The following is a 127,957-nucleotide window of genomic DNA, read 5'->3' on the forward strand; positions in this document are numbered from 1 at the left end:
AAACAATTAGCATAGCAACTACATGGGCTAATTGCTGAAATCTCAGGAAAATTCACTTCAAGTGAAATTCAACATTGTCTTGACATTGTATCTGTTTCTTGTTTAGAGGCCAGGGGTTGTTTATGAATGCTCTGGATACAAGTGCAAGAGCAATATGGGGCACAATATAACTTCATCAAGAAGCAGTTCCAGGGCATATCTGTATCCTGCATAGAAGCGCAGCACTAGGCACAAGTAGGCCCTCTCCTTAACCCCTGCCATAGGGCTCCTTTGCAGCCTGCCCCGCCTTTGCTCCATAACTATTCATCTGCAAGCTTTTGCCGTAATTCAAAAAAAAAATTCAAAAATGTTCACTTATCCGACAATGGTAAACATATTCACCCAAATTAAACATAAAAATAAAGTGGGATATTTCCCCATTAAATTACAAATATACAAATGCACCCCTCATCATAACTCAATCTGTATTACCCAAAAAAGAATATGACATAATGGCCAATCAGCAGCCTTCTATCCAACACCAGCACACAGGCAAACCTACTGGAAGCACTGGACTAAGATGTGTACACCCCCTTTCACTGGGCTATACTTACTGATCATATCCCTACAATGAAACACGAATAAGAGACTATAGAATGGATGATATTGTTCAGCAGAGCCTAAGGGCTTCACAGACTTCATTTGTATGGCCTCATAGTTTTACATAATGTGTTCCTTGTACATGTGGTATAACAGGTATCCCTCTCTGTGTTAGAAGCTGGATAGCACTGCTTCAGTCTGATGTTGTCTCTAATGTTCTGTTCTCTCAGCCTTGTAAACTGAGTTATATATACATTTACCTCCCCCTACTGGTTTCAGTGCAGTGCACTCAGATTGGCATTGGTCTCATGTCCATAAATGATGCACAAAATAATATGTGGTTGTATAATGAGGTTTTAATTGAAATTATATCTTGTCTGGACTTCCCATATACAGGTATGGGATCTGTTACCTGGAAATCTGGCATCTAGAAACTCCAAAGTGCAGGAAGCCATCTCCCATAGACTCCATTTTAATCATATAATTCAACATTTTAAAACATATTTCCTTTTCTTCTGTAATTATAAAACAGTACCTTATACTTCATCCTAGCTAAGATATAATTAATCTTTATTGGAGGCAAAAATAATCCTGTTGGGTTTATTTAATGTGTAAATAATTTTAATGGAAAGACCTCTTATCTGAGAACCCCCAGGTGTGGTCTGGATAACAGGTCCTATACCTGTACACATATTCACTGTCATCTTGACTATTGATTCTAAATATCTATCCTATCCTCAGGCCCAAAGAGCCAATACTTTTGTGCCACTGACTCGCCACAATATGGACAATTTTACCTCTTCCTGAAATATTTATCTTGAGCAGATAGCGATCTGTACAAACACATGAAAGGCAAGAGCTGGCCTGTGATATCCTTTGTATTCCTACAGCAACCTTAACATGAGCGGCTTGGTACTGTATATACTCGAGTATAAGCCTAGTTTTTCAGCACCCAATGTGCTGAAAAAAGTCCCCCTCGGCTTATACTCGAGTCGGGTGCCATGGGTCCCTCTAGACTAGCACCCACTCTCCTTTGTGTGCAAATTAGGCCACCTGCAACCAGACCCTCCAGTGCCCTGGCCTAGGCTCCCAGTAGCAATACTTATTTCCCTTTACATCCCTCCGGGACTGAGTCTGCTGCCAGTTTGCCAATGTGCAATGAGCGTGGGGTAGTACTCATATTGTTTTTGTTGACCCTTTTCTCCACTTACAGAGCTAGTTTACTGTTTTTCTTTGAAATAAGTATTGAAAAACATATACCCCACTGATGCCTCAATTAATGTAATTTTATTGGTATTTATTTTGATCATTAAAACTTAGCAGTAGCTGCTGTATTTCCCACCCTAGGCTTATACTCGAGTCAATAAGTTTTTCCAGTTTTCTTAGGTAAAATTAGGTACCTCGGCTTATATTCGGATCGGCTTATACTCGAGTATATACGGTACATCTATTTTTGTCTCTCGTCTCATACCTGTATTACTGTATATTATATACAGAAGATCATTTCCTAAAAATTAGAACAAAAAGGCAAATTCATCAGTTCCTGGAAATTTTTAGTTGATTGTCACACAGTTTGACAGCTGTTCGACTACAAACACCTTCCTCACCTTTCTCTCTTCTATAAAACTTTAAACATGAATGCGGCACTGCTTGTTATACACAGTTACGTCCCTGCCATTGCTCAATGTCAGCACATCACCTCTGTTTAGAGGCAGTAAAAATAATTAAGGAGCTTGGCTGTTACTTTAACTCATTTAGAATCATTCTAGCAAATGCACGTGGATTTTGTTTTTTTTAAGGGGGATTTGTACGGTCTTTATGTTCTGTAACAATTTTACAGTAAAAAAAGTTCTGATTTGGAAAGATTTGAAAGATTACAGCCTTGTCAGTAGGTAAAATAGTTATGAAAACAATGGGAAAAGAAAGAAACCACAGAAAGAAAAACAAATAAGAGGATATTTATGTACAGGGAAAGTGGAGGAGAATTTGTTTCCAGAGTAGAATACAAAGTCCCTTTATAAATGTATTTCTGCTGATTACCCTGTAGGGCTCAGTTAGGTTCTTGCTTCCATTTCTAAAGCTGATTATACATTAAAAATCTGCTCTTTTGGTCGCATTGGGGAGACGACTGTCATTCGAATCTGGGCAAACAATTAGATCAATGGGGTTCTGCTGGGAGATGACCCCATCAATGCGCCAATGCAGTCATCACCCAATGGGATTTTCCAGCCTGTTTGATAGATATCTGGATAAATTCAGAGTCAGCATCTTTTTTCCCCATTTATGCCAATACTAAACTTAGTACTAGACTATTCAAAAGTAATTGGTGACTGGTTGGTACTGGCAAGTAAACTTGCTTTATTAAGCACCTAAATAAGCCCCTTGTATTCTCAGGCACTAAAATATTTCTTAAGGTTTGTATATAGAGCTTTGCAATAAGGAGTTTCTCAGATGTGCTAACACTGGTACTTACACACACTGCGTATGTTCCATATATAAACGCGAACTATCTACTGAATGGTAGTGTGTTGGGGGTTTCCTTAATGGAGAAGGATCTAGGGATTTTTGTAGATAACAAGTTGTCTAATTCCAGGTAGGGTCATTCTGTGGCTACTAAAGCAAATAAAGTGCTGTCTTGTATAAAAAAGGGCATTGACTCAAGGGATGAAAACATAATTTTGCCCCTTTATAGGTCCCTGGTAAGGCCTCACCTTGAGTATGCAGTGCACTTTTGGGCTCCAGTCCTTAAGAAGGATATTAATGAGCTGGAGAGAGTGCAGAGACTGCAACTAAACTGGTTAAGGGGATGGAAGATTTAAACTATGAGGTTAGACTGTCGAGGTTGGGGTTGTTTTCTCTGGAAAAGAGGCGCTTGCGAGGGGACATGATTACTCTGTACAAGTACATTAGAGGGGATTATAGGCAGATGGGGGGTTCTTTTTTGCCATAAAAACAATCAGCGCACCAGAGGTCACCCCTTTAGATTAGAGTGAGGTTGGGGAATGCCCTTCCTAGTGATGTGGTAATGGCAGATTCTGTTAATGCCTTTAAGAGGGGCCTGGATGAGTTCTTGATCAATCAGAATATCCAAGGCTATTGTGATACTAATATCTACAGTTAGTATTAGTGGTTGTATTTATAGTTTATGTATGTGAGTGTATAGATTGGTAGGTGGGGTTAGGTGTGCTGGGTTTACTTGGATGGGTTGAACTTGATGGACACTGGTCTTTTTTCAACCCTATGTAACTATGTAGTCACTTACCTGCAAGTCTTCCATAAGGTTCAGCTCAGGAAGAGCTCAAAGATGGAAATATTTTAAGCCTTTTTGAAAATTATATTTACTTTGGTTTAAGATGAGGCTGTGACCCACTGGTGAAATAGGTCCCCAACCTCCAAACACAGAACTAGTGTAATGCCTACAGGAATTATGGTGATTTTCCAGCTCCTAGGTTTCTATTGCTCCTTCTGTATTTAGAGGCCCAGACAATTAGAAGGGTTAAAATGTAAAAATGCATTTATGGATATATTGTAGACTGTTTCATAAATACTGTTGTTATTCTCTACTTTACTGAATGAAAAAAAAAATCTGTCTTAGTATCATACTATGACTTTTGTCCTTACTCCTACCGTAAGTCAGAACACACCATACTATAGGGCTCTGGCAGGAAAGAAGCCCTGTTCTCAGAGTGGCTACAAGAATGGCTCAAACATGGCACAGAAAGGGCTCCAATCATAAAAGAGATCATTTTGATGACTACAGGAAGTAATTAGGTGGTCACCTTCATATTTTCATACAATGCCTTATTTAATTATCAAATGTTTTACCCAGCAGAGGACAAAAAATGAGTTTAAGATAAGCAGTACAAATAACCTATGGTATGGGAAAATATTGCCTCGTAATAAGTAAAATGGCCGTACATCAGCTAATATGGCCTTCCAGCTCAATTTATGGCCTAATTATGAGTCCAAATAATTGACTCTCCAAAAAATATCTGACCTGAGCTCAGCCAATATTGATTTGGATGGTTGGAAAATCCCATCGGCTGTGAACGCACACCTTTATAGACAGATCTGCTCAGGCTCGTATTGTGGTTTGATTGTCAATGAAGGGCAAACATTTGGTTCAGCTCAGTGTGGTTTACTCACCTGGATTATCAATACTTGTAAAGGTCCAGTCATTTGGCATACTCAGCTTCTGTAAATCTGTGTGTTTAATATTATACATGTAACTACCACTTACACTTTGGGCAAGTATGTAAGCTAACATGCTACGTAAGCCCCCTAAAACGTAGACCTACACTAAAGGTGGCCTTACACGTTACAGTTACGGTCTTTCCCATGACCATTGGTTGCAGGAAAGATCATTCATCCACTCCAATAACGTTAAGAGCTGAATTCTCAAATATTTGGTAAAATTAAAGGAATTCTTCCCCCTATCTGACAATTCAGAATCTCGTTTTGCAATGCTGTGGCACCTTCAAAGGCTCCCAATGAAAATTTTCAGTCCTGGCCAACAAGACGTCTGATATGCAAGGCTTTTACTGATATCATTTGCACCAGTTATCATACAAAACTTTGTTCAATCAAGCATTTTTTCGATTGACACATCTTTCACGTTCTAATTTGAAAATATGAAGCAGTTTTCTCAAAAACTTGAATTTGGTTTTCAATACATTTACCCCCTAGTGTACTAAATAATTCACAATCTTTATCCCTTTGTAAATCAAGGCCAGAGAGTTTTCCAGACATCACTAGGGATGTCTGTGGTACAAAAAGCAACAAAAAAAATACATTCCCTGGTGGCAAAATCAAGAGTTGAGAATGAATAATATTTCAGATAACGGACAACCTCAGCAAACCTGGATTAGTCACATAAACATTTGAGTGTTTATTAATTTGATCTATAATTACACATTCTTCTATTAAAAAATAATTTCAAAAAGAATAAATAAAAACACTAGGAACCGAAGACTAGCAAACCAAAAAGTTTCTTTGGTGAAACAGAAGCAGGTATAAAAGTTACAAAGATTTACTTTCATTCACAAATACCCAAAGGTTCACATTATATACTATACAAGTTATAATATAAATACAGGGGGGAGAAAAAGGTATTATGTGCATTGTAATAGAAAAAAAACATACAGGTCAACACTATGGTGCATTGTTGTCAAGTACAAAATATGATTAGGCAAGGTGCAGCAGTCAAAAGGAATGCATCAATCGCACTCTTAGTAATTAGGACTCGGTTAAAAAGCCATATTTGTTTCCCTTTATGGAGTGGCTATCTAACAGCCTCAATGGTTGCCATGTCAGTAGGCTGACTGCAATAAATACTTTGTTCATCTCATTCCTTTCACTGCTTGAGGAGCTTTATTTATATTGCAGTCCTCCAGCAATGAAATGATGAATGAAGAAAATAATACTTTAGATATGGGCGGCAGTGTTGGATACTGGGAACTACTTGAGCTGGTTACAAAGGTGGAGATAATCACAGGTGTCTGGACTATCAGATTCCTGTAAACAAGTGCAGCCCCCCACACAATTCTAGCTTGGCCAACAAGCCAATGTTTTGAGTCCTAGATTGGCTTGGTTTGGCTGGAATAACTGAACTAAAAGTCTGAATGCTCAAACACTTGGCCAGATTGCATGGCCACAACAGCCATTGAGTAAAAAGCTTTACATTATTTCCAGTCCCCTTCGAAGGAAATTCTTGGTTTACTTGGAAGGAATTTACTTGGTTTCAGCACTTTTATTCCAGCATTTGCGAACCCAATATATATATTACAAGTTAGTGGTTCACGAATGGCGAAATGAAAGAGGAAAGGCAATGAGCCTCCAATAAGTGAAATCAGTATGGCTTTCTACATTTGTTCGTGTTTGCTTCACAGCTGCCGCATTCATCAAAACACATTCATTATCTCATAAAAAAAGACCTAAAAAATGACTATATGTACAAAAATGTTCACTTTTTTGTTCTATTTTTTTTTTTAATAAAACACTGTAAAATGCACCCTTGCAATGATTAGTTGTTGAAAGACAGCCACGCCAGACTGCACTGGAGCCTTTTTCATACGTGCGAAAGATACAAAGCAAAATCAAAACTGACTCAGCTTGGGTTACTTGTATTGCATCTATTCATGCAGCAGTCTAAACACTGGCATCAAAAAAGTGATGCAACATACAATTTGATGCAAATATGGTACATCTGGGCTAGGTCTGATTTTGCTTTGGTAATCATTTATAAATGACTCCCTAGTGAATTAGCAATTTACATCTACTGAAAGTACAATAAAAGACAATTCAGGGGTCATTGACAAGTGACCCTGACACAAGCCCGGGGCACTAAGGGGTACCAAAGCATGCCCCTTAGTGCTTATTCACACTTGACTTGCAGCAGGAGCGGTGCTCTCTCCTTGCACCAGACTAAAAATCCAGCGCAAGGTTAAAAGCAAAGTGGGTGCAGACGCAGGGAAGCCTTGTCCTTACCATCTGACCTATATAGGCACTGCGCCTGCAGCCACTCCCTAACTAGCACATCCGAATGACATGCAAGATAGCGGACAGGTAGAGGATGAAGTTGTGGCACCTCAATGCCTTCCCCCTCTCACCTCTCATGAATACAGCGCTGCCAAACATACGCAATGCTGTATTCATAGGGGAGGTGGCAGGTCCCTGTGCTCCATTTTGGAGCACAGAGACCTGCAGTAATTAATTAAATATGCAGGGCAGAGTGCAAAGTGCAAAATAATGGGGGATTGCACCCCCTTATTTACACTTTGCACCCTACCTTGATCATCACAACTGACCCATTTCTTCTGTAAAGACTTGTTACAAAAGTGATCATGGATGAACTAGACAATATTTCCATTATTGCAGGTGACTCAGTAGATCTCCTCCAATGTATTCCCCAACACATAAGATTTACATACTGTATGGCACACAATGATGATGATCTTTTCATCATTGCTCTTAGTCTGGCACAAAGTCTTCTGCCACACATTTAATCTCCAGCCTTGATGTACTAAGCTCAGCTTACACCAGCGAATGTGCACCAGAGGCAACTGCATTTTAATAGGATCTCTGGCACACAAGAGGTGTACTATCTGACTGACATAGCACTTATTAAATAAGCCTGACTTTAGTCTCACTAGTTCATTTTATATACATGATTAGAAAACATATTTAGATCATCTTATTTACAAATGCATCTTTGCTACGGTCAAGCTGCTTAAATATTAAAGTAAGCTTGTATCAATGCAATAAATCTATTCCCATTGTGATGAAATACATTAACTAAATGTTCTAGTAGGCTGGACAGGAAATGGTTTAAATTGTTTTCTTTCTTTGCTTACATCAGGTTTAGTCCCTATAATGTCTAAGATTTTAGGTCAAAATGTCTTATTTTTTTATTCAACGCCATAGTCCAAGTCTAAGATATCACTTCTCGGAACTCTTGTGAAAGGCACTATAAATGAGGACTTTGGCAGCCAAGGTGTCTGCTGATGGTTGGTCGGGGTTCTTCAGCGTGGGGAGTTTTGCCAAGTCCTGCTCCAGCTGTGGTGGTGCTTTGGAGAATTCATGGAAGCCCTCATCTCAGGTGGAGTAAACTTGTAATAATATTTCTTAGAGTAAGTCCTTTGGAAATTGGAAGCTGAAATGATAATGAATATATATACATATCATTCAATAAGCACTTGATATATTTGATATACCAAAGTAGAACAAGATATGTTTGTGTAGTCTAGGTACTAGAGTCTGTGGGACATTAGGACTGTTTTCTGTTCCGGTTGCTACATTTTTACATAATAGCAGAGCCTCAATTGAAGTAGAAGGAGATGCTTGCTCACTCACTAGGGGGTAGCCAATTTGTTAGGGACCCCCAGCCATTATAATTGATTACCATAGATCCTTGGCTGGTGCACCTCTTACTGAAAAATGCACCTACCTTGGGTACTATTCTAGTAAGCACTCACCCCCATCTTGTAGTCTTTCCCAGGGATCCCCTGCAGCTGCCCTGGGTAGTGCACATACATAATAGGTTAAGATCAGACCATGAAAAGCCAAATTTTTGCTCTACTGCACATAAGCACTGCCCAGGGCATTAGCAAATATCCAGGAACAGGGACCAAGATGGAAACAGGGTGCTTGCTAGAGCAATACACTGGACCAGTTTGTTTTGCAGCAAAGAGTGTAGGCACGTAAGGATATTCTGCAGAAATGACAGTTGTAGCTGCCATATGTTCCTTACAAAAACAATGTGTGGCTGTCTGCCTGTCCTTTCCAGTTCCAGTGATGGTTTCTGAGGCTTAATTTACAAGCTATTTCTCCCCTCTATGATCATTTTGTGAAAATGTAACATGACCTTTTTTAGGAAATAATTGTTAAACTGTCAACTCTTGTTGAACCCCTAGCAATCTTCCTAAGCCACCAGGAGAAGCAGAATAGGAGGTAGCTTTGTGCTCTGCTAACAAATGCATGATGGAAACACTTTAGTATCACTGTTATAATAAAAAGAGGCCAGATAAGATCAAGTCTACATAAATAAAAAACAGTAGTGCTGCCCTTTATGAAACAGTTTAACAAGTTCAACATAAGGTGGTCAAGTATTCCCCTTGTATTAAAATAATCATTCAATATTATCATATTTTCCACCAATGCCTCATACTCAGGTTGTGTAAACAGACCATAAGCACTTCCCAAATGTGCATGTAGTCAGGCATTCTTATTACTTTCAGTGCTGATAAGGTTAACAGGAACTTACGTTTCAGACAGGACACTTTAGGCAAATCCCATCGTCCATCACCTCTGCATCTTATGGTTGGCAAATGGCGCTGTACAAAGCCTTCCATGCAGTGGTATCTGACCATAGAGTTTATCTCATAGCGAGGTTTGGCCTTTCCAAAGGTCTTGGCATTTTCAACAAAAGGAGGCTGTCCGCACGCCACTAAAAAATTACAAACATAGCAATAATACATTATTTTTCAAAAGTTTAAAAATATATGTTTAAATATACAGTATAGTATAGTATGTAGTACTAATAGATTCCTGAAGTGTAGGAGTGTTCCCTTAGGGGGCTTATGTTTGTGTTCACATATAAGCAATATTTATAAAGAATATATGCTACTTCAAAAATGCAGCATTGTTTTGGGTTCAGATGCTCAAATTCGGTGTGCGACAAGACTCAAACTTCATCCAAGCATGGATTAAGGCAACTTTCCTTGCAGGAGTCAGCATCACAGCAACTCCCATCTGGGCTGCCATGGTTGGCATTTATAGGGCTTGCTTATATGTAAAGTCGGTCTTCTCTAAGGGCAACAATTTTACTCATTGTAAGAATGCTTGAGCAGATCTCATTAGATTTGTATGGAAACTCTCTGTGGCAGCAATACAGGACTGAACTCACTGAGTGTGCACAGCAGCATGCCTATAATGTGAAACCACAATGGCACAGACTTCCAGATCACAAGGCTGAGCCCATGTTATAAATGAAAGACATGAAATAGAGGAAGAAAGAGAGAATGCATCTCCTGATTGGAAACAGAAAAAAATGATTGGAAAGTGAGAGGAAAAGTGAGTATAGACCATTCATTCATGGCTTAAAGACTATTCTATGGGAATACTGTACCTGTTCCCTTTTTGCAGGTGTAAGTAAGATGGTAGTTGCATGGAACATCGTTCCACTGGCCATTCTCGTGCCAAATAATAACGACACAATCTTCACCAGCTGAGAAGAAACTGTCTGGTTGGTTTGGCCGCCAGTTTTCATATTGCTGAAAAGAAAGAGGGAATATGAGATGTAGTTTAATCAACAGATTATCAACATTTCACAGAATTGCCCCCCCCCCCCAAGTCTCACATTTAGATATGTAATTCTAAACTTCATCATGAATTAAAATGCCAAACCTGTTGGAGTATATTATAAAATCCCAAATATAGTTGACATGGCTAAGCTCAAGGGGCCAGTGGTTGACAATTAGTATACAGTTGATTCAGGGACATATCCACTTGCCCTTTTGAGGTCTGAAATAACTTTTTTCTGTTCCATGGGAGACAAATTGAAGATAATTCAGATTCAAGTTTTCTGCACCAGCTAGCAGTTCAACAGGCTTTACTCGGATACCAACTAGCAGTTTGACAGGCTTTACTCAGATACCAACTAGCAGTTAGACAGGCTTTACTCAGGTACCAACTAGCAGTTAGACAGGCTTTACTCAGATACCAACTAGCAGTTAGACAGGCTTTACTCAGATACCAACTAGCAGTTTGACAGGCTTTACTCAGATACCAACTAGCAGTTCGACAGGCTTTACTCAGATATAGTTTGAACTAAGTGAATGTTTTCTTTTTCCACACTAAAGGACTATGTTATTACATTAAATTTGTGAAAAATAAATAAAACAACACAGATATAAAGTTTGAACTAAACCTCCCCAGAACTTCTTGGTCTGGTATGGAATAGTCATATTCAATTCATTGGCTCAGAGTGTAGTGCTTCCACTCTCTGGGTTCCTAATATGACTCCATATATGGGGTGAACATTTATTATTAATATCATCTCTTATTTATACAGTACCAACACGTGTATGCAGTCCTTTATAGAGATTATTCATCATTCCCACCAGTGCCTGCCCGAGTGGAGCTTATTAACCTGCCTGTTTTTGGGGTGTTGCAGGAAAGAGAGGTATAGAAAATGTTTTCATATATCTGTAACTTTATTATGGGTTAGCCAGGACCCTGGCTAAATGTTTGACCTTAACGTGTTTATTGAAGTAAAAAAGTACGAATCGAAAATAGAAGAAGTGAAACTCATTGACCCACCAACCCTTTTTTTTTAATTTCTCCAAACTTGTATTTTTGTTTATATTTTAAGGATCCATAAATGTTTTGGGTTTTTTTTCAAGTTTGTTCCACATCTTGATGCCTGACACTTTATGGCTTTATGGCTTCATGTCTGATTTCATCACAGAACACCTCTCAGCTTTCCCACTTTGGTTTCTCCCATGGTTAATGCTAAACAGCTCCAAAAGCTCCTTTTTAATCTCCTGTCAACACGTTGGCCACTTTCCCACTACGATACTTTGCTATGATTTTGAAGATAACAATCTAAATGTATGGGATTTCACTTCATGCCAATGAATAATAAACAGCTTTGCAGCAGAGAGATGAGGCTCGTGTTGGCTTTGTGACTCACGCACAACTTCAGATTTGTTTGTTGTTTGTAGAATCATTTGCACGTCATAAAATTGTTTTAAAAAGTAAACGAGATGCCATATAACCCTATGGCATATGTAAGGAGGTTGGGGGAGATGGCTGTCATGCTGGCTGCTTGTATGGCTCCCAGTTGGTAGTATGAACTCAGTCTATACTCCATGATTGTTCCAATCTTTTTTGTGTCTTTTTTTAAAAATCAGATTAATCTGATTTAAAAATCAGAACAACAGACACAAATTAGTGAAAAAATATAAGCAATGCAAATTGTCTAAATCCCTTTCCCCTTTTGTTCACTGTAGAGCCATTGAGTGCGCTAATGTTTTCCCTAGTAAAGCCAAGGAATTAATTGTGCATACAGAGCTAAGTCAACCAAGCAAATTCTCATCAGTTGCATTAAGGATCGCATTTCCTCTTTATTCATACATCAGATACAATCTAAACAGCTCCAGGCCAACTGGCTTAAGTCGGAGCTTGCTTCATTTATACTCTCTGATGGGTGGGATACACAGGCTGCACAACCAATACATTCCCTGGCTTTCTGGGCCCATCGTTTCTGGAAGACAGTTCATTCAAAAGATATTGCATTTCCACAAATAGCTGTAACCTCTTATCACTGCAGAGATTTCCAGTCAACAGTGGAAAGCCAGTTTTATCCATGCGATTTGTGTCAATTCATAAAAGTTAGAGATAAATGCATTTGGCCCCATACAAACTATAGCATTATTGGGCCACTTTATTTAGCACAACCAATTTAGCTAAAATAATGACCCCATCATAAATGCAGCTATAAGGTCCTCAGCTTGATCAGCAACGTGTAGCCAAACTATGCCATTTACAATTTAACGGACTGTGTACTAATTAGTAGGAAGTCAGGAAAGCCGGGCATTTGAACAAATGGTAGTAAGAGAGTTAGAGCCTCCCCTGGATTCCTATATATTTTATCAGAGAGGATAGTGGCCAAGTTTGCACCTCTTCGCTGCATGTTTCATTCCAGCAGCTACGTGATGCTACGTGAAACTTGGGCGCCAACCATCCAATGAAAGCACAACAGGCTTACACCTCAGTCCCTAGGGGCCCACTGCTTACAAAATGGCTTGGTGCCATGAACACAAATGCTAATGCTCAATACAAAAAAGACTAAGTTTTCTTTGGCACAGAAGGTGTGCATTAGTAAACCAGAGAAACATAAAAGTCAGTTACCAAAATGTATTTTCCATGAAGAGAACACAAACATACGCTTGTATTTCTTAAGCTGCAAGTGCAGAAAGGAAATAAATAATGACAAAATAATACATCCCATTTTGGATGATGCACTCTGTGAATGTTTTCTTGCGCAAGGGTAATGACATGCAGGGCGTTTTGAAGCCATAGGGATTAGTAGCTCCACTGGACAGGGGACAAAGTCCTTGTAAAGTGTCATTGCCTACAACCATTAGTGCATTCACTTGGCATATGTCTGTCCAAAAAACTGCAATCATAGAAATACAGGTATGGGGCCTGTTATCAAAAATGCTTGGAACCTGGGGCTTTCTGAAAAAGGGCCCTTCTGTAATTTGGATCTCCATACTTTAAAACTACTATAAAAACATTTAAACATTACCTAATTGGATTTTTTTGCCTCCAGTAAGGATTCATCTTAGTTTGGATGAACTACAAGGTCCTGTTTTATTATTACAGAAAAAAGTCTATGGGAGATAGCTTTCCCATAATTCTCTGGATCTCTGGATAATGGGTTTCTGGATAAAGTATCCCATACCTGTGTAAGTCAATGAGTGGCAACTTTGAACATTCTGTTTCCCATCCCTACTGATTTCTGTAGGGATGCATGAAATTGTCACTTCTGCCATTGCCCTAAGGACCATGCTGCAATAAAATAGTATAAGGACTACACTAGAAAACTTTGCTGGGTTAAGTTGGTTCTGATGTATCAGCCTTTTCATTGCTGATTGGATAGCCAGAATTCATAAATGAACCCCTCTGGATTTTAAACCTGAAATCTCTAAAAATGGGTACAAAAAAATGAATAAATAAAGCAGATAGCAATTGTGCTTAGGGGAGAATACATGATTCCTTTGCTGTATAAATAAGTAAAGGCTAAACCTCTAATGTCATCTGGGGTGAGTTTGCTTTAAGGGCAATTAACAGAGCGAGATGTAGACAAGAAAGTCAGTTTATGAGGAAATCCCTTTGCATGCTCACGGGCGCTGAGATCTTTTTAAAGGGCTTTATAAATAGCAGCTTGGGCACGGTTATATTGCAAATACCTTATAAGGGAATTGCAGTTCAGCGGGAGAGATTAGAGAGCGTTGGGCTCATTTAAACACTGCATTAATGTTCAGCTTGTTTTAAAGACATTCAATACGAAACTTAGCCATTACTAAAGGGAGCTTTATGTAAGGAGCTTTGGGAAAGCAAACATGGCTTGTTCAGCTTTGCACTTGTAGTACCTTTGCATTATTAGTGCCAAGCTACAAGAATAAAAACTCTTTATATTAGAACATCAAAATATTAATATGAACATATTTAGACAAGTCTAGTGATTCAATGATACAAAACAGATTTACAAAGAGTATTTAGTGGTAAATAAGGATAAATAATGGATAAGGATACTGTATCTAATAACCAAGTGACTTATTAGACTTGATTCTGTGACTGTCACACCCAAAAGCCAGTTCCCAGGAGATACCAAAAGGAGACCTTAAATTAATATTATGGGCTAGCCAGCTGGTATAAGAAGTATAGCACACCTGCTGACAGTTCTGCAAGTCATTAGTGAAGTCTTCCACATATTACATTAACCTACTGGCTGCTGGAAGAACCTAAAATTTTCTAAGCCCGAGCACAGATAGGGGAAACAAGGTAGTAAATTCAGATAGACCCAGGGTAAGAAATCATAGGTTTCAAATTCGGCCCAGTGTTACTTAGTGGGCAATGCCATTCTATAGGCAGGCAGGTGGGATCACTGTCCCAGTGTTAGACTGACACTCTCTTTACAGGTGAGCCAATATCATATCAAGTTGTTGTATTATTAATACAAATGATCAATAGTGACTTATAATAGCCTGGATCAATCTGATGTTTAAAATATCACCTTTATCACAAGATATTACATATGGATATATTACATTAAAGGATCACAGAGGTATGATATGACAAGTATGGTACACAGTTTTATGTACTAAATGAAATATGAAATACTCATTCTTTATTTTGATATTTATTTTAGCATTTATTTAACATACTTTCCATCATACGGTCATGATAATTATTTTGATGATCATCACTACCTACATATTCACAAGTAATAATTTACCAAGGTTAGAACAATTCCTCCTTTGACCACATGGTGGTGATGTGGAATAAACACTGAACGTATAGAGAGAATGAATTGCAAACATGTTCGGATAATTTGACTATTATTAATGATTAAAACAACTATAAATGGTTTAAGCACAGGTCTCCATGGCATTATTATTGTCACTCTCCAAAGTATGCCATTGTACCTGTCTCAGACAATGAAAGCCAGAATTTACTTTAATACTGTGGCTCACACCGTTTCCCTGGGGGACCCCCAGCAGTGCTTGTGCCTCAGAGATCTCCCTGGCTGAGCACAGGTGCAGGAACCAGTGATCCCGACTGTCTGACAGATGTACTGTACTAACGACACAACCACCTGTGCTCACAATGTGAGATCTGGAAACCTTGGGCAGTAGGGGGTCCTGAGTACTGACGTTACACACTGCTGCTCTTGACATAATGTACACTGAGGCTCACTACAAAGGGCTTTGTGTTACATGGAGGAGCACTCTGTATGAGCTCTCTGTATTACTGAAGGCTCCTCTACCATAGTAAGTAATGTACATACAAGCCTGGGTAATGAATATCATTTCATCCTTCCTTGCCAGGATGTTCTCTTGTTTTACTAAATATAGTCCCTAATATTATCCTTTGTTTATCCAATCAACATATTACATTGATCTTTACAGAAAATGTAACCTTCCACATGCGTCCTTGTCTGTATTACAATATAGGGCCCTAACGCACATTGTACAAAAAAATTGTCCAAATGAAAAGTGTTGCTAAAAATTTCACAATGAGAAATAAAACAATACTATAATGAAACAAAGCTTTGTGTGACCTCCTTCCAGCGTGCGTTTCAGCAAGCACTAATGAATATGTTGGCCCACCTGCTAACTCACAGCTCAGCCCTGTGCAACAGACAAGACTAAAATAGCCACCAGCAGCCACAGACAGTTGGGAAAACCAAAAAGAGCTGGTCCAAATATGTTGCTTTTCAGCGAAAAAGAAAATATTTACAAATGAAGGATGAAAGGATAGTTCCTCTTTATCTTTCTCACTTCCTGGTTCTTTCGTTCTTTCCTTTGATGCACAGTTCAACCTATCAGAGTACCAATACTGAGCCAAGGTTGCACCCTCAAGGTGCTCGGTGTAACAGAAGCCTAGGGAACCCAGAGATAGAAAGCATAACTTGTGGACATGGCCGTTATCAGATAGATCAAGTTAATCCTGCTTCATTTTGCACAATAGAACAACATAAAGCTGACCTTTCCAAAACAGGAATTCCTGAGAAACTCTGCCCCACACACAACACAGAAACCCCTAATATACCTATCACTGTAATCTGATCATTCAAAAAAGTATGAATAAACTCTATTTTTATATGCTGAAATATAGCTGCAAAACAGTTCTGCTCATTCTGCATCGTTTGAAACTCTGGCAGGGGTGGAGGGACTAAAAGTTGATGTTACAAAATGTAACAACCTCTCCACAGCTTAGAGACAGCATGCAGGAACTACATAACCCACAATGCATTGCACTGTGATGTTCCTTTGCTTATTGACATCACGTGTGCAGGGGATTGTGGGATTGGGAGGATACAGGCTGAAGGCAGGTTGAGAACAGTCGACTAATGTTGCCTTTTATTTGAGTCTCAAAGTAGTAAGCCAGATCTGGGGGGGTCAGGCCTAGGTAACTTTTTCAAACAATATTACATTAAAAATCATTTTTTAATTCATGTATATTGCACAGTTGCTAAATATTATGTTTTCAAAAAGGTTAAGTCGTGTTTGGGTTGAGTTGCCCTTTAAATTAAATAAACATTGCAATAGCCTAGGATAATTGGCTTATTTGTAATATCTTCATATGCTACATGTTGGCAAGGTTCCCTTCAAGGAGCCTAAGCACTGCATCAGAGAATGTGGCACTCCTCACCATTTCCATTCAAGCACAATTAGAGCATCTTGGAACTAATATATTTAACCTTTCTGATGTATCCTGAGTCTGTCAGAAGGAGCTAGGTGTGCAGGTAGTGTGCCTAGGTTGGCTAAAAGTGTAGCACAGTGCAACCTATCGGTATACAACATGCTGAATCTGGCCAATCTGCTGTACTGGCCAATGGCCACCAATAAAATTTTATAATCACTGCCAGCAGTTGACACTTGCCTGTCTGGCCACAGGGATTAAGGTTTTTTTGGAGCTTTACAAGCAAGTCTCTGGCCCCAGCCTATAACAGTCATAGGGAAATACAATAAAAGTCATAAACGGAAACAAAACTGCATCAATAAGAACAAAAGTTTGCATTTTGCATACACTGCATGGTGGCACTAACTATACAATTTGCAATGTTTATCCACTCTCTCATGGGGTTGTTTAGTATTTCCATGGGTTGGCAAAAGCTGTATTTAATTTGCGCCAAAATATTTTTCCATGAAATGAATTTTCCATATATTCTCCCATAGGGGTTTACTGTTAGTGCAGGCAATGTTGGTACAGTCCACAGCAGCCAATCAGAAGTCTGCCTTTAATGGTCTAATGCTAGTATAACTAGTGCTGCATGATATTGTGGGTTGTGTGGCATGAAACTGCACAAAATACTGAACTTTTTTTAGTAACAATCATCACACTGAGAAACTGCCGGTGTCACCAAAGTTAAAGCTATTTTCATATGCAGTAAGGTCCGCATTATCCAGTCATGCACAAAACAAAGTTATCATCTGGAATCCTTAATAGAGAAAATTGAAGGTACACAGCTTTTCTGCTGGACAAAATTTTCTGTTTTTAGTGAGCAACTTAAGCTGTAGCTAGGCAAATCATTAAACTGAAGCCTTTCCAAACCTCTGCTTTCTGTCTCTTCCAAATATCCACAGTTTGGTTTCTAAGTGTCTTTGACAAAATGGCAGAGTGCCTGGATCTAATACTTGCACAAAATGCTAATCTGTGCAGAGCAATCAGATAAAGGGGCACAATGGGCTGCTACTGCCAGATCCTTGTACCCTGGCACTCGTCTGTGCATACCCCAAGCCCTGTAGGAATGCAGGATAATGAAATAATCAGGATATGCCATGTCGTTTGTTTATGGAAAAGTGGCATTTGGCCCTGGAGAGGCTGAAACCACAGTGCAAATGAAGTGATCTCACTGAGAGTTATTTGCCAGCACACTCTTGAGGTTTTCCAGCTGGGATAGGCTCTGTTTTTGCACAAATTACAGACTTATTAAAAAAAATCCACTTCCCCCAAAAAATAGGTACCTATCTAATAAATGCATTGTGTACACAAATACTAATAGACAGACAAACAGGCAAATGCTCTTTTCATAACCAATGAACTAAAACACAAACTTTAAAGGAGATGTAAACCCTTAAAAAACGTTTTCTTTCCATATATAATTCTAAGCAACTTTGTAATAATTATCATCAAATAGCATTTGCTAACATTTATTTGTAAATTAAATTAAAGTGTTTAAAGGTTCGGTCTCTAATAAGGCAACGTATACCTCCTTTTTGACACTTATTCAGGTGGGTTTATGAAGAAAAGGTGCATAAACACTTTCTAAACTTCCAGATATAAATATAAATGTGCAGTGTAATGCAGTCCCACCCTCACCTGGTTCCATAGTGAAGTGATGGATTCTGGTATTTGAAATCCCTCTGCTTTCCAGAGAATCTGTGCATTACCCACTATGGAAAGTGGGGGGATTTTGGGTCACAGAATCCATTACCCTAGTAGAACAAGGTGAGAGGAGAGAGGAGGAGGCATTGCAACTTAAGGGGGTGGGGAACTGGTCCCAATGAGCACAGGCAGACTAGCATGGTTTCCTTTTAATCTACAGAATCAGGAATGTCTGTGTAAAAAATTATATTTATTTTTAGCAGGTGTTTATGTACCTTTTCTACATAAACCCAACTGATTAAGTTCACACCATAAAGTAAGGGGTATATTTCCCCTTTGACAACAATGCAGCAAAAGTCAGCTCTCCTCCAGAGAAGCATAATCTTTATCAGTTGGCTTCTGAATATCTAGCAGTGAAAATAGTAATTGAAAGCGATCTATATTCCTTATGCCTGAGCAAATGGTGCAGTGTTACAAAGCAAGAGTCCTATTCTAATAACATCATAACTTAGAGTTAAGGGCTCTGGCACACGGGGAGATTAGTCGCCCGCGACAAAACTCCCTGTTCGCAGCAGATTAATCTCCCCGAGTTGCCATCACCTGCCATCCCACCGGCGAAAATGTAAGTCGCCGGTGGGATGGCACACGCGGCGGCGCGATTTCGGCAAATCGCCGAAGTTGCCTCGCGAGGCTTTTTCAGCGATTTGCCGAAATCGCGCCGCCGCGTGTGCCATCCCACCGGCGGTTTACACTTTCGCTGGTGGGATGGCAGGTGATGGCAACTCGGGGAGATTAGTCGCCCACGAACAGGGAGATTTGTCGCGGGCGACTAATCTCCCCGTGTGCCAGAGCCCTAAGGAGGCTATACACAGAGCAATATATTTAGACATTAAGATAATCAGATCTCATGAGACAACAGAGGGTCTCTGTCTGATTGTATTCCCTTAACATAAGGATCAATTTAAAATAGGTACTATCCAGCTTTAGGCTGATGATGCACAGAGTGATCAGTCACCCGTAGTTAAATATTCACTATCACAGACAATTAATCTCCTAGAAATAAATAGTAAGTAAATAGTGAGGAAACTTTGGGTGACTTTGGAAAACAATGCAAAGCGTATGTTTTCCTACTGGCAATTCACTTAATTGCCCATGGGAAAGCATTTAGGGTAGATTTGTTGCCCATGGTAACCCAGATTAAACTGTGGGTGACTAATCTGCCGATGTGCCATTACCGTTAGGCTGCTGGCACACTCACAATAAATCTCCTCTCCCACGGGCAACTAATCTCCTGTAAGTGCTTCCCACCAGCTATAAAGTAAATTGCCAGTGGGGAAAAATATGCAGTGCTTCATTTTACAGAAGTGGCCTGAAGTGGCATGCAAGCAATGTGCAGCGTATGTTTTCCCACCTATGATTTATTTTATTGCAAAGGGGAAAAGCACTTGCAGAATAGTCCCTGGCGGCAGAGAAGATTTATCGTGGGCAATTTCCTTGTGTGCCAGCAGCATTAAAAAGGTAGTGGGCCAATTATTTCACATGCCTCATGTTCAATGCAGCTACTATATTAAAACAATATCATATAAATAAGTCTAAAAGTCAATGGAGCCTTTAAGCAAAATGGGGGCAATAAAGTCCCTTGGAGAAGCCACAGCTTTCCACTCTGGCCTCCAGTTGGATGCATAAAGCAACTCGAAATGCAATGGCATTTTGAATTTCTGCATCCCTATTGGAAAAACTGCAAAATACTTGGCATTTTACAGCATTTAAATAAACCCTGGCAGCTCTTTGCTATCGACTCTCCAAAGAGTCCAGCCACTGTCTGGTTGCTAGGGAAACCTTAACCCTAACAACATGACAGTTTTTGAAATTACAAACTTTAGAGCCGCCAAACAAAAAGCTAAATTGTTTAAAAAAAAAAAAACACAAAAATCCCTGTCAAAAGTTAAGTTAAAGGTGAAATTCCTTTAATAGCAAGTTTTTATATGGAATGATTAAACTGACCAACAGAAAGTTTTCAGCAGTGTCTTGTGCAATTATCTGTACAGGGCTGTGCCTTTATAATACCAGCTTAGAACTGGTGGAGAATAACATATTAATGGGCAAAGCAAACTTACCATTGTGCTTCCATCAGTCCAACGGAAGTCATTCTCAAACATCTTATCATTGAGGCCAATCCACTGGTAATCATGCCCTAAACCTTTTAAAGAAGGAATTGAAAAATTAATTTGAAGTTTTTATATAAAAATAAAAAGGAACAACAGGAACATGCTTTAAAGAATGCCAAAACACACACAGAAAAACACTTACGGTTGACGAAAGTCTGTTCGTCATTGGACATAATACTTGTCAGGTGGCCACCTTGTACACGGCATTCTCTCTCGGCTGCGTCCCAGGTACGTCGATGGGCAAAATATTTGTAGCAGTGACCTTGGAATTTGTGCCAGCCATAGTCACAGACCTCGGTGTCTGAAACAGACACAAACAGAATAAAATACTTTAGTCCATATATCTTATTAGTAGGAGGAGTTACATGGGTAAAAAAACCAGTATCAAAATCTATTGGCTAAAGAGGCTGGAATTAAAGCAGTGCTGGGCCTGTGCTTCCAACCTCATTATCACCGTATGAGAAGACAAAGAGAGGAAAGACATTAATATCTAATATGGTACCTGTGAGTTTATGATGTAGTATGTTTATAACAGAGACATTGTGCAAGGGCAGGTAGCTGGTGATCATTATGTGTTCACTAAGGATGTGTGCACGGTTTGGTACAATAGTGATGAGTACTTTAGAAAGAGAATTCTAATTCTGGAAGCAGATTTTACATTGCTACCCGGCTATCTGGCTTTCATCACACATGGCACCCAACGTGTCAGAGATAGGGCCGAGAAACATGACAGCACTGACGGCTCCGACACTCACTGCCTACCTTGTATAACAAAAGCAGAGAATATATTATATCTGAGACAATGGAACCATCCAATAGCGATAGCTTTGCTGTTTGTGTTGTACACCTTATACATAACAATGGCCTGCTAAACAATTCATAAAGGTCACTCTGCTAATACATCAAGCTGTTACAATAGCAGCATATCAGATAAGGGCAGTTACTCCCTGAGAGCTACCGGAAACATTCTGATAATGTTAAATGCTATCCTCCAGATTTGTATATAATATCATCCAATCTTTTAATATTTGCATAAGGGTCCAACATTTCCAAGTGTATCCCCCCTCCCCAAAAATATTACTGCCACAATGGAAAGATTTCTGTTGTTCAATTGCTGCAAATATACAAAAAAAAAAGAAAGAAAATGCACCAGCCTAATATTCATATTGCTATAAGTCACGTCCTTAAATAGGCGAGAGAGTTTTTTAGCAGGCGAAACAAATACTGCTATATGTATAACACATATCCAAGACTACAAGTAGTTTTAATCTGACAAGCAGCCCACACCCATCCTGTGGTACAACCTGGTGCATCATTAGTCTGCTTGGCTGTTCCTAATGTCCCGTGAACCTAGCACTGACGCGGCACAAAGGAGTCTCATGCCAGACAAATGCGTCCACATCTCTTACAGTTTTATTTTGTCTGGCAGAATGGAAATCTGGCAGCAGTTGCTTTTTCTTAGTTCCCAAACCTCTGCCTAGCTCTAGTTTTAAAGGGAAAAAAACACTAAACTATGCTAGTAAATTATAAAGTAGGAAACATTCTAGCTGCTAAAGCAGTGGAATCCAAAATGGGGGGCACACTGTGACCATAAGGGTTCAAGCTTGATGGCTAATCAAGATGAGATTTAGGGATAAATAGGGATAATTGCCTATTTCATGTTAATAGCTATTGAATAACTATGACCATAATTTCTATATCTTTAGCTTTGTTTTATGGAAACAAAAAGAGGAGTCTTAACAAAAAGTTTGGACACGTGTGCACCAAAGCAAAGTCTGAGTTAAGAAAAGAATCAGGTGGTCAGCGTATGATAGATGACACCAGGAGATTAACTGATGTGTCCAGGGTCATAAGAAGTTGCTACAGGTAATTGAACCAAGGTCTCTAGTATGAGTTGCCCTAGTATGTAGGGCGCAAGTCTAACCATCTAGCAAGATAGAAAAACATAGGTGACGGGCAGGTGGACAACCATTAATGAAATAACACATGTTAAAACATAGAAGGCGTAACACCCACTGTATGAATTGCCCCAAAATACATAAACTGACATTTTCATGCAATCACATGGCATTAAGTGTTTTAATGGAAAGACAGAAGTATAAAAACTTGAAAATCCTTTGTGGGTGTTCTGTTATTATTAGTGGTCAACATTATCTGACCATTATCTGATTTGAGTAAGACAATTTAGCTATATCTAGAGGGCTGCATGGTGACCATCAAAGCTTTAGAGGTTGGGTGGAAAGGAACAACTGTTAGTTACATAGTTAAAGGGAAAATATAGCTCCTATTTTGACATGGGCTCATTCATTTGGGCTTATGTAGAAAGGTACAAAAGCACTGAACTTCCAGATATAAATATAAAAGTATTTTATTTTTACACAGACATTACTGATTTCACAGATTTAACAGAACCCATATAACCTGTCAGTGTGTTTACCAGTTTCCCAGTTTCAATAAACTTTTTTTTGCTTTTTTTGAAGTCCCTGTGTGTGCAGCATTCTGTTCTTTTATATATATACAGTATATATATATAACTATGTATATATATACCAATATCTATACTAATGGAGAAGAACTCCCTATGCTGCTTCAGATGATTCAGTTCCTCAAGTCTAAAGGGGCAGCTTGTGGTGCATCCCCCACTACCTGTCTATAATGTCTAATTGCATACATTTTAGCAGTTTAGTTGCATGTCTCAGAAATCTCTCCAGCTCATTAATGGATGTATTAATTGGTAATGGAAATGTCAAGTATTTGGTCAGCTGCCTTTAATATTAGTTTGCTGCACAGCACAGCACATTTGAAAGTGAGGGCAGAAACAGAAGCCCGTGCCACACAAGTCCCATTTCCTAATGCCACTAAAGCATTGGATTGGGTATTGTTTGGCACAGGAATAAACAGGCCAAGAATAAACTCCATCAAGCAGTGAAATGCTGAATACAGACTATGTAGGAAGCCAGCCAGCACAGCACATTAGCATCACAGGGTTATTATATGTTTTTTACATTTGAATGCAAAATTATGTCACACATTTAAACATAGTGATCAAGAAACTTGAACCAAAATAAAACCAAGATATGTTAGTGCTTTCCAACTAAGACATAACAAAGAATCCCATAAACATTCCAAAATGGTTATTTTTGAAGCTGCCAGAAATCTACTAATTGATATATGTTTGACCACAGTCATTAGATTCCAATCCAGAATCATTCAAATCCAAATCATACAGACTGCAAGTTAAAAAAAAAAAACTGCTTTATTATTAGCCAAGGGCAGTAAAGAAATTAAGTCCTCATAATAGCTTGAATGTTTGATGATTACCAGCCCCATAAAAAAGCAAGGCATTGTGGGAATTGAAATCTTGGCTGCAGCAGTGCAGATAATAGGAAGAAATAAACTGAGCTTTCATTCGCAATTACATAAAACTCTAAAATCATTTAAATATTTCAATTAAAGCATTTTGGATTGTTGCTTATTTTGTTTCATTATGCAAAATGCTATATTTTATTATTTACTTGATTTTAAAGCTTTTTTTAACTGCATGGGACCAGCTCTAAAGTGAGCAAAGCTACAATCATCCTGAAGTAAATGAGGGCATTAGGAACTGCACTCCTCACTTTGTTTGACCCTCTGGTCGCTGATCTGATGTTTTATTACAATGTTCAGAATTCAACACTCAGTTTTAACAGAAACAACATTATTCTATGTATGGAACACTACCTTAAATGGTTAATGGAATTAAATATTCATTATTTTAGGAATAATGACTTCATTAGAATCATACCTTGCTCACAAAGTGATCCAGCGTAGCTTGGAAGACAGATACATGAAAAGGAGTTTATCCCATCAACACACGCTGCTCCATTCCGGCAAGGGTTTGACTGACATTCATCTATATCTGCAAATGTAGATAATTGGTCATAATTATTAAGGGGAAAGAAACCATTTTGTTAAATGATATATTCTTAAAGGAGGAGGAAAGCTTAACTTACTAAATGTTATGGACCCCCCCAGTGATCACAATCACTCACCTGTTACCCCAGGCCGGTGTTCCTGTTAGCGGGAAAATTGCCCCGGCCCGAGGTACTTCTGTGAGAGCGATCATTTTTTGGATTCTTTCTTTACATGGGTGCGCATGCAAAGTAGAGTGAAAAGATGACTTTTTCACACTACTGCTCATGCACCGGCCCTCAAACTTTGAAGTAACCCAGTGCCGGACCAACCGCCTGGGATATTAGGTAGGTGATTACAGTCACTGGGGGGTGCCTTTTATTTGCTAATATCATTGGACATGTTACTAACTTTTGTTCTTTATTATGATAGACAATTCTTTATTTACCAATTTCACACTGATCTCCACTGAAACCAGGCATACATGTGCAGACAAAGGATGAACCTCCACGAGCGTAACAGGTCCCTCCACCTTGGCATGGATTTACTTTGCATGGGTCTTGACCTGAAATAAGGCAATATTATACTATTATAAGAAATAATTGTGACTTTTCCAGGATTTCTATTTTAATATTTGTCATCATTAATTTGTTAAAACTTGAGGTAGCCACCAATCTGCCATATTAACTCCCTGGCCATATTCAAAAGAAAGGCTGATGTTGCACCAACAGATAAGCAAAAAGCTATGATCTTTCCATCTTTTGATCTTATTCACAGGATCTTTATCCAGATGAAGGACCCCTGAGTAGAATCAAAACATGTTTTGTATGCAAGAACATATATAGATTGTTTTATAAAGCTATAAAACAAAAGTTATTTTTATTGTAGCAGTCACTATACATCATGAATTTATACATGATGCCTAATTAAAGACAAAAATTAGTCCAGTAGTCTTATAAACTTTTAAAAATTTTTAGCATATAAAGATTATCACATTAGTTCTATCTCTACTAATGTGTAACACCGTAGTAATATTTTACCACATCAAAAGTCTTTTTTGTAACTAGACTTAGACCACTATGCATTATGCAAGTAAAGAAAATTTCAAATAGGACAGAGTGATAAATAAATAGAAAGACATACAGACACATAGATTGATAATGCTAACAGGTATTTTTACCAAAGCCCCCATTGTTTGAGTAAATCAGAAATTAATTATGGTTATTATATTGGCACTTCTATAATCTATAAATGAAAAGAAAACTTTTGTTCTCTTATTTGTCTATATGTAAGTTATAACTAAAGCATACAATAATTAAACACAATAATTAAACACAAAAAAGCAAAAGCACAATGGGGAATGGAAAAACACAAATCAGCTCTAATGTTAGTGGCATGCAATATCATATAACAGAAACCATTAGGACTTCTGAAAAGTGAGATCTGACATAGATAAAAAGCAACGTAAATACAGATATATGTATGAAGATGAATAATGGCACAAATATTTAAATAGTATAAAAAAAATATATGTAAATTTGGGTCTTACTTGAAATCTGAAGTTCAGTTCCTTCAACATTATTACTAGTGGAAATGTGGATTTCAATTCCATCAGTTACTTCCACATCAGGTTCAGATGTTACAGGCACAGCGGCATTGGCTTCTTCTTCTGGAACTGCAGATTCAATTGTTTTTTCGTCAAATGGCTCAGCTATATTGTACGAAACTGTTGAAAATTCTTTCTGTACAACTAAGGCTGACTGAGTTTCCACATTTTCATCAGAATATTGTGGAAATGGAGTAAATGATTCCTCCAGTTTGTGACTTGGGGGGGAATCAGTATCTGTTAACTGTCCATATAATTGAGTTAGGACCTTATCTGAATCTATACTTGGTTCCTCTGTAGGCAATGTATGCTTAGTTATGTGGTCTATGTCATGTACAACATGCTGCTGTGAAGAGGTGGCATCTTCCTTATGATCACTAGTGACTGATACAGATTCATCCAAAATATCTGTTCTTTCAGAGTGATCTAAAGGTGACTCAGTTGTATCTACTAAATGCACATCCTCTGGCTTATAGGTAGCAGCAATATCTGCACTGACTTCCTGCTCTGAGACAACATGATCAGTACCTGAACCAGCAGATGGCAAAGTACTGGGAATAATTTTTCCAGTATAGTCAGAGGCCCCATTAACAAGAATAACAGTCACAGGATATTTTGGACTTAGTTCTTGAGTTGTCACTGTAGTCTCCTCTGTTGCCTTACTTACATCAACCTCCTCTTTGTGAATGTAAGTAGGTGTGCTTGCAAGAGACTTGTCTATCAATTTTGTATCTTCAGTGAAATATTCAGATTTACTATCACCAGATGTGATATGCTCTTCCACTAGGCTAACTGTTGTATCGCCATCTCCATCTTCCTTTGATACATATTCAGTTTCAAATGTTCCTTTTGTGCTGATTACATCACTTTCAGTTTGTTCCCTCAACAGTAAAGCTTGGGATGTAACTGAGTCTGAAATTGCATGTATTTTGCTTAAATTCTCCAAACTTGGGCTGAACTGATACTCATCTCCTTCAACCTCAGGCTTTATGGTGGTTTTTGTATAGGTTAACTCTGTTGTTTCCAATATTTCTTCAGGTGTCTCAGCTGATTGCTCTGTGCCACTAATCTCATCATCATCATCTGTTGAACTTTCTACTTCAGATGAAAGGGTAACTATTTCCGAATGTACAGTTTCATGATATTCCTTGTCAACGAGCATACTTGGTCTGCTGGTTACCACAGATTCAAACTCTTTTTCTGTAGGAACATGAATTTCTGCTGGAAATGCACTAGTCATAACTGGCAAAACAGAATCTTCAGGAGTCACCACCTGCTCAGAAGTTACTTTGGGACCACCATCATGTGAACTCTCTGGAATAAAAGGTAAAGTTGTAACTGTCTCTTCAGTGTCAGGTCTAATGGTTCCAACAACTGTGGATGGCTTAGGTCCAATAACTTCTTGGTCCCATTCTGATTCCTCCTTTGCAGGAACAGTATCACTTGTTAATGGCAGTGTTTGTGTTTCAATATCCAAAAACTTCTCATCTGTTGTTTCCAGTAAGCTGGAATCTACATCCAACTGGGAAGTTGCTTTTGAATACATTTCTGTGTCAGGTTTGTAGCTCTTTGTTTCATGCAATTCTGGCTTGTCTGTATAAAGGAAAGGCTCACTATGTTTTTCTTTAGTTATGCTAAAAGATTCATCTATTTTTATTGAGGTAGAAGGTGTAACAGATTCATCAATATGTGTAACTTCTCCTGAACCTAGTCCTGAAAATAATTCAAAAGCAGTATCTGCTATCTCTGGTTGTACGGTGGGCCTTGTTGTTGTATGCACGGACTCTTCTGTAATTTGTTCTATTAATGTCTCAGTGATTTCTAAAGTGTCTTTAGAAATTACATGGGATGGTTCTGTACTTATTTCTGGCTGCTGTGTGGAGCGTAAATAATATTCAGTTATATCTAAACTTGTTTCCTGGAGTATCTCTGTCTCTGGTTCAGTTAAATCTTCAGGACCTCTTGTACTGACAGGTGCTTCATCAACTTCTACAGTTGGTTCAGCAACACCTGTATAAATTGGCTTTTCAGAAATGTCCTCCTTGGTAGTTGTAGAAATTATGTCTCCTGATCCTTCCTCATACAATAAAGCTTTTTCAGTGAACAGAGACTCTGTGGTCTCTGGAACTGTTGCAGGTGTTGATTTTAATTCTAGTTTTATGTCTTCCTTCATAGTTGATAACTCAAAATCTTCAGAAATCTGTTTGCTTGTTTTGTCATCAAGAATAAATTCAGTTGCTGAAGGCGATGCACTAATGACTTCACTAATAGTTTTTCCTTCTGTTCCCACCCATATTGTTTTGTCTGAGCTTTCTTCAAAAATGAATACAGATGGTTTGCTAGTAACTTCCTCTTCTAAGCCTAATGTAAATTCAGTTATAGACTGAGTGTGCGATATTGGCACATCTTGTGTTGATTTTATTTCAAGTAACATTGCCCCGGTACTTGTGCTAACACTTATTGTGGGCTCTGGTGTTTCAGCTTCCTTGGTAGGGATTTCTGAGTGCCCATCCAATGTAATGTTTTCGGGCTCCAGTGTCTCTGGGTATTCTGGGACTAAAACTGTTATGACAGCTTCTCCAGTCTGATCTTCAAACTTTCTTTCAGCTTTGGTCTGTTCATCTATTACTGTGGTTGGCTGGATTTCCTCTCCAGAACCTTGCTCAGTTACAGTGATTTCAGAAACTTCACCCATAATACTGGTTGGATATGCTGCTACACCATCTGTAGCAGGTGCTTTTTCAGGTGCATCTGTACTAAAAATTAAGTGTGGTTTTAATGTCTTTGTTTTTTCAGTAGAAGTTTTTACCTCACTTGTTCCTGCTTCAACAGTTTCATATTGGTCACCTGAACCTACATCGCTATCTGGGTATTTTGTACTGAAAATAGATTCCCTTGGTTCTTCTGTTTCAACATGTGTAATGGTGCTTGGTTGTGCTGTGTGTGCAGTATATTCGGTAGCTGACTGAACAATGCTTACATATCTACTTTCTGGTGACTTGGATTCTGTTTTTGGCACAGGTGTAGATATGACATCTTGGAACACTCCTTCATCAGTTCCTGAGCCTGCATCTAAAATATCTGATTTAGTGCTGAATACCTCTTTATGTGGGGTATCTGTAACATATTGGCTCATTTCATGATGTAGTGTGGCGCTAGGTGTTTCTTTTCCGGTTTCTGATATATCCTGCATGTCTGTAGATGAAACAAATTCAGGTTTTATTGATGTTTCTATTTTTAAGCTCAGCCAGGACTCTGTAGCTGCAGAATGTGTATCAATGGCTTCAGTAGCCCCCTCAGTTTTTGTTTCCAAAGTCTCAGTAGATGCAACTGTTGCTAAATCATCCTGAGTGTGGTCTCCTGAGCCCTGATCAAGAAATACTGAATCAGTGCTATAATATTTTCTAATTGGTCTTGATGTAATAGGCTCTCCATCTAAATGTGAGGATATTTCATTTGCTTGTGTTACAACCTTTGAGGTTTCTAGCATATCTGTTATAACACCTGTTTCAGATTCAGCCACTTCATCATACTTGGTAGAACTTTCTAACTTAAGACCTGTTGCACTTGTTTCTACTTCTAAACTCACTTCGGGTCCCTCAGTAGGGAAAATTGTGCTGCCAACTGGTTCAGCTTTAGTTGCATAGTCTTTAGTAGCTGTTAGTAACAAGCCATAATCTCCTGAACTTTCATCTGTGCTGATTATTTCTTTAACTGGAAGAGATGGAGTGATCTTACTAGTTGAATGTGCTGGGAACATGTCTGTTGTCTCAGATTCCGTTTGTGCAGCTCCACTGAACACAGTTGTAGATTCGGCTGCTTCTGTTTCCAAACCTAGACCTATTTTACTTGTTTCTACAGCAAATCCCACTGTTACTTCCTCAGCTGGAAAACTTGTGCTGACAACCTTGCTGTCCATTTCTGTTTTATATGGATATGTATCAGTAAAAATACTTGCATCGTCCCCTGAGCTATCCTCAGTAAAAACAGAGGTAGCTGGGTGTACACTTATGGTGGCAGATGCTTGTTCTCCATCTACAGACAGCTGGTCTGCATCTTTGGTTGTAGTTTCTAAGGCAATACTTTCTATTGATAAATTCACTTTCGGTTGTTCAGTAGAAATTAATGTGCTAATGACTTCACTATGCATTTTAATTGCATAGGTTTCAGTATCTGGGAAAATTCCGTCTCCTGAGCTCCCGTCTGGTGAAACAGTGCTGATGATATCCTCAGTAGGTGAATATAGGTGTACGATGGAAGATGCTTGTGTAGCTTGTGTAGACACCTCTTGTGCACCTGTACTAATGACTGTTTCAAATTCAACTAATTCTGTTTCTTTGATATCACCTAACTCAAGCTCTGTTGTTGATTCTACAATCCCTGTGTGTTTTTCAGTTGGGGGTGAGGTTCTGATGATTTCTCTGTCCAGTTTAGGTCTAGCTGCATATGTTGTGGTGTCTGTGAACATATCCTCTCCAGAGCTTTCATAAGGTAAATCTGTAATTGAAATTTCTTTGGTAGCTAAATCTCCTGGAACAGTGACAATTTGTGTTACAACCTTTAACATTTCTTGTGATGCTGCACTGAATCCTGTTTCTGACTCAACTTTTTCTGCATCTTTGGTATGGATTTCCAATGCACCACTTGTTTCTCCAGGTGAACTCAATGATGTTTTTTCCATTGGGAATACTGTGCTCATGTCAGTATCTGTTTTGATTGCATATGTTTCTGTAGTTGTGAAAATGTCCTCTTTATCTCCTGAGCTTTCAATGATAAAAGGTGAATGAGAACTATCTGTTTCTTGTACTGTAAGCAAAGAAATATGCCCACTAGTTGAATGTACTGGTGGGATGTCTGTTGCTTTTGTTCCAGCCTCGGATACTACATCTGTATCTGTACTCAGACCAGCATAAGACTCCACAATACTTGCATCTTTGGTATGGCTTTCTAAATGAAGATCTATTTTAATTGTGCCAGCTTCTAAACTTACTGTTGATTCCTCGGTTGGAAATACTGAACTGATGTCTTCACTTTGAGATTTAGTTTTGGTAACATATATTGTAGTACCTGTGATAATGCCCTCATCTCCTGAACTGTCATAAACTAATTTTGTACTATGTTCCTTCTCAGACTGTGCTGTTAAAATGCTTGATGTTCTATGTTCTGTAGTTTTGGATGTAGATGATTCAGTAAATTCATGCATATCTCCTGATCCTTCACTTATTGGATATTCAGTGCTTAGTATGTATTTAAGAGGAGGTTGTGTAGATTGTTCGCTAGTGGGCTGTGATGTTATGCCTGTAGTTTGCAATTGAGGTTTTTCTTTATCATAAGTTATTTCTGATTCAAGTGTCTCTACTTTTTTAAGATCTGTTTCTGTTGTTTCCATTTCCAAACCCAATGTGGATTGTTCAGCTGATGTAACTGTGCTTATGGTTTCAGTTTCATGTTGTGTTTGGATTAGTGAAGTCAAGGGGGAGGAAACTGTGACTAGATCATCTGAGTCACCTGAACCTGTATCAGTCAATAATGAGTCAGTTATAATAGTTTTGGGGAGTTTTACTGTTGTAATGTGTTCCAGAGAAAGAGGTGTTTCAGTGCTGAAGATCAATTTAGATTCCACTGTCTCGGGTTCTGCAGGTGATTCTTTTACTTCTGTTCCCCTTGAAAATGTTGTAGCATCTGCACTTTCTGTAATTTCTACAGAAAAGATTGTAGCAAAGTCTTTTGCAGTTGTTATCTCAATTTCTGCTTCAGAGCTAACAAGATCTCCTGAGCCTTGATCTACTAATGTTATGTCTGGGCTTATTTCACTTGGTGTCAAACTGTGAGTGATGCCAGTTCCAACTGTTTTATCATCTGTAAAGACTGGAATAGCTGTAATTGCTTCAGTATCAGATTTTATGGAATCTAAAGAAGGTTTGGGAGTAAGAATGCCCTCCAAATCACCATCAGCTGAACCCTCGCCTGTAAATGGTAAAATGGTGCTGGTTTTCATAACAGATGTTTTATCTGAAATGGCTATGTCTATACTGCTAAAGGCTGTAGATGCCAAGACTGGTAATGGAGAGGAACTGTATTGTTCTACAGCTGTATGTTCTACTTCTGATGGAAAGGGAGTTGAATAAATAATTTCTTGTTTGGAATCTAAGTCTGTCAGTGGACTTTTCACTGTGCTAACTGGTACATTTTCAGATGTTGACTCAGTATCACCAGACTCAGATACAACAGATTCTTCTTCTGTTTCAGTTGTGGTGATTTTTTCTGTTTGTTCAGTCACTACTGTAGTTGAACCATATTTGTATGTTTGTTTATCTAGAATCTCAGTAGGTACATATTCTTTTTCTTTCTGTGAACCATCTTTTATCAGAGTGATGGTTTCTTCTGTAACTGTGTCAGTGGTTTTAGCTGAATCTGTGGACAGCAATTCCTGTCCATATTTCTCTTGTGATACAGTACTTGAAACATATGCATTGTCTATATCGCCTGAACCTTCCTGTATCAACAGGGACTCTACAGTGACTACATGACTGGCAGAATGATTGGATGAAATATCAGTAGTAGTTCCAGTTGTGATTATATCTTGAGATATAGAAGTTATTGCTTCAGAAGCAAAAGATATGGAATCAGTAGGTTTTATTTGAGCTGAGTCTGTTACTGTTTGCAAGGTTTCTGTAGCATACACTCTGCTACTAATAGTAGGTTGCTGATCTAAAATAACATCTTCTTTAGCTGACCCTTCTTCTTCTTCTTCAAGCAATCCAAAACTTTTTGTTGGGTCTACAGTAATGCTTTCCTCATGTTTTTCTTTGCTTGTGGCTGTAACTTTTGTCACCTGATCGAATACTGATGTAACAAGCTTGACTTCTTCAGATGACAAATCTGTATCAGGGAATAATGTAGGCAAAGTGGTATCAGCTTTGGTATCAGCTACAATACCTTTTGTAGGAGAACTCTTGATTTCATCCAAGCTATGCACAGAAGCAGTTACACTAACAATGGGCTCTGAATCTAAACCCCCTGAACCTTCAGGCGGATTATAAACAAGGGAAGCTTCAGTGACAATAGCTGGTTCCTCTGTCGCCTTTGTATCTTCCTCTGCTGGAATAAAATTCTCTTTAGGTGTTTTTTCTGATATTGCCAATAACATTTGTTCACTTGCATGGGTGGCTATTTCAGTTATCAGTTGGAATGAGGGTGCATCTGTCATATGTTCAGGTTTAATTCTACTCCCTTCAGTAACTGATTCAATAGTGCTCAAAACTTTAGAATCTGTTTCTTCTAAGGATTCCAGTGTAAATAAATGCACTGATCTATTAACTGAAACCATACTTGGTGTTCGTGGCAAATAAGTTGGAGAAGTCTCAGTATTAATTTCTGTATCCCCACTGAATTCAGGTTCTTGTATCTTTGCATGTGTACTGCTCCCCCCAATATCTACAACCACCGATGTTGCAATGCTAGGGACATCTGTCTGCATTATGACTCGGTCTGTAACTTCACTGATTTGAGTAAGTGAAACATTTTCAGATGGTGTGGCACTTTCAATTTGATCCTGTCTAGCTTCCTCAGCTTTGGAATCTCTTGGTGCAGGTGTGATCTCTTGTTTCCCATTAATAAATTGCAATGAAGGGGGCGTTGAAACATCAGTAGTATTGTCACAATCTGATCCATCATCATCGTCCTCAACAACAAGTGGAATTAAATGTAAAACATCTATAAAAAATTGGCCATTCTCTTCACTGGACTCATTATGATCAGGTAAATGAAGTCTTCCTGTATCCAATATGTTAACAACTGTTTCAAATGTACCTGATGGAAAACAAAGCCATTTATAACATTTAGTTTGTAAATATGTTAATGTTTGCACACAGATGACAATGTCAAATGGTTTAATTAATGTGTAGGATTATATTGTTTGCAATGACAAGACAAATAAAATAGGAGCAGCCTAGTTAATGTAGCCATAAGAAATGATCTTATCTTACAAATGAACATGACTGATGAAGACAATGTGGCATAGCAGACAATATTATCAAACAGTGTGACAAAAGCTGCTGCAGCCATCAACTTCAGGGGGTTATTTACCCTTTAAAGTATTAAAGATTGAACTTCGTCCAGTTTACTGTACATCTGAAAGCAACCGTCAAGCCCAGACAAAAAGACTTTTCTGTTTTGAAAAGAAACATTTAAATATCTTCACTATGCAAATGTTAATTATAAATCCAGATAAACATTCACCAAAGTATTAATAGTGTGCAGCATAATACAGCTTTCCTGCACATAATGTGTGACTGATGTATTGTTAAAGTATAACATCTGCATTGGCTAACAAGTAAGACTCTTGCAGTCTTACCTGGCCACATTCTGCCTTGTGAAAAAGAGAAACACATACATTTCTTAGTGTCTTTCTAATCTCAGAACATTACATTTTTAACAAACAGTGTGAATAATGGGGACACTGCTTGCATTTTAGTTCTTATCCGTACTACCAACCTATAAACCAAGAAAACAACTTCCCGGTGTATTTGTCTAATGGAATAATAGACATTGTAATGTTTCAATTATTCAATAAGCTGGCCATACACCATAATATCCACTAGTTTGACAAGTTTGCCAAACAAGCAGATCTTTCCCCTGAAATGCCTACCTTAGGTGGATAATATCAGACCAAACACTCAAGTGGGAATACGAGCCACTGGAGCAAGGACTGCATCCTACAGCCTGCATCAATAGCGGTCCTCGATACAATGGAAAAATCAAACCTGCCCGATTGACATCTGGATGATTTTCATCCAGAAATCTGTTGAATAGGCCCATCAGAGAGCCTCCATACATAGGCAGATAAGATGTTAAAATGGTCTGAAGGGCCCAAATTGGCAGCTTATATCTGCTGGTGTATGGCCAGCTTTAGGGCAGTGGCACACAGGGAGATTAGTCACCCCGTGACAAATCTTCGTTACCACGGGCGAGTCATCCCCCTGCAATGCCATCCCACCGGCAACAATGTTAGTCGCCTGCGGTAACGAAGATTTGTCGCGTGGCAACTAATCCTCCCGTGTGCCACTGCCCTTAGGGTGAAGACACACTGAGCTACTAGTAGCAGCTACTTTTTCACGGATACTAAACTGGTCAGAAATTACCCTGCCTTATACAAAAATATAAAGACAATACTGAGAATTGCCTCTGCTAAAATACACATAGAGACAATTATCAGTAAATGATCAGCTATTTTATTTAGTAGTCTATTTTAGTAGTCAACGACAAGTGACATGCCATCCCACTGGCAAGAATGTAAATCGTCAGTGGGATGGCTTATGCGTTGCTTCGGTTTTTCAAAGTCGCCTTGACTTTGGGCCATTTCGGGAAACTGAAGTGACTCGTATGCCATCCCACCGGCAATTTACACCCTTGCTGGTGGGATGGCATGTCGGGGAGATTAGTTGCCCGCAATAGCGAAGATTTATCACGGGCAATAAATCTCGCCGTGTGCCACTGCCTTTAGAAAGGTATTACTGACTGCTTCCAGAGTCTGCCTTGCACAAAAATGTCCATTGTTCAACTTCTTCCTTCTACCACCATTTGTCTCCCTTCAAAGTCATCCTCTAGTTTGATAATAAGCTAACTAGAAGTCAGTAGGGGATGTGGCCAAGTGACCAAGGGGGTTTATTTTGCTGAATTCTTATGTCTAGTATAAGAATTCCACTGTACTAAGAACAATCAAACTAATATAAAGTTTGTGGCGTTTCTTGACCACTTAGGGCCCTCTTGCAAAATAATATGCAATATACCGAGGGGCTCAGCGCATAATGTAAGCACTACCTGCCTGCCCCTCCCATTCTGAACCCGCCCCACCTGTTCTGCACCCGCCCCTGATGCCCCAACTCCCCGTTCGACAGCTCTCAGGTAGGGGAGCGGCGGCGGGGAGGGGGTTCACTAATCTATAGAAGAAGCAGACCCCTGGGGTCCAGGACCCCTGTCCCCCGCTGCATCTGCTTTCTTTATAGTTATTCCACTGAATAAACCACAAATATGCCTGATCATGGACATGCATTTAAAACACATATCATAGAAATTATCATTAATTACTAAAGCTTAGTCTCCAGCCCTGATAGTTTGTTCACATGAGCCTTTTCCCACAAGCACTAAAAAGATTGCTGGCTTGGTCAGAAACACCTGGGTAAGTAGAGGTTGTGCACTAAGACATCTGGTTTTTCTTGCAGTTATACAACCTGCAAAACACAAGTTTTGGTATAAATTGTTGACTATACCCATGCAAGCCAGCAGGAACTGTTTATTATTCTGTATGTTATCTACTGCCACCAGCTTTATCGTAAGGATATGGGAAGTATAAAAGACCATATAAAGCAGATCTGTATTAACTTTTTTAAGTTAACTCAATAAACCTTTATCTCTTTCTAAATCATCACAGACAGCTTTTATAAGTACGGATGGGGGCCATCAACAGTTATTTATTTCAGAATGTGAAGTTTAGACATGCACCATTTAAAAATTATGCTAAATCTCTTTTTTTCTTGCTGCAAAGCACTAATTTATGGTATCACAATGTACAAGCTATAAGCTAAATTGGTGGTTATCCCTGCTGCTGCCATGTATAGTCTATGCCATTAATGCCCATTTTAAGTTAATCAAAATACTAATAACACTGCCAGAATGCTAAGGGTGATGACAAGACAGGCTGTAGTTAGTCAGCAAGAATCAATGGGAGCTGGTAACACCTTACAGAAGCTAAGGAAAGCAAAATTAAAGTATTTAATATATCCATTTCCTTACACTTTACTAAGAGCAAATTTCAGTATCCTTGTATTTTCTACCCGACTAAAAAGACTTCCTTTTGCACATACCCTGGAAGGATTTACCGGTGTAGGGTTTATTGCATGGCCTCCTTATATATATATATATATATATAAATATCATATCCTCCGATAAGCGCCTCCTCTCTAGTGCGAACAATCCCAGCTTGGCCAGTCTTTCCTCATAACTGACACCTTTAATACTCTTTATCAGCTTAGTTGCCCTTGCCAAGCGAGCGGATCTTCTCCCGATATCCCCCACCTAAGGGTGGGCAATATCGGGAGAATCCAGGCTAATACGATCATTCAGCCCTGGGGCCAAACGATCGAATAGTTACGACGGGTAAAGGCAAAGTCGGTCCGGGGGCCGCATCAACGAGCCGATATGGTTCCCCCGATCCGACTAGATTTTTTAACCTGCCCAATCGACATCTGGCCGATTTCAGGTCGAGCAGTCCCATCAGTAGTGCCCATACACGGGCCGATTAGCTGTCGTATCGGTCTAAGGGACCGATATCGGCAGCTAGAATTGGCCCATGTATGGGGACCTTAAGTCCCATTAAGGATATAAGAGGCTTGCATACCCTTACATTTACCAACACTGAATCTCATTGCCACTTAGCCACACTGCCAGTCTGTCCAGACCCCCCTTTGAGCATCTGTATAGTACTGTGTCATCACCAAGCACATGTACATTGCTTGCCTTCCCAAAGCCATTCATAAACATATCGGAGGAACCCATACAGAACCACACAGCACACCTAGAACCTACTACAATTAGATAATGCAACAATGACAACAACCCTCTGTAGTTTACCGAGTTTTCTATCCATGTATATGTGCTGCACTGTACCAAAACCTTTGGAAAAATCCAAGCATATTTACTATTGTCTAAGTTACTACTCACTTCATCCTAACAAGCAGGTTAGTTTGTTTGACATGAACTATCCTTCATAAAGCTATGAACAATATTACTACTTCACAATATCTAAGAGCTGCTGTACTTTTTGGGTCGGTTACTGCAGGAAGTAAATTTTTTCTGCCTCTCAACTTCTTTTAAGCTTTCCTAGCAAGGGACAGTTTAAAAATCCATAATGTTGTGAGGAGAAAAAATTGGAATGCAAAGGAACCTTGGGGAATGTGAAAAATGTTCTTTCATATAGTAATGGCTTGGATTTAACTATAGCTTGCTTATGAATGTTCCCATGTAATTTCACCTTTCAGGTTAAATTCAATTTGAAGCTTGTCCTTAAAATGAGTACTGTACAGCTTGTACAATAGTACCTAGTAAACACTGTTAGCAAATTGTGGCCTGCATTAGAATTACAAAGCAAATGGCACTCAGACCATCCTCGCACAACTGTTTGATTTCAAAGCAAAGCACACATCTGTATTTCTCTTCCTCCAGGCTAAGGCTTGGGATGTGGAAATGTTCAGATAATTGCCTTAACATCATGCAGGTATGTTCAATTACTGAGACATCTCCAACTCATGAAGCTTAATGATTCCTCCTGCCACTAGTTCTGGACATATGAGAGCAAGGCAGCACCAGAAAAGAAAATAAAGATATTCCCTGACGATTTGTACTGCCACGTGGATTAAGCAAATAAAGAAAAAAATATAAATGGAGAGGGTTCTTTTAGTTTATTGTCAGACATAGTGATTGTGTGTGCTTCTCTCTACAGCTTTAGGAGACACGTGATAAAAAGATATGGTCTGCAACTCCATAATGCAGAAAATACTATTGAACTCTCTGTACTAGCAATGCAGAACCCATTGTCTAGAGAAAAGGTAAGAGCAGGGGTAGAGGGCATCAGCCATATCAGGTGGCAGAGGCCTCAGAAATACCCGAGGATATATTAGTGGCTTAAACGAAGGACAGATATTTTTTCTGCTGACCATTAAGCAGGAGACCAATACTGTGACAATACTGAGATACCCACAGCCTGCAATGCCAAGGCATCCAGGAGAAAGCTGTAGCACCAACATGCTTACAAGTTGTTGGAGTGACATTAGCCTCAGTAATTTACATATTCTCTAAATAATGTAAACATAATGCAAACATGGCTGTATAACTTAGCTGAGCAGACAACATCCTTAATGTAGCTGGTCTTGTGGGTCATAAAACACTACAATTTGCTAGCTTGTGGCCTACAGAGGCACTTAACCCTTGCTTTGAACGAATGACCTCAACTGTATTTGAAATAAAGATTTAGTGAAACAGTTACTTGGAAGTAATGGCCATATATATGCCCTGAGTAGACAAAGGACTAAAGAAATACTTCAAGTGTGTAATCATTGTATCGGAGACTGTAATGTTCCCTTGGCAACAAGGGCAAGACAGAAGGGAATGTGTATGTTTTCTGAGAACTGTATGTAATATGATGGCAACACATCCTTGTATCTAAGGAAGCCTACAATGGACGGTAGAAAATGAGAGGCCAGCTAAATGAAACTCTCAAATTGTGGGAATTGCAGTTGGGTGATCTCATAATAGAGAATTCGGCTTGTTAGGCACTCTTCTTTCAACAAAGCAGGACAGAGAATTAGTCTATTCAGGCTATTAGATGAAAGTTTTATAAGTTGTAAATCCTACCAAGGACTTCTATTGAGACCTCTTGTTCTGAAATAGAGTCCATAAAATTCAGCACTGACAAGCTACTAAATACTGGGTAGACACCAGACTGCATAAGGCATCCCAATAAAACTGAAGCTCTATAAAAGACTCTCTGCCCTATAAACCATAATGTTCTTTCTTTAATGCCCATATGAAGTAGCTAAGGATGCAGGGAGCGTTTATATTAGTAATATAGGGTTATCCTGAAGTATGCAACCGCTAATGGGAATGGATAAAAATAAAAAGAGCACATGTCTTATAGACATGTCACTAAAAGGGTAGTGGATGCTTGGAACTCATATCCAGCAAGAGCAGTGCTGGTTAGTTTAAGTACAAGGGAAGTGTGAATTGTCATACCATTTAAAGGGGTGGTTCCCCTATAAGTTCATTTTTAATTTGTTATAGAAGGTCCTATTCCTAGTAACTTTGTAATTGGTCTTTATTTTTAATATTATATAGTTTTTGAATTATTTGCCTTCCTCTTCAACATTTTTCCAGCTTTCAAACGAGGGTCACTGACCCCCGCAGCTCAAAACGATTGCTCTGTGAAGCTACAATGTTATTATTATTGTTACTTTTTATTCCTTATCCTTTTATTCAGAACCCCTCTTATTCATATTCCAGTCTCTCATTAAAAACACTGCCTGGTTACTACGGTAAACAAGACCCTACTTGCTGCTAAAATTCTAAACTGGAGAGCTGCTGAAATAAAACCTTAATAACTGAAAATCCGAAAAAATGAAAATCAGTTGCAAATTGCCTCAGAATATAATTGTCTACATCATACTAAAATTTTACTTGAAGAGGAACAACCCCTTTAAGTAAAAGGCACCCTAGCACGTTGTGTCCCCTGCTCCAGAATCCCCCTGCCCCAAGCTAGGGTCATTTAAGGAGATGCTTATATATCATTCAGCCAAACTCGGGCACAGTGAGACAACTAATTGCACTACATTCTAGGTGCTTCTCAAGGTGAAAATGAAAATGCAATTGGATCAGGGTGCAAAAAGCAAAAGAAGGGATTTGAGTCTATTCCTAAGCTCATGTAAGTGACATGTAAGCAGCCCAGTGCATGTGATATTCACAGATATTCACTGTTAAAGGGCTGTAGTCATCTTGGGCTGGTACAGACTCTCAAAACTTAATGTCTAGCATTTCTACCCTACTTCTTTGTTATGGTCTAGTTTGCTTTTATTAAGGCATGTACATATGCTATCAACATAAACATGTGTTGCTTATATTAAAGACTATACCCATAAAAGTCTATTATTTGCATTATTTGGTTTTTTAACTTCAAACCGTGCTGTTTTTTTTTTCAGTACAAGTGAAGTTGCTGGCAAAGCTATCTTCCACCAAAGCAGGTGTTCAAATTCCTTTCTATCCAGACACCCTATGACTGTACTTTGTTCTCAAATACCCCTCATGACATCACATTTCTAGTTAATTAAAACTCAGTCCCACATGAAAATTGTTAACATTTGTACTCAAATTTCGTTTCACACACTTAACTGCCCTTTTTTCCCATGTGACTGATAGAACTAGGTGCTTAATTTTTCTGTTATCTCTTTTATTCCCTGGAGTTTATCCATGTAATGAGTGGTTTATAATGCCATGCCTTGGCTTATTAAATTCTGCACCTGTTGCTAGTGCCTTTTTGGAAAGTTTATGTCATTTATTACACCTATTAATATTTGCACCTGCATTCATTGCCCAGGATCAAACGCTAGCTTCTAAATATATATATCAGGAAAATACATTAGCCTATGCTTGTTCAAACCTAAAGAGGCTGATAGAGATTCAAAGAACTCCAAGGCTACATATGTCTGAAATATGTGATAGTCAGAAGAAGATCTTCATCATGATTAGTTCTTCAATATAATGCATTCACAAGCAAACAATATTTACTGGTCTTGGCTAACTTGATATTGCTTAGCTCATTAATGTAATCTATTTCAAGCAGATGAATATGTTCAACAACTTGTACTGTAGGGGTATAATGAGAGTACATAACATGGGCACCAGATTTAAGACATCACCTTAACTTATCCATTTTGTTATTTATCTGATAACAGACAAATCTTATATTAAAATAATATTTTACATAAAACCACCATAACCGGTAGGTTTTCCTTGAGTGTAATATAAACTATCCCATTGGAGCATAAAGGTACTTTAAGGAAGGAATGACATTGATACAAGAGGTCAGATGACTCAATACGAACAGCAAAAAAAAAAAAAAGAAAGTGTACCTGTCACATTTTCATTAACTTCTACAACGATCAGATTGATTGGTATCTGATTCGAATCTTCATTGTGTACATTCGTTTGAGTCTCATCTGAGGTGTCCTCGCATTCTGGCTCCTGGGTGGGTTCTTTTGCAGAAGTTCCGCTTGTCAGGTATTCTGAGTCAATATCTTGCTTCTGTTTGCCTGTCATATCAGATTCAGTTGTAACTTTTAGATGAGAAATAGACTCACCAATCACTATTGTTCCCTTGCTGGTTTCCTCATCGGGTTCCACATCTATCAGATGTGGCTTCTGGGTAGAAATAGGAACAGGTTTTGGTGTTATCTGTTCTTCGACTGTCTCTTTATAAGTGGTGTGTGTTTCGGTTGGTTGTTGTTCTTTGATTGTAGAGATGGCTTCAGGAACATGCATGTCTAAATGTGATGGTTGGCTTGACTGAACAAGAAGCACTGGTGGTGATGTTGTTTCTTCCACAGCAACTGCATAACTGTCCTCAGATTCTACAATTCCATCCTGAGTGACAGTGCTCTCAGGCAATGTTGTACTTTCTAGTTCAAGTCTACTGCCTTCATCTGTGAACTCATCTTGATGGGCTGTAACTGTACTAACTACATGTTTGTCTTTTGAAATTATCAAGTCTGTAGCCACAATTGGCTGGCTACCTTCCTCAGAGGAATCAAAGCCTGAAGTTACTCCAGGCTGCACAGAGGTGGATGTTTTGTACACTGTAATTACATCCACCTCAGGCTGTGTGCTTGAGGAATCAAAATCATGTTTTAAACTACTTACTGTCACAACACTATCAACGGGTTCTTCAGGTCCTGCTTCTATTTCTGGTGGGCTGGTAACAATGTCATCACCAACAATCTTATGATGTATTATAACCGTTGGGATAACTTCTTCAGTTTTGGCTTCCATTGACCCTTTTGGGGGCTGTGAACTTTGATATAAAACCTCTTTTGTCAGTTTTATGGAATTATCAGTTACAGAAAATTGTTGTTTCACAGGAGACTCTGTTATTTTTTCGGTCTGATCAGCGGAAGATTCTATTACATCTTGGCTACTTTCCAGTTTAGAAGCCGAGGTACCCTCTTCTTGAAATAATAGAGCTGATGGATCTGTTGGGCCTACTGTTTCTCTCTGTCTGGCATCAGCTGTAACAGTTGTTTCTGCTTTCAAATGTGAAATGCTTTCTGTTGCAGGTTGTCGTCCATGAGAATAAACAGACTTTGCTGTTACCTTTTCAGGTAATTTTTCTACTGTTTTTATAATACTGGCGGTTGTTGCTTCAGTCGGAAATATCAATCTAACAGATACAGATTCCGTTATATTCCTTTTGCCTACAAAAAATAAAGGCAGAAATCCAGTTACAATTGTTTTGCTTGTTGACCTTTATTATACTCATGGAAAATGTTAAAATAAAATTGTAATAAAGCTGTGGTTTATTATATTTTTTTCAGTAGCTTGTAAACACTTCTTGCCAAAATATTATGTTAGAAAAAAAGCCATACAACATTCAATGGTTCCCTTATTCTTAAGAATAAATTACCAAAACAATTATACTTTTATGCCCCAGTACTTGCTTTCAAACATTAATTTCCTGTTCTTGCAAATTGCCTCAAAACTTGTTGTAAATACTTACAGACACGTTTCATTATTTTCATTCTAACTTAGTTTGCAACACATTATTAATTAAAGGGGAGCTATCTCGAATGGGGAAACTGGCCATTTTGATGTAGTACCTTCAACCTGTTTTTTATAATATACATTAAAAAATTGTTGTAAGAAGTGGGTGTAATCAAACCCATCTGCACTATGACATTCCAGCCCCATGTGGCCTGCAGAAATAATAAACACACCCATTCTGAGAGTCTAAATGCTGCTCCAGTATAAATATATAGACTTTCACTGGCCTATAACTCAAAGTCCTCTAATACCTGCTGAATGTAACCTGGGATGATGTCAAACACATAACTATTGAAACTAATTAATGTATTTCCTACCTACACAACTGCCTGATTTCCATCTTGGAAGGGCACTTGTCTCCAAAGTCTCTATGTTGGTCTTTGTACCCAATTCCCCATTTGAGGGATGTCCGTTATACAAACAGGAGATAGATCACTTCCCTTTTCACTTTCTATCTTATTTCACTTTCACTTTTGTTTTCCTCCCTAGCAGTAAACCACTGTGGTCAATACATGATACAAATCTCCGGAAATCTTGAGTGCAGCAGGGTAACTATGAAGCACTGGGCCCCTCTGCAAAAAAATCTTTGGAGGGTCCTGGCACACACAACCCAACGTGACCCACTAACCCACATACAGGAAGACAATAATGTTTGACTGGATTTGAAAGCAAATAAAGAAATGTCCTGCTCTCTTGTTAATAATAATAATTACTGATGACAATGGCCGTTAATGTTGCAGAAGTTAAAAAGAGTTGGGAAGTAGAAACTGATTGAAGAGGTTTCACTTCCACCAATGGTCAAATAGTGAGCTAAAAAATGACAAGGCTTTATATCAGTGGTTGCAAAACTTGAATTCCCAGAATCCTCTGATAGTGAGACCTGACAGGGCATGCTGGGAAATGCTGTTAAAGAAACAGTAACATCAAAAAAGTGTAGAAAGGTAATTACAATATAATGTACTGCTGCCCTGCACTGGTACAACTGGTGTGTTTTCCCCAGAAAGACTACTATAGTTTATATAAAAAAAAATTCTGTGTAGCCACGGGGGCAGCCATTCAAAGTAGAAAAGGCACAGGTTACTTAGCAGATAACAAATAAAAACCCATTTTATTTTACAGAGCTTATCTGTCTGCTATGTAACCTGTGCATTTTCTCCTTTTTTCCAGCTTCAATGGCTTATATATATAAACTATAGTAGCGTTTCTGTAGCAAACACACCTGCTTTACCAGCGCAGGGCAACAGTACATTATATTTTAATTACTTTAAAACACTTAATTTACTGTTCCTTTAACACCCTTTCTACCCTCATCCACTTGGGGGAGCAGAAGGTAGGACTATAATTAATGAAGCCCATATTGTGTATTTTTCTCCTAGGCCTGCTTCACAGTATCTTATATTAATAATAGTAACTCTTTACCGCCTTAATAAGCTGGAAGATATCATGAGTCACACAATTATTAATATTTCCACCCATCCATTCCATCTTGGGGAACTGAAAAGGGGGAAAATGAACCTTTAGTAACATCATGCCTTGCACATCTGCTCTAAATTAATCAGTGTAGTATAACCCATAACCTGCCTTGTTAAGCAGTGATCCCTTTTGTATACAAATAACAGGATTTGAAGGATGTGAATTGCTCTCTATTTGTGAGTTGACATCAAACCTTCAGACAAACACTAACGATAATACAAATGTGCTGTAGATTTTTATTTCATTGCTTGCGTTTGGTATTGACATTAGACATGCCATTAGTGCTTATTACAGGTTTCTTTTTGTGTTGCTGCTTGAATGTTGTGAGTGGCAGTAAGCCTTGTGTATTGTGGTTTGCCCTATGCATGTAGCAGTTTGGACTTAATACACTTGTATTATGTGCTGTATTCTTTTCATGGATGCTCCCGACTGTGGCTTTAGCCTCCAGCATTTAGGGGATCCTGGGGAATTGTAATCCAAAGCACCTGGAGAGCCTTTAGTTGGCATCCTTTCTGTAACACAAGCCATGACGGGCTTCTATGTTGTAACTGTACTCGCTTGTATAAAGTTACAAGGTTCATACTACTGTAGGCTAGCTCACTTAGGTTTTCTTTACATTTCTCATGACTCTGACCCAGTTGATTCAATTATTAATCTTCGCTGCAGAATGGCAAAGAATCAGTGAGCCTTTTTCATTTACTGTGGAGGTCAGGGTTGTGCTAAACCTGCTCATGTTTTTCAAATAATCCCGCTAGCATGGAAGTCTTTCATTCTGAAATGACCTGGGGCCCATTATTTATATAAAGATAAGAGTCCAGCATATGTCGAAGCAAATTCCCAGAATCCCGTGACAGCCTTGTCCTAGTGTTGACACGTGCTGTGCTATACTTACTATTCTCTACTTTTACCACCAACTATTGCTTTATGGAGCTTTTCTATGCACGCTGCTATCTGACCCCGTTAGGACAGTTCTGCTAGCATAACTACTTGATTCTTTGTACAGTATTTAACTCTAAAGCACAATATACCAATACAGATTTAGCACATATATTTGCTCTTTCTGCCCCTATCCCCAAACAACTGCATACCTCACAGACTGGTGAAACTGGCATAACTTCACCAACAACTTACCCTGTACATTGTTACACACTGGCATGCCCTCTGCACACTCCTAAAAAGGCACATTTTATAGGAATGTAAAAGGGGAAGGGAGATAGGTTAGATAGATTGATATTTTAATTTAGATGGCCATACCCATGCCAGTTTTTGGGATGTTCAGCTGGAAGGCCCCCTGTGCACTGCACAGTTAGATATATATAGGGATAGATAGATAGATAGATAGATAGATAGATGGGTATATATATATATATATGGTAAGATGTAGACCAATGACCCTATGTATGTGGTATTACATAGACAAACTGTGTTTCTAGGAGGTACAGCTTGAGGATCAACCGTAAGTCTAATCTGCAATTAGCTTGGGGCAGAACTACACCTCCCTGTCCTTAAACAAATCATTAGCCATCCATGACGTCCATGACCTTCTTCACATCAATAAAAGGCTTAGGAAACATTGTAGGTCTTTTTTCTCTGTGTTCGTATTATCATATGAAAACATGTGACAGCACCAAAAACAACACAATCTACACGCGGCTTCCATTGCTTATTGCTGGGCGCTTTCGCCAGCATCAATTTTCCCTGCAGAAATCCAGATGTGAGTGATGTCACCCACCGATTACAATGCATTAAATTGTAGTGAAAGGGCGTGCCGCCACCGCCAGCGCGATGCTTCAGAAAATGCCCTTGTTTTCAGCGATGCTACAGGCTAGAAAAGGGCATCAGTTTTTATTCACTCTCTCTACATCCTCCATAAAAGTATATTTTATTTTTAAAAATACTGATGAGCGCTTTTGGTGCTGAAACATTTGTTCTAAAGCTGTTTGGTTTTTTTTAAAGTTGGAATAGAGTTTTTATGGGGAAAATGAGAAACACATGTTTGTATTGGGAGTTTAAAGATCCCTCTAGCTTTAGTGTACATGTGGAGGAAAGATCATGTCGTTTCCTTGTTAAAGCCCCTAACACTTCAGGAGTAGGAGAGAATGACCCAGGCTTGCTGTGGGCCCAGAGAAGCGCCCATACTGTATCTGTACCCACTGATACACATACAGCTTTCCCACACAGGGGACAACAGCTGTACTGCTGTCAGGAAGTCATTCAGACAATAGAAGCTAAAGCGAGAGACAGATTTAATAGCAGATATTATATTTAAAGGGGCGGGTCACCATTTTGGGAACATTTTTCCCACAAGCCCCTATTGCCAAAGCATTTGAGCAATAGGGACTTGTTTCAATAAAAATTATTTGAAAAGACTCATGTGCAACACACAAAACTGAGTACACATTGACACTATACATCAGGAATCTCCAGCCTTTTTTACCCGTGTGAGCCACACAAGCATGAGGATGCAAAGTAAGGGCTGTGATTGGTTATTTGATAGCCCCATGTGGACTGCTGGCCTGCACTACTGGAGTAATACTGGAGTAATAATCTCTCTCTGTGCTTCCATGTTGCTCATGAGGCCACCAGTTAGGGATCACTGCTATACAGAAAGGTATATACAATACATGCATGCCGCTTACAACTAGCAGTGAGGGGCTATGAGCATCTTTAGTCTGCTCTGATGAATTACTCACAAGTGCAAGCATTTATGCAAGACTTGGTGGTAAATTCAGGGTTGCTTTAATGGGTTGCCACTACTGACTAGCACCAAATGAATCAGGCACCAATGCTGTTATTACCATAAAGTGAGCGCTTACCCTGTTGGGTTCAGTGCTACCCCTCTCTGACTGAGCCAGAACTTAAGTCCCATCTCTGACTCACTAATTAGCATACAATTAATCACACAGCCTGGCAATACAATTAATTCAGTGCAAATGAGTATGGAAAGGGACATGAGAACTGTGCCCTGGCTAAATTCTGCTAAACTCTCTATGTAATAGTGTAGAAGAAGTTGGCAAACCCTTCCTCTATTGAACTGGGACAGCACAGATCAGGTAGACACATACTTCACTGGAAAACTGAAAGGGACCAAAACTGATGGGTTTTGAAATAAATCAAGCCATGGGATGACAAGGACACAAATACTTTAATTATGTTAATATTCTTTTACATGCCTGGTGTAGAGGGAATACTGTTCACTATGGTTGGAGTTAAGTACAGGACAGCTGCTTTAGCACAAGGTACAAGGCACATGCTATACTGAGTGCCCCTACCACAAGTGCTCTGTAGCAGAGAACTAAAGGTGACCATACACGGGCTGATTTCAGCTGCTGATATTGGTCCTTTTTAGACCAACTTAGCAGCTTATCTGCCTGTGTATGGGCATTAAGGACGAGCCTCCCCTCGGCTCGTTGATACGGCCCCTATGCCTGCTGTTCAGGCAATTCAAATTAGCCCGATATCGCCCACGCGTAGGTGCGTATATCGGGAGAAGATCCGCTCAATTGGCAACTTTGCCAAACGAGCAGATCTTACAGAGCTGTCCAACTGAAGGCCTACAGGCTGAATGTGGAGAGATTTTTTTTATGGCCCCCAGCATGCCCAAGATCCGAAGATAAATATCTTTGAATGTCATTGTTGATGTATAATAATCTGGACCTAAAATATGTAGAATAATGGATAACTGGCCCACGGCAAGGAAAAAGTTGAACGGTACTGATTAATGCCGCCACCAGCATTTGCTCTATATAATATACTTGATACGCCTGAATGGCAGCCAACGCTATTATAGTTAACACCTAATCCCGAGCCAGATGTTTATCCTGCATGTTAGACTACAAACAGAACATATAAAAGCATGATATCTTAAACACAAAATGTATATAAAAATCAAAGACTTGAATTTATCATTGCAAATATTTTTCCCACATTCTATTGCACCAGTGTTGCTCAATACACACTTGCACAACTATGAGCAGTGATACGTGTTGCACTGGGATCAAAGAGACTCTGATAAAGTGCAAGAAGGGGTTCCCATCAGGACCACAGACAGATGCAATGTGATGCAACTCTTTCATCCTACATCTTGTTGGCACGTGTTTGTCTCTGAGATATTTCCACCACTTCTTAAAGTAATTTAATGATACATTAATATTATAGTGGTGGACTGTAGTTTCTTCTTCTTTCCCTTACAAAGGTATGATTTAAAGGTTCAGCATACATTTTTAATAAGGGGAAGTCAAATATATATATAAACCGCTTGTTCTCGAGCAGTGCATATGGATAACATGCTTTGACTGTAATTAATTTTTCTTGGATTCAATAGAGTCAGTGTAGAAAAAGGGAAATTAATTAGTGACAGTCTCCCTGGGCAACTGATCACTTGTTTTTATTGGATGGACACATTAGATTGGAAGAGGGGAGATAATTAGCACTGGGAAGAGTACAGGTACTAAATAAGTCCCCTTAGCATCGCACAATGACCCTCCAACAGGGCAGCCATCAGAGAGGTGCAAGAGGTACAATAGTACGAAGTGCCATTAGTTCTTGGGCCTCGCAAACCAATGTATAATATAGTTCAATATATCACGGGGGGGGGGCAAAAATGAGATAAGTGGTTGCCTTGTCCTCTAGAGTTGTAGATGTTTGGATGTTTTCCTTATAGACAGATTGTACCATTTGGCTCACACTGGTGATATAGCCAATAATTGCTGGGCAAAGCCACCCATAGTGAGGCAAATTTGCACAATGTTGGCTAGGCAGAAAAGTCATTACTATATTAATGTGTACTTACTTTGGATACAATATGCATCAAATCTCTCCAGTGAATTAGGGAAATTAGTCTGGTTACTGAAGCGGTATTTGGTACGAACTCCAAGCAAACCATTTCCACACTGGGGTCGGGCCACAGATACTGGGTAACGAACGCTGCCGTCAGCAAGCCATCCATAATCACACTGGTCAAATCCCTTTCTCCAGGCCGCATACAGATCTCCCACTGTGGCCAGAGCGGCATTCTTCTTCTCGCACTCCTGTTTGGCTTCTTCAAAGGTGAACTTTTTGTTAGCAGTCGTGTGAAACAGGTCACCTGCAAGCAATGCAGAGAGAAAACTCAATGAAACATACTTATTATTAGAACAGTTATGTTATTGTGTGTTTTATTTCTAGGGTTGGAACTTTTCTGCCTCCTCTGTTAATTAGATTTATGTTATGGTCTTGAAGTTACAGCCTACAAGCCAAAAGTGCAGATAGGAAGCACATATTGTGGAAATGAGGCCTCAGCTGAGCTAAGGGTGTGTTATAATGAATTTATAAACAAACTCGCCTAATCCTGGGGTAGATCTTTCTGTGTGACCACCATTAACTACACTCCTGGTCAATGTCAAGTGTAAGGTACCTGGCATTTCACTTTCATTAAAAGTCTATTGGTACTGTGCTTAAGACAAGTGAGGCACATTCCCTATCTCTATATAGTTAGGGACCAAGAAATAAAAGAATTTAGCAGAACAGTGTTAATTCCTTATTATGGTATCCCATGGGTTGGTTTAGGGTAGGACAGAGAGGGCATTAGCTCTGGGACCCCTGTATTACAGGGCCCCATTAGAAAAAATGTAGAAAAAAATACATATTACGTAGCAACCGGGGTCAGATTGGCCTGCCGGGACACCAGCAAAAATCCAGGTGGGCCCGGCCCCCGGTAGGCCCCTCTGCCCTTGACCTACTGCCAGTCCAGGATCTGTGGCGCTAAGAGGAGGTACACTGCCATGGTATGCTGTGATGGATGAAGGAATGTGATGGTGAGGAAAAGGTACGAGCAGAAGTGGGGATCGGTGCACAACAGGGTGCCTTCCTGGTGGACCCACATACCCTAATCCAATACCAGTAGCAACTGTTTTTTTAGCAAATACATTAAGGAACTAGAATTTGGAGTATCCCATGTCTTTGGAATGATAAATCCTTTAATAGCACTGCCTAATAAAACTGTATTTCCTTAAGAAAAGAAAAGCCGTAACAGCAAAACATTGGATTTTCCTTGGCAAAGGGATCTCATTTTCTTAGAAATCTAAAAGTCCTGCAGTGGGGAAGAAGGAAAAAAAGAAATCACATCTCCTGTTGGTAGCCCTGCATGGACACCGTCTTTAATCACTAAAATAACTGCTGCTTTGGAACGCAGTGCAAAGCCACAAACCCTTGCTCCAACCACGAAAAAACCAACAGTGGGATCTTGGGAATTCTCTCCAGGGGCTGAAAGCCGTGCCCACATATATGCTCAGAGCCTCTAGTTTTCTAGTACTTTCTGAACTACAGGTCCCAGAACTCATTTGTCTGCATTATGAGGGCTTTTGCAGTTAAACAACAGAGCTTTAGAATGGAGAGCTTGAGGTAATACCGAAGGCCTATGGAACACAGACATTATATATGATGCTACCCTTTTGGCAGCAGTCCAATCACCTTTGTCAGTCTGTCATCACTACTATTGTCCCTGCAAACATTATACAGTGTCATAATCAGGAATTTGTATTTTAAAGAAGGCCATTTTCTGCCCAAGGGGCTTGCATTACACAGGTGTATAAATTCTCATTACAGAAGTGGCCCTGAACTGATTGGTGCACAGCGAAAAGGGCCCAGTACTGATGTGCAGTTCAATATATGTTTGTAAAATACACTTTCTGCCCCAAGTATTGGGGCCCCTTCAGTAGAGTTTGTTCTGGGTTCTGGCAACTTCTAGTTATGTAACTTTTTGTACATATGTTTTGTAGTTATGTTATAGGGCCCAGTACCCATATTTCCAATAAAAATAACTTTCTGCTCCTACTTCCACATTTCATATTACTTCCAACACTGTGGTTAATTAACTTTTTCCCAGTTTAATATAGGCATAAGCAGAGTCTAGTTGAAGCGTAGAAACCAGAGGCATCATACAACAGAGCCCAGGCTACAATCTGCTGCAATTTCAAGTGTCACATGGGCACGCAGGGACTATCAGTACCATATAACTCTCAGAGAGTCCTAGCAGGATCAGTTATACAAGGTATAAGTGATATATGCTATGGCTTGAATATTAAGTTTTAATAGTAAATATGTCTTCTGCTGCTCAGTGGTACCAGTCTAAAGAAAGAAAATAACTGTGCCCTACAACTATTACGTTAGGCCATCTGTAAAGATCCTCTGCTGTTATTTAATTTAAGAAATATGAAGGGTGTATCGGAAATTATTCTGTGCGACCTTTGGTACATCATGATGTCACCGCTATTGCCGTAATACATAATAGAAGGGGTATGCTGAGTGCATGCTGGGTGTTTTCATAGCTGCAGCTAAAGTGAGAAAATTCTCACCAAAATCATCACGGCAAACGAAGGCATTAAACAGAACCGCATGTTATAACCCTGTCACTGAAAAAAAAGTGAAAATGGAAACCATGACAGTGTTTATGTTACATACAGACAATAATGCTGTGTGTGTGTTACCTTTGGCAGCCTTCTCCAGAAAATAAAACCTGGATGGAGTAAGCAGTACGAGATTGCTGGGATTTTCCTGTTCTGTGTATTTGCACTTTAGCATAGAAAGAAAAACACCTGACTATTTAAGGTTCCTTTTTATGGCCGTTAAATACCACAGGCTAGACTTATGAGCCAGGCTTTCTTTTCCAGACAAAGGCTGATTCAAAATCTTCCCCGTGGAAAGTCGTAGATACTTTCTTATTAGCTTGTCAAATTGCACGCGCTTGGAGATAAATTCCGCCTTCATATTTCCTGATTAATATTTCCCACCTGTCACAGCAGCCCTCTTTATTGACGCCAAATCACGACTGCGGCTTATGACGTAAAATAAATATTGCTAAGGTTTACAAAAGGCAGAACAGAAAAAATAATTACTGCCCACTGTGCTCTTCCTTTGACGTATACATTTAGATTTGTTTCCATCTCTGGCACAACGAATGCGTATACAGTGCCACTACAAGAGCGGACCTTGTACCAAAGGGGACCTATGCTCTGCGAAGTGAGTATAATGGCACCAGGACCAGAATATTACTAAGGGGACATATTTACTGCAATTGTCATTCCTAAAAGCCTCCATGGTAAAACTACCTTTGCAGCTTTAGTAGAAGTTGGCTGAGTACTCACAATCTTTTGTAAGGGCCATGCTGTAAAGCTTTATAGGTGCCAATGCATCCACTCATTGATCTAATTGCCCTCAGTGCTTCTTTACCCACATGAGAAGACACAATGATCAACTAAACAAAATAGGTTTTGATATATTTTTTCTGCATTAATTGTTGGTGCGCCAGGATCAAGATCAGTTCAGAGTCGGACTGAGGAACCCAGGACTCACCAGCTATCAAACTCAAGGGCCCACCACCCAGCCACAAAAGCCCCACACCAGCCACCACAGCTCCCACTGCTCTGCTTACTTCACAGTTAAAATTGAAAGATAGCCATGTGTTTCAGAGTGGGAAGCGCTGGGGGAGACTGGCTTGCAGGCAGGTGGCTGGGCCCAACAGGGTTGGGATCCACTGGAACTTTTCCCCATATCACGGTGGACTAGTCCAACCCTGGCTCATTTAACACACGTGATGCTGTATGGTAAACTTCATGAAATGGAACTGTAGGGCACTTGTACTTAATATTGCTCACTGCTTCAGAGCTGTAGTGAAGAACAATGTGGAACTGCAACTAACTGATGCCCAACAGAGGCCAATGCGCATCCCTCAAGGGTATAATCAAATACAGCCTACATCACACACGAGCAGCAACAAAGTGCAACTGTGCCAAGTCTAGCTGTATAATACTCACCCACTCTCTACTCCTGATAAAATGACAGTGAATTATTAAGTATAAAATGACAGTTAAAGAAAAAAGCCTGACTGCCGATATAAAAGTAGATCTGTCATAAGCAGTGAAAAAACATGACTTTAAAGCTTTTTCTCCTTGCCAGAATTTCCAGACACATGTTATGTTACAATGGATACTAGATAGATTTGTAAGCTTTCAGACTTCATATAAACTCCAGCTTTAAATTGCCTTGTCCCTAGAGACATTGTTATTTCCATTATTGCTTTCATATAAAATATAGCTATAAATTTTCACTTAACCTCCACTTTGCTCAAGTTTAGAAATAGTGTGCCCCGAGTGTTATTTATTGTACTGATCATCCCAAGGGTGCCAAAAAGTGTTAAGCAAATAATGTGTTACATTCACACAGTACAGCCCAGAAAGCTTAGAATAGAATCATGTCCAGCAGACTAAAGCAGGATATGGAGGAGTTATATGTAGCATCTGCCCCACTCAACCTCCAACACAATGAACAAATACACACCCCAGCAGGCACAAACACACACTACATTCACACTTGCACAGGCAGAATTTTCCCTTCACAACACTTCTGTTTCCAGATAAACCTTTGATTCTGGGCTGTACAACTTGAGGCTTAGAATGTGCCCCCAAAAGGTTATTAAAGGCCCATTGTCTGTATAGGGGCTTCATGTACTTTCACCCACACAAGAAAGGTTTGGGTAGCCAAAGCCTCTGACAAATGGCATCTTTATATATCACTTATGTTAACCAGACAGTGAGAACACACATTTTAAACTACTTATAGCTTTGTAACAACAACCTCTCTGGGGCCTACAGAGCAAGCATTTTTGGGAAACTCACCTTCCAGTTCATCCACAAAACAGTACACGTCGTATTTCTCAGAAACAGGACGCTTTCCATAGGTACGGATTCCTTCCTTTCCCATTTTATCACCATAGCAGGCTGCTCTAGGCGAGCGGATTGGATATCTAACAAAAATGAAAGAAAAAATGCCCAATCCTGTGAATATTACAGAATATGTTTTCATGTGGCTCCTGGCAAACGCCAGAGGGGCTGCTGTAAGATGCAGTCACTATTAATTGGGCAGATGCAGTGCCAGGATTTGATCAATGCGGGCCCAGAGGCCACCCCCTGTCAAGCGCCCCTTTCACTCCCTCCCCCCTCCCCAGGATTTTGTGGAAGTGCATCCACTTGTCTCGCACATTGAGCAATGAGGACAAGACACACTGAAATCTCCAGGGCGTCTAGACCCCAGTCTAGGGGTCTAAGGCCTTTGTGGCCTTTCCTCAAATCCGGGCCTGGGCTGTTTGGGCCTTTGGGTACTTGAAATTCCAGGGTCTATTTTGAATCCCAGTCCAGACCTGCTCATGGTTATCACCTTTATTCAGAAGTAGAAGATGTACATATTGGTGCTGAAAAGATAAACCAACTACTCTCAGAGCACCCTGGGAGCCGGCACCTCTAATACAGGTGGGGGGAGTAGTGCTAGGAAGGGAAGGCAGGTTATAGTTGTAGGGGATTCAATTATTAGAAAGGTGGATAGGGTAATTTGTCGCAAAGACCCTACATGCCGAACTGTGTGTTGCTTGCCTGGTGCTAGGGTTCGGCATGTGGTGGAACGAGTGGACAAATTGTTGGGAGGGGCTGGGGAAGACCCGGCGGTCTTGGTACACATAGGTACCAATGACAAAGTTAGAGGAGGGGGGGAAGTCCTCAAGAACGATTTTAAAAAGCTAGGTGCAAAGTTGAGGGCGAGGACTTCCAAGGTAATTTTCTCAGAGATATTACCTGTGCCACGAGCAACATTAAAGGTGGCCATACACGCACCGATATTATCGTACGAAACCTCGTTTCGTACGATAATCGGTGCGTGTATGGCATGTCAGCGAGCCGACCGATATCGCAGGAAGCTGCTGATATCGGTCGACTCGCCGATCGGCCAGGTTAGAAAATTTTGATCGGGCGCCATAGAAGGCGCCTGACCAAAATTCTCCCTTCAGAGCTGAATCGGCAGAAGGAGGTAGAAATCCTATTGTTTCTACCTCCTTACCTGCCGATTCAGCCCTGAATGGTGTGTGGCGGATCTGACGATGTTTCGTGCGACCGACGGTCGTACGAAACATCGTGAGATCGCCACGTGTATGGCCAGCTTAAGAAGGCAGCGGGAGCTCAGGGAGATTAATGCGTGGCTGAGAGATTGGTGCAGGGAGGAGGGCTTTGGGTTTCTCCAGAACTGGGCTGATTTCTCAATCGGCTACAGGCTCTTTGCCAGGGATGGGCTGCACCTCAATGATGATGGGGCAGCTGCTTTGGGGGAAAAGATGGCTAGAGGGTTGGAGGAGATTTTAAACTAGGAGTGGGGGGGGAGGGTGCAGCGGGAAATTCTGTGGTAGACAGGATAGATGAGGTAGTGGGCACAGTAAGGGAAATTGGGGGAGGAGACTTGCTTCGGGATACTGATAATGGCAGGGAGGCCCATAAGTTGTTTACACGTCATTCTCACGCCGGAACCAGTATTAAATGTATGTTTACCAATGCAAGGAGTCTGACTGGTAAAATGGGAGAGCTGGAGGTACTGGCGTTGGAGCGGAAATATGATGTGATTGGTGTTGCTGAAACTTGGTTGAATGAGTCTCATGACTGGGCAGTTAATATTGGGGGGTATACATTGTTTCGGAGGGACGGGGCAATAGAAAAGGAGGAGGAGTGTGTCTGTTCATTAAGCACGACTTAAAAGCAAATATTAAGGAGGAAGTTATGGGGGGAACAGAGGGAGCTGAATCCTTATGGGTTGAGCTTCTCACAGATAGTAATGAATCTACCAAACTAATTGTAGGGGTATGCTATAGACCCCCTAATGTAAGCGAAGAGGAGGAGGCCCAGCTCCTGTTGCAAATAGAAAAGGCTGCTAGTTTGGGGCAAGTGACAATAATGGGGGATTTTAATTACCCTGATATTGACTGGGGCAATAGTACTGCCAGGACAGTAAATGGGAACAAGTTTATAAACTTGCTGCACGACAACTTTATGTCACAGGTTGTTGAGGAGCCAACCAGGAACCATGCTATACTAGATCTAGTGATCTCTAATGACCCAGAACGTATAGCAAATGTGCAAGTGGTTGAACCCCTGGGTAATAGTGACCATAATGTTATTTCATTTGATGTTTGGTGCAGGAAACAAATTTACACGGGGGCAACAAAGACGATGAATTTTAGGAAGGCAAATTTTAGCTCCTTAAGGGCAGCGCTTCAGGGCATAGATTGGGGCATTATGTTTTCTGATAAAAATACAGAGCAGAAATGGTTGTCATTTAAAATGATATTAAATCATTACTGTTCTCAATTCATTCCATTAATAAGAAAAAGTAGAAGTGTTAAGAATCACCCTATGTGGCTTAACTCTGAGGTAAAGAAGTTAATAGGGAAAAAAGGAAAGCTTTTAAGAAATATAAGTCAGAGGGGACAGTAGCTGCGTTTAATGAATATAAACACTATAACAAGTGTTGTAAAACAGCAATCCGGAAGGCAAAGATAGAAAATGAGGAGCGCATCGCGGCCGAGGCCAAGACTAACCCCAAAAAGTTTTTTAAGTATATTAATAGTAAAAAGATGCAGGTTGAGGGTGTGGCCCCATTGAGTTATAATAACAATATGGTTACAGCGGATACAGAAAAGGCAGATGTGCTTAACCAGTTCTTTTCTTCTGTGTATACAGTAGAGGAGCCAGTGGGCCAAGTCCCACCCAATAGCTGCACTGTTGCCTCAGCTCCAACTACACAGTGGTTGGCACAGGATATGGTGCTTAAAGGGCTACACACGATAAATGTAAACAAGGCACCGGGGCCAGATGGAATACACCCTCGGGTACTGAGAGAGCTAGGGGCAGAATTGCAGTGGCCCCTGTTTCTGATATTCTCAGACTCGCTCTCATCAGGTATGGTACCTAGGGATTGGAAGAAGGCGAATGTCACTCCCATATTTAAAAAGGGAGTAAGATCTCAGCCTGGCAATTATAGGCCTGTAAGTTTGACATCCGTGGTGGGCAAGTTATTTGAAGGCTTGTTAAGGGATCACATTCAAAATTATGTAGTGGAGAATGGCATTATGAGCAGTAATCAGCATGGCTTTATGAAGGACAGGTCATGTCAGACCAATTTAATTGCTTTTTATGATGAGGTAAGTAAGAAGCTGGACAGAGGGGATGCAGTAGATATAATCTATTTGGATTTTGCCAAAGCATTTGATACTGTTCCCCACAAACAACTGCTTTCTAAGCTAAGGTCTATTGGTCTTAGTGAAGTCGTTTGCACATGGATAGAAAACTGGCTACAGGATCGGGTACAGAGGGTGGTTGTTAATGGCACATTCTCTACTTGGAGTAAGGTTCTCAGTGGGGTCCCTCAGGGTTCTGTACTGGGTCCACTTTTGTTTAATTTGTTCATAAATGACTTAGGGGAGGGTATTATGAGTAATGTATCAGTGTTTGCAGATGACACAAAACTCTGCAGACCAGTCAATTCTATCCAGGATGTGACATCCCTGCAGCAGGATCTTGACCAACTGGCAATCTGGGCAGCTAAGTGGCAGATGAGATTTAATGTGGATAAATGTAAGGTCATGCACCTGGGATGTAAAAATATGCAAGCCCCGTATATCCTTAATGGGACTGCACTAGGCAAATCCATAATGGAGAAGGACCTTGGAGTCCTTGTAGATAATAAACTTGGCTGTAGCAAGCAATGCCAGGCAGCAGCTGCAAGGGCAAACAAGGTTTTGAGTTGTATTAAAAGGGGTATAGATTCACGGGAGGAGGGGGTTATTCTTCCCCTTTACAGAGCACTGGTAAGGCCCCATCTAGAATATGCTGTTCAGTTTTGGTCTCCAGTGCTCAAACGGGACATTATTGAGTTAGAGAGGGTCCAGAGAAGGGCAACTAAGCTGGTAAAGGGTATGGAAAGTCTCAGTTATGAAGAAAGACTGGCCAAGTTGGGTCTGTTTACACTGGAGAAGAGGCGCTTAAGAGGTGACATGATAACTATGTATAAATATATAAGGGGATCATATAATAACCTCTCTAATGTTTTATTTACCAGTAGGTCCTTCCAACGGACACGAGGGCACCCACTCCGTTTAGAAGAAGGGAGGTTCCATTTAAATATTCGGAAAGGATGTTTTACAGTGAGAGCTGTGAAGTTGTGGAATTCCCTCCCCGAATCAGTCGTACTGGCTGATACATTATATAGCTTTAAGAAGGGGCTGGATGGATTCTTGGCAAGTGAGGGAATACACGGTTATGGGAGATAGCTCTTAGTACAAGTTGATCCAGGGACTGGTCCGATTGCCATCTTGGAGTCAGGAAGGAATTTTTTCCCCTCTGAGGCAAATTAGAGAGGTTTCAGATGGGGTTTTTTGCCTTCCTCTGGATCAACTTGTAGTTAGGCAGGTTAGGTATAGGCATTATGGTTGAACTTGATGGACGTATGTCTTTTTTCAACCCAACTTACTATGTTACTATGTTACTATGTTACCCTAGCATTGCTGCCTTGAAGCACTTTTTAAAAAAAAATGTGAATTATTTGATAAAAATGGAATTTATGGAAGATCACCTTCTCGTAATTTGAAACTCTGTGGATAATGGGTTTTCAGATAATGGATCCCACACCTATATATATTTTTTCTTCAGCATTAAGAACTGATTCAGTTTTAGAATGGTTAAGACATTTATGCTGGGCATGTGGACATGTCATGTGTATTATTCTTCCTTCTGCAATTACATCACATTGGTATTATAAATTAGGTTCTCCCTCGTGGTTTTTCTTTTTTTAAAAAAAGGGACAAATGTGATAAATCAATATAGAACTAACTTAATAACACATAACTATAATCATAGATGTATAGACTCAGTTTTTAAACGCAGGACACCTTAGGCCAAAACTAGAATCACAAAAAATGTCTTCTTCAGCTGAGCATGCAGGGAAAGTGACTGGTTATCAAGTTCTATCAAAGCTTGGAGTTCTAAGGTTGTCCTCTCCTACCCTTACCATATGTAAACACAAAAGAGGTGCAGAATATTTAAAGTTTACAGAATCTTACCTAACAGTCTGGTCAGAAAGCCACCCAGCATCACATTGCTCAAAACCATCTTCATAAGCTGCTCTCAGTTGTCCAGGAGTTGCAATTTGGGCACCATTGTCTATGCATGCTTTCTGAGCAGCCTCAAAGTCCAAAGTGTACTTGTCAGTAGAGGCTCGGTAGTGGAACACAACTCCTGCAGAACCAAAATGGCCATATTAATAAAACATGTTTGTCTTTTAATTAATTTAGTTAAAAGTATTTGTCTGCTTAAAAAAATTGAAAAGTAAACCTTACCTGAAACATCCAAGGAAACTGTGTCTTGGGTATCCTCAATCCCAAACAGAACTTCACATCGGTAAACACCAGCATCACTAGCACGTAGTTTGACTATGGTTAAAGATGCATCCCCAATGTCTTCAGGGTGACTTGGCACAGACACTCTGCCTCTATATTGTTGTCCAATTTTAATACTTCCACTTTGGGCCACCAAAACTGTAGTTTCCTTTGGGTCCTTTCCATCTCTGCTCTGAACAATTTTGGTCCATTTGATCCTCAGGAATTCATTTGTAATATTGTAGCTGGGTGGCAATGTTGGTATGGTTGAAAAAAAGCATGGCAGATTCACTCTTCCAGATAACGAACCCTTCACTGGGGAACTCTTTTCCACTTGAACTATAAAAAGAAAGAGAAAGAAGCTATTTACTATGTCAAAGCTATTTTGTAAATATACAACACAAAAGCATTTAACAGTACAGATTAATCAAGGCTTTTGCAGTAGTGATGTGCGTGTTGAGAAAAACTCGCTCGACCTGCACCCGACTCTAACCCGCCTGCTCCCAACCCAAAACCCTACCCAACCCGGCTTCTCTCCTTTATTTATAGACCTGAACCTGCGTGTCAGACACACGTCTATAAATTTACAAGACGGAAGAGGAAGCCGCCAGAGGAGGTCAAGCAGAAGATCTCAACCTGAACCCGCCTGCGACCCGCAAGTGATGTGCAGACATCAGCCCGACTCGCGGGTCAACCCGCGGGTATTGGGCCAGCTCACACATCACTATTTTGCAGATTAGGAACAACTAGATCAATGCTGTCCAACTGGCGACCCCCCTTTGTGTGGCCCTGCCCCCCAAGATTTAAAAGTTATCAGTACTGAGATTAACTGGCCCCCTGCACCTCAGATTCAGGATGTAATTCCCCTGTATTGTTTAAAAATGTAATCCCCTGTGTTGTTCACGCCTTTTAATCCCTACATTGTTCACCCCCTGCGTTGTTCACACTTCAGGCTCAGACTGTAAGACCCACATTGTTCACCTGTTCACACCTAAAACAGACTGTAGGTACTGCAATTAAAATGTTTTTTAATATATATTTATTGTGCAGACTGAAGGAGCAGTGCCAGCATTGTGTCACTGTATGCTTTCTGTGTGTGCCATACTCTGCCTGTCCTATGCTGCCTATGTGTGCCATACACACAGGCAGCATAGGGCAGGCAGAGTATGGCACACACAGGCAGGGTAGGGCAGGCAGAGTATGGCACACACAGGCAGCATAGGGCAGGCAGAGTATGGCACACACTGGCAGGGTATAGCAGGCAGGGTAGGGCAAGCAGAGTATGGCACACACAGTCAGCATAGGGCAGGCAGAGTATGGCACACACAGGCAGGGTAGGGAAGGCAGACTATGGCAGGTTTTTACTGTACTACCACCATTAATATGGGTATGGTCATGTGATAACATGGGCGTGGTTTAAAAAGGGGAGTGGTCAAATTGGCTTCCATTATCAGCCATCCATCATGTAGGCTGGAAAAATTCCGTCCCTCCGTACCACAGAAGTTGGACAGCACTGAACTAGATGATGCCTTTTCATTGCAATGGCCCCCATAAAACACCGAATTGTTAAGTCGGATATCAATATCAGATTACAGTTGCACAACTCCAAGTACTGAGGACAGAGAAAAGTTGCAGAGGTGAATCAGAATATCAATACAGGAATGGGACCTGTTATTCAGAATGCTTGAAACCTGGGGTATTCCAAATAAGGGGTCTTTCAGTAATTTGAATCTCCATACCTTTTTCCTGCTAAAAATCATTTAAACATTAAATAAACCCAATAGGATTGATGCTACCAATAAAGATTAATTATATCTTAGTTTGGATCAAATACAAGATAATGTCTTATTATTACAGAGAAACAGATCCCATCCCTGTACCTTGTTACATTTAAGGCCCTTGAGCCATGGAGCTCTGTCGACTAGTGGATGGTTCAATTTATTGCGGGGGGGCTACAAGTTTGTTAAAAAAAATCTATTGCTCGCTGTAGTAGGAAAAAGACATTTAGGTTTCATCAAGTTTTTAATTGCTTACTGCCCACTACAACGACTAGTGTTCAGCTCTGGGAATCTTATTGCAGTAACTTTCACAGTGTTCAAAACACCCTTACAGTCCTATCATGTATCACAGAGTTAGTGTGACAGTCAAGCATTTAGAGCTGTCCGTCTGCTTTCCTGCTGCGAGTGCATTGATCCATGCTTGTAAGCAATCTAATTGTTTTAATGCAAGGACCTGGAAACTACAACACTGACCGGTCCCCCTTGCCTTCCACCACAAACCCTGAAAAAGGTTTCAGGTGCTTAGATACCGATATGTGAGCAAGATCACATATCTCCAAACCACTACAGACCTATCTACCCAATTTAAAGGGCATATATAATAAAAATAAAGCATGGTAACATCTCAATTAACCTTCTATCAGAAACTGCTTCCTCAGACTGCTGCAGCACTCATGTAACTGACATTTCTTACATGCAGAGGACAATGGCAGAATGAAGAAAATAATGATGTAGGCTTTCTCTTTTCATACAAAGATTTATTCTATCCTGTAACATCTGCACTCATTTGTAATAAACATCTGCACAGTGCGCCCAGCCAAAATGAACAGATTAAAAAAAAAAAAAGCAAGACTACAAAATGTTAACCATCTAAAATGCTTCATCGGATTATAAGGGTGGACTTTGGGCTGTTAGATTTAGCTGTGCTCAGTGTTTGCATTGCATTTGTATGTCTCTGTGCAAGCCCAGATTATCACGGGCTGCTATTAGCTGTCAATCTAGCACAGTGGTGCCAAAACCCTACCCACCAGACTGCCAAGTTTACTTTTGTTTTAACAAAGACAATTAAACAAACCAAGTTTTTGTATATATACTTTCCCTTTAATGTTACAGCTCCTTACATTTCCTGAACTCTCATAGACTCAAACAATCACCATCCCTGCTAGGAAGAAATGAGAAACTGCAGGGCATTAGACAATTACAAGTGTTATACAAATGGTGTGTGGTCCTCAATAAAGGATGATACAAAGGGAGGTGAAATTTTCTGGTAAATCTAAATCTTTTTTGAGTAACCGTTTATACAAAATAGTGGTTCTAGGCCATACAAGGAAGCCTCCACACATCTTACAGTAGGAATATCACATTTTATTTGCCAACAAACCAACTGGACTTTTCAGTCTGCCCGCTTCATTGTGTATTTTAATCAACTCCTCTTCAGATTCCTTTTTTTAGTTTGAAGCATTCTACACTTTTACATCGTAGCAGCCTAAGTTTCCAGATTCCAGAAGTGGGCTACACCAGGCCCAGCAATAATAATAAACACAGTAAAATTGTTTTGCCACCAATATGGATTCATGCAGCTTAGTTACCATAAAGTCCAAGGTACTGTTTTATTAATACAGAGGAAAGGAATCATCATTAAAATTAAGAATTATTTGCTTATATTTGAGTCTATGGGTGATGGCCTTCCTGTAATTCGAAGCTTTCTGGATAATTGGATTCCAGATAATGGATCCTATACCTGTACCAGCAGATGTACACCCATTCCCACAAAGAGAAGCCCTTTGCTGATTCCTAGGCAGAAAGCATTGGCAGAATCTTAAGAACACACCCCTGGCACAGCACAGGAAAAGGCCCTTTCTTATGTGTTTTGATTTCAAGAAAATGTTTTGGGGATATCATTAAAAAAAATTATATATAGGGAATCTTGATACAAACATTATTTTTATGTTAAGCTGCAAGTTATTCATAAACTTTTTGCTTTGTATGGATGCAATTACTAGTGAAACAATAATCATTATTGTCTCCCCTTTGTTTAAATAATTTCCTTGGTAGCCTCGGGATTTACAGTAGTTGGTATGGAGAACAAAGCTTCTGCCAATATTAATGTGAGGCAAACTTGCTCTCCTCCACTAACTTCAACTTGTTATGTCAAGCGTTTTACATTCATATCCAGCTGCAAACATTTATTAGGAAATATGTCCAATATCCTTAGGCGAACTCTGCGCATAATTCCTACCTATTTTCCATACTAAAAATGTATATTAAAGAACCAGTCAAAGCTTAGTAGCCGACCTCCACCTTCTTTCCTTCTAGGGGTTTAAGGATGTTTCTGCTTCAGACTGGCTGCCATGAATGGATCATTTTTTTCCCTATGGGTCTTATGTTAAAGGTAACTGTGTACCCCGGTCTATATGCAGTAGTGCATATATTAAACATATGCAATTCTTTATAAATATACTTACAGATATGATATCAATTACCCAGAAGTAATTCTTGTGCATACATTTTATAAACCTTGTGTACGTTCTACAGTTTGTTGTGTTGACTAATATTAAGTGCACAGTTATTAAAGTTAATTCATTTTGTCCCTGGTAAAGGTACTTTTAGGAGATTTTTACTGGTGAATAGTGTTATTCAACGTACACAGAGATCACACAGGTGACATGAATAGTGTAAAATTATTTATGGTTGGGCAGCTAGGATTTACAACTGAAATAGTCATGGGGACAGAAGTCGCTTGCATGAATCTGATGTAAAGCTATTTAAGGCACTGCGTGCTGACAGCTTCACTATGTGTCAGTTAATAAAAGGCAGGGTATGGTTGGGACAATGACTTATGTGCCATATAATGTAGCGGTGAGAAAAATAATCACTGTACTATGTGGATCACTTCCCATTGACATCAGTGGAAAGTAGGGTAAGTGCCTTCAGCCGATAACTTTGGGTTCAGAATGGCCCTTACCACTGATTTCAAAGGGGAATCAATCCAGTGGGAAGCCGTTGCTGAGCATCTGCAATGCCACTTGTCACTAATACCTTTGTTCTTACAGTGGTCTTGAATTCCAAAATTTTAGTTTGTCATAACTACTTAGGAACTTGTTTGACTTGGATACTTAAACCAAACAGCCCAGTTAAAATGTAATCTGCCATGGAATTTGATTGGTTGGTCAGTTATATTGAGGATTCACTGCACCTTATCAGTTCATATCTCTTCTTAATGGTCAGCTGAATGTAGTTGTGTTTCATAATATCTAACTTGGGTATTTATAACTTAGTTAGTGCCTTTCACTTCTCCGATTATGCTAGAAATTATGAGGAAAACATGCTGCATTGAAGGTAAACAATAAATACTGCACTTGGCACACCGCACTGCACTGGTCTAACATTTTTAGGGGATGCTTCATTCAAAAGTTATTGAATTCAAATAAGAATAGGTTAAAAATGGTTGAAATAATATTTGTTCTTTTCATCAAATTTATATACCAGACAACTTACTTTCCACAGAGCTGCAATAAAACAGTGTGGTTGGTGGAATTATGCTACAGGTAAGAAATTGGTAGGTTGAAATAGGTAGAAATAAAATGGAAAAATTAAATGAAGTATCCCAGAAACAGCAACCCCACTTGTTTTAATCAGCTTCATGGAAACTGACATACTGTAATAATCTCTTACCACATCCGCAGCATATACTGCATTAGATATTATATGGATAGCTCCACTTCCTTCCTGTGCCTACAGCTTGGCAGCAGACTAACAAAATCGCATTACATGTATAAAAGGAATCAAGTAACTACTGATAGACTTGATACATAAAACCTAATTACATATTGCCTATTGCAAAGCAGTCCAAGATATGGCATGTGTTTCCTATTCGCTAACTTAATCATGTTGTATCTTTGAAAAACATTTGGACAAATCAGAGAGGATTAAGGACCAAAAAACCCCAGAATTTTTTTGCTCACATTACTTTTCCATTTCCAGATGCATCTACTGTGGAGAGAAGGATAGTTACATAGTTATAGTTACATAGTTACATAGGGTTGAAAAAAGACCTGTGTCCATCAAGTTCAACCCATCCAAGTAAACCCAGCACACCTAACCCACACCTACCAATCTATACTCACATACATAAACTATAAATACAACCACTAGTACTAACTGTAGATATTAGTATCACAATAGCCTTGGATATTCTGATTGATCAAGAACTCATCCAGGCCCCTCTTAAAGGCATTAACAGAATCTGCCATTACCACATCACTAGGAAGGGCATTCCATAACCTCACTGCCCTCACCGTGAAAAACCACCTACGCTGCTTCAAATGGAAGCTCCGTTCCTCTAATCTAAAGGGGTGACCTCTGGTGCGTTGATTGTTTTTATGGGAAAAAAGAACATCCCCCAACTGCCTATAATCCCCTCTAATGTACTTGTACAGAGTAATCATGTCCCCTCGCAAGCGCCTCTTTTCCAGAGAAAACAACCCCAACCTCGACAGTCTAACCTCATAGTTTAAATCTTCCATCCCCTTAACCAGTTTAGTTGCACGTCTCTGCACTCTCTCCAGCTCATTAATATCCTTCTTAAGGACTGGAGCCCAAAACTGCACTGCATACTCAAGGTGAGGCCTTACCAGGGACCTATAAAGGGGCAAAATTATGTTCTCATCCCTTGAGTCAATGCCCTTTTTTATACAAGACAGCACTCAAAGCAAAATAAAAAGTATTCATTCTCATGCATGAAAAATGCCTCTGCTTTGGCAAGAAATGCCAGTCCCTACTGACCTGTATAAATAGAAGAGAGTTCTGTATAAATTCTTGTTAAATTATTATTGGTATCATTCTATTGTAATCTATAAATTTGCTCATCAAGAGCCTTGTTATATACTACACCCCCAGGGACAGAAACCCTTCTAGTCATCCTCCCTAGGGAAATATTAAGAAAATTAGACACATTTTCCTCCCATCAATTAAATCCTCCTACAAGAGTGGCATGGGGAACACTATCTGCAAATGGGCACTCATAATGGAGTCTGTCATCGCGGCACTTAGGCAGTCTTGATAGTAAAAGATATTCTCACCCTGAGGTAACCTTTTCAGGGACAGTTTGCTAAATTATATCACCACCAAATCCTTTTTATTGGAGCTAAACTAAAAACCTTAACAAAAGCCACATCAAGAGCATTGATTTTCTACCATTAGTATCATTAAGCTTATCTGAAGCATTCGCCCCTGTAATTTTACCATCATTGGCATTTTTTTTTCTCTTGAAACAAATTAGGGAAATGAAATGTTTAAAGTTCGAGTCTGCTGGCAGCAAAACCCCTGCTATTGTTAGATAAAGCTGATGAAATACAAAATTCTTTTGAAATGAGAGGTTTTGGGGTTTTTTTCTGTAATGAAACCAGCTTGTAAATCACTTTCCAGTGACAGTTGCCTGATAGAAATTCCCAGGCATTAAAGGCACTTACTGGCAATGCAGATGCCATAATTGGACTTCCCTGGAGACAGCAAACTCTGCATTTATATGGACTGTTGGTACAGCAGTAGCTGCTTCCATAAAAAGTAAGTCACGCAGCTGGTATACCAATGTGAATACCAATCAGGCAGGCTTAAAAGGCTCATTTAGTGCTTAACTATGCTATTAAATGAGTCATGGTATCTCTATAAGAAATTATTATTGCAATGCTGCTGCAACTAAAAAGGCCAAACTGCACTGGGAAATTAAAGTTAGTCCTGGTTCTATGAAATATAATAAAAACAGTGAGATGTTTTATTGATAGTCCTTAAATAATCAATAAAACACAATAAATACAGTCAATACAATGTATTATGATTATATTTGAGAAAAGTTTCATGGTGCCAAGTCACAGCAACCATTAGCTTCTTTACAATATTCACTGTGTTGGTATTTGGTGCAGGTTGGTTCATCAGGCCTTGCTGACTGTTCTATCTTTGGCACACATCACCCATTCCAGGTGCAAATTTCATATCTCTTACAAAATCGATCTTCTGAGCTTGTGTGGCACCTTAAAATGACTGGTATCTGAATGAGATCATGTGTCAACCTAGTAATGCAAGGGAACTGCAAAATGAACATCCAGTCCGCCAGGTTTGGCAGTTTGGCCATCCTCATGTGCTGACCATCCCAAACATAGTTCAGATACAAAAATCCTGCACTATTATTATTTCTACTCAACTTTTTACTAGTTTTTCACTGTTTTTAACATGGACATTTGATAAATTCATAAGTGTGAAGGATTTTTTTTTTTATATCAGTTCTCAAATGACTCCCCCTCAGGCTCTAAACACTAAAATTAACTTTTCTCAGCAAGGTCTGTACATATCTTGTATAAAAGCAGCTACTCACTTTTCTGCCATTAATTCTCTACTTGAACTTCTTAAATCTGTCCTTCACCCTTTTAAATTGCACTAAAATTACTCTTAGAAAAAACAAGTCCAATGAATACCTCTCCTGTTCGAGGATGCTCTCTCACTGCCTTTGAGACTGTTAATTTAAGGCTGCTGATTACATTTGACACACTTCCCATATGCTGAATGTCTGTGTGAGAACTCTCTAACTCTACTGTCTGTCTACTCCCAGCTGAATATACAAGATGAGATACAACTGTTTGACTACATCTCAAAATGAGCAAATCTGTTAGTGATTCAACCATAAAACTGAATCATATATCCGTCACAATATTTCAGAAAATGATCTATACAATGGAAAACTTGACCTTTGCTCTTTTACCATCTTACACCAACAAAATGCTGCTAAGCACATCATCTATGCACCTTGTTTCTCATTGGAGCAGGCTACTTCACAGCCATGATTAAGTGTCTGTGAACACGAAAAGCATAAAACAATTATGGCACTCCAATAAAGTTAATTTTTAATCATGAATTCTGCCTGAAGATTTGCTCAATGAGTGCCTGCTCTTCAAAAGAACCACTGACACCCACTTCTCTAGATAAAGGCTCAGGGCTGTGCATGTCATCCTTTGTGGTGAGTTGTTGGACATATCTTATAATCTTACTTCAGAGCCAGCCATATCTGTTTAGCAAATCCCCTATGGGACCTTGGTCATAATATCCTTTCATTCTTTATTAATGTATCTACCATATATACTGGGGAGTGTGAGCTTCAGAGCACAGTACTGTGTTCCACAAGTCGATTAAGTAAATTGTTGAAATAATAATGATGTCTTTTCCTTCTTCTATGTTAGACAAAATAATGCCATTTAAAGTATGGTTATAATGTAGAATTTTGGATTTAGCTTACCTCCCAACTATGGATTTGTCAAATGTGTCAAGGTACCAAAAATCAAATGGAGTCTTTTACGTGTATTTGCAATCAGTCATTAAAATATCTGAAGTTATCTGGTCAATGTATTTTATTGTGGCTGAATGCCTCACTTGCAGGCTTTGATGGGTATCAAAATCTTCAACCTTCAAGATCAGCCTGTAATTTAATTCACGGGTGTTGAGTAGCGCGCTTACTGAGCAGACTTGGAAGCCAGCCCAGATGTAAGCTGGTAAAGCATTTCCCACTGAACTATGCAATTGTAAATATTACTTGGTTTATGCAAATAATTATATATATAGATGATTGTTTGAGAATGTAAAATATGTATACATACTTTCCCATTAACACTGAAATGTTTGCTTTTTTTTTGGTAACTTTCTTAATTCAATATTATGTTTTATAAGTGGTGTGATGACACCTGTGCCTCTTGGCTCCACCTTGTTTACTCTAAAACAGTAACCAATTTTATAATAAGCATTTTAATCACACTCTTCCCAATATTCCAAAATGATTGGGGACACTATTGGTCACATTTACTAACTAAAGCCAAAGTCTAGGTCCCACCCACATGTGCCCATGCCCCTGTCCCCCGCCACAATCTGCAATTTTTTTACGTTTTGTACGCTGAATTGCAGAGTGTCTCTGTGCTTCAATTAGACACCCATGTTAGAGAGTAGCAGAGCAGCAGACAAAGGTCAAAACAGGTGGGCGTTATCTGATTAATCTGATTGTTTAGCCCTCAGGGTGGGATACAGGCTGTCAGGATGAAGATTGCATCAACAAGCTGATGTGGTCTTCGTCTGGATGGGATTTTTAAACTTGCCCATTTGACACCTGCCCAATTTTTTTTTAGCCAGGTAGACCAGTATGACTTTCCAATACACAGGCTCCCCTATTGCACTTCTATCCAGGAGCATCAGGCATGACCCCTCTAATCAGCACATTATTTTAGTGGAGTATTTTTGCCAGGGGCAAATAACTCAGGAAAGAAAGGGATTAGCAAAGCAGTTCAATGAACAAAAGTTTGTGAAAGAATGTGAAAATATTAAGTGTAATAACAATTTAGGTTGTTTTTTTCTTTATCTTTTTTTGCTGTCATGTTGATAAAATAGCTTTAAAAATGATCAGAACAAAAATTATTGGGTCAAGTATAAGTCTTGTTTAAACAATTCCATAAAACATTCATTTAAGAACTCATAGATTGTAAGCTCTTTGGGTCATGGATCGTTTTTCATCTGCACATTAAATCTTATAGAAATTATTTATTATTCTAAATTCTAGTCTAATTTATATATTCTATACCCTTGTGTGCGTTTATACCTTGCAAAACACTAAGCACACTTGTGGCGCTATATAATTGCCATACAATCTAACAAAAGGAAACATGTCGCTTTCAGTCTAAGAACCAGTGAACTGTCTCTAACAAAAAAAAAAAAGCAGCCGTTCCCTCTTATAAAGCAACTGAAAAGTGAATGTTCACACTTCAGAATGTACTATTCTGTCATTTTCTGTTTGAAAGAGCAAGTTCTTCCAACAAGAGCATAACTGGGGCTTGGCGTGTAGGTAATAAATTGTATCTGAACAAAAGCCTCACTGTTTTTACCAGATGGATTGTGGTGAAGGCTACTATACAGTAAGGAGGAGGATGTTAAGCAGGCATTATGTGCTAAGGGATCAATTACTTGATGCTGGCTCTCTGTAAATCATTGAATAGCAAGCTAATTGAAATTCCATCTGCACACCTCATCTTAACTCAACCACTCATAACTAGTCCTAGAGTGATATATGCTGAATTGCTACTGTAGGGATTAGCAACGCTTCTATTTTGGAGGCTGTTTGGTATAAAATCTGTAATAATGTTTCTAAACACAGTAGCATATGAATGCTTACCATTATAAGTTCACACATTCAGTATATCTAAGAAACACTTACCTTCTACCCTACCATAAATGGTGTAGTATCACATTGTGTTTCTTAAAGGCTCTAGTGTGTACAGGGTATAGTGACCAGACCTCCCAATGGGCTAAAGAAAGTGTTTATTACAGGGCGGTGTTGACATGAATACTGCAGACTTCCCAATAATGTCATTTTGTTTATTTTGTTTTCTGCTCTTATCTCACCCAGTCTAGTTAAATAGGAATCACTAATCCCTATGGGTTAACAGGCTCTGTAATCACTACATATAAATGGATTGTTTCCCACTGACAGAAGATAGCAACAAGAAGAGCTTGGACCCACCAGTGCCTAGATTAGGGATCCCCAACCTTACTTACTCGTGAGCCACAGACAAATGTAAAAAGACTTGGAGAGCAACACAAGCACCATAAAAGTTCATGGAGGAGCCAAATAAGGGCTAAGATTGGCTATTAGGCAGCCTCTATGCACACTATCAGCTTACAGGGGCTTTATTTGGTAGGAAATCTTGTTTTTATTCATCCAGAACTTGCCCCCAAGTCAGGAATTCAAAAATAACTCCCTGGTTTGGGGGCACAAAGAGCAACATCCAAGGGGTTGGGGAGCAACATGTTGCCCCCGAGCCACTGGTTGGGGATCACTGGCCTAGATGCTGGCAATTTGATTTGATGTTACCCACAGCGTTTTTTATTTCTCACTTTTCGGACAATGGATCATTACAATGAAATGACCAGTGTCCCTTATTACTATGCGTAATGCCACATGTGAACGTTCCCTTATAACTTGTTGCTTTAACTTTTTTTCTGGAATAACGGTGATGACCAATTTTAGTGGTTTTCATGATCCATCATGGAGATTAATTCACGATGGTTCCCTGGGATTTTACTCATTTTGTGGTGTAAGGGGGTTTGACCAAATGCAAGGTAACAGCAACAATGCCATTAACATGTTATCATACTAATGGGAACAGTTGAAAGAATCATTCTATCCAAAAACATCCACTGACAGTTCTAGACAAAACAAAATGGCCCATACAAGAAAAACATGTAATTCAATTAAATTCAAGCAAATGTAAATGTTTTATAAAATAAAAAAGCACTCCTTGTCTGGGTATTCGCATTTGGAAGAAAGGTTTTAAGGAGGGCAAAAGAAAAAAAGAAGGTTTTTCTTCCACCAGCGTCTGCCTTTTCAACCGGTGGCGCCTCCCCTAATTTAAGTGCCCTTGTAAATCCGCACAGCATCCTCAAAAGCATTGTTTAACTATAACAGATATCAATGGAATTAAAAGACAGATAGGGTCCATCATGATGGAGAACAGACAGGGCTTAACAGCACACACAAAGAGAAAATACTCACTAGTGTAATGTCCATTATCACCTCTTAACATCTATTCATGCTAATGCCTCCAGCTTTGGCTATTATGCATTATAAAAAGCAAGCCACATTAGGCTGGGCACATAGAGGCAACATCATTATATATGGATTAAAGGAAAAATAACCAAATTAAGTTGTTTTTTTAGTGGGGTTACTGCACGGACACAGACTAAACTAAAGGAATAATATAATTTAAAAGAGAACTATAATTATTCTAGACATATTGCACCATATTTGTAGGGCTTCTTTTATAATTAAATATTTGTGACTCTGAAGATGCCCCCAGTAGCTCCCTCTTCTTTTCTGCTGAGTCAGAGCAAATGCATTTATAGAGATCCCTTGCTGTTTAATTAACCACAACGAAGCAGCACCACTCCAAATGCCAATATGCCACTGGCCTAAATCTCAGAAATTATGGAGCAGCATTTGGTTAGCTAATGATAATGGGAAATGCATCTCCTATCTACTACCATTTTAGAGGGAACAAACTTTACTATAAGAATGTTTTATACCTCCCATTTAAGAGAAATTCCTTCGCTGATAAATGGTACATTTCATCACCCTTCCAGATAAAATAGTCAGTTCAGAAGACTGACAGGCCTTATACACATCAGAGCAAGCGTATTACAAAGGAACTGCTAAGACATAAATGGGGTTGGGTCGTTACCATATAAAAGAATATGGCTGCTGGCAAGTATCACTTTTGTATGCAGAACAGAAACATTAGCATTTTATTGGCTGGCATGCTTCTGGAGGCAGCTGTTTAGAATTCTCACCCTCCCCATATATGCAAAGGAATAGTACTGTTATCTCAATCAATGCATTACTCTTTTGGTGATACAAACTGCATGCAATGAGCTAGATCACAGATAAATAACTGAAGGCAGGATGCTGGAGAGCACAGCTTGTATATGCTGAGTTTGTAAATTACATTACTAGAAGAGACAACATATCAAAATAATAGATATTTACAATTCCATAACTGTCCCATTTGGAAAAAGTTGGAAACAGAACCCAGTTAAATAGTCACTCTAGCAAATTATGTTATGGTTAGCCAGTGTGATTAACTACACAAAGAAACTACTACTGTTAGGGGATAGTAAATGGGCAGGCGCTAGCAGGACACTCATGGTTCATTAGACATTTGCTAAGAGGATGCACATAACTGCAGTAACATAATGAGATGTCAGTTGAACGAAGGAACTAACCACACATCATGGCTGGCTGCAGTCAATACTTTGTAGTAGGAATGCACCAAACCCAAGATTCGTCTCAAGATTTGGCTTTGGTTGCCTTGAGAGGAAACTTCTGCGATTTCGGGAAATTGCGGCGCCACATTTGCCATCCCACTGGCGATTTACATTCAAGCCGGTGGGATGGCATATCGGGGAGATTAGTCGCCCACGACAAGGGAGATTTGTCGCGGCCCTAAAAATGCTCATATGGAGCACAATGCCACCTGCACTGGGAAGGAGCCCTTTTGCTTTATAGGCCCACACTTCTGGGCCTGCATGCCTTTTATTGTATTTTTCATAACTGGAATAAAATTAATTTAAACATAAAATAAATGTAAAATCTTTCCCCTGAATGTTATAAAAGGAGAAAGCTGAGTTAATAAATACCTTAACTTGAACCACATACATGAAGTGTAACATAAATGTACATGATTATTTAGGGTTTAGCTAAGAAGCCAACAGCGCAGTATGCCCAAGTGGTAATTAAAACAAATTTCACTTGAGCGATTTCCCAATTTTCCAGTCTCTAGGTCATTTTGTGTTTCTCTTGCTCTGAACTTTCCCCGGTTTTCTTCAATGGTTGCTCCTATGCTGTAAATCTTCTTATTGAATTCTGGCTGCTCCATTTCATTGTTATTGTTTAATTACTTGGTGGATGCTAACATTCTGTTTGGCAAATTATAGAGCAGCACAGGTTTTCAGACTGCTAAGTGACCTCCCTCCCCCCAGTATATAAGGGGTCTGGCATGAAGGCCAGTTTAGTGAGATGTGGGTTTAGTGCTCATTTGTTGCCCTAGAATAGTTTGATTAAAAGTAACCACTGTACTAAATATTCTGGGCCGATAGCAGGATTACTTATACGACAATCTTTTCATATAATAAGACAGACTGCAAATAGGGTGCTGTCCAACTGGCGCTATTGGAAATAGTCATTATATGGTCCCTAAAGTGTGTAATGATGTGCTGGGGGTTGCTGTGCTATGCACAGAGAAGGAGGAGCCATATGGATTTAAGGGTATGTTTTAATATGACATAATAAATTTCTTTGACATATGAATAAAGGATTATATCCCTACAGTGAGCACCAACCATTTGGGTTTTTGCTGCGCTACCAACTATTAATGTGTATGCTCTTAAAATGTCTTGTGATAACATGGGTGTGGTTTGAAGTGGGTGCAGTTTAAAAAAGGGGAGTGGTCAAAACAGTCTTTCACTATGTAGGCCAGAAAAATTCAGGCCCTTAGTACCACAGAAGTTGGACAGCACTGGACTACATTATTACTAGAATGTATGATATGCTGTCTAAATATACATTTGCGTTCTATTAGTAGGTGTTCTGCTAAGTGAAAACCAATGTCACTGATGGTTTAAAATGTGAGGGAATGGGTAAGGGGGGGGGCATATGAAGCAACTGCCCAAGAAGCCTCTGCCACTAGAAAAGTGTGCTATAGGGTTGCTCTATCTTACGGACTCTCCCTATGCTGTTAAAAATATTATCCCCTTGATCTCCTTCAATACATTACAATTTTCTGATACATAGAAAATACTAATGAGACTAATACGACTAAACCAATTTTTATGTCCCAAAGCAATTTACTTTGCATCCCCCTGTAAAAAAGTATTACAAAACACTGACCTAGCTACAGGGCATATTTGATGTGATATGCTCTAGTAAGGAGCTGGGCAGGCAAGGTGGCATTTCTGCAGGCACGATCCTGCTCCGGTAATGTTCAATGCAGCAGGCCCTCTTACATAACAAACTATATCTCTCTCTCGCCAATATGTATCACTGGCGTTAAGCCAGAAACTGATGGTGCCAGCTCAGCACTTTCCTAGCCACGACTAAATGTTTTTGGGGAACAGTGCCAACGGCATTCATGAGCAAGTACCTCAGCTGGAACTCATTCATTTGGCTGCAGAAAGAAGGGAAAGAGAACCAGACTTCTTGCAGCATGAAGGTGACACATCCGGCACTGGCCTAAAATGTAAAGTCTATGATTTTATTAGGGTAAATTCCCCCTCGCTATCTGAAGGTTACATGCTCAGAAAAGACACAAACAATATTAAAAAAGGTTACTGAATACACAAAATGCTTCTGGGCAGCTGAATATATTAAAGAAGACCTTTGCACATCACAGGTTGCATAGTGTGTAGATTACTGCAATATAATTTTCACTATCATTTTCTGGTTCACTGAGCTGACACTCTAGCATTTCTCCTAGCCACCAAGAATGTTTTTCAATGTGTTGCAAAATCACCCACGCTTGGAAAGGTACGCTTTTAAACTGTAACGTAACAGTCCTATGGAGCTTCACATTTTCGGCTGTGTCCTTTACATATGGAGCCAAAACTAATCCTTTTGACCTGCTGAGTGTGCAATGAAGGATGGAAAAATATGAAAGATTTAAAACAAGCAATAATGTGCCTGCTACCTTAGTCTCAGAAAATTTCTTTCATTTACAAAGGCCAGAGAAAGCCAGAGCTTTTCCTGGCAAAAACTTAAAAGCAGTTTGTAATTGCTAGGACTCGAGCAATGGAACCAGTCGCTAATTGTCCATTTCTAAAGAAGTATTCACCCCATTCTTCTTCTTAAATCATTCTCAAGATATCACTCTGCTTCTGCTAGCTGCTAGTGATTCTTGGAAAGGGGCATTTATTATATAAGCAAAATATTATATAATTATACAGGGTTAAAATGAATAATACCAATGTTTTGTTCCCTGCTGATACATATTGACATATTGCACAAAATGCCCAGCTAGAATGTATGCTCCTTTCAGCATATGTCACACAAAGGCCTTTGCTGTGATTTTAAGTGAGAAAACTCACTTAACATTAACTCATCCTTACTTTTATACATAAGACAATAGTGGAATTTCATGATTTTTGACTCACCTGCACGGAATGCATTAGTAAGGGAGAATGCCGAGAATATCCAAAATATATATTTTATTTCTAGTAACATCTTGACCTAGAATAAAAACATATGGTACAATGTATTAACATACATTACAAATAAAATTCAGCACAATAACGTGAAAAAAAAAATATAGGTGTTTTTCTCCCACACAATTCAACATATTTTTCTAGAATTTGTGCATGGTTTTTTGTGATGGAGCCCAATTCTACAGGTATATTTAACTCCATTGTACCTTGTGCCCCTACATTTTGCACTTGCACTCATTTAATCAAATCAGGCTGAAATGGAGTCTGGCACTACATCAAGCAATTTGTATGGGTGCAAGTACCTTTGCTAATTTAATTTAAGTGTTTTATCATTTCAAATATAATCTAAACAAATGGTTGAGTGTTGCCAGTAAATTCATGATCACTTGCACCTCCTAACACCTGAAGTATTTTAGGTGTTAAAACAAAGTTGAGCATTAGTGTCAAAACAAAGTTGTGAAGTGTGACCATTGTAAATACTTCTTTCTGCGTGGGAAGTACAAGTGTGCAAAAACAGGCATGTGTATTTTTATTTCATTTGAGGCATGACACCCAGGCAGTAAGATCAATGACTGCAAAAAATGGTCAACTGTTTCCAAGTCAAGCACCTGGTGAGGTAGGGAGCAGTAGGGGATCAATTTCATCCAAAAAAGATGCTGTATGGTGGCATGACCAGAAACAGCAAATAATATAATCACTTTCCAATTTCCACAGGTTTTTGCATTGAAAAGGTGTGCCACCTCTATCCTGTGCTTGATTTATACATGTATAGTTGGGGTTATTTTGACAATAGAGAATTAATTGGTGAACTAATCACATATTTCACTCTCGTTATGAGTTTAAATGTGGCACTGTCATACTCATATGTATTACAAAACTTGGATTAGTGTTTTAATACACATCTATTAGATTGTCTTTGACTTGTAGCCCTAAAAGCCTAACTTGCCCCAAGTTCCTACTTTTTTTTTTGTTAGATCTGACATAATATATCTGGTCTCGGAACAGGTTTGTGCATTAAAAGGGAACAGCTTCATCTGCTAGTTTCTACTTGCTTAGCAGCTCTTGGGGCATTTCACTTTCAAACAAGTTGTTTGGCTCCAATTGAAATGAGTTTAGATCAAGGTTGGGGGGAAAAGAAGAGGAAATCATTTGAGCGTAACTGGAATATCAAAGTGGATAGGGTCAGTATGTTCCAGCATAACTGGAATATCAAAGTGGATAGGGTCAGTATGTTGGGTACTGCAAAACACAAAAAAAGCGCATTTCTTTTCCATATCTTTTCCAGATAACTTTAATAATGACTTCCACTATCAATACATTCAGTCAATAGGTGAAGGCCATTAGTAACTTGGTTAAGTGATTGCAAGCATAAGACAAATAATCCCCCCTCTAGCTATTCAGGTCAGTTCTTGACCATCATTATCATTTCCACCACTGATGTCCTGCCAGTGAGAACAGCTAGAGATAGAAGTTGATCCTCCAGTGATATGAAGCAATATCAATTTGATCATTTTCCCACTGAGTTGTGAGCTTTGTAATGTGACTCTTACTATCCCATGCATGCAATGGGTATGGAGACAAGTTCTTTAACATCAGAATCACATTAAACAGCATGTTGCTAAGTACAAGTTCTTGCAGTGTTCTAGTTTCAGCTCTGGGAGCAGATTGCTGCTCCACAATAGGCCTGGTCAGATTTACAAAGACAGAATGTGCTGATGTTTATGTATACAGTTTTGCTAATTGATATAACATTATGGGAACAGCTTGTGCCCTTTTAAAAACAGATTTTAGTCTTCTGGTTCATGAATAAAGTTTCCAAAGCTTTAGTTTACAAAGCCTGGTATGGAGCATTGTGTTCTTTATCCCTTAGGGCTCTGGCACACGGGGGAGATTAGTCGCCCGCGATAAATCTCCTTGTTCGCGGGCGACTAATCTCCCCGAGTTGCCTACCCCTGCCATCCCACCGGCGAACATGTAAGTCGCCGGCGGGATGGCAGACGCGGCGGCGCGATTCCGCGCCAATCGCCGAAAAAGACTCGCAAGTCTTTTTCGGCGATTCCCTGAAATTGCCCCGCCGCGTCTGCCATCCCGCCGGGGTAGCAGGGGTAGGCAACTCGGGGAGATTAGTCGCCCGCGAACAAGGAGATTTATCGCGGGCGACTAATCTCCCCGTGTGCCAGAGCCCTTAGGCATAATTATAGAAATATATAGATATAGAAACGAAGTGCACTATAACATGTGGGGATGCCTTTGCCATTAAGAGAGATTGACACATAGATGATTTAATTTGTTAACCAGAGATAATCTAAAGAGTAATAACATGCACTGCATATATAGCTGTTAGGTACTCTATTATGTCATTAATGAATTGTTAATTAAAAGAATTATATGAATATGAAACACAAGAGCCATGAATATCCTGTAAATTATACACTTATAAAAGGTGCTTAGTGATGGCACTGGTTATAATAAGTGCTCAGTGATGAAATGTCCTGGTGGTTTATAATATCCTTGTTTTACAGCAGGGGATACATTATTTCCTAAAGGCAGAGATATATTAGGCAATACCAGCAAAATCACTGGATTAAAGTAAAGTACAGGTAAAGGTGCGTTCATAGTTTTTGATACTTCTGCACACCACTAAACAACCATAATTGGGACACATATGGGATGATTTACTAATCCACGAATCCGAATGGGAAAAAATCGGATTGGAAACGAACATTTTGCAACTTTTTCGCGTTTCTTGCGATTTTTTTCGTCACCGTCGCGACTTTTTCGTATTGAGCACTGGTAAACGGCGGGCAAACCTTTCCGATTTTTTCGCGACAGCTACGAGAAAGTCGCGACAATTCGCGCAAGTCGTAACGGCTACGAAAAAGTCGCTACAATTTACGAAAAAATCGCAAAATACCGATCATTACGAAAAAAACGCATTCGGACGCTTTCGATCCGTTGTGGATTAGTAAATTGGCTCCATAGTGTTCTATGGTGTAATACACACTGATGACTGTTGAGCCCACTATCAAGTTCAGGTGGAAACTGTGCATTGTTTGTTGACACAATCTGCTGCAGAGGATATTGTATGTGTCCCAGTTACCCACATGATCCTGATCACTCAGAGTGCCCAGACAGTATCACATACAGAATTAAGACACATATGCTTAAAAAGCAGATATGGTTTATTTTTGGTGCTGATCCAGTTAGCAGAGCAAGCTGGGCAGCCATTTGATTTGTTTCCTGAAGAGAAGTTCCTAAGCCAGTGCAACATCACTAGTTATAATCAATAGAATTGGGGAGGGAGACTTGGGTTTTCTCTGATCCCTTCTTTAGCTGGTAATGACAACCTCCCCTGCTCCAGTCTGTACCTCCTCCCCCTCCCTCTGGGAATGGTGGTCTCTGCTCTCTAACAATAAGCAGTTGTCAGGCTTTGCCATTTCCTCTAAGTGGGTGGTGATAAAAAGGACTCCTAGAAGGAGTTTTATTCATGTCTCTCTTCAAAAGGAAAGTGACATGTTTAGGCAGTGGCATGGGATACAGAAATACTGCCAGAAACTAAGGGTATAATTAGTGGAAGTAATATTACATTTCCTCTGTTGTAATGTGTATGGGGCCCCTGGCCAATGTAGGAAGGCTGTGGCCCCCGAATGAAGGATGGATATGTCCAACCAACAGTACTTCTAGTATTCTAACCATAAATGTTGTATTCCTGAGGGATGTGGGGAGTTGCAGTTTAGCACACAAATTCAGGGGCCCATGTTGGATGTACTGATAATGTCCTCTGACTGTTATCTACCTTTATACACCCATGGGACTCCTGTGTAACTGAGGTCCCAAGGCCATTGTCCTACTTATATTTCTACAACTTATATCATTGAGCCAATAGCAGGCTTTCTGCTGATCACGTGTGCACACTTTTCAGGTTAACAGTAGGTGAGGCGAAGGAACTTCTTGGAGGAGAAATCAACTCAGGAGGGCGTACGACACACGGCTTGTGAGTAATGTATGAGTTCCTCCAGTGATTCACCCTATACGAGTATTGCACACAGTGCCATTGGCTCCAGCAGCCTTAGCAGTACACGTGGCGATGGATAATAGAGCGGATTTCCCTGGCCGTTATCCGTAGCTTTTACATTGCAGCCTCCCTCCCGAATGAGTTTGCAGTTACCGCCCTTGCCGTGGCTCATAGAAACAGCTGGCTTTTGTTATGTGAGCCCAAGCGGAGGGGCAGACGGTGAGCTCAGAGCTGAAAGTCAGAGCCGGAGTTCCCTAAGTCTATCCTATGCGCGGCCACTGCCCCCCTCTCCGCTCAATTGGTTTGTCTCTGGGGGAGGCGGCTCCCGCTCTCACTCACTATTCGCCCGCTAAGCCCACCGGCCCACTCCTTGCCTCATACAGGCTGCTAGTGCCGTGGCCTGACAATGGGAACCAACTTAGTGAAACCCGAGCTCGTCTCTAAGCGCAAATGTTAACTCGTTTCCTGCACTGCTCTGATGCCTTAATGAGCTCTGACAACTTCAGCACTGATACGATCTACACACACACACTGCCAATGTCCTGTCTATCGACTTCACTTCGCCCCTCTACTATTCCATACATTTACCGCTCGGTGTTGTGAGGGACCATGGGAATTGTAGTTCAATGAGACAAGAAAGTTGACCAGGCTTATATGTCAAGTAAAGAAAGCTATTTGAGCCTTACATAAGCCGGTCATTTGGGGACCCTGTACCCCAAACTGCTGACCCTGTTTTTCTTTTAGACTTATTATAAGTAGCAGGGTGGCTATCTGGCCTGCCCCTAAGGTATCCCTTATAATGGCCCTGCCAGGGTATTGGCTGCTTCCAACATACAGTACTATGTAAAGACAAATATGGGGATGCCCCAGAGCCCAAGCTGATGCCTTTTGTGCCCCCTTGGTTATATTTACTCCGAAGGAGAATTGTAACTAGTTGGGACAGTGGCACTACCGCTAGGGGGCGCACTAATCTTAGGCATCATTTGCCCAATTATCAAGTAGTCGTAAGTTTGTCCTGCAGGCTTTATCGCTGAATAAACCCCAAAGCAGCTGGAGTGCGGCAGGATGCGTTAGCGATAAAGGAGCCAATATAAGTATATTCTAGGGACACCAATCACATTTGTACCCACTTGTACTGTGCCACACAATAGTGACTCGCCCCCCTAGAATCGTTCTGCCTGTACCTTCCCAACCCCCCAATATGCTGCCCCGCCCATATATTTTTTTTTTTTTCAGTCTGCCCACCCTGCTCATACAGCAAGTTCACGTCTCTGCATTATATTTATAGCCTTATCCTGCCCAATACGGATCGATTGTAATCTGCTCAGCCGAGCTGAAAATACATTGAGCATCCTATAAAAAGCAGCAACATGCAGGATTTGTCTTGCTCTGTCAGTGTAGGTGTTTTAATTAAATGCCAGCCGTTCACTTAGTGGCATCGATCTTCCCTTTTATGCTGCACACTGGCAGATCGAAGAGATGAATGATGAGCGAGGCGATATGACACAAAAGGGGGTGTGTAGCCACCTCGTGTGGAGCAAAGCGGGCAGGGAGGCTGCATGAGATGCTGCAGAAGCGATCCCACTCACGGCCTGCAGGGGTCGCTCTGCAACTTATTGCTTCGCACATTCCTAGACATCCTATTAGCAGGGGTGTGAAGGAGAACAATACATCCGTTCTATGACTCCCATAAAACACATTGCTGGAGCGATCGGCGATTAGCCGGCGAATGAACGCAGCAGCAGGTTCGTTTAGAGCAATCAGCCCATTAAATCCAAGCGAGTTTATGAGTTTTTGTAGATATCTATTTTTTTCTGCTTGCCTGGAGTAAACCATTAACCTCATATAAATCACCCAGTGTTGTACACTTGGTTTACTTGTTTTAGTTTGGCTTGAAATCCGACAAAGCTTTGTAACAGCTGCTAAGTGAATAGTGACCCCCCTGAGCTGTACACAATGTAATGTACACAAGCCCCCTGCGAGTTTAGCTATTAACTTGCAACCACTAAGGGGATGTATGGAGGATGCTCTTATTCTCTATGGCTGGGGGCGATTTCCAGTGTTTAACTTGGTAAGTAACTGTCTGCATTGGCAACTTACAATATGTAGTGGGATCGGCCCGCACAACGCTAGCGCAAATGCGCAGAATGCAAAGAATTAAACTGCGCAGCGAATGGCACACAAAGGGCAAAGTTGGAATGGTATAACATAGGAGCATGCGTTACAAGTGCGCACGATTATCCCTTAGTACCCAGGTTATGACAAACTGTTACTCCACTCTGCTGTGTTGGAACAATAAAGGCTTGATACACGCATTGTCTTGGAAAATTCGTTAGAAAAAAACGAAAATACGATATTTAACAAAAAAAAGCCACATCTGCCTTTGCCAGGCTCGCAAACATAGGGATCAAGTCAGTGAAAAACTAAATAAACAGTAATAATGAATGATGTGGGTTGGAGAGGGCACTGCCCCCATCATTATGGGTACCCTAACATTGCCAGTGGGGTTTGGCTGTGCCTAATGTAAGGCTCCTTGGTGTTTCTGGCTTAGGATCAGCCTTGTGCTTCCCAGAGCACTTGGACAAAAGCAATGTGTGTGCAGCTCTGCAGAGAGAGGAGAGAAAGAGCTTTCCAAGAACACAGATCTCTCCCGTGTTATCTGATGGGGAACAGCACAGAGAAATGTCATCGCCTCTCCCAGCCCTCACTCACATCCCTGTCTCAGTCAGACTCACTCACTGCTGCTGCCTATTTATTATAATGTGAATATTATCACACACACATTTACAATGACACCAACAATAACCCACAACACATGCACTGATCCCTGACAAACTATTCTACAGAGCAAATCATTCATGCAGAACCTGTGCCAAGGTGCAAGGACTTTTTCATTTCGTATTTAGTTTTTTTTTTTCCATTAGAAAATGTGTGTGAATGAATGAATTCTCCATTGTTGCATTGTGTGCTTCATTCCCTGGGTACCATGCACAGAGTTGCCAGACAAGTAAATAGAATGAATTTACCTTTTAAGGTGACCTAGCAGTGCAGCTGCATCCAATCCACTTTTGTACAGAAATCTCTCTCAGACTTGCTTGTGGCTGATGGAGTATATTCCCAGGCTGGAGGGCTGGAGGGATGCTTTTGGGGGGATCCTGTTTGTAGGCTCTTGCACTATAAAAGTCCCCGTAGAACAAGGGCACCTGATCCCAGAAGTCTCTGCAGCGTGTGTCTGTGCTGAGTCCTTGTGCAAGAAGAATCACTGAGCCCGTTTGGCTGCAAGTTCAAATGCGGGATCTGACACCCCTCATGATTATATCATTATACCGTCAGCGGGTAGGGAAGGAGGGGCGGCTGCATAAGCAAGAGGAGGGCTCAGCAACCCTCCCTCACGCCAAGGAATTGGAGCTCCAAATCTATAGCGCTAGCAAAGCAATCGGCATCAGGACCGCTCGCTTCCCACCTTGTCAGATAAGGCGGCCCAATGGGTGCGCTCAAAGCACTCTATATATATATATATATATATACTGTACAGGGCTATGTTACTCAGTCCATTCATCACCCACCCCTGCCCCGTTTTACTTAACCCACTGAGTGTACTCCTACATTAATTATCAGTTATTTGTGCGTTATCCTTATCACCAGTGCGCACTTCTCTGCGCAAAAACGCCTTTATTCTAGTAAAGTTCTTTACTGCTGGTAGGGTTGTACATACATGGGAGCTCTGGACTCTTCACCCTTTCCCCCCTGGCTGGGAACTTATGGCACCAGGAATGGCAGCTCACAAAGTTGTTCACTTGCCTTTACCACAGAAATGCGACAAATATATCAGAATCACTGCATGTTATTAAATGTCTATATATTCTGTATTATATAATTTGTTAAACACGTCCGGCAACAATTACAAGGCTATTTATTATCCTATTACCACTCACTCTATGGTCCCTCTACACAAGACAGTACCTCTGATTAATTCATATGGAAGTTGCAATCATTACAGTGTCTCTCCAGCTATTGTTATACCACAACTCCCAGCATTCCCCATAGCGCTAGCACTCATTTATAGGCAACTTCCTTTTCTAGGTATGAAAATAAATATTTTCCCTGCACCCCCCCCCCCCTCCAGCTGTTGTTAAATTGCAACTGGCAGCACCCCCAGTTACAAATTATGTGTGGGTTGTCTGCTGAGATTTGTAGTTCAACAGCAGGTGGCCCTTGGAACTCTTATGACTCAGTTTGGGAAATCCTGATCATCATCTGGAGAAGCATATTCCAACTAACGCCTGGGGAAGGCTCAGTACTAGCCAATGTTTGTCCTTCCTCATCCTCTTTGGGCTAAATCTTCCCAGAGCTCAATTCACTGTCTCTTACATGTGCTGATTCCATTGACTTGGCACACTTTGCCTCCCAGCAGCTATTGGCAAGATAGTGTCCAGGAGTTCTAGCTTCCCATGATGGCTCTGCTTGCCCTCTGACACTCACATATTTTATTTTATTGATTTTCTTTTCTTGGGTTAACACCTTTGGTTATGAATGAAAGGATGAATGAAAGGAGATTTTGCCTATCCACCTAATGTGGTTTTAATGAAATATGATTCTTTTCAGCTGTCACCTAGATAAGCCATGTGCTTGTAGTAAGAAAAGAAGAGTTTTGTGTAACCACAAAGAGAAGGACTGGGAAGGGAGCCAGGATCCTCCTGTAATCGCCTTGGATTCATTCATGAGAGACAAGTCAGATGGAAAGTGTATAAAAGCTCCCTCCTGGCCAGAGAGAAGGCAGAGGATAAGGACTGGTTGTTTGGTTTAGGGTTCTATTATTTCTGGGGAGTCCCCTTGTGTTTCTTGGCCTGTCGGTACACAACTGGCCATAAATTGTACTCACACCTTCCGAAGGCTTGAAATAAAAACTCTAAACAAATACATTGATTTAGTAGCCACTGTGTATTCTGTCCAACACATTCTTCTTTTTTTCACAGAGTCATAAAAGCTTTAAAGTGTCAGTCCCCCTGTCCCTTTGTCCTTTCCCAGAAGACTGAGCTGGAATGGGAAGGTGCACCCAGAGGTTAAGTAAGCAATGGTGATCGTGTTCTAGCAGGGAGATAAATATCCCTTTGCTGTGTACCTGGGATACAATGTATCATTATTTAGACTGCCTGACTACATTGTAGCATCGCTTCCCTCATTCCTCTATAGGGGGATAATGACTGTGTATAGAAAGCACTTGTACCCACATGCAGCTCAAGTTATGCACTGGGTCCCCATGCCAGGCAATCATTAACCACAGGCCAATTACAAGTAAGCAGTTTGGGAGAAAGAAAACAAAACTCACTTTCCCACGAAACAATACCCTGCCATGGATGGGGCCTGTGGTTATTCCCATTGATTGCAAAGCATATACATGATATTTCTTATAACTCCAACGTTTCTGTTACCTTGCATGGCCTTCCCCAGGGACTCACACAAACACACACACGTGTATTACTGGGTAAGAAGGTGATTAGATGCCAGACACTAGTGAAAGACATAAAACACCCATGTGGATTGAGGGTGTCCAACTGTCTTGCTGGGGGGGTTGCTAGCAGACTGCACATCAGACCACCTACTGCACTGGCTTACACACAATCACATAAATGGGAAAGTGAGAAGGGCAGCAGGGGGCTCAGGAATCGCGGACTATGTTAAGCTGCCTCTGGAGTGAAAGCGATTTATCTCCCAGTCAGGACACGGGTGAAGGCACAGGCTGTCTGTGGCACCCAAGGGTGCAATAACACTTGCTACAGATATTAATTAAAGGCTATAAATGTTTTGCTTCACAGCCATAGTGAAAATGCGCCTTCCCTAAATATATATCAGCTTGTGTTATCCTGAATGTACAGTCAGGTCTTTAGCTGTACCCAATGCACCCTTACCTGGGCATACTGTATGCTTACTTTGTATGGCAGCTGTTATGGCTCCTGAGTTTTCTGTCTTTTCTGCTTTGTTCTATAAAGTTTCCTAGCTGGTTATCCCTACCCCGGGCTGCTATTTTGGGTCGTCTGCCATAGCATTGTGCCTGTATAACAGATACCTGCTGCTGATGAATGTCTGAGTAATAATGTACCCCTCTTAATAACGGTGATTATCATCAATAAGGAGACCTGGCTTTTTATAGACGGGGTAATAATGAAGCGTTTTATAGAGTCCCCTTTCCACGTTTCCATAATCACTGCTCATGGGCACAATGAGCCGTGTATTTTGGGTGTGTGGGCTGGTGCTGCTGCAGATGTTGCTGTCTGTGCTGCAGAGACGCAGGAGTATTGCCGTGCAGCAGGCAGAGGAGTCGCCTGAGCTCAGTGCGCTTTTGCTTTGAACACAAGGAAGCAGCAGAGATCTTAGAACAGAAAGCTGCTTCCCCAGAGCGCAGGGCTGCACTTACACTCAGCATCCCTCCCTGCCTTCTTTTGTCAGCTGTTTCTGCTTAAACAAATGCACTTTTTATGGTTTCACTTTTTTTTGGCCTGTACAGAATACGGAGTGATAAGTTGCAGATCATACGGTAAAAGTACAATTTCTAGAGAAGTATGAAGTTATATGTTCAGATGCAGACTGTTATGCAACAATTACTATCTCTTCATTTAGGATCATGCCCATTTATTAGTTCTGTAGTCTCTCCCTTTACTTCCCCAATACCAAGAGTCTAACCACTAATGGAAATTACCCAATTATAAACTTGTAGCCAGGACAAGAGCAGCCTTCTGGCACCCCATTATCTTACATGTGTATACTATGTTAGCAATTAAAAATAAAGCATGCCTGTCTATGGGGGTTATAATAGTGACTGCCATGTGCTAGAGCTGGGCCCCACAGAGCTGCAGTTGCAGGTAGAAAGAACAGAGGCACAGTGGGCATTGGGGGGCTGGTTTTAGTATTATTTATTAATTTTTATTTTGGAAGGCTGATAATTATGGGTAGGGCTGGAATGGACCTTGATAGTTTGGAAGGAATATTTTGATGACATATATTGTGCAAAGCCTCGGTAATGGCCTAGGTGCAACAAAAAAAAAGCTAAAAATACACCCCTGACAGTAGATATAACAGATAAAGATATGCCACACTGGCTGTTTGGAAAGTTACCAAGATCATACCTACCTTGGTTCTGGATTGCTTGTGTATAAAGAATGGGGCCTTGACACTCTATATCAGTAATGGCCAATGACCTTTGCAAGTAAATGACCCAGCAGACTTTTTGCTTTCATTCTATAACTAGCAGTAAGCTAAATAAGGGATATAACTGTACTGTGTAACTGGAGAAAGGAACAAAACTAGGGATATCATACCCTTGTACCAACTACTGCAAACAGTGGCTTAAGTAGAAGTACTGGAACCCACAACCAAATCATTTTAGAACCCCCCCCTAAGCTTTTAGATTAAGGTATTAATCCAAACATATAATGATAATGCCAATAAGATCCCACTGGGTCCCTTTACCTTCTGGACTCCATAGGAGTTGCAGGGTCTCCTTCCTAGATCGCTATGCCTATATGTGCAAGGCTATGCCTTTTACTCTCAAGTTAGAGAAAGCTTCACCCAATCAGGAGCAGTTATCCTGCAGCAGCTTAGAGCTGGAAGGGGTACACATTCCATTTATCACCCAATACACACTGTCGATACCTCTAACAAATTATTTTGGGAACGTTGGCTTTACATTTAGCTGATCATTTCTCATATAATTATGGTAGAGCTTGCCAGCCAAATCCCTTATTTTGGGGCCCCATATAATAGGATGCAGTTGGTGGGCACTAGAGGTATATGGTGCCCAGTGACCAATGACCGATTTTGCTATATTTTGATGATCTTAGTGGACAGCGTAATATAGTTGTGCTGTGGAGTCCAGCAGCCATAGCCCTTAACAGAAATAAAGACGAATACGTGGCAGGATGAGCTAATTTGTGGGTGGGGAATAAATATAAAAATACTTATTATCATTACAAAAAAGTGCAGTATTGGGAGCATGGATACTGATTATATTTATCTACCCTGAGGACAGAATGGGCATTTTTCATAAGGAGAAATGAATGGTGTGGCCACATTTAAATGTGGAGTATGGCCACTAGTCTTCCAAGGACTTGCATTTCCCTCCCTTCCATAGTTGATTGATGTTACCTACTAAATTACTCATTACTTGAACAGTACTGAGCTGTAAGGTGGGCGACAGGATTCTGGTCCACATAGTTACTCAGGCTTATACTCTCTTAAATACCCTCACCAATCTCTAAGGAATAAGTTCAATGCATGAATGTTACACTGTAACTATAAAGAGGGGAGTATAAGTGGAAAGGTTTGGGGCAGGACGAAGAGAAGAGTTTCCTTCAGTCTCCTGACTTACGTATTAATACAGAGATCCAAAGAGCCCTGCCAGAATCACTCATAACGGTGATGTTTCACTGTAGTGACTAAGCTTTCTCATCATTTCCATGGAAAAGAGTTTAAGGCCAATTTGCAGTTTTGCTTTTTTGCGAAGCCAGGTCGGATAAGCAGGAGATGAGATATCTGCTCAGAAAACAAACTAAGAATGCAGATATCATTATCTTTCCAAAATAGCAGCTCAGGCTTCATCAGCAATGCAGTGTTATTGGGAACCGCCACTTCACTATGTGCTACAAATGCTTCTCACTTGGCACTATTCTATTTAATGCATACATCATTGCTTTGCATTAACTGTTGTGCAGCAGTTTGCAGTTTATCCTTTGTTCAACATATTTTTTGCCTGTTGTTTTAATTAAGAAAAATCTATGGTTTGTGTTATTTCTTGAGTTAAAGGAATGCCATCATGGGAAAACGTGTTTTTTTTCCAAAACACATCAGTTAATAGAGCTTCTCCAGCAGAATCCTGCATTGAAATCCATTTTCAAAAACACAAACAGATTTTTTTTATATTTACTTTTGAAATGTCACATAGGGATAGCCATATTCTTCATTTCCCAGGGTGCCACAGCCTTCAGTCACACTTTACTGCTGAGCTGCAAGTTTGAGTGATATCACCCCCCTCCCTTTCTCCCCCAGTAGGCAATCAACAGAGCAATGGCAAGGTCGAAAGGTAGCAGCTTCCAGTAGATATCAGAATAGCAGTCAATAGTAAGAAATCCAAGTCTTGCCTGGGACTCCTCCAGTTACATGGGAGTAGGAGAAACAATAGGTTACCTGAAAGCAGTTCTAATGTGTAGCGCTGGCCCCTTCTAAAAGCTCACACTCAGGCACAAAGCACTGATTTAAGAACTGATTTAACTGTTTTAATAGTGTGTTATTTATGACATTTCTATGTGAAAGCGATATATATTTATGTTGTTTTTACTAATTTTATTAAAAACAAACCTATGTTATTGGTATAACAAACTTGAATTAGTCTTATCCTGTATCCCCAAAACTGACTAAATATAAACCATAAAGAAGATAAAATAATAGGCCAAATACAGTACTTGGTGGAGAGTATCAGCTCCTTACACCCAGATCCATTTAGGGATAGGGTACTCTTCTGCAATAAATCATGTTACTATATTACCTTGTTTAAAATCCCCAACTTACTAAACTTTACTAATCAGTTCACCTGGATGCTGGTTTGGACTGGGATTTAAAATAGTCCCTGGTGTTTCAAGCACAGAGAGGCCCAAACAGCCCCCACCAGCCCAATACATAGTGACTGTCTATGGCATCTTAGAGAAGCCCCTCTGGCATTTGCCAGAATCCACAGATTGCCAGTCTGGGCCTGTCTGGGTGAGGACTGTGCTGTTTTAAGGCTGTTATTAACCTAGTGTTTCCTAACCAGGACAGGAAACCTCACTACTTCTCTGTATTTTATGTATAGACAGAGAGCCTATATCAAGTCCAGAGTTCTAAGCCAATACGGTATTAGCTGTAAACCACAAAAGTTAGATTATTATCAGCTATATTGATCTACCTCTCCCTGTACCCTATCCCTTGATGGTCCTGGGAGCCCATGGTTGGAGAGATGTAACATTGAGCCAATAAAACATTAGGAGCACCCATTTGAGTCTTAGTCCTTTGTTTAAGTTACATCCTTAAATCGTCATGTTTTTGCACTCAGCCCTGAGCTTAGCATCCACTAAGGCATATCTTTACCCGTGTCTCTGATGCCTGGGTGTTGCAGTTCTGCATTCATAAGTAGCAGGATGGAGAAAGTATGGTCAGTGGCTGAAAGGGTTGATTACAGTACAGGGCTGCGTTGCACCCACAGGACAGTGCCTTACATAAGATTCAGCATGAGGTGCATAAATGACCCCTATTATTATTCTCATGAATTTCTTGCGCAATCCATAGATAGATGTTTTTTCTACGTCTTTGCCGTCCAGTATTTTCCCAGGTTCTCCTATAGTCATACCAACTCACTGATGAGGTTTTAGGAGTACCTTGGGCAAACATACACATGCGTTTAGCTGGCCATACACAGAAAGATGAGGTGGGCAATATCGGATTGATCCAGCCGTTAGGCCCTCGGGCCAATCAATCCAACCACTTTGACAGGATGTAGGCTGTCGTGGCGAGGACTGCATCAACAAGTTGATGTGATCCTTGCCCCAATAGGATTTTTAAATCTGGCCAATTGACATCTGCCCGACAAGGTATCATTTGGGCAGGCCTGTCTCCATACACGGGCCAATAAACTGTCAACTCAGTCCGTCTGCAGGTTTTACAATGCACCTTTACAATGTATAAACAGGTTCTATCATATACAGATGTGGGCAACAGCCATTTTTATCTTATTAAATGCAAACTTAAACCAATGTAGTATCTGTGTGTATTTATGTTATACTGGTTCATATTATATTGGTACCTGAATGTACCTCTGATTGATGGCAGCTGAGTGCCACTGTAACCAACACGCCAGTCTAATCTATAGGCTAACTGGCACTAACCACTGTTGTCAGTGGGTCTAATGAAGATAAGCTGCAAAGATTCAAAGGCGATTTGTAAAGCCTGGCTTACATTGCAAATGTACAATGGCTACAGGCACTTTGTATAAAGTGCTCTCCTTCCCTGCGTAGGAAGGGAAGCCCATCCATAATGTATGGGAGGCACCCATATGTAATAAGTATGCATTTAATAAATACACACAGGTGCTGAATTATATATATATTTTGTATCATTTAAGGAGACATAAACAAATTGCATGCACGCATGATAGATTAGCTTAAACTAGCCAAACTTTAGTAGCCTGCAGAGAATCTATCTTTTTTCCCCAGTTTATTTTATGTAAGAATTTTGGTCTATACATATTTGTTTCCTACCTTTGGGTGATGTATTTGTTTATATTTCAGCCATTTATTTTGGCTGATTAAATACAGTTGGCTTTTGTGGACAAGAAATGCTTATAACACCCAGTGCACTTAGAAGTGACTTAGCTGCTACATTTTGCAATCAAATTTAAAGGGCAATTCACCCTGAAGCTTTCAAACAGGGAGCCACATTACTGAGCTTGTGATATGCTGAGGTCGTGATCCTGCGGGAAGTAAGAATACGGCTTTGTTTAACATGGAGTTTAGTAATACGTTGGCAATAGGAGAGTATTTTAAGAGTTTGCTGGGAGAAATTTGATATAAAACGGCTTTTGACATACTTAGCCTTAGTGTTTTATATATGGAAATAGCTATAGCACTATAATGGAAAACTAGCATCCTGGTATGCTATGCTGCCTTTTTAAGGATTAAATCCTTAAATTCATGGTCATTACTTATTTTTCTATGGGAATAAAGCAACTAAATTTATAGAATAATTGATTATAGTATGTAAAGATAAAAAAAAGACTAAGAAAATATAGAGACTGAGTAAGAAGTGGATGAAGAATAGTTTGGAGTGTGGGCCCATGGTCTAAGGTGTTCTGGTGGGCCCCTGGCATCCCAGTCCGACACTGGGTGGGGGCAACATGAGCAATTTATTCTAAAGATGACTGCTCAATTCTGTGTAAAGGATCATTATATTAACCTTTTACCCTATTGTGAAATCCATGAATTATTTCTACTTGTGAATCAGTTACTGTATTAGTCACACCCTGCCATGCAGAGTTAGGTACCTAGTTCCTTATTTCAAATAGCTCGATAGAACACTGACTTTTTCTATTTCTATAGGCAAAGGTATCTAATGCCTTTCACTGCAGATTAGGCCAGAGCACACACTCTATTTATACCATAGCTAAAGTGTCAATCATATGTAAACCAGTTTGGCACTGTCCCACTGTACAGACCAATAGAATATGCTGGTTACAGAGGACTGTGGATCAGAAATAAGAAAATGATATTCATGAAATCTGGTTAAATGTGTTGTATTTACATGAATGACAGGAAGATTTACAAGTTTATACAATTTTACATGTTCTTTTCCATGTGGCTGGGCAGCTCTTTGCTATTACACAGACAAATAACACATACCTGTCACAGAACATACATGTTTACTGTAATTGTGTGCGAATAAGACACAATAACCTTGTATACTGCACATCAGGCCAAACTGTTTCTCTTTACTTAATGATAAGCAGCGTCATATGCTTTATATGTTGAAAATGCTATTTGTAGTCACTCTGTCTCATCCATGTGCTAATTCCACTACCCAGGATTTATAGAAAAATACACTCACGGGACACATTTATCACAGTTTGGGAAAAGATTTCCTTTCTGTGCACATTTTATCCCTAGGAAATTTTTTTTTTTTTGAGATGTCAGGAAATGTTACTGTATTTATCATTGTTCCAGTATTTTTCATTGAAAATATTTTTTACTGAGATACCGATATTCCCATAGACTTGCACTGTAATAAATTCCCTAATTACACTGGGGAAAAAAATGCTCCCAGCTTGGGTGACTGAATATGAAACATATTTGGCTGCTCAGAGCTGGAGAACACTTTCACAATAATAATTATAATAATAAAAAAAAAAAAAACAATTGGGAACATGAAAAAATTGCCAAATATAAATACAAATATGAAGAATAAGCCAAATCATAAAAAAAAGCTTTTTTATTCTGGAGAAAAGTTGTAAAAAATTTTCAGGAAAGGATTTTGCTATGTAACAAAAAAAAAGTCTATGGGTAACCCATTATCCAGAAAGCTCTGAATTATGTGATGGTCCTCTTCCATAGACTCCATTTTAATCAAATAAGTAAATTTTCCTATTGGGTTTATGTAATGTGTAAATCATGTTTTAGCAGATTAGCTGCCGCGTGACAAATCTCCCTTGTCGTGGGCGACTAATCTCCCGGAAATGCCATCCCACCAGCTAGAATGTAAATCGCTGGTGGGATGGCATACGCGGCGCCGCGATTTAGGGAAGTCGCCAAAGTTGCCTTGGGGGGAACTTTGGCGACTCCTGCAAATCGCGGCGCCATGTATGCCATCCCACTGGCGATTTACATTCTAGCTGGTGGGATGGCATTTCCGGGAGATTAGTCGCCCGTGACAAGGGAGATTTGTGGCGGGCAACTGATCTCCCTGTCTGTCACAGCCCTTAAGGTGTGGAGATCCAAATTATGGAAAGATCCCTCATCTGGAAGACACCAGATCCTGGATAATAGGTCCCATACCTTTATCTGTAATACAGTAGGGGTTAGTTATGTCTACTTGGGCATTTTTGCACTTTGTACACTGCCACCCTGCCAAGCATAATTACCTATGACAGATTTTCCAGTTCGGTGTGGGGAGCGGAACCTTCCCAGCTTCTTGTTAGAGAGGCACGAGTGTTTAGAAGACAGATTCATTTATTCATTTTTAAATTTAAGGGGATTAAACTTGATCTATTTAATCCCAAAAGCAAATTGGAGAATTAATACATTTTTTTTTTTTTTAAATTCACAATGAATTTCTAGCATATTGAAGCATGACATGAACTTTTTTACTCAAGATTTTTTCATTTAAAAATCTCCAGAAACTCTAATTTGAAAAAAATTGTGATTGTGATTTTCTTGATAATAATTATAGGCCCCAAAATGTGACATACAGGCAGCTTTTCATGTTGTAATAGAAAAAGATGTTTGTTGATGCCCAAGTGTCTTCTTTAAAGCCACTTCCTGATTTCTACACATTTCCATGGATGGATAGATATAAAAAAGATGCATTGTGGAGAATGTTATCAAATTATTTTGTTACCATGGCAATATAAAAAGAAGACTTTCAGCCCAAGTCAGTAATACAAGTTTTGTTCACAGAAGGGTCATTTTTTATGTATCAGCTCCACTTAGCAACGTGTGTATATTTTGCAACAAAACTGGAAAGTCTCTCTCAAAATAAACACGCAAATCTATTCCATCGATTATGCACAAAAAAATGTATTTGTTGGGGCCAGCAGGGTTCTATATTTTAGTTCTTGTGTAATGTTTTGTGAGGAGGTCTCTCAGAGATAAGGAAAAGAAACCACAGACAAAGGACAAAGTTTATTTTCTTAATATATTGAAACTAAAACTATCCCAGTTTGCTTGGTTTTGGGAGATTAGTACATGAGATTGAATGTGAACTGAATAAACACATTGGGATTCATTAATGAGAGGAATCAGTGCTAATAACTGTGTACTCTGCAAGAAAATAAAGGTTTTGGGGTGATTCTAGCTCTGAGGCAGGTCTTGCGATGCCACCCCCCACAACCCCCAGCGCTTACCTTTTTTGCACTGGAGGGGGTCCAAGGGGGCTGCAATGCTAGCCAATCCTGGTAACTTTTATAACCAGAAATTCAGATTTTTGCCTTCCCTGGTAGCTTGAGGGGTGTTGACCAGGACAAGGTTCTTTCCTTGTTCCATGGCAGGAGCGCCCCTGATTGGGTTTATTTAACATTTAAATGATTTTTAGCAGACTTAAGGTATGGAAATACCTGTCCAGAAAACCCCAGGTCCTGAGCTTTCTGGATAACAGATGCTATACCTATATAAATAAATTCCCAAAGAGCTGCACTTGCATTTAGGTGAGAATGCCTGGGTGCACGTAGCAGTATATTTCCAGAAGTTCCATGAAAGAAAGGCACTTCCTTGGTATAATATATATACATTATACACAAGAGCCATGGATAACAGGTAAATAAGATCCTTGTTGGTGTTTAGTGATGTAATTGGTTATAATTGGTTCTCTGTGATTGTGTAAATTGTCAAATGACTCACTGAATATAAAAAATAATTCACCCTGTATTATAAAATACAGGCATGGAACCTGTTATCTAGAATGCTTGGTACCTGGGGTTTTCCAGATAAGGGGTCTTTCCATAATTAGGTACCGTATGAATCTCCAAGTCTACTTAAAGGAGAAGGAAATGCTAAGTCACTTGGGGGTGCCGAAATGTTATGCACCCCCAAGTGACTTAGATCGCTTACCTTTTACCCCGGGCTGGTGCCCCTGTACGGAGAGAACAGCACCAGCCCGGGGTAGCAGCGAGCGCTTCCTACTTCCTATTCGCTTGCGCACGCATGCGCAGTAGAGTAAAAAGCCGAACTTAAACAAGAAAGTCGGCTTTTCACTCTACTGCACATGCGCCGGCCCACGGATTTCGCCGACAGAAGAAAAAGGAAGGAGGAAGCGCATCGCTACAGGTACCCTGGGCTGGTGCTGTTCTCTCTGTACAGGGGCACCACCCCGGGATAAAAGGTAAGTCACTTGCGGGTGCCTAACATTTTGGCACCCCCAAGTGACTTAGCCTTTCCTTCTCCTTTAAAATCACCTAATTGTAAATTAAAGCTAATAGGTTTGTTTTGCCTCCAATAAGGTTTCATTATATCTTATTTAGGATCAAGTACAAGGTTCTGTTTTATTATTACAGGTTATTACGTTATCTGGAAACCCGTTATCCTGAAAGTTCCGAATTATGGAAAGGCCATCTCCCATAGACTCCATTATAAGGAAATAATTCACATTTCTAGAAAATATTTCTTTTTTTCTGCAATAATAAAACAGTACCTTGTACTTGATCCCAACTGAGATATAATTAATCCTTATCGGAGGCAAAACAATCCTATTAGGTTTATTTAATGTTTAAATGATTTTTAGCAGATATCAATTATGGAGATCCAAATTACGGAAAGATCCCTTATCAGGAAAACCCCAGGTCCTGAGCATTCTAGATAACAGGTCCCATACCTGTACAGAGAAATTTAAAATTATTTGCTTATCATGCAGTCTATGTGAGATGGCATTCCCTTTATTCAGAACTTTCTGGATAACAGGTTTCCAGATAATGGATTCCATAAATGTATAGGAATTTTAAAAATGAATTTCCATGACCTGTATAAAAAAAATTGGCCTATAGCCTCATATCTTTATATAGTGATGAAACTCCTTGGTGGTGACTTATCCTTTTACCTAAGAATACGTATATTTTACAATAGGGTACATTGTTTCCTATATATATCTATGCACACACAGTATCTCTCCAATTTTATGTTTTCCAGGGGACCATGGCAAAACGGTGTAAATTCAGAGAAAAAATAAAGGGGACCGGGAAAAGAATCAATTCATAAGCCAATCATTAGCCAACTGGGAAATATATGTAATAGGCAGATGAATGCTCTGACCTTTGCCACATGACTGCACCACCACATCACTAGTAGCCCCGGTAGCTGTAACCGGTGGATATATTCCAGATCCCGTACCTGTAATATCACAAGGTGTTACTGTTGTTGCATTTTAAGTTAACTGAGAAATGACCTGCCCTTTGTATTTAGTTCAAACCTAGGGCCAAACCATTTCTCCTTGACTCTTCCCCCCTCCTTTTCATTTGCCTTTTCAGTTATTAATCCGATGGGCTTTTTTTCTCTACTAGAAGAAAAGTTATTGCCAGTTTGTGAAATATATAAATGGCTTCAATTTACTCTAATTGCTATAGTAATATGTAAAGACCGCCAAGACTTACAAATGGTCTAATGCTCCGACTGGACCTCAGCTTGTTCTGGTTAATTTGTTACAGATTTTAAACTCCCATTTGACAAAGGCATGTATTTCCCAGCATGTGGGAGAGTATGCATTTCTGGGCCTGGATAAAAGGCCAAAGGCATGTGGATGCATGCAGATGGGATTGCTCACTCCCACAGTTCTCTGCACACAATGGGCAAAATATTATTAATGCAAATGGGAAGTCATTTGTGAGTTCCTCAGTGACACAGATAATAAGGGGAATTAAATCCAGAAGTTTGGTTTCTCACTGAACTGTTACTCCCTCCAAACACTCAGGAATTGTCTTGTTGTTAACAACAAACCAAGAAGTTCGGTCAAGCCAACCAGGTAGCATGTAGGGTTTCTAATCTTGTATTCTGCAGAATGTTTGGTTTTTATAAACAAACCTTTCACAATTGTAGTAAAAAGAATATTATTACAATAAGTATTACTGTTGCATTGCGTGGTGCCCTTTGCCACTTTTATTTACTGATATTTCGTTTTTCCTTTTGCCACCATCTTGTACTGGTATGGAATCCGTTATCTGAAAACTATGTCTCCCATAGACTCCATTTTAATCAAATAATTCAGATTTTTAAAATTGATTTAGTTTTTCTCTGTAATAATAAAACAGTACCTGTACTTGATCCCAACTAAGATATAATTAATCCTTATTGGGGGCAAAACAAACCTATTGGGTTTAATTAATGTTTTATTGATTTTTTAGTAGACTCAAGGTATGGAGATCCAAATTACGGAAAGACACCTTATCCGGAATACCCTTGGTCCTGAGCATTCTGGATAATGGGTCTTATACCTGTATCTGGAATCTTTTCCTCTATCTCCACCCTAGTTGTATTTTTAGCAGGACTTTGGTTATGCTTGAACTTTTGCATTGCCTCTCATCATGAGCCTCTTTCAGATCTGTAATCTTTATGTCCAGTGTAGTATGACATATAGGAACTTGGGGTCCAGCATCATAGTATATATGCACTTTAGGAAACAGTGTACAACATATTTTTTAATATCATGTGGGTGAATTTCATGATAAAGGCAAACATAGTCAAGCTTGCTGCCCTTTAGTTTGTTATTTCCAATGAACCAGTGCTGGTGGTTTGAGTGGAAATGACAATGTTTTATAAAGACCAGGCAACAAGGCTGTTGTGGTTGGGAGCTGAGTTGTGTAGTATTCTATGGAAGCAGGGCTGTAGCATGTGCTTAGGTAAGGAAGTGCAGATAATTTGTTACACCAAGAGCAAGAGCACTAAAAAATCTGCCCCCTTCATGCTCATTTAAAGCGTACATCTTTCCAGGGTCTGTGCATCTTGCAGAAAATAAAAAAATCTGGTACTAGGTGCAGGGTGCAGCACTATTGGCACAGGGCAGCTCTCTCTCTTTAATGTGCATGGCAGGGCACAAGGAGCAATAACCATAGTGTATTACACCTGTTGTTTGCACTCTGCACCCTGCATTGCATATAATAAATGAGCACTACTGTGTCACATGATTAGAGACAATTGGAAGCTTCTGAACCTTGTTTTCTATGGTTTAAAATATAAACTAAACATAAATACTACTGTTGTCAAGCCATGGCTAAATTGTAACTGTGATTGTTCTTCACCTCATAAAGCAAAAAAACCCAGGGTAACCTTCTAGAAATTTTCACACAGAGAAGAGTGTCAGTCGTTGTTATAGTGGTAGATGTAGCAAAATGGACAAGGCAAAACCAAAAGCCCAGGATCACAACAGGTCCTTCCAAATTGACTAAACCAAAACAGTACTTGAGATGAAAATTACCAGTAATATAATAAAAGGTCTAAAGTTTGTCCACATCAACCAAGCAGATGCTTTCTAATGGTTGGGATGGAATACTAGACATGTAGCAAACCTAAGACCATTTATGACATTACCACCAAGATTAATAAATTGCTTTGTCAACACTACAATATTAAGGCTTTGTGGATGCATGGACACCAAATAAGGTTTCAAGGTAAAACAGTTTTAGACCGTGACTCACATAGCTTTTTGCATGCACAAAATAAAACTATAAAAACAATAATAGAAAGTTCTGCTTGAGAATTTGGCAACTGGGCTGAGAGCTCAATGGTCAGACAGCCCTATCTGACCACTACATACTAATATCTCATCAGTCAATATGTGGGTAACTCATGGTATGTCCTGAAACTAGACCAGGACTGGCAATCTGTGGATCCTGGCAAATGCCAGAGGGGCTGCTGTAAGATGCCACAGACAGTCACTATACAGTGGGCTGGTGGGGGCTGTTTGGGCCTCTCCGTACAATGTCAGGACCTATTTTAAATTCAAGTTGAGACCTGACTGAAAGTAGACCTGTGTTACAGACATTGCCCAATATGTGGGCCATGGAACCTTTGAATGTTCTTAGTTGGATCCCCTTGTTACAATTGTTTGTTTGAAATTAACAAAGACTTTGCGGGTATGTAAGAGACAATATTTTGCATAAGCGGTGCCGAGGGCTGATTCTAACAAGGTCCAGGTGTAACAGGCCTAATTTTTTTGAATGCCTATGGGAAGTGACTTGGTGAAGTCCACTGATGGGAACAAAGATGTAGCAGTTTAGCAAACTTATAAACGCTACACAGATTTGCCAATACAAAATAAAATTTTACTTGCAGCATCACGGCTAATTCAAAGCTTCTTGTATACAGTCCATCTATATTCCAATGGACAGAAAATGATATTTGTTAGCTTTCTAAATCTGCCTCAGAGTCTGACAGCTGTCTGCATGCACCATATGAGACCAATTCACTAGCAATTGATACAAGAGAAGCAGCTGATTCATTTAACATCCTTGGAAGGAAATGTAAATATTTATATACATTTCTGTGTGAATCTCTTTCCCTGCATTCGACAATCTGGGAGCCTAGATAACCGCACAGAATCGGCTCTGCACGACTTCTTCATTCATTAGACTGTCCCTCAGTATCAAGCTTCCCCCCACAGCCTGGCTTCCAGGTCCAAAAGCCTGTGTGTCCCTGGTAACAAAACATTCATTCTGGAGACAACAGGTAATTACAGCGCATCTAATAGCCCCATACAGCATGGCAGCAAGTGGGCTTATATACCTTCCACAAACACTTATTTACTTTCTTTATCTTGAAATAGGTTAGTGTAAAGGTGCCCATAAACTGAAAGATCTGCCCATTTTATTGACCTCTCTGAGATGCCCACCTTGAGGTGAGTGATATTGGATTGATCCAATCGTTTGTGCCGAGAGCCAAAAGATCGGATCACATCGACAGTATAGAGGCCATCAGGACGAGAACTGCATCAACACACCAATTTGATCTTCGCTCAATTGGATTTTTAAACCTGCTCAACATCTGCCCAATTTCTGACCAGATATCATTTGGGTGGGCCCATCTAAGGGCCCCATATATAAGCTGATAAGCTGCTGACTCAGACCATTGGCAGGTTTCATTGCCCCGTGTATAGCTGCCTTAAGTCAAAAATTTGGTAGAGCATCTGCCCAGTTTTGGCAATAGCAAAAGGTGACATCCTTAATGGGTTTTTTTTGCCTATTTGACTAAGGCATTTTACTTAATATATGTGATAATTGTTCCCAAGTCAAAATTTTCATTCATTTGCCATTTAGTGTCCCCTTAATGCTCATTGGATTTAGTGAATGAAATTAAAAAGGTATTGGCAGGAATTTGCCATATGAATCTAAATTATTTCATATTACTTTATATTTATTACTACATAACTTATGACAATGGAGGAGCTGTGGCACCAGAACAAAGCATAGAAATATACAGAGGCAGAAACTATACTGGAATTCCCACAAAAACCTTGCCATACTTCATATGCTATTTTATGTCAAATGGATTGTGATTGGAAAATTCCTCTCATCTCTGAGCAGCTCCAGTTGCATCTGGACTTTTATCTGCTGATGGTTGTGAAACACTGATATCTGTAAGCCTAAAATAACAAGTTTAAAGGGTATGGTAGTAAATTGTTTGGGGAAACTGCCCTGTAAAAGGAAATTAAGTTAAAAGCTGATTCACAGAGGCCAGACAATTTGTAGATCTGATTCATTTATATTTACTTCATTCCAGCTATCCATGCCAAACATCGGTTATGGGAGAGGAACTGGAATTCTTTCTGGTCATTCTATTAACCTTTCTAAGCCTAGACTATTCCTAGGTGGGACCCTATGTAAAATCCCATTTTAGTTGGCATCAAATACAAGGTACTATTTTATTACAGAGAAAAAGGAAATATGATTTAAAAATCTAATTTATTTGCTTATAATGGAGTCTATGGGACCTCCCATAATTCGACCTTTCTGGATACCGGGTTTCTGAATAACAGATCCCATACCTGTACAAAGAGAACCCGAGGCATAATCCATTGATATCTGGTAGTGCTGTTCTATTGTAGTCAATGGGTTGCAAAGTGGTAAATGCCACAGTCAGCAGAATTATATTTCAACAGAAATCATTTCCTAGATGGATCTTATAGATATCAGATGAATAACATGCACTACATCACCCAAAATTTCTAGACATCTAATTAAAATAGCGGGTCCTCACTGACTGCTCAGTTTCAAATGCTCTCTGGAAGCAACATTAGCACAAAAACCTCTCTAGCTGCATCTTTGGAGATGTGCAGTTTAGTGGTGTACTACAAAAGTGGGTCAAGCAATCATGGGACCCATACAACTAAGCCCCCAGGGGGGTTAGCCAACTAAATTCCCCACCCAACCACACCAACAATCTGCCCACTCATGCCCTATTATACCCAGAACACGCCCATGACCCTCTCAAACCCTGCCCAGTAGTGATGAGCAAATTTTTTCGCCAGGCATTGATTCGCAGCGAATTTCCGCATTTTGCCATTACTGAATTGTTTGACGAAACTTCAGCTAAAATTTGGCGCAGAAACATTCATCGCACTGAAATTTTTTTGTTAGGCGTCAAATTGGGCACGGTCACGTCAAAAAAGTGCGTGGTCACGGCAAAAAAGCGTGGGCGACAAAAAAAATTGTGCGACAAATGCATTTCACAAATGTTCTTGCCGTTTTGCAAATTTTATGGTGAAGTGAAACGGGACAGATTCGCTCATCACTACTGCCCAGTGCATCTACAATCCTCAACCCTTCAGCCACTAAATCAGATCTTTACATCTCTCTGTGCTGCCACTAGCACTCTAATTTCTTTGGTGCCAGATCTGTTTACAGTTACCTTTACACTGTCTGATTCATGGTGACTAGCTATAAGATTTGTTTTCATAATAAATGCAAATCCTCTTATAAATAATGATGCATAATGTAAACTTTGTAGGAGAAATAGCCAGTTTCCTAGTCATAATATTTTAAAATCTAGATTAAGGTGCCGATTTATAAAACATCCACAATTTACACCCCTAAATGCAAATAGATATAGTGAGTAATTGGTATAAAGTAATTGGTGTGTTCTCCATGGCAATGCCAGTTAAGCTATTATACCTATAGGCCATACATCCCTAGAGGAAGAGGATGTGCCTATGCTGTGTGTCATTATACACTTTTCTAAATAGAATTTTTCTTCAGGGGAAAATAAATCATTATTAAGTGAGATGAGTATTATACCTATGGAAAACTAAAAGATAAACTCCTATTATTTGCCTATTATTTGGAAAACTTAAAACACTGTGCCATCTTCAAACTACATCACAGTAGTTGACTGTACCCCTTTTCTAGAGGATTAGTTCTTGCCAAGTCCTCCATGAGAAAGGGCTTCTCTAGAGAGTCTTTATGGGGTAAATTACAGCTACCAGTTCGGTATGACTTGTGGGGCCAGCTAGTCTACCCAGAGGAACAGGAATTTTAATATTATAAAATGCTGATTAAATAAAATATTAAAAAGCACATATGTAAATACATATATTGGGTACAGAGACAAAGTGGGACAATAACATCTTTCTGTTGACCAAAACTTGACATATCTAAGGCTCTGCATTGTATTTGGCTACTTGTGCAGTGAATTTTAGGTACAGTAAGTAATCAAGTAATGTTGGCCTACCCATTGTTTGCTCTATTAAACTCCAGTCTCACTCTCTGTTATGTGCAAGTTGCAACCAAAGTCAAGAAATCTTTTGCACTGACCAATATCTATAAATTTAGAATATTAAGACATATTTTGCATAAAGCTACTAAAATGCCCTGTACTCTTTAGGTCACTAGCACAGGAGATTAGTTGCTCGTGATAAATCTTCTACTAGTCTCCGCAAAATATTTTTTCCACCAGCAATAATCACCGGTGGGAAAACATATGCGGTGCAACTTTGGGTGAGTACAGAAAAATGAAGAAGTGTGTATGTTGGCTATTGGCATTGGCTGTGTTTAGTTATTTCAAAAGATTGACACTGCAGCACTCTGATTAGTGCAAAAAAGTGTTTATTTGTGCCAAAAAAACATGTAATGCAAGCCTTATAAAGGCTTGATAAAGGGCAGGTGCCCAAAATGTTGCCTAGTTTTTGGCACAAACACTTTTCTTGCACTAATCGGAGTGCTGCAGCATCAAGCTCTTAGAACATTTGGCTACCCTTGCAGTGGGGGATAGCAGACCGACGCTACAAAGAGCAACTGGTATAGCAGAGAAATTCCTTTTCTTTATTGTGATTGGTTATTTGTTAGCCCCTGTACGGACTGTCAGTTCACAGGAGACTCTGTTTGGTGGTACAACTGTTTTTTTATGCAACCAACACTTGCCTCCAAGCCAGGAATTCAAATATAAGCAGCTACTTTGAGGCCACTGGGAGCAACAGCCAAGATTGTTGGTGAGCAACATGTTGCTTACTAGCCACAGGTTGGAGATCACTGTGTTAGGAAAAGGGTGATGGAAGCTGAACTGTAACTTTCAAAACTAGTTATAAAATTGAATAGGCACTGGTTATTCTTACCCAGCAACCCAGTTACTGACCACAGCATAGGTACCCCTTGAGTTCGACAAATGGTGAGGCAATTATAAATGAGTGGTATAGTTAATGAAGTACAGAGGATAATGCACCATTACTTGTAAGGAAATAGAATGTACTGAGGCTCATGACCACCAGTAAAGAGACACCAATAAAATAAAACCCTACAGTGCAAGCCTGTCAGGGAGCAGAACTAGCCGGGGTCCCTTTCCAGCTGTCCCTACATTTAGGCAATGTATTACCTTGGAGAGTTACTTCCACGCTGTCTCTCCAGGAGTGTGCTAAGGTATAATCTTCTATCAGCTGCCTTTCTTTGTCCATTGGGTCCCTTTTTCCCAATTTATCTAAGGCTTCAGTTACAAGGCTCGATTGACTTGTTTACCAAGGAAATGCCCACCTCCACCTCAGGCCCTCTTGCAGATCCACCTCCTGCTAGGATTGAGTACAGAAAGAGAAAATGAGCCATGTGCTGCAACCAATTGTATAAATGTACCCAAGTAGTTAATTCCCCTACTGTGTCCCATAGGCCTTTGTGAGTTGTCCCTGTCCATAGTTTATTTTAAGGGTAAAGAGCTCATGGCTCTTTCTTTCTGGACTTCATTTCAGGAGATGGTGGATGTTGTTGGGGAGCCTTGAGCATAAGGCCAAAGTAAGAAGCCCTGTGCCCTAAGGGAAAAAGACCCCTAGAGAAGTCTGGGAAAGTGACCCATGATCAAAGGACAGATAGCAGATCCTGTTATAGCACTTTGTAGTAGTGGGGAGATAGACAAGATAGCTGGAAAGAGCAGCCTATGCTTCACCAAGGAGGTATAGTGTGGGGTAATTTTCCAGGTGTTATTCACTGTGTGCAGGGACTCAAGTGGGTATGGTCTCAAGGAAGTCTGTGTGTAATGACTTGGAGCACCCTTAAGGCAGCTTGAAAGACTGGTAGACAATACCTGCAGTGTGTGCATGTGTGTGTGAGTGTGTGTACCTGATATATTAAATATACTGAGAAATATTTGCTGCTACCTGGTACAAACAAACATCATCAATTTATTTAAGATATTAAAACATTCTGTGCATTAAGCTACTAAAATTGGGATTGTTTGTCCATATATTGCAATATATTCAAACTGACCAACTACGTCAAAGCCATCCTCAGTCTGGCCGGTCCTACACTCACTTTCATCTGATTCATTAACAATTCTACTGTTTCATTATACATTTTACCCAGGGACTTCCTTCCTTGCTGCAACTTGCTTGCTTTAACATTAAAACTCCCAAATGGTTTTCCTTTTATTGGTCATCACTGAGGTCACCTGACTGCAGCTGGGAAGGGTGGGAGCAACAACATGGATAAACTGTTCCAGAAAAGTGAAAGTTGTGCTTGCCATTAAACCTCTTGTCTTTACAGTATATGAATTTTGTGGTCACAACCTCATTGCACCCCCGCCTAAAGGTTTAAAATGTAGTGGTGAGCACAACTTTCCTTTTTCTGCTACCTGTTACCCTTTAAGTATATGGACAAATAATCCCACTTTTGATTCAGGACGTTATTTAGCAGCTTTATACACAATTTCTTAATATGCTAAATAAATTGATATGGATAAGTCCCAAGGATCTCCTGACTCGTGTGTATGCACTTTGTGGTGACACCCTCACTGCACCCCCGCCTAATGGACTGGAATTGTTTAGTGGTGAGCACAACTTTCCTTTTGCTACAAATTACGTCCAAAGCCATAGAAGCTGTGTATTTTTGACATAAAGGTTAAAGCAGCAGGGATTTGTATTAGAGAGAAGTATGAGTTAGCAGAAGAAATGATGGGTTTTGTGTTTAGGAAATGTAATTAACTTTTTGATTTCTCTTGTAGGAAATGCATGTGTCTGCTTTGTTTCTGTCTAAAGGTGGCCATACACATGGCGATTTCCGATCTTTCATGATCGTACAATCGGCCACTAACCGTTCAGGGCTGAAACAGCAGATATGGAGGTAGAAACAATAGGATTTCTACCTCCTTCTGCCGATTCAGCCCTGAAGGCAGATTTTGATCAGGTGCCTTCTATGGCGCCCGATCAAAATCTTTTGACTTGGCCGATTGGCGAGTCGACCGATAGTTGGCCTCCTGCGATATCGGTTGACTCGCCGACTTGCCATACACGCACTGAATATCGTACGAAATGGGGTTTCGTACGATATTATCGATGCGTGTATGGCCAGCTTTAGATTTCAGCCTGCCCATAGGTATGTATCATTATTCATTTTTGTGGTTTTGGTTAGGTTCCTTTAGCTGGCCAGGTGACACAGTAATAATGTGAAAGAGCTGAGCATGTCCACAAAGAAAGAGTATAGAATGAGTGTTGGGGTCATCCATTCATTGTAAGCAACATTAGCCTCAAATATGTTTTAATATAACGTTCAGCTCTGTTCTGTAATGCTACTGAGATCTAGAAAACAGCAGAGTAGGTGGTCCAGCTATCTATTGTTTCTTCTGATCTACACAACAACTGATAAAGAGAAAGCTGAGAAGTGTCATGTGATTCTGTGACCCTAAGTACTACCCATAAATTTCATAAGCAAAAGAACAAGGCAAGAAATACAAGATGTTTTGTGTATATAGATAAACGAGGGCTGGGAAATAGGCAGAGGAGAAGTCATTGGCAAGAACAGAGTGAAGGACAAATTCACATGTAATGGGAAGAACGGGTGCTAACTCGCTGCCATTTCTCAGTAAACCTTGCTTATTGGAGAGATGCACATTGGTCTAACCCTGTCCATCAATTACAGATTGGAGAACATTCATTAAAGGGTCAATAACATTACAAATACATTAGAATGATATGATATTTAAATTCAATGTAAAAATGCTACTCTTGTATGAACTGAAGAGCAGAGTTATGGAAATTAGGACTGGGGAATTCTGTAGTCTGAATTTTGTCACTTAGTTCGTTAGGTTGGTACATTTCTATTCCATGCAACTCCAGTGCAGAATAGAAGCAGTCAGTATTTCACATTTTACTTGTAAACCTGCCCGTGTGTTTGCTTTAGAGACACTATTGCCATTCAGATAAATAAGAGCAAGGGCAGCCATGTAGGAGCGTAGGGCCCACTTTGCATAGCAGATAACAGATAAGCAATGTAGGATACAAGTTTGAATACAATGCTCTTAATAGTCGAGTGGTGATAAACAGGGGTCAGATGTCATTCATGGCTCTCTGCACACCTACAGAATTTAATCCACTCTTACACACAACTGCCGCTGCTGACCATTGCTAGACTGGCTAGACCATTGCTAGACTGGCTTCTGAATTAACGTTACCCACAGTATTTTACAACCGGTGTATTTCGGGTGGGTGAGCAGCACCTATGACTGCCTCTCACATGTCACGCCTTACATTTTGGTGATACCAGCTGAAAAACAGGCACAATGGAAGGTGTGATATGAATATAGCAAAAGGTTTCAGTTCTAGAAATAATGGGACTTTGTCTTATTTTTAAGGTAAAATGTTATTGAGTATTGCAGAAAATAAGGGCATTGCATGCAATCTCCATGCCCCCAACTCCCACAAATATAGGCCACTATTCCCCCCAAAAAAATTCTAGATCATAGCCAGGATAATGAGAATACATAGATTCTTGGGGTCAGCAGTTCCTTGGACTGGAACAATAAATCATGATTATGAAGATACTAGGGACCTCTACAAATCTATCCCAAGTTGATGAACAATAACTGGCAGCTAAGCACTTTTTAAATCACATACAAATATGATGTAACAGTTCCATTAACTGTTGTCTTCCCTGTGCAAATGTGACTTTCCAGCTACAAGGCCACAAGTTGGTTATCCTTGTGTAAATCATCAATAGGTTACACTGTAGGGCTATTTTACACGATTTCACTTATGCACTGTGTGTAGGTCTCCCATCTGGAACCAGCCCTAAGTTGAGGGGTACACCTCTTACCCTCCACCAAACATCTTATACACAGGGTCAATGTGTAATAGCTGATTAGCCACTAACCTCTGAATATATTAATACATATTCCTTCCTTCCTCCTATTGAAGTGCAGACGGTCTTACCCAGTATCCAGATGGAATGATGGGTAATACTGCAGGAGCTAGCAAGGCCAGGGCTGTGCTAATTCCTTTGGTGAACTTACTATACTGAGTTCCTTGTAGCCACATATTTCACACATCAACACTTTCATTAATTCCATCAGCAGATTACATGAATTTCTGCCCTAGCAAGTGCTGCCTTTATTATAACCAGATGCCATTAGTGACGTATAAAATTACTATGGCATTGATAAAAAGCTGCTGGAGGTATGGAGGGCACTATGTGTTTTAGAGAGGTGATTGTGATACACGGTGTTAGCCGCGGGCAGCGCACACAATGGGTGATGACAGGCAGCTGACAGAGGCATCTTTGCACAATGCTAAATGAAACATCACTTATCTGCATCACATTTTCATTTCCAACTTCCTTAGATAACATAGCATTTCATGAGTCATGGGTGTCAATGCTTGGTCGTGAGTTTCACTGTAAATGCTCCAGGGCAGTGTTTACTACATAAATACACGTTGCTATGTCTGTATATAACCCTCAACATGGGCAGCCTTTGGGGAAATTGGCCTGCGGAATTGCTCGGGGGCAGGAGGGAATAGGAACCTCTGTGTCTTTCCTCTCTAATGTACAATCTGCTGCTATCTCTCTCTCTCTCTCTCTCTCTCTCTATATATATATATATATATATATATATATATGCGCATAAGTTATTCTGCACAGGGAGATTTATCTGCATGGATGACTTTAGCAAAGTGGGAGCAGCTATATTACCTCTGACGAGTAAACTGCCCTCTAGTGGTCCCTTGATTGGAAAATGGCACTTTTCTTGCAATTGTGTAAATATTGATATATTTATTTGTGAGCTCTTCAGCCTAACAGTGTTTTCCCTGTCCAGCAACACACTTGTGCTGTGAGTCAACAACTCGTGTTATGAGTCAACCTCTTCTAATTGGCTGATTTCAGCAGGAGTCAGCAATTTCCATTGCACTAGTGCCAGTGGACACTTTTTTTAATGAAGCCCGGCAAAATGACTTGTCTTGTCTAAGGAAATGGCACGAGGTTGCATTTAGGTGGCCATAAAAGTTACAATAATGATCTTTCCTGCGACTATTAGTTACAGGAAAGATCGTTCATCCACTTCACTAGCGTTAAGAGCTATATCAGTTATATGTCAGATATGCAGGTACAAATAATAACATTCTACAACCATCTGATGTTTCAGCATTAACCTACTACTAATGTTCAGGCTCCTTCAAAGGCGCCCATACTAAAATTTCCCCCCTGGTCAATACCCTGAGACGATATCCAAAGCTTTTGCTGATGTCAGTCACCTTGTCAACCTACCATATACGCACCGAATATCGTACAATAACATCTGTGCATGTACTGTATGGGCACCTTTAGGAAAGACTAGAGCAGAGATGGAGGCTATTACAGAGACTGAAATGCTGCAACAGGGAACTGTGGGTATCTGCATTACACGCATAAAAGTAATGGTCTATTAGTATGCAAGAGGGGTTCTGTGATTCTCCAAAGCAATAAATCAGCATTGACAAATCTGAATGCTGAATGGAGCTAGTTTAGGCAATCCCAAGTCAAATGCAGAATTCAATATCCCAAGATTTCCAATTACAGGTATAGGACCCGTTATCCAGAATGCACGGGACCAAGGGTATTCCAGATAAGGGGCCTTTGTGTAATTTGGATCTCCATACCTTAAGTCTACTAAGAAATTAATAAAACATTAATTAAACCCAATAGGATTGTTTTGCCTCCAATAAAGATTAATTATATCTTAGTTGGGATCATTACAAGGTTCTGTTTTATTACTACAAAGAAAAAGGAAATCAGTTTTAATATTCTGAATTATTCGATTAAAATGGAGTCTATGAGAGACAGGCTTTCCGTAATTTGGAGCTTTCTGAATAACGGGTTTCCGGATAAGGGATCCCATACCTGTAAAAGCAATTTTTTTAAGCAACCTGAAATTGCCATGCAGAGTGATGGCTGAGGCGCCAGCCTGAAGGCCAGCTTGGGTGAGGTTTGGGGAGAATACCTCTATTTGATATTCCCAGAAGTGCAAATTTTGTGGTCAGTTAGGATGAGATTTGTGATGCTTGTCTGACATAGATAATCTTGGAACTATGGATGACTGGATGATACAGCAACTTTTCCATGTATTTCTAAAATTCTTAGCTGAGCAAGGCTATAAGCATAAAGCTTATGGTAATAGAGGTTGATAGGTTGATCCATGTCCCAGTTGATGCTTACAGTAAGTTCCTGACGGAATAAATCCAGAGCATGCTCCAATTTTTCCTTCTCCCACATTTATATCCAAGCAGCCACCTTGCATGATCTCAAGGTGCTGGTAAATATTGGAAATATATTAGTAACATGTAACTTTGTTGGTCGCATTTTACACTGCACCACTTGACTGATCACCCCAGCCCCTGTCTCTGACAAATCCTTTCTACAATGCAGTGCAAATCCAACAAGGCCAAAAATATTATTCTTACTTCAAGCCCCAAACACTAGGGAAATATGTTCCAGATTTGAATTAATGGTTTTTTTCCTGTTTGACTGAATTGTGTGCTTTATCGGGAACACATGTCCCCAGTAATCATTTGGTCTTTCCGTAGCTGAAAGACGTCTGATCAAAGACCACCAATGTTATGCAAGTATTAAATTGAACTCACTGCATAAGAATAGATCCTATGCCAATGTACTGGAGGTAAAATTATATTTTCATAGTAAATTGCATTTAATCAAATACAACATCTATTAGAAAATGTTCTTTCTGATTTCTGAAGGGAACAGCTATTTCGATATGAGAATGAGGGAACATATCCAAGAACAGTCGCCATACAGGTACACGTTGCAAACCAGGTCTGGACTGGGATTCAAAATAGGCTCTGACATTTCAAGCACACAGAGGCCAAACAGCCCCCACCAGCCCAATAAATAGAGACTGTCTATGGCATCTTACACAGATTGCCAGTCCGGGCCTGCTGCAAACTACTGAGCAGAGCCAATTTATCAGCATGCATTCCCATACTGTAGGGACTAGTAAGGATTTCTTTCAAGGCATCTGCTAGTTTCTGTTGAGGAAAATGTAAATGTCAGAAGTTTGAAATAATATGTATATCTGTTAAACAGCTGACTTTCTCCCAGTTGGGGTATTATTATATACCCAGCACATGGCATTGTTCCTTTCCAGTGAAGAAAACATTGTTTTAGTGACTCGATGTGAGAAGTCAGAAGAAAATTCTTTGTTCCCTGAAACAGCTGACCTCCCTGCTTTATACGTTTGCAGGTTTTCTCGCAGAAACCTATTTTTATATTATTGCTGTCTCAAGCCAAGGAAGCTGGCCAGCTGCTCCATATTTACATGTAATTCCATCGAGAGAAACCACAACTTAGTCATGTCATGATCCAGCTGCGTCCCACCTAGATCTAGGGCTGGACTCGGATTGTCTAACTCCCTTATATCCTTGGCCTTTCCCCAGATTCCCAGACCGTGAAGTTATCATTCTGGAAATGGCTAAATCCCACAAAAAATATAGTGATGCAAGAGCATGTTGCACATCCAGCCAAACAATCAATTGTGTTTGACCTAAATCTCCGCACAGGATCACCCAGAAGTTCCTTTCATGCGAAACTCTCTCACAGCTTTCAGGTTTTATGTGTAAGTGATACAGTCAAGCTTTTATGTGTTTGGTTAATGTGAGAAGAAAGAATAAATTTAGGGTTTTGTTAAAGTGTTTTCCACCCCGTTGAATGATTACAGTACTTTTACAACGTGACAGGTCCTCTCATGTGGGCACTCCCTTTTCAGGACGAAATGTGCCATGTTCAATGTAAGCAACTGACACCCTGGTTAAGTCAGCCGAGCTAACAGCATGTCACGTATTTGTACTTTCCAAATGTTTCCACTGTATTAAAAAATAAGAGAAAATAGAAAATGTTCTAATGTTTTCACTGTACTTTCAATTGTCAGATGGAAAAGCTTTCACTTGTTTCATTTTATTCTTTGTTTTCTTGAAGCAGATCTTTCCCTTTTTATCATTATTAATATAGACATACAGGTAAAATAGAGTTATAATTGCCTTAGCCAGAGATTTAACTCTTAACGTACTTAGCAGCATCATAATAAAATGAAACTTATTAATAAACATAGTATCCAGGGAGGTTTCACACTTTTGAGTAAGTTGGTGCTGAATCCAGTTTTTCAGGATTTGACCAAATACCCAGTCTTTCATGCAGGAATATTTCTGTAATCACGTGACCTAAAGTAATGTGATTTTAGGGGTTCTGATTTGGTTCAGCCAGGCACTTGAATTTCACTAAATCCAGGATTGCGTGCATCCCTGCTTTTGTGGTCTAACCCCCTACAATGTGGTCCAGCGTGTGTTCAGCTCAGCTGACTATAATGTTCCAAGAGTATCCTAAATGGCAAACAAATCTAATCCTTGTTTTATCCATTTAAGCCGGGACCTTATGCACTGCCTTGGAGCTCTGTAGGTGGGCCAGCTCCAGTTTGTAGCATTCTATACTTTTAACATAATACTTACTTACAATACATGGTCAAAAGTATGTGGACACCCCTGCTAACTACTGTTATATTAGAACTAAGGTTAAACTAATAAGTAGAGGAGAAGTGTTGTACATTATATTGTGGTGGTTGTCTTCCAGCCCAAGGCAACCCCAGCCCTTTAGCAGGGAAGATCTGTTCCCCCAAAGATGCCCCAGTAGCCCCCCATCTTCTTTTCTGCTGATTCCCTGCACATGCTCTGTGCTGCTGTCACTTACCTGAGCTTAGGGATCCACTCACAGTATACTGTATATATAGAATATAAATGGCACAATATACTGTATATATAGAGTATAACTGTCACACTATACTGTATATATAGAATATAAATGTCACAATAAACTGTATATATAGAGTATAAATGTCACATTATACTGTATATATAGAATATAAATGTCACAATATACTGTATATATAGAATATAAATGTCACAATATACTGTATATATAGAATATAAATGTCACAATATACTGTATATATAGAATATAAATGTCACAATATACTGTATATATAGAATATAAATGGCACACTATACTGTATATATAGAATATAAATGGCACAATATACTGTATATATAGAATATCAATGTCACAATATACTGTATATATAGAATATAAATGTCACAATATACTGTATATATAGAATATAAATGGCACAATATACTGTATATACAGAATATAAATGTCACACTATACTGTATATACAGAATATAAATGTCACAATATACTGTATATATAGAATATAAATGTCACAATATACTGTATATATAGAATATAAATGTCACAATATACTGTATATATAGAATATAAATGTCACAATATACTGTATATACAGAATATAAATGTCACACTATACTGTATATACAGAATATAAATGTCACAATATACTGTATATATAGAATATAAATGTCACACTATACTGTATATATAGAATATAAATGGCACACTATACTGTATATATAGAATATAAATGGCACAATATACTGTATATATAGAATATAAATGGCACAATATACTGTATATATAGAATATAAATGTCACAATATACTGTATATATAGAATATAAATGTCACAAAATACTTTATATATAGAATATATATTGTTGAATGACATATTCAACAATGACATGCTTCCTACTTTGCAGCAAGAGTTCGGGGAAGGATTTTTCTATTTGCATACATATATAACAAGGATCTTATATGCTTGGCATGCAAGTGAACTCATATTATTGCCAATATATTCAGGTGTTGTATCATTTTACCTGTATTACGTCACACAATACTGTACATCACACACACAGAGGCCAAATGGAAGCCTATGTAAAGCATGGCAAGCCAAGTGGGAGGAGGGGCTTTTGGAAAGAAAATCAAATGGATAAAATATAGACGTATAATGCAATCAGGATGATACATCATAGGTTAATTTCCTACATTTCTACTGTTTCAAACTTTGCTAATGAGTGTTATATTTGTAGCCTGGCTTGCCATGATTTCACTGAATGTTTGATTTATTGGTTCTGGACCCACTTATGTCTCTTTGTTCATGTCAAATAGCATCAGAGATCATTCAACAGCCAATTCCAGCAAAGTCAGCCTGATCCCTGCAGTCTCACCAGCAAGAAACCAGACATAAAACCTGAAATTCATAAACCGTATCCCTATTTTTTATATTTTTAGAGCCAAATAATGGTTTTCAAGCTGCCTCCTAATTTTCAGCTCATTTATCTCATCATATCTGTCTGCTTGCACTCTGATCCAAGGCAGCATTAAGGTATCGGATATCATTGCATTTGCAAAGAACTGGTTCAGTCCATTTATCCAAAAGAGTAATATGAAAGCCATAAAAGCTTCACATAAAGTAACACTGGGAATTCAGAAGTAAAACAATAAAAAAAAAATGGGTTTTTTTCCAGGAAACCAGAGAAATGTGTATGACTAGCAAGGTATTTTTCATGATCTATTTATATAAATCAGTGTGTTTGAGGATATTCTTATTTTATCACTCCAAGTTAGTCATTTATAATATGGGTTGAACATGACTGGTGTTCATTTTATACAAGAAAATTGGCTTTTACATGCACTAAGCAATTTGCTCCAGATTGCATCATTATCCCTGTTATTTTTATATAACTGTTGTATATTGCTCCTTTAGAGAACATACTGTATGATGCATGGAAATGGTAATGGAATACCTAGAAGGTAGGTTATGTTATAGAGGCATAAAAACAGACAAACAAGGGGGAGAAATCTAGTCGTGAGTGTGGGCTAATCCAGCACTTTCACTGTACCTGGAGCCCATCAAGCTTAGTGGGGGATAATCCATTTGTGAGTTTCTTTTCACTCATGTGACAATTCTTATAATAATATTCATCTTTCAAACCAAATGCTGTCATCTGATCCCTGACAGAGCCCTCTCTTCTCTCTAAGGGTTTTCCCTATAACCAGGATCTCCAGTTAAAAACATGTCCCTGTGTAGATTAATTCTAATTATCAGGGATAACAGGGGGTCCACTTAGTCCTTCTGTTTCCGCAACTACGCATCAACTATGCATCATCCATTCCATAAAGGAATTGCGGGGACTTAAAATAAGAATTTAGCATTTAATGAGCTGTTGGGTGTTTTCTGCAAATTCTATTATTTATCTGGCTCTAAAGCCTGAGAGTGGTGTATATGTATATATATATAGTGGTGTATATATATATATATATATATATAAATGGGAGTCATTTACCATTTTTTACTTACAATAGGCAGCAAACAGTGTGGTTTCCCTTAATTTCACAGCCTTCTGCATATTTGCATTTTGTGAGTGGGAGTCACATTATTTGCCTAAGCACAAGCTCTGTAAATTCAACATTAGATTAGGGCAATTGTTTTATGACCTTTGGGGCTATTGTCCATATATGTGACTAGCAGATGGGATAATGTAATAAAAAGCACAAAGTGTGTGCCATTCATTATAAGAACTGCTCGTTTGGCAAGATCTTTCCAACGATATTCCCACCTAAGATGAATGGCACACTTTTCCACCATTCCTTGTGACAAATAAACAGGCATTACACAGTAGGGGAGAGTTCAACCCTTTCGGTTTTATACTTGTCAAACACTTGTGGAAGTGTTGGGTATTTTTCCATAAGGCCACTCCTCTGCAGAGTTGTTGGTAATACAGTAGAGCACATCCAGTAGCCCACCAAAAAGTTGCAAAGTGAAAAGTGTTTTTATTTAACCTATATACACACGTACAAAGGGCAACGTTTCAGGCCCTACCTGGGCCCAGTGAAGTGAACATGTAAAGAGTGCTTCCCATGGTTGGGCCATTGGCAGATCTTGAGCTACGTTACCTCAATTCAGTTTCTCTTATTTGCTTCATTGGCCAATTAAGCAATTTAGTCATCAATGTGTGTGGCCATTACCCTAAAATATTCAACAGTTCAACCCTTGGCCCTTTCAAGTTCCGTCCCAGTTATTTCTTATTTCCTTCTACCTAAACAGTAAAGCAGTGTTTACCAGAGCAATTGCACGGGGAGGAATTCAAGCCATGAAAGCCATTGTTTAAAGGTTTAACTAGTAACACAAGGAGAGTCAAGTGAGAGAGATTTACAGAGATAAAAACGACTTGTGTTAGCAGAGGTGGGAAAGCCAGGAAGGCTTCTAAGCACCTGGGCAAGACTGCCACTTAAGTCATCATCTCTCATGAAATCATTCTGTTTACCATGTAGATACAGCTGGTCGGGCACTGGGCGGGATGGCTTTCTACGGGGTCTTGCTTTATGCAAGTTGAAAGCTTTTTTAACTTATCAAAGGGCAAAATAAACACAGCCAAACAGGGGAGAGAAGCATCAAAGCAAAAGATACCTTCAAAACAGTCATTAGGAGATTCTCCCATGTAGGACGTAACCTTCACAATCCTTTTGCTTCTCGCACCATAAACGCTTCAATTGTCAGATATTTTGTAAACTGAAATCTCATTGAAATCTTTTCTGTATTTTCCTTGATTAAAAGGGAGCTCAACTGTATCATTTTCTGTTTATACTTGATGCCAAGTGAGCATGTTTCCCACCGTGAAGGAGCCCCATCTCCCCCACTCACGTATAATAACATTGTATGTGAATGGGGAAGTTTGATGCTTTTCCAAATGAGCCACAGCTGGAAAGCATATGAAATACCATAAATACCATTAAAAAATAAAATTATTTCATTAAAAAAAAAGTTGTTACCTTTAAAATGTTAAAGCTATTGTAGGGACCCCCTGGGTAAATATACTCCTATGGGTTTAAACCCTACACTTCCTTGATTCAGTTAGTTTAGATTCAAGTTACTAGGCAGATACCCTTGTATCTTTTCTTATATTTACATATCTGTTCATTATTGGCCCATAAGGCTTATGACCACTTCCTGCACACTGTAGTATGGTGTGTGGCAGGGGTTGGATCTTCCTCTTTGGCTGCATCTGTTGAACCAGGTGGATGTTCACTGAGCCTGGGATCAACAGGTCCCTAGTAAAGCTGTGCTGCCCTAGAGGGACCTTTCCTAGTCGGGGAGCAGGGACCTCATAAACGAGGCTTTAGTCAGAGACAGGTTATACTTTATTATAGCTCTCGGAAAGTGAGATAGATAATTCTAGCTAGTAAAAGCAGCCTGTGCTCCAACTTAGGATTTGATATCAGGGAGTAGCTCCCCCCTAGGCTCTGCTTGCCTAAGTGAAGGGACCCCAGTGCTGATGAGATAAGCTTAGTCTTATCTTCCTGATCCATGTCTGCTGTATGGGATCCAGACAACAAGAGGCAATGAAACCCTAGGAATGAACCTTAAACTACCCTAAGCCATCTCCACATGGTGCCACATTGTGCTGTCTCAGTTCTGCCTTAACTGTCCTGACATTTATCATCAGTTTATGCTATTGTGCCTCTGTGGTCTGTGAGTATTGATTTGTCTTGGGCAATAAATCAGTTCTGTTTGTTGAGTTTGCTGCAAGAACTTTCTGGAGTCCCTTTTTGCACACAGCATAAGTGAGTTGTAGCTGCACTACCTCCCCCTTGATGCTTCCACATAGCCAAGGCCCATCCTGTGTGTTAGAGTCCAGTGTACCCCATGCTCTACAGCCATTCTAGCTGGTCATTGTCTGTTTTACAGCCAAAAAGGGGTTACATTATAAATACGGTTTGTAGCTGATATCAGTTATGAATTAAAGTGCCATTTCTGTCACACTCAAGGAGCAAGATAACCCTGTCTCCAGCATCAGCCAAATACTATGAATAGGCTTCTATTAATAAGTGATATGCTTGTTCCTTTAATATTAATGAATTTGTAATTTCTTCTATTACTGAAAAATTGTTTTGTTTTTTTATCTTACTGTTTCCCATCTCTTACCCTTGGAGAACTCTGTATACAGAGCCCCACTTCTCCAAACTGTCACCTGTGTCTTTGGTTTTCAAACAAGGAGGAGTTCATTATACAGGAAGTTATATTTGGTCTGTCTGATTTAACCCCACACTTACTGGGTCACATGGGGCATATTCATTTGCTGACTTAGTCAGTGAGTCAGCAGACTGCAGCATTAAAGGTCACAGGTGCCAACTCCCCCCCCTAATTTACTTCCCAAGTGATCTGCATTCAGATAAGTAAATTGAATTGTTTTGGCCCCTACACAGAGTAGTGATTTGCCATTTCAGTTGTCAGTCAGAGTTGGTCAACCATGGATAAATACGTATTGGCACCTTTTAGTCACATCATTTCGCTCATGGACAAGCATGGCTCCTGTTCACTAGTGCCGACTGAAATGTATTTTAAAGCCAAACATTCAGGGAATGAGCCCCTGGATTAAATGCCACTTCCCAATATGCATTAATTTACACTGGTTTTAAGGTATTTATACTTTTGAAGAACAGGCCTGCACTCCTTGTCCAAAGCTTTTCCCCAGGTGCAAATCTGAATCAGGAACCTCAGTACTCCCCCTCCATTTTCATAGTCCAAAAAATATTCTGATGCACTCAGGATCAAAACTATAAAAACATTTTCTTTATTATATCAACCGTTTTGACACCACAGTGGGGTGTCTTCCTCAGGATTTCCTCTGTAATTGCTATTGAAAGCAGTGCTTAATTATCCCTTCTCTTCTCTGCATTCACTCCTGGTTCATTCTCTTAACATACTTAAAACACTGTAGCAAAATGAGTTCTCTCTTAGTCAGCTGGCTTGAAGTCATTGGCTTTGACCCCAGAAAAGCGCTCAACTTAAAGGGCACCTATCACCCAAAAATGACTTCCCCCACCAGAGGTGCAGGCTAATAGAGCCCACAATCCAGTTGGGGGAAACAATATTCTTTTTTAAAAAAAATAGCCCCCTACAGTGCTAGGCTGCCCGCACCGGGAGGGAGCCATGTTGTGGCACTTGCAAGCACCTAACAAGCGACTGCCACATCTTGCTCATATGCGCATGTGTGTAATGTAGACTAGTAGCATCCACTGCTCCTACATCGCATTCATGGGTATAATTAGCGAGCGGGGAGTCTTGCTCATTATGCACATACACGCTAAATAACATTGCCGCCCGCACCAGCAGCTCCCTCCCGCTGTGGTGGCCTGACCAGTGAGGATTTTTTTTTTTTAAATTATTGTTTCCTCCAGTCAGAAGGCGGCTTTATTAGCCTGCACCTCTGGTGGGGGAAGCAATTTTCAGGTAATAGGTGCACTTTAAGATGGCCATACACTATAAGATCCACTTGGGTGGGGTCGTCAAATGAGCGTCTCATTCCCCAAATATGCTTATCTAAGGTGGGCAATATCAGGCTAATCTGATTGTCTGGCCCTGCAATGATGGGAATATGAGCAGTCAGAGCAAGAACCAAATCAGAGAGCCGATACCATCCTTGATCAGCATGGAATTTCAGCCAGATATTGGTCACATAGGAACATTGGAGGGCCCCCATACCTGGGCAAATAAGCTGCTGAATCAGTCTGAATGGCCTGAATTGGCTACTCAAATCTGCCCTGTATGGCCACCTTTAGTGCTTATTTAAAAAGCACTTGTATCCCAGGTCAAAGCAGACTACCGCCATTCCCTAACTTGCACATCTGAATAACACAAGTTGGTCGACAAACAGGGGGCAGAAGTTACTACTAAGACAACTACGTGTTGCCTCCTGCCTGCCTCTCATGTATACAGTGCTGTCGAAACAACAAATGCTGTATTCATTGTGTGGTTGAATACAGGGTCTGTTCTAGGGTGCAGAGACCTGCAGAAATATAGAAGAGTGCAGGGCAGGAAGCAAAGTGCAAAAAACATGGCTGGCTGTGCCCTTTTTTTTGCACTTTGCACCAAATCTTTCACTTAAATGAACCCCTCTGTTTCTGGAGTCAGAAGCAGAAGTGCCTAGAATGCAGACTGCTTCAGATATATTTCTAATAGCAATTACTAATTACAATAACTATGTTTTAAAAGGCCAATAAGTTGTTTAGATGTCATTGCATTTCAAGCAGTTGGTGGCACTGTTCTGTTCCAGCCTTCTGTCCCTGGGCAATGTAGGTAAGGCTGTTACTGTCGTTTAATACAAATGGCAGAACTGCCAATGCTGTGTTTTAACTACAATCATTATTACTAAATGATCACTAAATGTAGTGGGGAACAAAACACCTTGGGTCGCCGTAGGTTGTTGCTTGACAGCACTTAGCATTGATCAGAATGCTGAGAGCTCCATAGCCCCAAGTTGAAAGCTTAATTAGATGCATCAGTTGAATGAGCGAGGGTATGTCATATTGTACATTACAGCTTGCTTGAACCTATAAATCTAACTAACACTGATCGCAGCAAAAAATAAAAAAAAAAACGGTTAACCCTACATATTGCTAATGCACTTTTAACTACCCCATTAACATCAGCATGAAATGAAAGCAAGTGACATAATGAAACTGCCTTCTATAACCCAGCTCCCTTTGGCTGATGTGGTTTTAAAAAGGTTTACAGGCTCGAAGTGATTTATTATTTAACCAAATAATACTCCAGTGTTAATGAAATTGCATTCAATCACTGTCCTCTCTATTTAAATCACATTTCATAAAGTAATTGTTTGCAGATGTCTTTAAAAGCCTGTTTTTAAGGTCTATTCTTTAAGCTACTGTAGATCTGCAGTATGTATTTGTGTAATGATATCAATTCCCAGTTTGACTCAATGTTATTTTTTTAAGATGTTAGTGGGTAGTTGTCATTATAGTTAAAAAAAAAAAAGTGGAAGGCAATCGTCTGCTTACCCACAATATTACTACTAAAGCATGAAAAAAAATGGATAATAAGCAATTTTCTTTTACCAACTATTCACATTAATCGATTGATCCCCCCTCACCAATAGCCAGGCCCAGACTGGGGTTCAAAATTGGCCCCAGCATTTCAAGTACAAAGAGGCCAAATAAATAGCCCAATATATAGTGACTGTCTATGGCATCTTACAGCAGCCCCTCTGGCATTTGCCAGAACCCACCGATTGCCAGTCTGGGCCTGCCAATAGCACCACCACATGTTTAGAAGGACTGTACTTTTAGCCATCTCCTTTTATTTTCCAAATCATCAACCTGAATGTCCACTGGGCGCCACAACTAACCCTGATACAGTCAGTCAGTTCTTAGTGGGTAAGAACTAGCTTGCACAGCAGAGTTTGCGTCACTGTGCCTTTAACACAGAGACTTACAGTAAGTCTGATGTCCAGGTTTAGAGCTTTAAGAACTTTCTTTGGCTGTTTCATTCATGACTATGATAAAGCAGTTGTCCATAGTTAGACCACTCAGCTCCTGCTGCTGCCCAACTTGTGTAACAGCTGTACACATCTGGTTTTGACCCCATTATGAATGTCAGAGTTCAAATTGGTCTTCCTAGAATGGATACACAAATATATCTTAGTGCAACAGCAAAACAACTTCAGCTATTTATGTTTGGCTGACAAGACATCTACGCCCTAAACCAATTTAGAGATAGAGATGTGCAATGGCAAAAAAACGCAACACAATAGTTAAATATGTAGTGGAAGTAGACTCTTATCAGTATATTAGCTTGTGCAAAATATTGTGCAGACCTAGAGAGACAAAAACTTTTGGAGCAAAGAGAGACCATGCAGAACAAACTTAACTTCAGGATAACGTGTTGAGAGGACTGGAGATGCCGAGCAATATAAATATGCTGTAATGAATGAGCCCCAGTCAATATGGTTTTATTTCTGGAGGATGAGGGTAGATAAGAAGGTCCAAGTTCTACATGGGACTGCAAAAAGAAACAAAAATTTGACACTACTGAATATCTGACGTAGAAGAATAAAGAAATTAGGGTTGAAGGCAACAGGAAAAAAGTGTGAAAACTAGGGATGCACCAAATCCAGGATTTGGTTTGGGATTCTGCCAAGACTTGGCCTTTTTCAGCTGGATTCAGATTTGGCCAAATCCACACTCCTGGCCAAACTGAATTTGAATCCTTAAAACCACATAACATTTTGTCACTTAAACACGGAAGATGACCATTTTTCGCCGCTCGCGCAGTGCATGGTGCTCTTTAGCCCTCTCCTCTCCTTTCCGTTTGGTATTCACCCAAATCCTCATGAAGGATTCAGGATTCAGCCGAATTCCAAGATAGTGAATTGGTGCACCCCAATTAAAACTGAAGAAAGTACCAACAAAGAACAGACAAAAAGTAAACAGTCAAAGTTAGTAGAACATAAAGGGAAATCTAAAACCTAGAAACTTTTGAATAAAAGTCTGAAACTTCTTCTAGCAAATATTAACCAAGATAAAGGAAATTTGACTAAAGTCATGGAATATAGTTAGAGCAATAAATTAAGAGTTAGTTCTACATCATCTTCCCTTCTTCTCCACCTTGGCTCATTTATTGATGGTAGAACAAGTGTAGAAATAAAAGAGGTAGAGAAGCAGGATCTACCGAGGCACATGATTTGTGTACAAAAAAATATTTGTCACAAAAAAAAATCTAATCTATAAAGGACAGACACCTGCAGTTGGTTAAGATAGTAAATTAGGCAAGCCAGACCACACTGAGATCTAGTACAAAAAGCACATATACACAGCCAATAATGCTTGTTCTTTTAGCCAAGATTTAAAAGGCACAATACTGGTGCAATTAAAACTAATGTTATTATTGTGTGGATAAACTTTCAATTATAAACCGCTTACAATAAAAAAAGGCAATTTCCCGCTGCCATGGACACAAAACTTTGTTTTGTGCTTGGAATATGTGTTTGCTGTAACCAATAATATTTTGTATTAACTCTGAAGATAATAAGTTGTCTTCAAACAGGGCAACAAGGACAAATGTACTTATTTGCGGCTCACATATGCTGAATGCAGATAACAGTCATTATGTATAATTGTACACGGTGTTGCACCTTGGAACAAAGCCTATATTGCCTTATAGGCAATATTTGCCGAAATCGCCTGCGCAGCGTGTGCCATCCCTCCGGCGACTTACATTTTCACCAGTGGGATGACTAATCTCCCCGTGTGCCAGAGCCCTTAAGGTATGGAGATCCAAATTATAGAAAGACCCCTTATCCGGAATACCCTTGGTCCCAAGCATTCTGGATAATGGGTCCTATACCTGTACTGTAGTTTAGTAAAAAAGTAGTATGTCAGTAAGATGCCATTGAATTAAAGGTGAACTCCATCTCTGAGAGGCCTTAGATGAGTATAAATTTATGAATGGGCAGTTGATGTATATCCAAATTTCACTGAGGGGCCAAAGATGATAATCTCACGGAACTTGGGGATGAGACCCTGCCCCCTTTACTTTCAAGATGGCCAATGTGTTGAGCAAAAGGATTTTGTATGTAGACAGAATGACTCACCATGTAGTGTAATAAAACTGCATTAAACTATATTAAAACTGCCTTTCAAGGGGCTCTATGGATCCAGAGTTTGGCAAACTTTAACATCTCAGCTCCTCATGTACAAAATTAGATTGTATGTTCTATGTGGTTGTGGCAGGGGAATTAAAAGAGTCTGTTTCAAGTTCTGAGTAAGATGAAATAAGTCATATATTATGCAGAGGATATTCCATTTGCAAACAGTGAGATGTTAAACATAGTACAGCTGTTAATAAAAGAGAAGCATATGATATCTTATTATTTCATGTAATTGACCAGGCAGTGCTATAAAACAAACGGTTGCCCGCCGTGCCTCGGCTTTGTTTAGACTGGCCTAGATTTGATTTTCTCCTCCTGACTCCAATTAGTTTCCTCTCTGGCCTGACATTGCATAGACCTGAAAGACCTTAGAATGCAAATATGAGAAAAGTTCAGGTAGATGGAACATATGACAGAGACGTGCAATACATTAAGGGATTTGGGAAACCACAGGAAGGGAGCATATTTCAGAGAAGTAAAAACTCTGAATTACAGGGTCATGTTTTAAAGCTTCAGTTTGCCGTGCTCTGGGGAAATAGGAGGAAACTGTACTTCGCTGAATGGGTGGTGGATTTATGGATTACTAACACAGAAAGGTAATTCAAGCGTGTCTCTTCCCATTAAAACACATATATACTTAATTTATTTTGTTAGCAGTGGGCATTAGATTACCATTACATACAATCGCTTCACTGGGCACAATCAGCCAACAATCTAGCTGCGTTGTTGGTGTCAAAAAAGCTTAGCTTTGTGGTTACACAGTCACTTTTTTTTTAAGGGTGAAGACACATGGAGTTACTTAATAGCAGCTACTTGTCACGGCTACTAAATGCCAGAAAATACCCTGCCATAGACAATACTGACAATTGCCTCTGCTAAAACACACATGGAGACAACTATCAGTAAACGATCAGCATTGTCTATTTTAGTAGCCGCGACAAGTAGCTGCTATTAGTAGCTCTGTGTGTCTTCACCCTAAAGTACGCACCAAGGATCTCGACTGCAGCAATAGCACGTCTAAGCACTACTGTGCAACTAACAATACAACAAATCCAAACAAATTCAGTGTACAATGTAGAAAGAAAGAGAAGCTGCACCTTAGAGCTCACACTGTATATACATACAGATATATATATTTATAGGCTGGAATATGTTGCATATAAGATAAGCATAATCAGAGTCGAACTGGGGTACCCTAGTCCACCACCATCCCACCCAGCCATTGCTGCTCCCTGCTCTGACTTTACCCCCAGTCACTGCTGTTCCAGCTAACTTTGCTATTAAAAATGAAAGATAAACTTCCATAGCGAAATAAGTAGCACAGCTGAGCAGGACGTGGTGGTTGCTGGGGGTAGCTGGCTTGTGGGCAGGTAGCACTGAGATTCTTCCCGGTATCCCAGTAGGCCAGTCTGGCCCTGACCAGAATTGTGATGTTGTAGTGGTGTAAGGAACATTCTGTCATATGTCTTATGTCTTTTGCTGTCAGTTATAATATAGTAGAATGAGAATCTTGGTTTCCTGGGTCTCTATATGCAGTAGGGATCAACCAAATTCCAAAATTGTGGCTTTGGCCAAAGACCAAAAACATCCACAAAGAGTTTGGGTAAGTTTACTCACATTTGCTAAAACACATCAAATCTTACAACGTCTGAAAAAAACGTGTCCCCATTGGTGATCCAGTACTTGAAAGTCACATAAGTTTAAGGGTTTGGCTAAGCAGTAAGGATCTGATCAAATCCCACATTTCTAGAACCTCTGCGTAGATTATCAGTGACTCCTAAAGTTTTCATGAAATCTAATGCATACAGCTTTTAGTGGATTGTCAGAGTTGTGTGTCAGCAAAAGCTGCAGTGCCACACCGTAGCCATCAATGAAGTAGTATTACGCTGATGCTCTGGTTCTAGGTCAGCCATGTCAGACTGACCTAATAGATCAAGTTTTATGCATATTACCAATTGACCATGTCATGCAGTTATGCTCATATTTCCTCACTGGAATCAGCCTGTCTCTTTAGCTCGCTTTAGATTATCTCAACATGACTGTTGCTATGCCAGGTGATGGTAGAGGTCACACCTTAATAAAAAAAAGCGGGTGCAGGACCCCCTGTGACACCAGTTGGTTAGGAGACATCTTGCAACGTAATCAGGCAGGGAGGTTCCAACCTATGGATAAACATGACCAGAAGTAAATAGCTGGGACCATCATGGGGTTTGGTGTTTGGGCCCAGGGATTGTGCACTGAGTAAACCTTTTTTTCTTTGCCCCCCTATATCCAGTGTTACCAGTGATGCCAATTAAAGGGCACAGTTAAAAATTCAGATCATATAAGGAACGGCATGGGAAGCATAGATTTTGGCCTTCCGTCCTAGCAGAGTTTTAAGCAGACCTATGGAATTTCTGGTAAAGGCTATCCAAGGACAGTGGGTGGTTCACAATAAGAATATAAGGCTTGCTGTGTTCTAGAAATGATAAAAATGTCTAACATTAAAACATAGCTTGATGGCAGATTGGAATTCATTTCCCCATTCAGTCCAACCGCTTCTTAATCAGGAAAAATATAGTCTTGTTTTTGCCTCCGAGGCTTATTTTTAGAAAAGTTTTATGTCAAACTCATACATCTCTCTGTTCATTTGCTATTAGACTGCATCCAGCCCTGCTTGAAAGCAATTTCATTTATTTGGCACCTTTAATGTAAAGTATAACATCACTTCTTCTCAGAGTTCCCCCGTGTCTCTATTAAAATAAATACAAGAACATGTGAGAAGCCTGCCTACAGGAGTGTGCAGTTATGTGGCTAGACTCCGATAATCTGATTATTGCAGGCCTCTGGCTATGGTGACTTCTGATACATGATCAACCACAATGTGGGCCTGTGCTTGGTTACTGAATAAAATCCCGAGCTCTACCCTTAGAATCTATGTACTGTAGCTACTCTGGAGTTATAATTTTGTAGCACATGTAGTTAAGGTACATTCATGAGGATACAGCTAGGGAATCTGAAATGCTATATATAGACCTAGGGTTTTCTAGATAAAGGATATTTCTGTAATATGGAGCACCAGACTAAAGGCTTCATCATCATCATTTCAAGCTGTAAAAAAAAACAGAGAATTTATTTTTCATTAGTATGGATTTATGCAGCTTGATCAAGAACAAATATTTGGTACTATCATGTAAAATGAGAAACCATACTTTAATCTTAGGCAAAGAGCACAGGTTCCCGTCCCACCAACTGCGCATAACAGACACCCCAGAACAACCCTGCTCCCCTGTACCTGAACAGGCAGAGATGTGCAGAGGGCTTGACAGCCGCCAGTTGCTATTTCTAGCCACTTCACTTCCCATTCTTGGCTCCAATTGCTGTACAGGAACATGCAAACTGCAAGTCAGTCCATTCTATAGATTCTATAGCAATCTGAGCCAGGAACAAGAGGACAGACACTACTCAGTCCAGGAAAGGGAGATCTAAGTCCTCCTTTGTTTGGTGTGGATGGAGAAGGGGGCCCTATGATTATGGTTATGGGTTTATGGGTCCTTATCTCAATAACTTTTCAATGTAGCAATGGCCAGCTCTCCTGCAGCCAGGACTCCAGTTCCCACCATGCCTTGCA

The 127,957-nt window shown here is 39.8% G+C and overlaps 1 protein-coding gene and 1 long non-coding RNA gene across 2 annotated transcripts; one reads left to right on the plus strand and one right to left on the minus strand.

The window, feature by feature from the left end:
- Positions 1 to 5,443: 5,443 nt before the first annotated feature.
- On the minus strand, positions 5,444 to 84,381 carry vcan (versican). The gene is made up of 15 exons (XM_002935704.5): positions 84,019 to 84,381; positions 76,927 to 77,002; positions 60,383 to 60,760; positions 60,107 to 60,281; positions 54,852 to 54,979; positions 49,991 to 50,284; positions 42,042 to 43,379; positions 26,308 to 34,176; positions 25,207 to 25,323; positions 24,652 to 24,765; positions 21,010 to 21,168; positions 20,817 to 20,899; positions 10,205 to 10,349; positions 9,341 to 9,523; positions 5,444 to 8,230 (listed from the first exon to the last, which is right to left on the minus strand). Exons 2-15 carry the CDS (start codon positions 76,994 to 76,996, stop codon positions 8,100 to 8,102), a joined length of 11,184 nt encoding a protein of 3,727 aa, XP_002935750.2. The 5' UTR covers positions 76,997 to 77,002; positions 84,019 to 84,381; the 3' UTR covers positions 5,444 to 8,099.
- Positions 80,711 to 85,918, plus strand: LOC105945407. Its single transcript, XR_004220500.1, has 2 exons — positions 80,711 to 80,971; positions 85,598 to 85,918. It is a non-coding gene; the product is annotated as an uncharacterized LOC105945407 (long non-coding RNA).
- The last annotated feature ends 42,039 nt before the right edge of the window (positions 85,919 to 127,957 follow it).

This window comes from Xenopus tropicalis, chromosome 1 (assembly GCF_000004195.4).
Source record: "Xenopus tropicalis strain Nigerian chromosome 1, UCB_Xtro_10.0, whole genome shotgun sequence".
In the NCBI taxonomy this organism is placed as follows: Eukaryota; Metazoa; Chordata; class Amphibia; order Anura; family Pipidae; genus Xenopus; species Xenopus tropicalis.

What these genes read in the sequence shown, in the direction of transcription:
- vcan (XM_002935704.5), bottom strand. Translation starts at nt 76,996, where the DNA reads ATGTTACTAGAAATAAAATATATATTTTGGATATTCTCGGCATTCTCC. An exon ending in TACTAATGCATTCCGTGCAG is followed by an intron (nt 60,761 to 76,926) that starts GTGAGTCAAAAA and finishes TTCTTTTTATAG; the next exon opens with TTCAAGTGGAAAAGAGTTCC. An exon ending in AGTTTCCTTGGATGTTTCAG is followed by an intron (nt 60,282 to 60,382) that starts GTAAGGTTTACT and finishes TTGGTTCTGCAG; the next exon opens with GAGTTGTGTTCCACTACCGA.